This window comes from Mesoplodon bidens (genome assembly GCF_964165515.1).
Source record: "Mesoplodon bidens genome assembly, chromosome: 3".
In the NCBI taxonomy this organism is placed as follows: domain Eukaryota; kingdom Metazoa; phylum Chordata; class Mammalia; order Artiodactyla; family Ziphiidae; genus Mesoplodon; species Mesoplodon bidens.
In genome coordinates this window covers 36,792,481-36,924,437 of record NC_138178.1, presented here as the reverse complement: position 1 = coordinate 36,924,437, position 131,957 = coordinate 36,792,481, and the positions used below count along the sequence as shown (strand labels likewise).

The following is a 131,957-nucleotide window of genomic DNA, read 5'->3' as shown; positions in this document are numbered from 1 at the left end:
CTGCCGATGCAGGGGACACGGGTTCGTGCCCCGGTCTGGGAAGATCCCACATGCCGCGGAGCGGCTGGGCCCGTGAGCCATGGCTGATGAGCCTGCGCGTCCGGAGCCTGTGCTTTGCAACGGGAGAGGCCACAACAATGAGAGGCCCACATACTGCAAAAAAAAAAAAAAAAGAAAGAAATACTGAGCTTTAGCTGGGTGCTTCACTGCCCAGCTAAAGTCAGCTAAAGACTACATTTCCCATTCTCCCTTGCAACTAGGTATGGTCATGTGACTGTGTTCCACCCAACAGATGTTAGCAAAAGAAATATAGGCAACTTTGGGATCATGCCCTTAAATGTAAAGGAGAAGGGCCTTTTTCCTCTTCTTCTCACTGGCTGGAATATGGATGTGGTAACTAGATCAAGAGCAGCTATCTTAGACCATTAGATGAAAACTATGTGTTGAGAATGACAGAACGATGGTAGCAAAGGCACCTGGGTTCCCAGCCCTGGGGAACCACAATGTTAGCTCTAAACTGCTTCTAGACTATAACATCACTGAGAGATAACCATTGGTTTTGTTTAAAGCCCTGTTATTTTGGCCTTTGTTACAGCAACCAAACCAGTACCTGTTATACTTAAATAGAAAAAATTTTGTAAACATATCAAGATATGGTTAACAACAGTTTTCTTTGGGGATGTAGGGACTACTGGGAAACTTACCTTCCACTTTACACATTTCTAAATTATATGCAATTCTAAAGACAAGTATGTATTACTAGTAAAATCAGAAAAAAGAAAGATGGTACAAATATCAATTATTTTTATTTTTAAAAATTTATTTATCTATTTATTTTTGGCTGCGTTGGGTCTTCATTGCTGCACACGGGCTTCTTCTAGATGCGGCAAGCGGGGGCCACTCTTTATTGCAGTGCGCGGGCTTCTCACTGTGGTGGCTTCTCTTGTTGCGGAGCATGGGCTCCAGGCGTGTGGGCTTCAGTAGTTGTGGCATGTGAGCTCAGAAGTTGTGGCTTGCAGGCTCTAGAGCACAGGCTCAGCAGCTGTGGTGCACGGGCTTGGTTGCTCCGTGGCATGTGGGATCTTCCCAGACCAGGGCATGAACCCATGTCCCCTGCATTGGCAGGCGGATTCTTAACCACTTCACCGCGAGGGAAGTCCCAGGGGAGTTTTTAAAATTTGTTTTGTTTTGTTTTTTCTCTAGGGCAGGTCAGTTTCTCCCGCCTAAAGAATCTTCCAGTTGACTATCCAGGAGTATAAATAAACTGCTGGCATTCTGAGAGTCATGTGGGGAAAAAAAAGAGCTAAGGGTCTCACTATTTGATGTGTTAACTTGCTGTTACTCTATTTTCTGACAGCACCTCACTCTAGCTTTTTCTTTGCCTCACCCTGAGTCCAGAACATCTCTGGCTCTGCTTCCCCAGAGTTAACCTCCTGTCTACACTCCTGGCAGAAAGGAGTCATCAGGTTGCTTTGAGCAGTTGGGGAGGGGATCTGGGTGTCTAACTGCTCCTCGTATACACTTTTGACCAACATTTGTATTTTCAGCTCTATCCCTCCCCTCTTCTGGTGCCTCTAGTCCTCTTTCTGTAGCCCTTTGGTGTAAATCATCTTGCTTCTTATTAGCTTTTCCCCTTTCCCCTGGTTCTCAGGCACTTTGGTTTCAGCTTTTTATGTTCTGCTTTGTCAATTACCATTGGTCCATGGGATGGGGGGAGGGGGGCATGGCTAGGCCTACTACAGGAAAGCCCCTAGCTGGACAAAACTTAAAAGTTATATGTAGAAGTGCTGGGAGGGTTAAAAAAAATAGTTAAAAGTAAAGGCACAGGCAAGGAGAGATCGCATAAGTTGGACACACTAAGAATTTCAGGACCATGAACCTAGACCCAGCATCAGGACCCAAGTGACCTGGCTTGCAGAGTGGCAAAATTATTTCCCTATGTGCTACCGTGACCTAAGTTGTTTCCAAGCACTGATATGGCTGCTCTGGCAGGAGTAGAATTTAAAACTGGGAGCTTTATATTGAAGCTCCTCAGGCCTGTTGACCATTGCTACTGCCATCTGAGCATCCCCTAAGAGGAATAGAAGGGAAACTGGGAATCCACACTCACTGAGATGTATAATTTGTCTAAGTCAGGGGTTGGTAAACTTTTTGCTGTAAAGGGCCAGATAGTAAACATTTTAGGTTTTGCATGTTATCTGGTCTTGTCCCCTTGTAACTACTCACCTTTGCCATTGTATCATGAAAGCAGCCATAGACAACACATAAATAAATGGACATGGCTGAATTCTAATAAAACTTTATTTACAACAGCAGACAGTGGGACAGATTTGGCCCACTGACTATAGTTTTCTGACCCCTTGTTGTCTAAGTTCTTATACCTCTTCATTTTTCATAGAGATTGTAGGACTTCCCTGGTTGTGCAGTGCTTAAGAATCCGCCTGCTGGGCTTCCCTGGTGGCACAGTGGTTGAGAGTCCACCTGCCGATACAGGGGACACAGGTTCGTGCCCCGGTCCGGGAAGATCCCACATGCCGCGGAGAGGCTGGGCCCGTGAGCCATGGCCGCTGAGCCTGTGCATCCGGAGCCTATGCTCCGCAACGGGAGAGGCCACAACAGTTAGAGGCCTGCGTACAGCAAAAAAAAAAAAAAAAAAAAAAAAGAATCCGCCTGCCAATGCAGGGGACACAGTTTCGATCCCTGGTCTGGGAAGATCCCACATGCCATGGAGCAACTAAGTCTGTGCCACAACTACTGAGCCCACACACCACAACTACTGAAGCCCATGCGCCCTAGGTCCCGCGTGCTGCAACTACTGAGCCTGCGTGCTGCAACTACTGAAGTCCGTGCTTGTAGAGCCCATGCTCCGCAACAAGAGAAACCACTGCAATGAGAAGGCCGCGCACCGCAACAAAGAGTAGCCCCCGCTCACCGCAACTAGGGAAAGCCTGTGTGCAGCAACAAAGACCCAACGCAACCAAAAAATAGAATAAAATAAAATAATAAAGATTGTAAGAGAATTGCTCGTTATCTGTGAGTATCAGTTATTTTCAGGTCAAACTCAGAACTTAGAGTTGGTTTTTTTTGGTCTTCTGGTCTGTTTTGTTGCTGTTGCTCTTAGCTTAATTTCTGTTCCTTTGTAGATAATCTGTTACCTCTCCTTGGTTACTTTGCAGTTTTGTAACAATATGTCAAGATATGGATTTTTTGTTTTGTTTATCTTGTTTGGAACTCAGTATATTTCAATCTGAATACCTATATCGTTTAGAATTAGATTTAGCTGTAACAGAAAACCTCCCAAAAAGTAACCTTAAACAATATGAAAATTTATTTCTCTCTTATGTAAAAGTCAAGGTACTATCCTGTTGCTCTGCCATTCACACACTCACCGTCATGATACAAGATGGTAGTATCTCCACGCTAAGCAGCAATACACAGGAGGGTGAAAAGAAAGGGAGAAGGGCACGTGCATTCTGTATCTTTAAGGAAGGTTCTCGTAAGCTGCTACATGAACTTCCTTCTATATCCATTCCATTGAACAGAACTTAGTTACATGGCCATACCTAGATACAAGGTAGACGTGTCCAACTAAAAATCAGGATTCTATTATGATGGAACAGTGGTTCTCAAACTTTAGCATTCATCAGAATCACTGGGGAGCTTCTTAAAACACAGATTGCTGAGCACCTTCTGAGGCTCAAATTCTTCTGAGCTCAGAAACCTCTGAGTTTCTGACTCAGTATGTCTTGGATGGTGGGGAGAATTTGCATTTATTTAATATACATTTATTTATTTTATTTATTTATTTTTGGCTGCATTGGGTTTTCGTTGCTGCACACAGGCTTTCTCTAGTAGCAGCAAGCGGGGGCTACCCTTTGTTGCGGTGCGCGGCCTTCTCATTGCAGTGGTTATTTTCTAGAAAATGGGGCAAATTTTAGAATAAATAACTGTAATTTAAGGCCAAAAGTGTTTCACAAATAATTTCACCAAACTCGTATTGTTGAATGGGATCCAAAACTCTTTAGCAAAGGTGATATACAAATACATACTTTTGATTTTTTGTTTCCTAAGTAATATTTAACAGTTACTGAGAGCTTAAAGTCAGGTTCTAGTCTAGCCTCCTCTTTCTCCAGCATTTCACAGAGTGTGTTCCATGGAACATGAGTGTCAGAGATGGCTAAGAGGAGCTTCCTGAAAAGTAGGAGGGGTGGGACTGCATAGTCAAATACATTTGGGGAAAGCTAGGCTACACAAAGTTAAGCTGGTCTCTTGACTGTGGGATTTCTCAAAGCTTTTTTATTTTTATTTATTTTTATTTTTAAAATTTTGGCTGCTCTGGGTCTTCATTGTGGCGTGAGGGCTCTTCGTTGCAACGCGTGGGCTTCTCCAGTTGCGGCGGGCGGGCTCCAGAGCGCAGGAGCTCAGTAGTTGTGGTGTGTGGGCTTAGTTGCCCCGTGACATGTGGGATCTTAGTTTCCTGACCAGGGATCGAACCCACATTCCCTGCATTGGAAGGTGGATTCTTAACAACTGGACCACCAGGGAAGTCCCCTCAAAGCTTTTTAATACACTCATGTGTGTTCTGACTTCTAAGTAGAATGGTGGGATACAGCATTTCCCAAACTTTCTTGATCATAGAATATTTCCTATAGAGCACTAGCTGGCCCAGTGTTCCACAAGGTTCCACTCTTCCAACATCCAGTAAATCAACTCTGCTTCCTAAATATCTCTAGAATTTACCTACCTCTTTTCATCCTAACAACCACCATCCAATTCAGGCCACCAAATCTCTAACTGAGACCTTAATTGGTCCACTTGTGTATCAGTCAGGGTCCCAGCTGGAAACAGATGGCACGCTGAAACTGGTAATTTGAAGAAAAGTTAATAAAGAAACAGGGATGTTTTATGTTTTATGGATAATGCAGTACCTCCCGGGCCTAGTTACAGCAGGAATCATTAGCACTCTGGGCCTGAAGGGAATTGGGGAGGGATTGCTTACTGCAATAGGGAGAAGGTGCTTATTTGGAGAGAGCAGCCTGATAGGAGCTCTGGCCTTTGGTAGGGAGAGGCAGCCAATTCACAGTGACCTGGAGGAATAAATCTTAACCTCACCTTATTTTAGACCTTTATTTTCCTTGTGGTTCCTGTCATTGGCCAAACCCAACCAGAAGCTGGAGGGAGACAGTGATGCAGTCCATGAGGCCAGCTTCCCAGGGCACACAGAGAGTGGAAGGTAGACGGTGGATCTGGGGGGACAAACAGGAGATAGCTAGCACAACCTGTCTTGAGTTTTGACTCCTTATCGCCATCCAGCTCCACATTTCTAAGGCCCAAATCTGATATTTCTTGCTCTTCTTAAAATCCACCAATTGCTCCCTATTATTCTTGGAATAAAGTCAGTAGTTTAGCACCAGCTCATGAGAGCCACTGATTAGCATCTTTTCCCAACTCTACATTCAGTGACCAATGGCGTCAAGCTTGAAATCAGCTATGGGGAGGTATTTACACCATGGAATTGGCAAATGCTACTAATCATTATTTTTTTCTTTCATAGAGCTGCATATTTTAAGATAAAAGCATTTTATTAAAAGAAAATAGTGAATTCAGGAAATGTTCTTAAAAAACTAAACTATCTCCATTGAAAACACTCAGAAACAATGACCAACCTAATAGTGATGAGGGCTCCTAGCACCCAGACTATATTCTCTAAATACCCTTTCCCACTAAAAGTAACAAGGGCTCCTTGGAGAAATAGCTGATTCTGGGGTGACGGGGGTGGGAGGAGTTGGGGAGTTGGGACTGACACACATATACTATTGATACTATGTATAAAACAGACAACTAATGAAAACATACTGTACAGCACAGGGAAGTCTACTTAATGCACTGTGGTGACCTAAATGGGAAGGAAATCCAAAACAGAGGGGGTGTATGTATATGTATAGCGAATTCATTTTGCTATATAGCAGAAAGTAACACAACATTGTAAAGCAACTGTACTCCAGTAAAAGTTAATTAAAAAAAAAAAATTCTGGGGTGAGAAAAGTAACAAGACGTGGCTGGAACACTGGGGTCATGACAAAAGAACTCAAGAGTCACCACTGAAGGTACTTCTACTGGCCCACGAGGGGACAATTTGAGCATGTAAAAATTTTTTAAAATATATGTATATCTGCCATGAGTGGATTGAAAGACATCAAATATATCAAAAATCTAGGGCTTCCCTGCTGGCGCAGTGGCTGAGAGTCCACCTACCAATGCTTGAACACAGGTTCGAGCCCTGGTCCAGGAAGATCCCACATGCCATGGAGCAACTAAGCCCATGCGCCACAACTACTGAGCCTGCGCTCTGGAGCCCATGAGCCACAACTACTGAAGCCTGCATGCCTAGAGCCTGCACACCGCAACAAGAGAAGCCACCACAGTGAGAAACCCGTGCACTGCAACAAAGAGTAGCCCCACTCGCAGCCAAAAATAAATAAATAAATAAATAAATAAATAAATTTTTACTTAAAAAAATCTAGGAGCCATGTGATTGAAAAAAACAAAACCTCATTGATCAACTTTAGAAGATGTTAGGGAACAGTCTTATTCTGAAAACTGGTAAATAAAGGGAGAGAAATAGCATTCATCATCTTTCCTGTATAGTCTTCAAGGTAACCAAATAATTGATGACAGGACATTCTTTTTAGAAAAATTCTGATAAATGAAGAAGGAATGATAGAATATCACCATTTTGCAACCCTTAATGAAATAAAAAATCTGGTCAGTCATTATCAGTGGCTGCCGAATCCATGTGATATATGATGAAAAGCTCATGGGAAACTTTATAACAAATGGGTCAAGCTGACATTTGAACCTAATGATCAGACTTTACATCTCAAAAAGATAAATCCCTGATGTGCTGTAATAGGAATTCTGAAATATTTTTGCCAAAAGGTTGAAACTGAGTCTGATCCACAACAATGTAATAAGAAACACCAGAATATAGAAATTCTATAGGATTAATATCAAATACAAGACTCAAAAAAAAGAAAGAATTCATAGATCAAGGGATTTAAGAGACCTATCAACTAATAGATGTAATGTGGGGATCTTGTTTGGCACCTGACTCCCATATATGAAATGTTTAAGCAATTGTTAAGATGTCTGTGGAAATATAAACACTGACTGCATATTCGATATTTCAAATTTATTTTTTAGGTGTGATAATGGTTTGGGGATTTTTTTTTTTTTAAGTGTTAAGAGTGTGATTTCTCACCCTTGGTACTACTAATATTTTGGACTAGATAGTTTTCTGTTGATGGGGCTGTTCTCTACATTGTAAGACATGCATTAGCAGGAAGCCTCGCCTCTACCCACTAGATGCCAGTAGCACCCCCTTAGTAAGGACAGCAAAAAATATCTCCAAATATTGCCAAATGTCTCATGGGGGGGACAATTGCTCCCTATTGAGAAACTCTGTTAGAGATACATACCAAAGTATTTGGTATGTATACATACCAAAGTGGTTGAAATGATACTGTATCTGATTTGTCAAAATAACCCAAGGGAATGTGGGTGACTGTAGAGATATGAGTTTGACCCTGTATTGGTAATTGTAGAGGCTAGACAGTGGACACGTGGGAGTTCATTACACCATTCCTTCTGTTTGTACTTTAGACGTTTTCTGTAATAAAATTTAAAAAATTGTAGTGCCAAAGGAGTATTAAAATATTTCTATTTTCCCAAAGCATCATTAGCATATTAAGTTAAATAAGTTGTCTCTAAGTCAGAAGGTTTATGAGTATAGTTCATAGTCATTTAATGTCTTAGTAAAGCCCCTGGCCTACTTCCTAAGTCCCAAGTTCTGAAGAAGTGGATGATCTAAAGACTGGATAATAAACTCTTTTCCAAACTAAGTCACTTTTTTTTTTTTTTGGCTTTCAACAAAACTAGAGGACCTAATCATGCTAATCATGTGATAACTTTTTATTATAATTCATTGAGATTTGGGAGCTATAACTAAGGAGTCCTAAGAAATGGGTGACATTATCACAAAACACCTTCCATTCCGTATACTTATTATGACAGCAAAGGTTCTCAAAGCTTACATTTATAAAAGTGAAAAATAGGGCTTCCCTGGTGGCGCAGTGGTTGAGAGTCTGCCTGCCGATGCAGGGGACGTGGGTTCGTGCCCCGGTCCAGGAAGATCCCACATGCCGCGGAGCGGCTGGGCCCATGAGCCATGGCCGCTGAGCCTGTGCGTCCGGAGCCTGTGCTCCGCAACGGGAGAGGCCACAAGCGTACCGCAAAAAAAAAAAAAAAAAAAAAAAAAAAAAAAAAAAAAAAAAAAAAAAGTGAAAAATAGGAAGAGAATTGGTCATGAGCCCTATCTCATTATAGCAAGTAATAATACTTATCCGTAAGTTTTTTAAACCTTCACTTTAAGAACTTTATTAAGAAATGCATTTCAAATGTCTTAGAATTCTTTGTCAAGATAATATATAAGATTACTTTGATCAAAAATGCATTAACAATAATTATGATGCAAAGTATTTTTCTGGATTGAGTTAACAGCCTTATGGTCACAGGAAATAAAACATTTTAATTTTTATTACACATAATGACAGGATGGTCAAAAGACTTAATACCGCAAAAAAAAAAAAGACTTAAGCTTAAAAATATTACATTGGAATAAAATTCTGAGGTAAGTGGAATAGATACGAGTTTGTTTTTTTTTGCGGTACTAGGGCTTCTCACTGCTGTGGCCTCCAGCTGCGGAGCACAGGCTCCGGACGTGCAGGCTCAGCGGCCATGGCTCTCAGGCCTAGCCGCTCCGCGGCACGTGGGATCTTCCCGGACCGGGGCACGAACCCGTGTCCCCTGCATCGGCAGGCGGACTCTCAACCACTGCGCCACCAGGGAAGCCCTAGACACATGAGTTTTAAAGAGAAAAAAGATGTCAAGTTTCCAACTGACGAAGTGCTTTGTTCATGCGCCTTTTAAAATAGGGGGTTCCATTGCAGTGTTCTACTGAGGAGTTTCTCCTTCTCATACACAGTGGGGTGCTATCTGCAATTAATAATAATAACACACAAGTATTAAAAAATAAAATAGGGGGTTCCATTGGATACCTCTAAGAGTGAGGTAATTTTTACCTGGAAATTCACAATATGTTGGCAATTACACACTATACAATTTAAACAAAAAATTTGGATGCCTAATTTAAAATGTGTGGAGGGGTGTAGTCTTCTCAGATTCTCTTTGGTTTACACAGGTTTACACGGTGTCTGCAGCACTGCTGAGGCGCCCCAGCTCCTTTCTGCGAGACCTCACGGTGGCCACTCTCTCCGAGCATCACCCCAGGTGCTATCCACCTTCCTCCTCTTATTTTCCTCTTGTCCTGGTCTCCTTACTTAACATCGTTATACTTGATAAGCAACTTCCTAACTCCCTCGATTTCTTTGCAGGACAATGTAGAGCATGTTGTTAACGTGTATTTCAGGTTTCAGTAACACACGTACTCGATGGCATCTCCCCATTTTGGAATGAGGAAACAGGCTCCGAAGGGGTAACTTCCAGAAGGGCCCACTGCCAGGAAAGCCCAGGTTCTTACCACGTCACTCTTCCTCAGAGGCCTGTGGGATCTCCAGCCACCCACACAAACCATCACCTCTAATTTTGCACTTATGTTTACTTTAGAATTATTCCGTTTCCCCCCTTGTTTCATATTGTCACTGATTTTCCAATATAGCCTGGCCACAATTTAAAAACACAACAGGATGGGACTTCCCTGGTGGCGCAGTGGTTAAGAATCCACCTCCCAATGCAGGGGACATGGGTTTGATCCCTGGTCCAGGAAGATCCCACATGCCGCGGAGCAACTAAGCCCACGCACCACAACTACTGAGCCTGCACTCTACAGCCCTCGAGCCACAACTACGGAAGCCCGTGCACCTGGAGCCCGTGCTCCGCAACAAGAGAAGCCCCTGCTCGCTGCAACTAGAGAAAGCCCATGCGTAGCAACGAAGACCCAACGCAGCCAAAAAAATAAAAACAAAACAAAGACTCAACAGGATGCTTCCATATGAATTTGTATGTTAAGTAAGGGTGCCCCCCGGGGCCGTACTTAAAAGGAAACCATTTTTCCTCCCTTTTGCTGCTGTTTACTTTTTCCATATCCAACTTCCCCTAGTCTTTTCTGGTGACTTGTATGTAACATACAAGTCCCCTGAGGGACACACTGTGACCTAGGGTGCTACTGTCATAAAACAACATTTAATGCTGCCGTAATTTGAAACTTCCAGCCATTAGCTGACACTGAAGTGCCCACCAATAATGATTAAAAACAATTTTGGATTAAAAAAAAAAAGAACTAAGTGACATTATGTTAGTCCTCCACCTCCCCACCCCCCGCCCCAGTTCTTTTTATGTGGAGGCTACTTCAAGCATTTTACATTTAAAAAGGCTAACGAGTTAAAAATTGCTTTGAGATAGCTGACCTGCGTTTGTTCGTTCAAAAAGACTATGAAGGGGTTGTTTTTGTTGTGGTTTTCAATTATTAAATCTCACTCTAGTTAACACTGTTTTGCAGGAACTGCTAACAATGACACTGAGAAAAAGAAACACAAAAACGAACAAATGGCCTTTTATTTCATACAAAGATACAAAGGCAATTGTGTGCAGCAACAATCTGATGGGCAGTCCAAATTCTTGAGGGAGGAAATTCATGGTAAATGTCACGACGGCTGGTTGAAGAGAACGTCAAAGAAGGAGAGAGTTGAGACAGAGACTGCTATAGCTAATAAATTAAAATTAATAAGAGCTACAAGGTTTCAGTGCCTTGACTTGAGCTCGTCTGGGCATCCTCAACGCTGGTAACATGGTTAATTCTACATAGTTACCATCAAAATTCTTGAAGTGTATTTTGTGCTATTTTGCTATTTTGTGTCAAGGGAAGTATATCCTTACAAATAACTGAAACATATTTTGTTAAAGGAGCTGTGAACTTTGCTCATTGTCTGTCATCGATGTGGCCTTTGGGGCATGACATGCATTTGGGATGAGAACCATCTTTTAAGGTAAAAGGGTTGACAGTTTGGTTGGTCCCAGTTTTTGAGACAATGCTACTTATATAATATCTTCTTTTAATCTGAGGAAAATATTTACTAAAAAATTGTTTTCCAAAATACAACAAAAAACAAGGTCAAGGTAGTGGAGACTCTTTCCGTGGCACTCCACACCTAACCTCTTCAGCTGCCTGTGGGCTGCCTGGAGTGTGTAGACTCCTACCACTATTACATTTGCACCCGTGGACCTGACTGAGTAAACAGTCTATCATGAAAACCACATTTCCAACACTTACATTTGTAATTGGGACACATCACATGATTTGTTATTAATGAAACAGTTTATTGGCTTTAAATATATACATCAGTAAATTTTTAAATGTTAGTTTATGTTTTACGATAAAAGAATACTGAACCAAAACATCGGAGAAAATAGAGGCTCAGTAGCATGATTTCAATATATTTTCCTGAATAAAAAGATTTTTTTAAAAGCATATGACTTAATCTAAGAATGAAAGCTTCTTAAGTTCAATGTTTAGAATTGGATTGTTTGTGACTAAATTAAAAAACTGGAGTTCATGAAATAAAGGCACAGTGTGGGCAGCAAGAGAAAAGAAAAAGAAATAGGGAAAAATAGATTTTAATATCAAGTATAACATCAGTTGGCTGGTTTTGTTTGTTTTTGTTTCTGTCTATTTAAGGCAAGATTATCTCTCTGCAACCCTGCAGATAAATCCTAGTGTTTTAGCTATAAGAAAGTTTTAAGAGTTCAGATATACAGATAATAAGCCAATTAAAAAAAACCCTTTTCTTACAGTATTCTAAAGGCTTTTGAAGCATTATATAAATCTTTAAAATTCCTATTACCCACATTTTAAGAAATAAATCTACACTTTAATAAGACACTCTTAAGATATAAAACAGTTTTGAAAACAATTACATTCTACGCTAGGGCTTACCCATTCCTTTGCCACAGGAACAGAGTGGACTGTCTGCCTGAATCTAGTCAATCTCTGCACCAACACAAATAAGCAGGCGCTCAGACCATTCCGAATTTACCTAAATAGCTTAATTTTATCAGTGGGCCTCTCCCATCCACTGAGGAGAGAGTTACACTAACAGAACTGCCCAAATTTAATGTGAAACTTAAAAAAAATATCCCCCTCTTTCTAGAAATGCTTCCTTTGAACATAGAACAGTGACTTCTTTTAGCTCCCACCCATAAAGGAAAACAGAATGGAAGAGAACCGATGACTCCCCGTACCCTTCCATCCTACTGATGTAACAGAAATATAAGGAACTTTACTTTTAAATGACAACCTAATAACTATGGATAACCTGACATTTTAATTAATGTGTCTTATATGTATGTATGTTATTGGTGCTAATGGCTTCCACTTCTAAATAACAAGAATTCAAATCCCACCATCCCTATGGCTACTGGAAACAAACATGAAAGCTTACAATATAGTAATGCAACCTCTAAGACTGTAACAACATGAGAGATTTAGGGGAGTTCCCACTCTTTCTTAAGGGACAGAAGAAAATGCAGGAATAAGAAGGGTCAGACTAAGCCTGAAATACAATTTCCCTATGAACAAGGGGCAAAAAATGTCCCATTGAGCAAGAGGGGTTAAACACGTGGCACTGGGGGTGTATCAGATTGAGGCAATGGTGCGGGCTGGGTGTTTGCTTCCTATGAGTAAAGGAGCACCCCTAGAAAGGTAGCCGAGAGGCACTTCTTTCTTCATCCTTCTGGGCTGGCAGCAAATGATCAATTACTTCCCGTAGAACTTTTTGTTGAGAAGGAAGATCAGGAGGTTGACATTTACCTTCGCTCTATCAAATAATTTCATGACTGCGACACCTTCATACTGTAGTTGCAGCAGGTCCTGTTCAAAAAAACATTCTGACAGTTAATCAGGTCTGTGGAACAAGAAAAGGAAGGACACAACGTAGGGAGGGATCCAGAAGGAATGAGGCATGCCTTGTGCGCCAGGTATGAACTGGGGTGAGAAACAAGTCCCCAACTATGTAATTGCCTGCCTGCAGCCTAGTTCGTCTAAGTGATGTGTCACCTGGAGAAGGTGATGGCATTTTAATCCATGATGAAATATACTAACAATTGAAAACAAGATAAGGCCAGTAATGTCTCAACACTATCTACTAGTCTTAATTTCTATTTCAAATGACAAAGCTTTTATACCCTGAACGCAAGGGGAAAGAGAGGACTAAATGTTTTTTACGTGTTTACTATGTGTTCCACAATGTGGAAGCACGTTAGATAGTGTCTTTTTAAGTCCTGTCAAAAATCCTACCAGGTATGATTATCTCAAATTTAAAGATGAGGCTTCTGAGGCTCAGAGATGTTAAATGACCTGCCCGACAGTACAGAGCTGGATGTGGTGAATCTGGATCTGACTGCAAAGCCTCTGCTTTCCCCACTACCCTCCACTGTCCAGAACAAATTGAGGAAATCTGAGTGGTTGCACCCCTAAACTTTGGAAGAGTGGTGATGAGAAAGCAAGAGTCAAAGGGCTTGAAGGGATCCCAAAAGTTCAACCAATTCATCTTTCGGAAAAATCCTAGCAGCTCTATGAGGACGAGGACCCTGGTGCATCACCTGCACCTCACATAATACCTTGCACCTGGCCGTCATTTTGCACTTAATGAATTTGTGCATGGAGGAATACACTACCTGAGGCAGACTGGGCGGCCTACGTGAACTTGGTGAAACTGAGGGAATAATAGGATCTTTTCTGTGTAAGGACTTGAGTTAGCTATGTGCGTCACAAAATCATTTCACATCTGTACAGTTAACGTGTTTTGAGGGTCTACTGGTCACTGAGAAGGAAACAAAGAAATACTACCTGTCCTTAAGGAGTCTGCAGTTTGGAAGTTAAGAGGAAAATAAGTCAATGCCTGTGGTGAACAGGGGTTGTCTCTACAGGCTATGGAAGTGAAGGAGAAAAAAACTGTGGCTTTGCTGGTGGGGCAAGCTTTAGGGGTTGTAACAACGTGAAAGTCCTCATTAAATGATGGAAGTATAAGGGGTGGGGAGGGAGAGCCCCCATTTAAGGGAGATCATTGTGTGCAAGAGCCCAAATGCACGTTCAGAGAAAGGCCCCTGCCCAGCTTCATGGAGAGCAGCCCTGTGTGGGTACCAACGATGAAGCACTGTGTTCATAAAACTAACAGAGGCTGGACATTACCTAGGAATCCTTCTGATGCCCTGACATTTTTCAATGCAAAAAAAGAGAGAGAGATTTCAAAATAAAAATTAGGGATAGTTATGTTACAAAATGATTCACTGCAGAATTCTTTTTGAATTTAAAATGGGATTCGGGGGAATTGCCTGGTGGTCCAGTGCTTAAGACTCCGCGCTTTAACTGCCAAGGGCCTGGGTTTGATCCCTGGCTGGGGAACTAAGATCCCACAAGCCATGTGGCATGGCAAGAAAAAAAATATTATATTGCATAATAGTTTCAGATTGGAAATCCAGGTCCATCATTTCTTTTTTCATTCTGATGTAGCTCACACTGTTGTTTGTTCTGTGATCCCTATTTATTAAGTCAGATTCCAGTAAAAAGTTGTTTTCTCTTAAAAAAAAAAAATCCTCAAAATATATATAAATAAATAAAATGGGATTCAGTTTACAAAGATGCAATTTACACACATCTTGTCAGAAGTACACCTTTAAGCCCCTATATCAATCCAAAATGAGAGGGAAAAAATAGATATAAGATTTCAAGCTACTGAGAAGGTTTATAATTTTGTACTGTCAAGTTATGTACCTAAGCATTTTGTTCAAGTCCAAGGTATAAGCTCAATTTAGTGGCGACCTTAAGTGTAAGCTTCAGATATGCTTTCTGAAGATTTACACATCTGCAAAAGCTTTCCAACCTGTACCGCCCAAATCAGACACATAAAACTCCTCAGCTCACTCACTGCTGACTCTGGGCAGCTTTCCCCACATGGGTCTCCTTTTCATCCATTCTCCTACCTTGACAAGAACACAACTGCCTCACACCCAGAGCTTTCGGTTTTACCTGGTACAAACCCACCTGATAATGTAACATAAACGTCTCCATCTGAACTCCCATGAATTTGGCTTTCACTTCAAAGTCTCCAACTTCTTCTGTTGGACTGATTTCAAAGATAACATTTTTAAACCTGTTGAAACACAACATCGTAAGGGTATGATTTTCATGTTCTCATGTAAAAATATTCTGTGAAATGCAGAAAGGAGATGAATAAAGTCTTCAAGAGTGAAAAGGCATACAAAATAAAGGTGCAAAGTACTTCTGCAGGTGAAGCAGCCTGGGATTGCTACTCTAAGCACCATCTGCTTTGGGATCTGGAGAGAAGGGTGGCAGCCTCTCCTGGCAGCACTTGCTTTCTACTGGAAGAGGAACCATTGAGGAAGGTCACACATGGCCTCTGAAGGGTTGATGTCAGAAATCCTGTTGGCCTTCCATGTGGCCACTGCTGAAACCTAATGATAAAAGGAGAATCAAGAGAAAATTGGGGGCTTCCCTGGTGGTGCAGTGGTTAAGAATTCGCTTGCAGGGGACATGGGTTCGAGCCCTGGTCCGGGAAGAAATCACGTGTCGCGGAGCAACTAAGCCCGTGCGCCACAACTACTGAGACTGCGTGCCACAACTACTGAAGCCCACTCACCTAGAGCCCGTGCTCCACAACGAGAAGCCACTGCAATGAGAAGCCCGCGCACCGCAATGAAGAGTAGCCCTGCTCACCACAACTAGACAAAGCCCGCGCGCACAGCAACAAAGACCCAATGCAGCCCCCACCCCCAACCCAAAAATTAAATAAATAAATAAGAGAGAACTAATTATGTTCTGCAAGTAAAATGTTTAAAAAAAATAAAGAGGAAATTGGGCTAGAAGGAGGAGGAAAAGATACATGTTTGAATCCATGCGCGTCTGAGGACTGGAAGAGGTAAGTAAACAAAAGGTAGGGGGGTGGGGGGGTGGAGTGGGGATGGTCAGAATGAAAAGAACCAAGAGAGGAGGTTTTCTGAAAGGAGTAGGTGCTACAGATATAAACATACTGAGTACCACCAAATATAAACTGCTATTACTGAAAATATTTAGGGTATCATTCACTCTGGACACCTTACATCCCCAGAAGTTTTAATGCACCAGAAGGTGGGAGTATGTTGTTCCCCAGGTGATCAAAGTGTGTCACCCCAGATTTCCAGAACTCAACTACAGAGCAAACTGATATATTGTGAACAGAGCTGAGAACCATGAAGGATGCAAGAGGGCCACTAAGAAGCTAATTAAGAGGTTACAAAATCCATGTACTAAAACACATGCATTTTACTCAATAGGAGACCCTTTATAAAGATGTTTATTTTATGTGATAAATAGTTTTACTTAACTGGTATGGTTTGTCATCTGTTTCCTAAGCCCATGGTAGCAAATTAAAAAGAAGAGTCAAATAACAGTAGGCACTTGAACAGTAGTGGCAGATAATGACAAAAAAGAAGGGAGGAGATAATAAATTATAAAACAGATTTGAGAAATGGCATAAAGTGGTCAACTAAAAAAAAACCCCAAAAGACCAAGGTTCCCAATTGAAAAAATGATCAGAGAAAACATAGATAATAAGCCCTGTTTAAACACACACACACAGGGACTTCCCTGGTGGTCCAGTGGTAAAGAATCCACCTTCCAATGAAGCAGATTCGATCCCTGGTCAGGGAACTAAGATCCCACATGCTGCAGGGCAACCAAGCCCACATGCCGCAAACTACAGAGCCCACGCGCTCTAGAGCCCCTGCGCCACAACTAGGGAAAGAAAACCCGCATGCCACCACTAGAGACAAGCCCCCACACCGCAACTAGAAAGAAGCCCTCGCGCCGCAACGAAAGATCCCGCGTGCCGCAACTAAGACCCAACACAGCCAAAAATAAATAAATATTAGAAAACAAATAGGGCTTCCCTGGTGGCGCAGTGGTTGAGAGTCCGCCTGCTGATGCAGGGGACACGGGTTCGTGCCCCCGTCTGGGAGGATCCCACATGCCGCGGAGCGGCTGGGCCCGTGCGCCATGAGCCTGCGCATCCGGAGCCTGTGCTCCGCAATGGGAGAGGCCACAACGGTTAATAGGCTCGCGTACCGCAAAAAATAAATAAATAAATAAATAAATAAAATAAACACACACTAAAAAACTCAACCAGAATTCTAAAAAGTGCAAAATTTTAAAATGCTACCTTTTAATCTATTAATTCAAAAGTATCAAAAACTGTTTTATTACTCGATGGCAAAGAAGTAGTGAGGTAAGTAAGCACTTTTATACACATTTTAGATACTGCTAGAAAATACTTTGCAATATATATGAATTAAAATTTTTTTTCAACTGCTATGGAAAACAGTATGGCAGTTCCTAAAAAATTAAAAATAGAATTATCATATGATCCAGCAATCCCACTTCTGGGTATACATCAGAAAGAACTGAAAGCAGGGTCTCAAAGAGGTACTTATACTTCCATGTTCATTGTAACATTATTCATGATAGCAGAAAGTGGAAGGAACCCAAATGTCCATCAATGGATGAATGAATAAGCAAAATGTAGTACATGTACACAGTGGAAAACTATTCAGCCTTGAAAAGGAAGGAAATCTGTCACAGGTCACAACATGCATGAACCCTGAGGACATCATGCTAAGTGAAGGAAGCCAGACACAAAAAGACAAGTATTATATGATCCCACTTATATGAGGCACCTAGGGAGTCAAATTCATAGAAACAAGAGAGGAGAATGTTGGTTGCCTGGGGCTGGGGGGAAGGGGAATGGGGAGTTGTTATTTAATGGGTATGGTTTCAGTTTTGTAAGATGAAAAGGTTCTGGATTGCACAACAATGTGAATATACTTAACACTACTGAACTGTACACTTAAAAAATAGTTAAGATGGTAAATTTTATGTTTTGTGTTTTTTACAATAAAAAAGTATTTTTATACTCTGACCAAAAATTACATTTTTAGGCATCTATCATACAAAAAAAAATAATAATCTGAGGTAGAATCAAAGATTTACATATAAAGGTGTTATCACATGTGTAATAATGTAAAAAGTAAAATCAACTTAAAATGTTCTACAATAGGTAAATGGCTAAATTAAAACTACAATATGGAATATTATGTAGTCATTAAAAAGGATACTTTCAAACTATGTGAAAAATGCTCACAATGTTATGAGGAAAAAGCTGGATACATGACTATAAACAGTATCATCCCAATTTATGTTAAAAAAAACAGTAGGAAGGTAAGTAAGTAATCATAGATAATCTTTATGTGAATAGAGGCACAGAAGAAAATATACTAAAATGATTTCAGTGGCTATCTTTGGCTTGTTGGATTATAGGTGCTTTTTCTTTTTCTTTATGCTTTACCATATTTTCAAAGTTCAACAGTGAATACATATTATTTTAGAATCAGAAAAATATAAAAGTTTTTTTAAGCAAAATTAAAAAAATTTAAACAGACACAGTAACAGAAAGCTCAGCTGCCTGAGATCACAGGGTTGACTGAGCAGGTACTCAATAAAATGCTTCTTAATGGCAGCTGGGCCAGGACCTGAGGGAGGATGGTCAGTCAGGTCAGGTCCATCAACCACATGTAAAGCAAGCTGGTGCTTCCCAGAAAAGAAGATGAGGGTAAGCCCCTGGTTCATGCCTCAAGTGGAATAAAGTACACTCCTCTTCTTGTTATTCTTTATTTATCCTTGGTTTGGGCACAGAAAAAAAAATGGAAGGAATGGCTTCCTGCTTTAAAGAGGAAAAGTAGGATGTCCTGAGACAAATGTTCCACAAACAAGGAAAAGAAATACATCCCTTCTATGACAGGCAAATTAACTCTGAGTATTAGGCCAAATTCTGCACATAATTAATTAATTACTTATTTTAATTAATCAATTATAAACACACATAAAATATAAAAATGATTATCCAGATAAGAGAAATAAAGTCAATAAGATAAAGATATGACAAATGCAGAAATAAAAAAATCAATATATAAAACAAAGTTAAAAAGCAAATACTCACTGATTCACTTGCAGGTCCTCAATTTCCAGAAGAACTCCTTTTTCATGTAGTCTTGCTGCCGTGTATTTTAGAGAAATCTTTTTGCTTTTCTTTCCTTTCATTTCCCTAGGCTTTTTGGAGACCCTGTAAAAATCACATTATGTCACTTTCTATAGGTAACTATCTACTATGAATCTTTGTTGGTAACTCAAGGATATGAGGTCAGAAAACAAATCTCCCATACACAAGCATAAGTAACAAATCAATTCTAAAATGGCAAATAAATGCTAGGATTCGCCTAAGCAATATCTCTGCAAAACAGGGAAACATTACTAAATTGCTTTTGTCTTCGATTTAAATTATACATTTGAGAACACACGATGAATTTGACAGTGTCTGAATCCTTCTATGTCCCTCTCAGAACCTAAGCACCTAAAGTAAGTGTGAGGGCTTCTAACACCAGCCTGAGGGAACTGTACTGAATCTCAAGGGAGTCGCTCTAAGCCCCTTGGCTGTGCAGAGAAAAAATAAAAAATATTTTAGAATACGAAATTTTTAAAAGCATTTAAGCCAGCATAGCAATTACAGAGGAATGGGAGCAAGGAAAAAGAAACAGATGTCAGAAGGCTGTTGGGATAATCAAGGCGAGAAATGGTAAGAAGAGTAAGCAAGGGAAGAATACAGATGAATGAGAATGGTATCTGGGACTCTCAAGGGAAGGGTCTCAAGAACTGGGGCAGAAAAGCTGGTAGTTGTGTAAAAGGTAATAATCCCTATGGCTGGCAACTGAAATATCTATCAAAATCACAACTGCACAAAAATCTTAACCCAGCAATTACATTTCTAGAAATTTATCTTCAAAAACATGCCTACATTTGCAAAATGACATATGTACAAGAGGTTATTTGGGGCAGAACTTTTTATAATAACTGGAAACAATGTAAATGTCTATTAATGGAGAATTGATTAAGCATAGTTATATTTATCTATACAATGGAATACCATGCAGCCATTAAAAAAGAAATGAGAACCTAGCTCTGTCTGCTTAGAAGGCCTGAAACAAAAATGATTCTGTGGCACTGAGCACAACCAGTGCCTAAATTTTGGTTTCTAAATACCATTCTTTATTAAAAGGAACCAGGGATGCTTGGAGAAATAGCTAATTCCAAGCCCAGGGAGGGAAAAGTACAAATTGAACCAGAAACATCTTGTGCCACAAAGTCAAGAAGTGCTCAAAGAATGATGGGGACATTTCAAAAGGACACAGGCACCAACTCTGCAAGCTGGGTTAGGTGGACCTGATTTTCACCACTTCACAACAGCCCTGCCTCACTCCATGAAGCCTTCAAGGAGGGAGAGGAAAAGCACAGACAGAAGAGTAAGCAAGCTACAGAGAGGGGAAGCTGATGTGGCAAAATGTTAAGTACAGGTGAATCTAGGTGAAAGGTATATGGGTGTTTATTGTTCTATTCACTGAACCTTTCTGGGGTTTGAAAATTCTCAAAATGAAAAGTCTGGAGTAAATAATAAACTAACCCTTCTAATAAGCAGAACCTGTGCTTAATCACTTCACCTCACTGGATTTTCAATTTCCCTCCCTATAAAATGGTCAGGCTGAATGGTTTGTGGCCAGCAACAAGGAGGCTGCATCAGATCTTCCCTGGCAGCTGTAAAAAAAATCATGGTCTGGGAGCCTGTGTCCAGGAGGTGTAGAGGCCAGGGAATCTAATTGACTATGATGTTCCTTAAGTGATTTTTGAGGCACAACCTGGTTTGGGGGCCACTAAATGATCCCTTTCCAAGATTCTTTAATTTCTAGGGCCAAGAAGATATTTTGGAACACAGGATGCTTAGAAATAGGCATCCTTGAAATCCTCCACACATTATTTATTTACATCATACCATAACAAATGGAACTAGGAAATTACACAAAGGATTAGAAGAAAAATAAAGGACTATTGCAATAAATAGATCCAGTGTGTTGTAAGTAAAATTCTCCTATGTCACTTCAGTTGTCTCTACTTTTTTTTCCCCTGACATTGATTCTTCAAAAAAAAATACTCACTTGCCCTTGCTGGCTAAGTTATCCAAGCAGGTTTTGATGTAGCTTTTATAATAGTCCACCTGCTCTCCATAGAAGGTGGCCTTAGAGTTCAGAGCAGCGTACGTCTGCTGCAGTTTCACCAATTCAGCCTTTCTCCTCTGTCGGTATCTCCGCTGATTCCGAATATCCTGAGACATAATTATTAAAATTACAAAAATAATATCATGTGCTTCTTGAATCATTAACACTAGAACCCAGCAGCACTTAACTTTGCCTTGCTTGACCACACATTTTTAATAGACAGCAATTCTTTTTTTCTTACTCATCTCGAAAATTTTTTAAGATTTTTGCCCATATATCTGGAGAAAACCATAATTCAAAAAGACACGTGCACCCCAATGTTCACTGCAGCACCATCTACAATAGACAGGACATGGAAGCAACCCAGATGTCCATCAACAGAGGAATGGATAAAAAAGATGTGGCACATATATACAATGGAACACCACTCACCCATAAAAAAGAACGAAATAATGCCACCTGAAGCAACACGGATGGACTTAAGAGACCATCATACTAAGTGAAGTAAGTCAGACATAGAAAGGCAAACATCATATGATATTGCTTATATGTGGAATCTAAAAATGTTAGCAATTTTATGTTCAAAAATTAACAAAGAAATTCAGATCTCATCAATTTTTTCCCCTTTTCTATTTAATGAGGCAGGGAAATGTGTTACTTTTACAGACCTCCACGTTCTCATAATCGACTTGCAAGCTGGTTTAAACCTCTTAAATATATTGTCAGGAGAGGGAGAAAAAGATAACTTTAACAATTACCAAGCTTGCAGTTGTGAATGGTGTGATTTTAGGGCGACAACAGAGGCTGCCTAAAGTTCTCAGCCTGCGCCAGAGCCCCTTACTTGAGAAGATTCACACAAATCAAGGATTTGATGATCAACTTGATGTCAATTTATATTTCACAGTAATCATTAAAAAGATCTGGAGGAATTCTTTAAGGCCAAAGACAAACTGAGACATAGGAAGCTCTAATTAAGGTTTTCTCCCTATTAATTTAGGCCATGGAATAAGCCATCAAAGGGCAGGCTAGGACCTCATGTTGGAAGAGTCAGAAACGATTCCCCAGAGGACAGGACTCTAATTTCCTCTCCTGAAGGTATGTTGAACTGAAGGTATGTTGTCACCGGAACAGCTATTGTCTCCTCACAAGCCTCTGAGACAGCTTTAAACGTGGCCAGGCCATCACTGTCCCCCAAATGCTGTACCCTGGCAATGTCGTTGATCAGTTCCTGGTATCTGTTCTTTGGGTCCACGGTGCCAAGCTCTGTTAGCTTCTTCAAGCCTGACTGGATCTTCTCCTTCTTCTCCTGAAGAGTGAGGTTGCTGTCTTCCTTTGCAGATTTTGACTTTTTCATCTTGTCAGGAGTTTTGGCGTCACGGATAGCACGTCTCTGCATGGCCCTCTGGTGTTCTGCTTCCTATGGGAAGAAAAAGAAGTTCGTGGCAAGGTCTCCACACTGAACCACACTTGAATTTATAAAGCTCTCAAACTCTATCCTGGGGGACTTCCCTGGTGGCACAGTGGTTAAGACGCCACGCTCCCAATGCTGGGGCTCTGGGTTCGATCCCTGGTCAGGGAACTAGACCCCACAGTGCATGCCGCAACTAGGAGTTCACATGCCACAACTGTCTGACTCCAGTTTATGCATGCAGCAAAGGAGCCTGAGAGCCACAACTAAGGAGCCCGCCTGCCACAACAAAGACCCGACGCATGCAAGCAAGCAAATAAATAAATAAATAAATATTTAAAACAAACAAACAACTCTATTCCGGAAATAGAGGGGAACAAACTTACCCCCACCCCCGACAACTGACAAAGAAACTGCATGAAGCAGAGGCAGCTCTCTTTTCATCTAGAAGAGAAACATCTATGAAGTCAGATGTTGGCTTCTTAGGGCTTCTTTCCTGGACAGGAGATTGGACTCCACTGGGTACAAAACCCCTCATTTTTTTCCCTATCACATTGGGGACATGGAAATCATTTAATTTTATTTGAAACCCGGCTTGATGAGCGTTATAACCACACCAGTGCAACACCAGTGGTCAGTAAATTCTTGCTAATCCTTTTTGCTACCTCGTCCCAGCTGAATCACGCTCAAGCCTTCCCTCTGCTTTCAAACATGCTGCAAACTCCAGTAAAGAGACCCTTCTCATATCTGCTCTCTCTCCTAGTCACAAACCAACATTTGTCTGTTACGTTCCCACCCAACAAATGATCCACACTTGCTGTTGCATTCTTTCAGCACTTTCCTCGCAGTCTGGCTTCTCTCACCACCAATTCTCGTTACCATTCCGCCCATCCCCAATCCAGTGCCTTTTCTTAGTTGTTGCCTTGATCATCTTCTCCACACTTTTTCCTTTCCCTAAGCATGGGCTGGTACCTCCAAGTGGCCCATGGTCATTTCTTTGTAAGTGTTCTCTCTCAAAACTTCAATGATCAGCTCTATGCTGATAGATCCCAGCATATGGCTAAGGCTCTGGTACCATATTTTGAACTGTTTGTACTGGGGATGTTTACATTTGGAAAGGTTTGTAGTTCAGACTTGTAATTTTTCCCGAACTGGAGCAATTCCTTGCCCGATATTCCGTTTCTTCTAATGTCAAAAGTACTCTTCATCAGATAACGCAAAGAGCATAAACTGGAGTCAGACAGAACCTGATTCACGTTTGGTTCTGCCGCTACAAGTGAATGATCTTGGGTGAGTTATTTAACCTCTAGGGGTCTTAGTTTTGTCATCTGTGAAAGGAGGATGAAAAGACTCACCTCATAGGGATAGTGCAAGGATTACAGGAAAGAACACAGGTGAAAGCACCTAACTAATAGCAGATTCTCAGTAAAGACCAGTTCCTTCTTCCCTACTTCAAACTTCCTTCCAAGTTAAACCAGTTGCAGTTACTGGTTATGCCTCTTTTCCTGCCCCTCACACGTATCTAATGAGTATTTAGTCATAGCATCTAAAAGCTGACAATTCATTTAAAACTGGTTTTCAAATAGTCCTCCGTGCAGCCTTAAGGGTTTCCCAGGGATGCCACGAGTTCTGGAGGGTGGGCTTCCAAGGGCCCATCCCCGGTGCTGCCAGAGTAGCTCTAATTTTACCTCTTTTATATGTTGGGCTTCCAAATACATTGTGACTTAATGGAAAGGATTCCCATGCTCAAAAATTTGAAAACGAATGACTTGACTTACTCTTCTCATTTTATAAACATGAAACAGAAGCCTTAAACGTGACCCACTACCAAACGTAAGGTAGATAGCTAGTGGGAAGCAGCCGCATAGCACAGGGAGATCAGCTCGGTGCTTTGTGACCGCCTGGAGGGGTGGGATAGGGAGGGTGGGAGGGAGACGCAAAAGGGAGGGGATATGGAAACATATGTATATGTATAACTGATTAAATTTGTTATAAAGCAAAAAATTTTTTTTAAAAAAAATACATAAATAAAAAAAACTTTAATCAAACGTGACCCATCCGTCCCTCCCCACTGCCGTGCCACCGCTCACCCAATTGGACCCGGAACCCTAGCGCACACGTAGATGACTCAGCTACCATCTGCTCTGACAGCACTGCAGAATTAATCAGTATCAAATGGTCCCCAAGGTTACAAAGGCCCTTTACTCCTATCTCTCTGGTGCCAAATTCCTAAGTTCGGGGTTCTACCTAATTTGTCTTCACGGTTAATTTCTCACTACTCACCCTCACCCACACCTTCATTCCACATATGTAGGTCTGCTCACATCATGCTCTGCCCTCCCTTGTGCCTCTGTTCATGGGGACTCCCTGGTCTAGAACATTCCTCCTGTCGTACATGCATGTTCTTTGTAAGCTTGGTTCAAGTCCCGTACCTCCCTGATGCTTTGCTCCTCACTGGCCTCTTGCTTTAATTTCTAGCAGTTTTAGGGCCAAAACCACAGTGAATTTTCAGTGGTTTTCTGACTGTTTCAGGGGCATATGTCACACATCTCCGACTAAGTTCACGAACTTAGGAGCCACATTCTATTCTTTTCTCCTATCTACCAAGGCACTTAACAAAATTCTAACTATATAGTATTCAATAAATTACCGGGCAGACTCGCTGATTCTGCCTCAGGTTAAATTAAAGCACACACACAGACTGCACGTTAAGTGCCAGTGAGCTTTGTGCCCTAGAAACAACCACCTCTGGATTTAGGAACCAACAACTTTCTCAATAAGCCCTAAATGCTACCGCATCCAGGCCCACCTTCCACTGACCACCTCTCGCCACCTATGTCCCATCTCCTCAGCCCTGTCACGTGCCTATCACAGGAGCACCTATGCATCTTACTGTGGTATATGGTAAACCCCCAAACTTTACCTGTTCACTGGTGGCTGGTGTTTCTAGGATTTCAGTCAAGGTATCTCCCGGCTGGAACCGGATGACATCCACAATCAGATGTTTTGTGCTAAAAGGAGGTGTGGGAAGCATTTAAATGTTAGCAGGTGTTCTACTTCCTTTGAATGGACCTCAACAGGAGCAGAGCAAACACTACCTCACAGAGTCCCACTGGGCGGCCCTAATGCAGGGTATGCAAAGCCCCAGGCTTACTTACACAGCTATGACAGAGTGGGGACCAAGCTTAGGATTTCCAAGCTACACATTCATTTTAGCATCCTATTAGCAAATAAGGCAAGTAAGCCCTGTGTCAAGTAAAATACATGAGGTGACTGGAAATGTATGAGGCTTAAATGGCTGAGATGATCATTTTAAGGATGAACAAGAGGACTCACTCACCGAGTCCAAGGGACAGAAGGGATCACTGGGTTACACTTACTCCATTCCTCCTCCTTCCAACACTCACTTCAGTAAGATGGTCCGAGCGTCCATTTCTGCATTCTCATCTCCAGGCACATCAAACTTGTTGGTCAGTGTGAGAGACACTTCTGTCTTAGCGAGTGCCTCCTTATTTGGGTCATTTAAACTGCCAGAGCCTTCTCCTAAAGTTTTGGTAGGGTAGAAAGAATCAATACCGTAAACAGAGGAGACATTGGAGAGCAGATAATAATTCAAGTAAAAGATAATGCAAGTTTAAGAAGGTAGTTGAATAAGCCTATATGTACACTGTGGTGAGGACACCTTTTACTGAGAAATAAAATATTATGCCAAATGATAAAGGCAAAGGATACATAATAAAATAACTTCACAAATGTTTGAGAAGTCATTTCAGCCCTGTAACATTTCTCTCTCAAAATACTCTGTTCAGGGACTTCCCTGGTGGCACAGTGGTTGACATTCCATGCTCCCAACGCAGGGGGCCCAGGTTCGATCCCTGGTCAGGGAACTAGATCCCACATGCATGCTGCAACTGAGAGTTCGCATACCATAACTGAGGAGCCCGCCTGCCACAACTGAGGAGCCTGCCTGCCACAAATAAGACCCAGTGCAACCAAATAAATAAATAAATATTAAAAAAATACTCTGTTCATTTCCTTTATAGGACTTATAAATTTCTAGTTACATGATTATATGTATCTATGCATTTAAAATGATCTCTTCCACTGGACTTCAGTTCCTAACAGATAGGGATCACATCTGTTTTCTTCCCTGATGTGTATTCAGAGCTTGAACAGTGTGGAAACAGAGGAGGTGACAATTATAGCACTGCTGCCAAGCTCCCCTCTCAGCTTCTGGGCAGTTAAGTTGGAACTTTACCTATTAGGGACTCGATGGTGGGCACATCGCCAAGGTCATCCAGCAGCTCATGGATTGGATCATTGTGCTCCGGGGCAATGGCATCCTGGTGATCTAACAGGAGCTGCATCCAACATCCAGGGATCAATTCCATTTACACCCTCAACCCACTAGCCCCCATCCCCATCCACAATGCCTAACAACACAAAGGAGGTTAGATAACAAAACTCCCATATTCAAAGAACTGAAAAACCAATCCTCAACAAACTAACCCAAATAAACAATATGACATATAAAGCAACACACTGGCCCGTGATGAATGACATATGTTACGACATATGAAGAGGAAATACTGGTACTCTCTCAACCTTACAGATATAAAGGATTTAAGTGTACCCTATATAAGAGAGAACAAGGAAACTCACAGACTTCAATATCCAAGTCATCAATATTCCCTACAACCAGTTCAAATGACTCACATTCATACTTTTACTTAAAGTTTCCAATATATAATATCTTTTAATTCAGAAAAAAGTGCATCAGATCAACATTATCATTATTTTAGGGGTATTCGGCAAAGCCTTAAGAAGCTATTACCCCAGGTGACGGCGTCAGAAATGACAATCCCTGAAATTCATTTTATTTCCTTACTTCCTGTTCTATATGCCCCCAAGGGGGAAAGGAATGAATTATAAAAAATTGGGGGGGGGGAAGGAGTACCCAAGGGAAAATCACTCAAAGGTGACACAGAGGAAAAAGTTGGTATTCTAGATCATGTTAGAAAAGTAAGACAGAGGGCCAGGGTAAAAAGAAGGACCAGTAAAAACAGTATTTTATCAAGTCACTATATCAGGGGTCACAACAGAGATTCTAAAGCCCAGCCATGGGGATTCTGAAGCCCAGCCATGGGGATTCTGATTCAGCTGGCCTGTGGTGGGGTTCAGGAAACTTCATTTTTAATAACCAGCCCAGATGATTCTGATGCAGGTGGCCTGGGGATCACTTCAAGAAAGTTAATAATAATAAGCAAAGGAAGATAAACAAAAAGGCAGATGTGATGTCAGTAAGATCAAACTGAGATCGCTGGTTTCCAGAGATAGTAGGCAGCAGCCGGAGAAGGCAATTAAGACAGAGCAATGAAATTAAATCATTAAAGAAAAATACTTACAGTGTGGGTGTTGATGATTTCACCAATGGAAATGTAGATCACAGGCTTGGTGAGGGTCACTAAATCAGAGTACTCATCCACATTAAATTTATCCTGAAGCTCTGGGACATCACAAGCAGTTTGGAAAAACCGTCTGAAAATAAACACAGGAGCCAGGCCCCAACAAGTGACACATGTGTGAGAAGTTGACGAAGGACATCCCACAAACCTCTGGGGCAGTGAGTTCAAACAGAAGCCAGTCAAGACAGTTAATTGTAGAGAAACTGCCACACGTTTGTTGTGCTTGACAGCCTTGGGACATTGGTTCTCTTTCCACTTCGTTTTAGTTCTACCCACAAGAACTGCTCAACCATAATTTAAAACAGTTCTCAAACACCTGTGTTTTTAGCAGAACCAACTTTCTAAGACAACTGTCCCGAACTTGAACTCGCAACTGAATGTTTAATTTACAAATATTAAAAGCACTCTCCAGGGCTTCCCTGGTGGCGCAGTGGTTGAGAGTCTGCCTGCCGATGCAGGGGACACGGGTTTGTGCCTCGGTCCGGGAGGATCCCACATGCCGCGGAGCGGCTGGGCCCGTGAGCCATGGCCGCTGAGCCTGTGCTCCCCAGCGGGAGAGGCCACAACAGTGAGAGGCCCGCATACCGCCAAAAAAAAAAAAAAAAAAAAAGCACTCTCCAATTCTTTTCTGGTTACAAAGTAACATGTACCTAACATAGACCACTGTTTTTACGTTAAGTACAGTCTATTTCATAGGAATACATTTTAATAGCTCGAACATCCTCTCCATCATCCCCTGGAGCTCTGAGCACATGAGATGTATACAACACTGCAGTCCAGGGAATGCTGGGTGTGGTATTTCATCTTGTCTTTACTTTCAGAGTTAGAAACACGCCCACAGAATCTGTCAAGTACCTTGTCCCTTTCCCCTTACCTGAATTTCTGGTAGGACTGGGAAAGATACTCGTTAATGATGCTTAAGTGAGCATTATCTCCCAGAAACATCTTATTGGAAGCTGCATGCTGAAGCATCTTTGCAATGGAGCCAAGATTTCGGCGCTGGTCTGTGGTAAGCTGGCCTCCTGCTGACAGGTCGATGATGTCAAAGGCATCAGGAGCAACAATGGCTGGATTCATGTATCGATAGTAAAGCAAGTTACCAATAATCTGGGAACAGAGGAAAAAGAAATGGGTGTTAAAAACCATTCCACCAAGTAAGCCATAAATGACTTTGCTAGCAAAGAAAACCAGAAAATGTGGTCCTGTGAGAAAAAATTAACCAACACACACACACACACACTTTCTCTCAAGGCCTGAAACTAAAATGACCAAACATCCCTTGGCTGGATGCAGAAAAAAAGAAAATGAGAACAGAATTAAAAATCACGACAATGAAAGAACAGATTCAGAAGGTAAAAATGACAGACTTAAAGTCTGTTATTGAGCATTTTAGGGCATCCTTTGTTCACATACCATGGCAGCAAATAAGGCTGCTGTCAACCACATGCACTTTTCATTTTCAGGTTGATGGGCTTTCATTTTAAGAAGCTAATGAACATAGCTAAAATAAATCCTTAAACACGACCTAATTAGCAGAGCATAACCTGTCCAACCCCCATCATCCTCATGCTGCAGACTTCAAAGGTGCACAAGTTCATGCCTCTGAAATTAAAGTCACTCAACACACATCTCTTCCACAGAAGATTTCAAGGACAGTCACAGCATTTCCCCTAGAGTTTCATTCAGAAAAAAATAAAATTAATTCACCTGAACAGAAAGTCTAGAATCGAGGCCTCACTGTAGGAAAGCACAGAACTAGGAGAGAAGAAAAAAGCGTTCAGATTAAAAAAAAAAAAAAGAAGAAGAAGGAAAAAAAAGGGAGGGAGCATAGCTGAGTAAGAAAGAGTTATCAGCAACAGCCTTAGTGGAAACAACTGTGCTTGCTACCATTCACCTGGCCACCAGCAGAGGGAGCAATTCTTCAGCGAAAAGATAGGACTCAAAGAAATGTATCTCAAGACAGGAAAATCCATCTTCTCTACTTGTTTGAGGTCTGTGTGCCATTCAAACAACACAGGAACTATATAGGAACTAAAAGAGGTATCATTTACTATTTAAAAACACTTTCAGAATCTCACAATCAACGGCGAGCTACTGACAAAATCTAGGTTAAGGTCCTTAATGAAAGTCTAAGGTCAGGCCTAGTCTTAGAACTTTTTCCTCAAAGGGCTATTATTGGTAGGGCAAGAATGTGCCAGCTTTCAGTCTTACCTTCAGCAGCTCATCTTCACCAGCATCAGGGAACTTCTCATGTAAAGAGTCCTTCAGCACTTTGGCAATGAAGCGCATCCCGTAACTGTGGGGTGGACAAAACGTAGTGAGAAGGGCCAGGGAGCAGAAGGCCACTAATTCTGGGCTCAACAGAGGGTCACAGCTGACAGCACTCACGGGATTTTGTCCACAGAGCTGATGATGGCTGACAGGAACTTGTCCGTCACGGCCCGCATGTTCCTGATGGAGTTGTCTAACCGTGTCCTGACTTCTTCATGAGCCAGAGCCTGCTCTGGGGTCACATCATAGGGTAGTTTGCTGGGAAAGCAGAAATTATCCCCATGTATGTTAGACCAACAGCCAGGAACAGCCTGAGGCGAGACTGTGTCTCTCATAAACAGAAAGACCCAGAGAGAGTAGGTAATTTTGTTGTGCTCGTAGAGCTGGTAAATGGTGGGGCCAGAATTGGGGCTCAGGTTTTCAACTGTGAATTGGGTGCCTTCAACTATGTGCCAGGCACTTGGGATAAAAGGTATTGGAGACATGAAAGCTTCTCGAGTCTCTCACAGTCTGGTGGAAGAGACACACAAATAAGTATCTGTAAACACACTGCACTACAAAGAAGAAGCTGACCAGAAGTGCTACAGTGCCACAGAGAAGAGGCTTCTATTCAGACTGGAGGAATCAAGGAAGACTTCCATAAGGAAGGGACATATGAACTCAGGAAAAAGGGAGAAGAAAGGTCTTCTGGGAAGGAAGATCAAATGCAAAGAAAGGGAAGAGGAAGGAGAAATGAGGGTGGAAGAGTAAATAGGAGCCAGATCATGGAGGGCCCAGTATATGATGCTAAGAAGTCTGGACTTTCCTAGAAGCCATGGAGAGCCATTAAGAGACAGATCTGAATTTTGAGGAGGATTGCTGTGAGCCACCATGAGAAATGAACTAAAGATGGACAGTCACAGATGAAAGAGCTAGAAGACTAGTACTACAGCCTGATCAAGAAATGATGAGAGCATGGGACTTCCCTGATGGTCAGGTGGTTAGGACTCTGTGCTTACACTGCAGGGGGCGTGGGTTCGATCCCTGGTTGGGGAACTAGGATCTTGCATGCCACGCGGCATGGCCCCCCCCCCAAAAAAAAACGATGAGGGCATGAACAAGGATGAAAGCAGTGGGGACCAAGGAGACAGATCTGAGAGATACCAAGGAGACACAATCAATGGGACATGGTGACCCTTTAGGTACTGGTGAGGGAGCTGACAGTTACATATAGGAACTGAAGCCAGAGGAGCTGACGAGATCATTCAGGAGAAGGCCCTGAGTCAGAAGGAACTGACAAGAGAATAGTAGATGTGCTAGAACACTGGGCCTAGGCTTAATCAGGAAGGAAACAAGGACAGGAGGGAGCTGAAAGACAAAAATGAATTGCAGGAGTCCCAGTGTGGTACTTTCAATGAGGTCCAAAAGCAGTAATGATTATCTTGGTGGCCTAAATCCAATCACAAGCGTCCTAATAAGAGAGAGGCGGGGCTTCCCTGGTGGCGCAGTGGTTGGGAGTCCGCCTGCCGATGCAGGGGACACGGGTTCGTGCCCCGGTCCGGGAAGATCCCACATGCCGCGGAGTGGCTGGGCCTGTGAACAATGGCCGCTGAGCCTGCGCGTCCCGAGCCTGTGCTCCGCAACGGGAGAGGCCACAACAGTGTGAGGCCCGTGTACCGCAAAAAAAAAAAAAGAGAGAGAGGCGGAGGGAGATTTGGTGCACACAGAAGAGGAGGCAATGTGGTGACGGGGGAGGGCAGGCAGAGACTGGAGTGATACAGCCACAAGGCCAGGAATGCCAACAGCCACCAGAAGCTGAAGAGGCAGGGAATGGATTTTCCACTAGAGCCTCTGGAGGGAGCACAGCCCTGCTGACACCCTGATTCCACCCCTTTAATACCAATTTCGGATTTCTGGCCTCCAAAACTGTGAGAAAATAAATTTCTGTTGTTTTAAGTCTTCAAGTTTGTGGTAATTCATCACAGGAGCAATAGGAAACTAATACAAGCAAATAAGGACACAACTCCATTTGTCGTATGGTGGCTGAATTACAAACACTGGTAGACTAAGAACACAAGGATTCAGCAAAAATTAACAAAAGCATTCTGTCTGATACAATTGGCTGTATTGAATTTATAAGGGCATTTATATTTTGTAAGTTATGTACTTTACATCTTTTATATCAGTAAAATATAACTGTATACGTATACGACATTTAAAAAAAGGTAGCAATGAGCAAAGAGAATGAAAGTGTTAAACTAAATGGGTGTAGTCAGAGAACAGAATATTAAATTTCTAAGATTTTAGAGGTGAACACTGCCAAGAGGGACAACGTCCCAGTTTGCTATGAGTTTCGTGGCCGAAGCTCAAGGATCCGTGATGCTTACATGCTGCATGGGCTCCCACCACATACCACTACACCTCCCAGTTATCCATATTAAAAAAAAAGTGTTAAAATCAATTTCTGTTTTATGAAAAGCAAAATAAGACATGTTTCTGATAGGCACCTACAAGAAAAAATCTTGAAATACCTACTGGAATTTTGATCTAAAAATGACCGACTCATGGACCGGCAGAGGAAATATCTTAGTACCCTTGAGCCTATGTCCGTGGGGCTCTCATCTAGGGATGCCCTGAGCTTCAGTCAAACCTTCCCAGTCAACTACTGCAGTTGGCTGACCATATTGCAGGATTTGGGCCTGGTGCAGGTCAAAACAAAAATGGATTTTCCATCACACCCAGCAATGATCTGACTCTTGGGTGACAGGCTGACACAAAGCAGAGAACCAAATCAGGGTTGGTTCCCACATGATTCCCAATATGGGATAAGCCCTTTGTAGGAGTGAGCAGAATGTTCTGTTCTCTATCCAGGGTAATGTCCCCCTTTGCCTGGTGTCCAGGTACGTGGAAAGCAGCATTATTCAACATGTAGACCATTCTACCAATCAGTCCAAGACAGGATAAGGAGCTTGAGCCAGAATGTAATCAACTTCAGAATGCATACTTCCTTCATTGAGAAAGTCTTGCTACGGAAAAAAATGTCAGCTGAACTAAACAGTGTGTTTAGCGACACTGATGATCTACAGTTACTGGCCCACAGATCAAACTCTGAGTAGTAATCATATGGAGAGCTACTCCTCTTAAGCTCCAGAGAACTTCATGTATGACCTAACCCTACTCTACACCAAAAAGGAAAAAACCTTCATAGACTAAACTGCTCAGATCTCTATTCCTTACCCCCCTGTCCTCACCCAAGCTGGATAAAAATATTTTAAACATTTTGGCTCTCTGAACTGTATTTTCCCAGCATTTCCCGTATTCTACTGACACATTTTTCCTTTGGATGTGTTAACGCTGGTGGTGAAAACTACCGCCCCGGCACAGAACTCTCCTGGATTACGTTAATTTAGTTAGTCCAACTCTCAGTATTCCAGGGCAGCTCATCATTTGCCCACACCAGCTCCTCTTCCCTTTAATGAAACACAGTGATCTCACTCAGATCTGTGCGAGTCTTCCCATCCAACTGCATCTCTGCTGATGCCCAGTGTCCTTCCAGGTCCTAGACTCTCGCAAGCTCCTTCCACCTGACAGCATTCAGACATGAAGACTCTGCACCTAGCTCTTAGCAAGGCTGGCCCCACTGTACCCTTCAGGCCTCCACCATGCGACGGTTCACCTTCTCAGGGAGGCTCTCCCTAACCCCTCTAAGTTAGCTCCCTCTTAAATTCTCCATTACAGTTCCCTACAAAACATCACGAAACTCCCCTCAGTTTGCAACTTTATTTCTATGTACCTGTGTGTCATCTCTCCCACACAATAAACTATGAACAGAGGGCAGGGAGCATGTCTTCTTCATTCATTATTGTATGTCTCATTTGTTATCGTATTATTGTAGGTGTATCTAACACAGTGTCTGGCACTTAGTAAGTACTCAATAAATATTTGCTAAATAAGTGAATAAATTACCAGGTCAACTACTTAAAGAAGGGGTTTCTAAAGAAAACCTATTTAAGCAATCACTAATTTATAAATCAAAGAAATGTTAACTGCTTAAAAAAGAGAGAGAGAAAATAATAAAAACATGAAAGAAAAGGTGTTGTGGTTATCATACCTTGCCTCTCCTGTCTGAGACTCCATCTGATTAACCCAAGATTTGTAAATATCCACAGGGTCAGTTTTGATATTGAGAGATTTGTCATCCATAATCTCCTTAACCACCGGGGCCAAGATCTGTCTCAGCGCATTCTGGCCCCTGGCCCCACGGTTGAAACTTACAACCATCTTAATAACTGTAGGATTTCCTGTCACGATTTCTTGAATCTGATCTACTTTTGACCTATAAAACATAAAATACAAATTCAATTCAAACTAATCACAAATCTACCAACTTAAAGATCCTTCCTACTTAAAGATCCCATCTCCTAAAAACAGAAATATGATAGTTGGAAGGAAAGGGTGACATGCTCTTTCTCTAGAAACACTCCCCAACACTCATCTGAATACTGGACCTTCCTGCTGTTGTTGCAAACTCAATCATAGGAACATGATCAGGTCCTTTGTTAGCTAAAGATGTGAAATCTTCATGTTTAGACCAGCTTTTAAAAAATTCTATCTTAATACAGAATATTCCTAAAACTAATTTGGCAAATCTCTATCACCTCCCCAGAAACAGCGACATTTTATATTAGTGTTTATTATATTAGCTTATAATTAGCATATTAGTTTATATTGTGTATATATTATTAGTTCATATTGGTGTACAGTATATATATAATTAATATATAATTAATTTGTATTTTTAGTATAATTAGTCTGTGTGAGTGCATAATCTCTATTATTACATTATAAAAGGTAAATGCTTCTTTTAGAGTAAGTATTTCACACATGTCACAGTATTGAGAAAAGGCACAGGCAGGCCTGAATCTCAAACTATGAGCACCTATGACAGTGGGGAGGGGTCCCATGTATGCCCTGCAGAAATCTGTCCGTACTTGATTTCCTCCTGCAGTGCTGTCTTAAAGAGCCGCAGGAGCAGGTACTCCTCTCGCTGGTTGGATGCGTAGTTGTAGAGTGTGAAGATTACAGAGTCCATGAACTTGGTGGACTTGTTCTGGGGCATCTGAAAAATCAGCTTCGCCAGATAGGTGGGGTTGGTCTGAAACGAAAGCAAGGGATAAGTAATTTCTAGATGACATGAAGGCTGGCACAAATATTCAAGATTTTTCAGCTTGAAGGATTAGAAAGTACCTGAGTAATAAAGAAAAACAAGACAGCCCTTTGCTCATCTCTCAGTGGAAACCAGAAGGACTTCCACAGAGATCTATGCATAAGGTTTTCTTGAGAAAAGTAAATTAACTAAATTTTACAATACTAATTCCAGGAGCCACTCACCTGCAGTAAATAAAACAGGTGTTGATATGCTTCCAACTTCTCTCTCTTCTCCTTGCTCAAAGCCTTGAGACCTCCCTTCTGTTTATTTAACATCATCATATCAGACAACTGTTCCTTATTTTTTTTGGTAAGTTTTTTACTGTGGGAGACCACATCCTGTAAACAAACACATATACATAAACCAAAAAGCTTTCAAAGATGAAACTCTGGGCATTACGGAAAGGTCTTTTAGCACCTGAAAACCTTCATGAAGATCTACTGCACTGGCAGATCCCTTAAATATTTTAGAATCACTACACTGTACCTTACTTTCAGGACATCAATCAAATCTATTCCTACTTCCATCTTCCTATAAAGAACCTCATCTATAAAAATGCCCATTGATTCAGGCAACCAACTTCTAGGAATCTATCTTACAAAGTCTTAAACACAATAAAAGCTACATATACATTGAAACATTAACTGCAGTGTTATTCCATAATAATAAAAGTTGAAAATGTCAAATAGTCTAGAGAAAAAGAGGTAACTCAGATTATTTCCTGATAAATTATTACACTGCCACTAAAAATAATATTTATGACAACTTTTCATATGGAAAATATCTTATCCTCTATATTAAATAAAAACGTAGGATATAAAATGATTGTTAGGGTGGTAGAATTATGGGATGATTTTTATCTACTTTTCTCTATTTAAAATTTTGTGATTAAATCACTTGATTTCTTATTTAACTTAAAAAAAAAAATGTATGGCGTTCGCTGAGAAGAAAGCCAGCCTCCTACCCGCTCCCTGGAAGTCACCTAGAGAGAGACAGGGGTACCAAGCAGGACAATGTACCCCAAGGCCCTTACTGGCACTGGACCATACCTGTAGTGTAATTTTATTTTTCACTAGCAGTCCAATTTTGATATCCATGAGATTGAGGTCATTCTCCAGCTGCTGGTTAGAACGGATGAGGGTAATGACCTCTTCCCTCATCTTCATAAGATCAAGCTCCTCCTGAAAATCCTGGTCACTTTGGTCGAGCAGGTGGACAAATTTTCGGACCACAACCATAGGGGGATCCTCAGCATTGACTGACAGAAAGAAAGCATGTGTCAGACGAAGAATGGGACCGTCAATAAAAGTTCTGTGTCTTGGAAGACATCAGCACTGTCTTAAAAAAAAAAAAAAGCTCTATTCACACGTAAGATATTTGTTTATTTTTGAGATGTGCAAAGACAACCACCAAGTGCAGTCTTCCCGGTCATGCTACTGCTATGTTGTTACGAGGAAGGCGAATACAGCAAGCAACAAGACATCAAGTCACAGGTGAGCAATGGGGCTTAAGTCACAAGCAGCACCCCACCCCCCAAGCCTTGCCTGCAGGACAAGAAAAGAGATCCATGGAGAATACTCAGAACCTGACGGCTCTCAACCACTGCCTCAACTGTCCTCTGCTGAGCCACAGTTACTCACTGAGAGTCTTGTAGTCATCACGAGCTTTGTTTGCCCGAATAAAAGCCTGGATTTTGATAATGTCATTTATCTAAGGAACAAAAAAAGAGAAATTCCTTTGCTCTTCTGTCCACAACAATCACAGCAAAACTAACTCTACTGGTCCTTGTCACCCAAGGGTACTCACATGGTCTCGGAAATACTGTAGGCGATCTCTGTAGCGCTTTCTAGCTTGATGCATCCTTGCCAGGGACTGAATCTGTGGAAAAGGAAAAGGGGGTCCTGGAAATTAGAAGAGCCCTTCATCTCAACACATATCATGCTCACTCCCCACGTCGAGAAACCCTGCCTGGGCTACACACCTTTATAACTTCATCTTTATGGGAGCGCAGGTAAGCTAAGCGGTCCTGATACGCCTTCTTCTGCTTGTATCCTCGCCACTGCGACTGAAACCATCAAACATTACATGTGACACATTATTTCCCAAGGGTCAGAGGAAGTTAAAAGATTTTGTCTTGAGATACCATCCAAGTGCAATTCATGATGCAGCTTTAAAAAGGACCACGTCCACCAGTGACAGGGGAAGGGGGGCCTGGGCTGTACCTCCACCAGGAGAGCACACCGGCTAACTTCCACCTCCCTGATGTGAGCACAGCACTTCGCACCTTAAAGTGCATCTGCACAGATGCTCTCATAGGCTCCTTACAACAAATCAGGTGAGGAAGGTAAGATAAATATTAGTATCCCCATTTATAGATGAGGACACAAACTTAGAGAAGAGGTTTATCACTACCTGGCAGTGCTGGAGCCATAATTCCTAACCCAGAATTCTTTCTGTGACATTGTGCTTCCCTGTCATTGAAGCAAAATCGCAGTTGCTTCTCTCAATATTCAAATCTGACACAAAGGAACAGTCTTAGAAGACAATGAGGTGCCCAAGAAGAACTGCCACTGAGCTGGATAACTCACCACACTAAACAGCAATGAGCACACATTGATTCCAATGGTAGGAGAGGAAGTGCTTGTCAGAAGAAGGACAAGACTAAGAGGTCAGAAGATGGAGGACACACTCAGACATTCGATCGTAGGAGCTGACTGTTTATTACCCCTGCTCTAGAAGCCCACTTGCTGTCTGTATAATAGGCTCTGAAATACCTGAATGCAGGTGATGGCAGGGATTTGTTTCTTCAGGAAATTCATTCTGGATCGGAATTCCTGCCGAACTAAGTATCCCCTGCAGCAAGCCTGCAGCTTGGTGATCAAGCCTTCGTTGGCCAGCCAAAGCTGTTCTCGGTTATACGCAGCAGTCACCCCAGAGATGGAACTCTGAAAAAGCAATGGTCACGTGAGAAGACAAACATAGGTGAGAATGGACACAAATTTTTACACAGTATCACACAAACTAATGCTCAAGGCTTTCCAAGGCTATACTAGATCTTTAGCCAAGAAATGGGGATGCAGACTTCAGATCTATTTTTCAAGGCCAAGTTGTCCTCATACCCCCCAAAAAGTCATAAACAAAAACTTCACCTTCTTTTACCTCATATGTTATTACCTTTACTCACCTACCTAACACTAGCTGTGCCAGGAACTGTGCTTGCTGATCTGGGGTCATTGCGGACAAGAAGACAGAGTGACAGGTGACGACACCAAGGCCCAGATGCCCTGGAATGACACAGAGGAGGGCCCTGCAGGGGAGTGGACAGACTACAAATCGTCTTGAGAAGTAGCCTAGAGTGTTTGAAATGTTACTACAAGCACTGGAGAACCAGCAAACTTTCAAACAGGAATAAAGCCATCAGATTTATTTTTAGAAAAGCAGCACTGTTAGCAGAGTAGCTGATAGATTAGCCTGAGTGGGTGAATTAGGATGCTGTTATCGTATAATCCAAGTGGGAGAAGTCCTGGCTTGAATGAGGGCAGGAGTGGTGAGAATGGTTAGTGAGAACACCTGGTTACCCACCTAATATCCATGGTATATGGATATACCATATATGCCCCTGTCCTTGGTATCAGAGTCTTGATTTTTTTTTTCCCTGGGCAACAGTGTGTACAGTTAAAGACTGCACTAAATTCTGGAAAGCACTGATCTAGGTTACATATTAGAATAATCCAAAAAATAGAGGAGGTGGAGTACAAGGTCTGCAAGGAACTGGGAGAGAATAAAATCAAGAGACAAGATAAATGATAAGTTTGGGAAAAGGGACTTTTCTTTTGGGAAAAGAAAATGATGAAGGAGTCAGTGAAAATACAGATTCACTGAAAGGGAGGAAAGTGGAGAGTGGGAGAACCAATTTGATGGTCACTGTTTTTTGTTTTGTTTTGTTTTCAGGGAGGTAGGAGGTTAGGTAACGTGCTGAAGTGAGGTAACATCACTCCTCTGTTTAAAATTCTTAGGTCCAGGAGCCTGACTTCAGACTATACTACAAAGCTACAGTAATCAAGACAGTATGGTACTGGCACAAAAACAGAAATATAGATCAATGGAACAGGAGAGAAAGCCCAGAGATAAACCCACGCACATATGGTCACCTTATCTTTGATAAAGGAGGCAAGAATATACAGTGGAGAAAAGACAGCCTCTTCAATAAGTGGTGCTGGGAAAACTGGACAGCTACATGTAAAAGTATGAAAGTAGAACACTCCCTAACACCATACACAAAAATAAACTCTAAATAGATTAAAGACCTAAATGTGAGGCCAGACACTATAAAACTCTTACAGGAAAACATAGGCAGAACACTCTATGACATAAATCACAGCAAGATCCTTTTTGACCCACCTCCTAGAGAAATGGAAATAAAAACAAAAATAAACACATGGGACCTAATGAAACTTAAAAGCTTTTGCACAGCAAAGGAAACCATAAACAAGATGAAAAGACAACCCTCAGAATGGGAGAAAATATTTGCAAATGAAGAAACTGACAAAGGATTAATCTCCAAAATTTACAAGCAGCTCATGCAGCTCAATAACAAAAAAACAAACAACCCAATCCAAAAATGGGCAGAAGACCTAAACAGACATTTCTCCAAAGAAGATACACAGATTGCCAACAAACACATGAAAGAATGCTCAACATCGTTAATCATTAGAGAAATGCAAATGAAAACTACAATGAGATATCATCTCACACCAGTCAGAATGGTCATCATCAAAAAATCTAGAAACAATAAATGCTGGAGAGGGTATGGAGAAAAGGGAACACTCTTGCACTGTTGGTGGGAATGTAAATTGATACAGCCACTAGGAGGTTCCTTAAAAAACTAAAAATAGAACTACCATACGACCCAGCAATCCCACTACTGGGCATATACCCTGAGAAAACCATAATTCAAAAAGAGTCATGTACCAAAATGTTCATTGCAGCTCTATTTACAATAGCCAGGACATGGAAGCAACCTAAGTATCCATCAACAGATGAATGGATAAAGAAGATGTGGCACGGGCTTCCCTGGTGGAGCAGTGGTTGAGAGTTCGCCTGCTGATGCAGGGGACACGGGTTTGTGCCCGGGTCCGGGAAGATCCCACATGCCGCGGAGCGGCTGGGCCCATGAGCCATGGCTGCTGAGCCTGTGCATCCGGAGCCTGTGCTCTGCAACGGGAGAGGCCACAACAGTGACAGGCCTGCGTACCGCAAAAGAATAAAAAAAGAAGACGTGGCACATATATACAATGGAATATTACTCAGCCATAAAAAGAAATGAAATTGAGTTATCTGTAGTGAGGTGGATGGATCTAGAGTCTGTCATACAGAGTAAAGTAAGTCAGAAAGAGAAAAACAAATACCGTATGCTAACACATATATATGGAATCTAAGATACACACACACACACGAAAAAGAGAGGTCATGAAGAACCTAGGGGTAAGACGGGAATAAAGACACAGACCTACTAGAGCGTGGACTTGAGGATATGGGGAGGGGAAAGGGTAAGCTGTGACAAAGTGAGAGAGTGGCATGGACATATATACACTACCAAACGTAAGGTAGATAGCTAGTGGGAAGTAGCCCCATAGCACAGGGAGATCAGCTAGGTGGTTTGTGACCACCTAGAGGGGTGGGATAGGGAGGGTGGGAGGGAGGGAGACGCAAGAGGGAAGAGATATGGGAACATACGTATATGTATAACTGATTCACTTTGTTATAAAGCAGGAACTAACACACCATTGTAAAGCAATTATACTCCAATAAAGATGCTAAAAAAAAAAATTCTTAGGTCCAGGGCTTCCCTGGTGGCGCAGTGGTTAAGAATCCGCCTGCCAATGCAGGGGACACGGGTTCGAGCCCTAGTCCGGGAAGATCCCACATGCTGCTGGAGCAACTAAGCCCGTGCATCACAACTACCGAGCCTGTGCTCTAGAGCCCGTGAGCCACAACTACTGAGCCCACGTGCCTAGAGCCCATGCTCCACAAGAGAAGCCACCGCACCGTAACGAAGAGTAGCCCCCACTCACCGCAACTAGAAAAAGCCTGCGCACAGCAATGAGGAGCCAATGTAGCCAAAAATAAATAAAATAAATTTATTAAAAAAAAAATCTTAGGTCCATACACAAAACATTAAGAAGGAGTGTCTCTGTGGAGGTTAGTAAGATTCTCAAAGGTGTACATGACCCAAAAAGAGTTAAAAATCACTCTGCTGGAAGATCACCCTGGCTTCCTTCACATGGCCCGTCAGGTCCTTGCCTCTCTTCTCTGCCTCCTCCACTTCGTATGCCAGTCAAAGGACCACTCGTCCTCCCTGAAATGGCCCATGTTCCTCCAGTCCTTGATGTCCTTCCCCACTCTGTCCTTTCTGTCAAGAATAGACTTCCCTGTTTCTCATCTGCTAAAATGTTATCTATGCTGTCTTTCTCCAGGATAGAATTAACTGCTTCCTTAACATTTCCTCTATTTTACTGTTATTAGAGCATCTATTTCTCTCTGTCTTACATTGCAGTACTCAGTTCTGTGCCTGCTGTTTTTACCACAATATTGTTAAAAACTGGAAAGTAGAGACTCTGATACATCTTTATAGCCCCTCAACGCCCAACAGAGAGAGTTCAATGAGCTTAGTTAAATTTAATCACCTGTGAAACCATTAGCAGTGAAGATGAAACACTGGGAAGGTACGAGACTATAATTTCCCTCAGAGGAGAACTTTAATAAACACAAGATAGAAACTCATTCCTCTGATAGGTGAGTTCTGAAGAAAGGGACTATTTCAGCTTTTACATACGTGAACATTCCATTTTTTTCTACACAGGATTTGGGAATAACTGCCCAATGGAAGTAGATAACCTTTTAAAAGTCCTTTACTGTCCCTTCTCTCTAGGAATCTTTGTGCGTATTAATAATGTGTCTAATCATGACCCACAGGAGCTTACTGAACAACGTCCCTCAATATATTTCCCTCTCCTTTCATGTACATTAGACAACTCTAGTTTGATAACCACGAGCTTAGCACCAGGTAACGCTGGAAGTGCTCAACAGCCCGTCAAGGACAAAGTAAGTGGTCATTACATACAAGGACTGCAAACTTAGTACCTCACCTTAAAAACTAACAGTGGGCATAAGGTAAGTACACACATGACTGAAACAAATCCAAGTTGGTTAAATTTTAAATGAATACAAAGACTATGGGGGGGTGGCTTGAAATGAAGATGGAGAGGGGAAGGAAAAGGAATTTTAATAAGAGTTGTAGAGGAGGTGACACTTTGAGATGGGTGTGCCTGGAAGGATAAAATTTGACACATGTAGATGGCAGGGGAGGGACATCTCACGACAGCAGGAACTTTGTTTCATTCATGACTATATCTCCAGTGTCATTCATGACTATACCTCCAATAAGCAAAGACATGGGATAGGAAAGAAGCACTTTAAAAGCTGCTATAAGAAAAAATGCTAACTTTATGTGAAAGTGCAGGTTATATTCTAACACAGTACAGTTGGAATCTGTGGAATAGTCAGAAAAGAGATTAAAAATGTACACTGGGAAAGATTAAGAGTAGTTGCATTTAATGAGAAGTCACAGCAACTTCTTTTGTTCTTTGCTGGATCATCCAGTTTTCTTTAAAAAGCACACAATTCATCTGACTTAAGTCTATAATCCAGATGTTTTACTAATTTAGGCCTTAAGCACTCTGACTGGAAAAATTACTCCAAAGTAGTTTATTATGTAGCCTTAATTTTAGTCTAGGGCTTCTGACCATGTGCCCTGTTCCTCCTTAGTAATATTACCTCTAAAATACAGGTACTTTCTCTCAGCTTCTTCTTTTGTGAAGAAATGAGACCTACCTGGATCTCCTCCCGAGAAAGCTGCATAGAATTCTGCACAAAGTCTGGGGGTTCATCCCATCCTCCTTCCAGCGTCTCCAGATTGTGGTAATAATAATAGCCACCTTTCACCCAGTGCTTCACCCACTTGCTGTTATAATCTCCTGGCAGAAAATAAAGGAAAGATGAAAGAAACCCAGAGCCACACTCCCCACATTCACATGTCTGATACCACAGGATTGTTCTGGTAAGGGTTAACAAACTGAATGAAGACCATTCCAAAACCTGTCTCTGGGTCTATGAGAGTAAAGAGCGATCCTAAGTCCCTCTTAAATTATGACTTTGTAATGTCTCATTTAGCTCATTCATATCCACAGTATAAAAAGAAAACACCTATGAAGCCCAAATGGTGAAATCAACCTTGACTGCCTCTGTTCCTTCCGAAGCCTATACCTAAGTAAGACCTTATGTGTCAGAAAACTATTCTGATAAAAGACTTGCAGCCGTTCAGCCTCTCTAGTTAATTTTTTAAAAAGGGCCATGAAACGGGATGAAAAATCTTATCTTTATTCCCCTCTTTTTGCAGATAAACTACTTTTAAATATCTACAGGCTTAGGTGATCAGAACTACTAACACCCTATGAAAGATAAACGTTTTCAGAAAACTGACCTTTTTAATAACATAGCCACCCTCAAGGGGAAGAAGAAGAATATTTTCAAAAATAGGAATATTATCTCCTTGGGTCTTTAAAATAAGCCTAATACTTCTGAAGTACCTTTTCTTATAGCTTGTCCCTTTGCTCTACATCTGCCCTGTGATATTTTCAAGTTCTTACTTTCAGGGCACATATTTATTTACCCAAACTCACCTGCTGTCAGTTTTTTCTTCTTGGCTTCAGCAAGGTCACTCTGGTAAGTTTCACCACATTCGGGGATGACGCCATATAAGCCGACATCAGGGGAACGAAGGGCACTCAGTGTTTTTCCAACATCGCCATTCTCCACTGCTTCATTAATGGCAAAGATTCCTAAGGCAACTATCCCAGAAGAGAACTGTTACTGGAATAGTTTAGAAGGTGTCTAGATTCACCTACTAGCAAACTGTTCCCCCTACATCTTTCTATCTTGGTCAAGCTGAGTTCTAAGATACGGAGCACCTCGCCACCCCCACTTTCCACCAGAGTAGAAATAAAACAACTGATACATACACCTCTGTGCTTCTTGGGTGTCTTTGTTGGACTGCCATATTCCACCTTGAATTTCATCCAACCATAACACAGCTGACTCATCCTGGGTTTCCTACAAACCATTAAAAGCAAAACAATACTTGAGTCATCAAATCAGGGTACATGTCATGATGGCGGCTTCTGAGACTCAATTAGAGATAGAGGAAGAAGTTTCCAACATACAAGACACATGGAATAGTCAACTGGAAGAAGCCAGGCACCAAAAAACCGGTAAAGGGTTACAAGAGAAATATCACAGATGTAGGTGATGGATATAAGAAGATGGATTCAAGTTGTTCAGGAGGACAAGAGCTGCTAGAAGGGGCAAAAGGTCCCAACTGGGAAGGGGCCCAGGGACTTAAATACTGTGACAAGCATCATGACAAGAAGTACTTTTTAGAAAGCCTCCTTTGCCAACAATATTCAGAGGGAGTTACTATTCTCTAGGACTACTGCTTTTAGGACTATCAAGATGTTATCACATGGGAAGCCAGGAGTCACTATAGGCAATTTAATCTTACCACCAGCTTATATTCTAAAACTTGAAAGTTATATCAGTTGTTGGAAACTTAAGAACACATTTTCACACAGAAACATAATAAATGGTGATTAGTTTTCTCAGCATGGCCAACAAAAGCCTCTCTAGTCCATAGTGTAGTTTGAGCTGAATACTAGGGACAGAGGTGAAACAGAAGTGGAGTCTTTTTCTCCTTCTAGACAAGGCACCTCAGGTTTTAAAGTGTCCAGGTTGAGAGTCATGTCTGAGGCAATCTTGACAGACCCAACAAAAGTATCTGTTCCTGAGGCTTGAGCTAATAGCAACTGGGATAAATAGTAGCTCAAAAATCCATCGAGACTGCTTGATGTAAATATAATTTGCCAAGGCACCAATGAGGCGGCTGGGATCAGTAACTATAACTGTGTTGCCAGGTGAGGCAGGGTCTGGGCTGTGGGGCAAAATGGAAAGTTTCACTGCCTTCTGCAGGCCCAGCAGTTGAAGTGCAAAACCTTAGAGGAGGCTTGGTTTTCCTCCTGCATTACTAGGGAGAGATACACAATATTTCACTCAGCAGAGCCAAGCAGTCACAAATCCCTGCAATTTATAAAGCGCCTTGGTGACAGGGTAAGGCCAAAGGAAGGCATCTGAAATCGAAAGATTTCTCTCTAATTCAGAGTTTTAGAAAGATCATTTAACTTACAATCATAAGAGGCACCATCCCAATTTAAGAAGCTCATAGTCTTGGGAAAGGAGAAGAGTAACCCGATAAATAGAATGCAAGAACAAGTCACCTAATAGCTGCAGAACTTAGCACTTTCCTACCACTGGTCAGCTTCTGTTACTGAAAATAGAAAATGGCCACACACAATTCCCTAGAGTCATACGAATAAATACTGGCAATGCTAAGCAATAGTTTCAATACGAAACAATACAATGAGTCAGCAACAACTTAAACTGAGAAGTCATAAGCTAGACGGCTGAACGTGCAGTCTCCAAGAGAAGTGGCATAAAGACCCTTGCACCCCCAAAGCAAGTATTTCCACAGAACCAGGCCACTTCTGGCTCAGTTTTAGGCTAACGCATGCGTCAGCTGGCTCTGAGCAGAGTCTACTGTAAGCAAAGCTTGGGGGCTTGGCACAACCTTCCTTGCATCCAGAGAAAGGCGCAGCTTATCATAATTTCTGACCATTCAGAGTTCCATCTTCTCTGCCTCGGGCAGACTAAAGCAGAAGGATTAAAACAAACACGTCCATACATAATTCCCCCTAAAAAACAAGGTACAGAGCTGTGGGGTGAGAAGAGGAAAAAAAAAAAAACACAATGGAGCAGTGTCTCAGGTACATCAGGGGAAAATGATATATAGAAATACCCCTCACCAGACTGAAGGAGGCAAGATCAGTGACATACACCAACTCATCACAGTGTGAGGAAAGAACAGGCTCTCTCTGCTCCAATTAGATCGAATAAGATGACAAAACCCAACATCCTCCTGTTAAAGTTTGCTCTAAAGATTAACTCAAATCACTCAGTAGAGAGTTAAAACCCTGAACGAGATATTGTGGAGAATACTGAGATAAAATAGATTTAATGCGAAAATGCTATATAAAGAATATGCAAATAACATCCCCGAACAACTCTGACTGACACTTAGAAGCACACTGACTGCATTTTAGAAGAGGTAAAGAGATAGGGACCAGAGATAAGAACCAAACGAGTGGGCAATGACTGGAGGTAAAAGAGATGGAGAAGCCACAAGATACGGAGAAAAGAAAGGGAAAAGAGATGAAAGAATGGCTACCGTACATATATGTGTGTATATATTCGGAAACCACAAACACACACACTTGCAAAGGGCACTTCTCATCCCTTAAAACCTCCTTAAAAGTCTCTCCTATTATATGTGGCATGGATACATGTGTCATGATTGATAAAATATCACACATATGTATTGATAATATATACGTAACATATTATAGATACATATATGTGTAACATAAATGTAATGTTTTATCTCTCATCACATATGTAAACTATGCTATATATACATATAAACCACTCCATACCTACCACAGACACATGTAAACACACATACATGAATCTATACAACATATATATCAACACAAGCACTGATCAATCAGAGTGGAGCAGAGATCTCATGACCCTTTGCTGGTTTAGGTGTTAATCCTCTAGTTGCTCATAGCAGAAGTTCAGGGAAAGAGCTAGAACTGGGGGTGGAACACATTTGGGAGGCCTGGGACAGGAGCAATGTACTGAAAAAAAGTATTCGATATTCTAACAACTGGTACAGCCATGTCAGTGCACACCAGCTGATTTTTAGCTACATGCACGTATGCCTGTCTGTGTACACTAAGACTGTGGGGTGCGGGAGGAGAAGCCAGACTTAAAAATCATTCATATTTGTAATTATAAAATGAGTTCCTTGAGAGTTCCTGATATCTGTGTCTTGGCATTCAAACAATACTACACAGTGACCAGTAATCTACTTTTAGCAAGTATTCCAAAGGCACTAAATTTAAATGAAGAGAGAACTGACAATGGTGAAAACAGTAGAGGAAGGACCTCTGAATATCCCCTCCTACATAAAAGCAACAAAAACACCGACAAAAGTCATCAGAATCAACTTTTTCAAAACTACTGAAATGAACTAAAGGCTTGAAGCAATCAGTTTATTCAAAAACAGTTGACTCTCAGTAAGAACAGTGAGGCCTATGGCACTTAAACTGCCCTATTCCCATTTGTGCTCTGCCCACCCCCCTCCGCCCCCACCCCATACACACCTACCTCCTTCAAAGCCCTATCTATTCCCACAGAACTGTCATTAGTTGACATGTTAGGTAGTTCCCTGGAAGACCACAGCTAGGCTGTCTTTATTTGACCTGACTTAGAGCTTGCCCAGTGCAAACAGCCTTTTCCCCAGGGGTATTTGTCCAAAACAGAGGTAATTGCTTCACACCACAGATGCCTGGGGCAGTGGGTAAAAACTGAGGCAAATAATAGGTTAACCAAAAAGCTTAAAAGGAAAAGCTAGAGAATGAGATTTTCACAGAGAGCTTTGAAAAGCTCTGACAAATTCCTGGGATGGGAATCTAGAAAGTCATAGTGCATTATGGGCTATGCACATGCTCAGAAGAGATCTGATAAGGCTCTGACCTCTGGCTGACCCTGAGGCTCTGGGCAAGCATGAAGTGAAGGGTAAAGCAAAATTGTAAACTGCCTGGCTGAGAGTCAAGGGCATGCCCCAACACACACAAAGGCCCTCAGCAAAGGCTGAGAGCTTTAGGTTCTAGGCATTTAAGGAAATTTCTGACTAATCATTAGCTGACCACTAGCTAACCAAGCAGAGACTTCAGTGGACACACATGACAAAGAATACAGACTTGAAAGAATTGAAAATCACCAAACAAACAACAACAGAAACAAACAGGGACAACCATAAACCCTGAGGAGGGGGTAGAATCTGATTTCCGAAGTTGACCCATTATTATTAAAATGTCCAGCTTTCAACCAAAAATTACAAGACATGCAAAGAAACAAGAAAGCATGGTCCAAACAGGAAAAAAACCAGACAACAGAAACTGTCCAAACTGAACTTAGTAGACAAAGACTTAAATCAGCTATCTTAAGTATGTTCAAAGAACTAAAGGAAACCATATCTAAAGAACTAAAGGAAAGTATGAGAACAATGTCTCACCAAATAGAGAATATACATTTTTTAAAAAAGAACCAGATTAAATTATGGAGTTGAAAAATACAATAACTGAAATGAAAAATTCACTAGAGGGATTCAGCAGATTTGAGTAAAGAGAAGATATATGCATAATGGAATTCCCTAAAGGCAAAGAGAAAGAGGCAGTTTTTACTTGAAGAAAATCTGAACAGACCTATAACAAATATAGAGATAGAATCAGTAATCAAAACATATCCCACAAAAACAAAACCAAAAATTCAGGACCATATGGCTTCACTGGTGAATTCTATCAAATGTTTAAAGAACTAATATCAATCCTCTACAAATTCTTCTAAAACATAAAAGAGGAAGGAACACTTCCCAATTCATTCATTCTATGATACCAAAACCAGACAGAAAGATATTTCAAGAAAAACAGATCAAATTTAAATTAAGATCTTTCGTTTGCTAAATTTGGAACTCAGATGATTATTACTATTATTATTATTTTTTTTTGTGGTACGCGGGCCTCTCACTGCTGTGGCCTCTCCCGTTGTGGAGCACAGGCTCCGGATGCATAGGCTCAGCGGCCATGGCTCACAGGCCTAGCTGCTCCGCAGCATGTGGGATCTTCCCGGACCGGGGCATGAACCCGTGTCCCCTGCATCGGCAGGCGGACTCTCAACCACTGCGCCACCAGGGAAGCCCTCAGATGATTATTTTTAAAACTACTCCCAAGAGGAACTTAAAAGCTGAGCTGAGGCTTAAAAAAAAGACAATTACACCTAAAGTATAGTCTACCCATCTGAGCACGGCAGTGTTAAGCACATTTTCCTCTAACTCTCCCCTTCCTCTGCCTTTGATGAACTCTGAAAATTTATTCCACAGCAAAAGGAAATGCTTCAAACTCTAGTCACATCCTCTAATAAAAGTTTAACTCCTATGACCCGAACAAAAGGAGCAGTAAGGCCCATCACATGAGTGAGAGCTGGTACAAATTATATCCTCAATCTACTTTCCTTTTTTAGACATGGACTCAGACCTAGCTTATTCTTTCAAAGCCCATTCCTCTGTCAGTTGGATCGGATATAAGACTCCTTTTGGACTAATAAGGCAGCAAAAAATAACACTACCACCACTGGCCTAAACAGAATCATTGCAGCCAGGCCCCAGGTTAGAGATTCTGAATTAGCAGAAATAGAATTAAAGCTTAGGAATCTGTATTTTTTTTTTTTTTTTTTTTTTGCGGTACGCGGGCCTCTCACTGTTGTGGCCTCTCCCGTTGCGGAGCACAGGCTCCGGATGCGCAGGCTCAGCGGCCATAGCTCACGGGCCCAGCCGCTCCGTGGCATGTGGGATCTTCCCAGACCGGGGCACGAACCCATGTCCCCTGCATCGGCAGGTGGACTCTCAACCACTGCGCCACCAGGGAAGCCCAGGAATCTGTATTTTTAAAATGACTTTTCCAGCGTTCTAGTCATCAGTCAAGTTTGGGAAGCTCTGATCCAGTAAACTGATATCAAAGACAGACCTCTATTTACAGCTTCCCTACAGCCAACCGCTTCTCGCTTGAGTAAGTAAAATCAGTTAATGCCTTTGTCTAGATTTCCTCACTACAAAATGGGGGTTGTGATTCAACCTTCACCACAGGATCAACTGACATGCAGAGCAATGACCCTTTTAAAAGGAATCTGGTACTTGATACACTTATATGTTTAGGACACAGTAATGTCAACTACTCTCATGACAATGGAATCAAAGGAGATCTATCAACATTATATTATCCACAGCTCCTCCCCCACAACCCAAACTCCTAGAGCCCACAGGGCTGTCGGTGTACAATAGCTCCCTTAACACAAAAGCCCTGATCTGTTTTACTACTTTTGGCTTCCCAGAAGGAATCTGACCCCCTGAATTAAGAATTTCTTTTAGGGCTTCCCTGGTGGCGCAGTGGTTGAGAGTCCGCCTGCTGATGCAGGGGACACAGGTTCGTGCCCAGGTCTGGGAAGATCCCACATGCCACGGAGCGGCTGGGCCAGTGAGCCATGGCCACTGCGTCCGGAGCCTGTGCTCTGCAACGGGAGAGGCCACAACGGTGAGAGGCCCGCGTACCGCCAAAAAGAATTTCTTTTAGCTCTTCTGTTTGCTGCAAGAACCTCACCATAGGGATCTTCTAAGTCAGAAAAGAAAGCTGTGGTCCTCCTTATCCAATTGTTGTTAGTTAGGAAGAACTTAAAAGGAGATGAATCACAATTCCGAAAAACAGATGGTCATTATGCTTTCATCACAGAACAAATATCTGTGGGCCTACTAAACACATGGCAACTTCCTATTCAGCAAGAGGACTAAAAAAGGAGTAAATCTCGTCCATTTCCTCAACAAACTAGCTGAGAGGCAAGACAAACTTTTTAAAAGATGGGTTTGTATTACAATTACTTTGGAGAACAGATTCATAGCAGCATTATCCCCAATAGCCACAAAGTGGAAACATGACCATCGACTCATGAATAGATAAATAAAATGTGGTACAGCCATACAATGGAATATTATTCAACAATAAAAATAAAATACTAATACGTACTACAGCTTGGATAAACCAAGCTAAGAGAAAGAAGCCAGTCACAAAGGACCACACATTGTATGATTCCATTCATACAAAATGTCCAGAATAGACAAATCCATAGACAGAAAGTAGACTGATGGTTACCTAGGACTGGAGAGATTGAGAGAAATGAGGAGTGACTACCTACAGGTGTCAGGTATCTTTTGGGGGTGATGAAAATGTTCTAAAATTGATTGTGGTGATGGTTGCACAATTCTGTGAATAGATGAAAAACCACTGAATTGTACACTTCAAAACAGTGAGCTGTATGGTATGTGAATTATATCTCAATAAAGCCATTATTTAAATTAAAAAAAAGAAACTTTATGGCATTACCTACTAAAGCTTAACATATGTATTCCCTATGACCCACAAATTCCACTTCCAAATGTATACCTAATAGAAATGCATACATATATTTACCAAAAGACATGTGCTAGAATAAATCAGGATAGTGGTTACCACTGTGCTGGGGGGCGGGGAGTGGGGAGGTGAATAGGATGTAAGGGGATATAAGGGGGTTTCTGTTAATGCTTTTTATAATCCAAGCACCAATTACATAGGTATGCTCACTTCTGAACATTTATACAACCGTATACTTAAATAATTGACACATTTTTCTGGATCTTATATTTCAATAGAGAATTTCTTTAAAGAGACATAAGAGATGTGTCTATAACCATAACAACAAAGGACAACAAAAAAACCAAATGTGTAAAATAGCATAAGCTTCTGGAGGGCAGAGTCTATGACTCTTACATCGTGTGTCCCTCCAGGGCTCTGAATCTAAGGGTGCCCAGGAAATAGTCATTGAGAGAACACCCCTACCTTTATCTCCGTTCTAGGAGGGATGAAGTTCTCGGAACAAAAAGGAACAATTTAGTGCCACTCACCTGGGCTTTCTCTCTCTTTGCTCTGATCAGTGTGTCTTGGTAATGTTGGGCCACTTCTGCAAGGACCCCCTCGAGTTTAGCTGCAGGAATCTGCAGGGCCTGCAGAGTCTTTTGGGCATCACCTTCATCCAGGGCTTCATTAATTAAACCAATGGCTAAAATCCCTAAATATGAATGGACAAAAGGTTATTTTTTAGATTAAGAAATTATATAAATAAAACAGTCTTTAAACATGGTAAGTGACCATAAATCCTCTATCCAAGAGTTACCATGATTCAAACTACAATTTGTCATCCATAATATTAAGCAGCATTTAAATCTTTTTCCTTTAAATTTAGTGGTTTTTTTTCATCTAAGTAAACTTATATCCATATTCCTATTGAAATCTCAAGTCCTTTTGTTTTATTTTTACTTGCTCTAACTTAAGAGTGATGAGGATTTTGATGAAACTGGCTTTATAAAGGATAGCTTTCAAGTATACTCCAATGTGTGATCAAAACCATTCTTGATTCACAAAAAGTCAAGAGTTCAAGGGATCTTAAAAGTCACCTAGTGGGACTTTCCTGGTGGCGCAGTGGTTAAGAATCCGCCTGCCAATGCAGGGGACACGGGTTCAAACCCTGGTCCAGGAAGATCCCACATGCCGCAGAGCAATTAAGCCCCTGTGCCACAACTACTGAGCCCGTGCGCCACAAATACTGAAGCCCATGCCCCTAGAGCCCACGCTCTGCAATAAGAGAAGCCACTGCAGTGAGAAGCCCACGCACCACAACGAAGAGTAGGCCCCGCTCACTGCAACTAGAGAAAACCCGCACACAGCAACGAAGACCCAACACAGCCAAAAAAAGAAATAAATTAAAAAAAAAAGTCACCTAGTTCAACATTTTTATAGAAAAAAAAGATGAGCCTTAGGAATCTCCTCTCCAACACAACACAGCAAACTAGTAAGAGACGGAGAATCAAAGCTCAGGGCCTCCTACTCCAAGGCAAGGCTCTTCCCACTAAATCACTGAATATTTCTCATAGGAAACACTAATTAAAACTAGAAATAGTCACTCCTCAGGTATCTCAGCCAGCTGGACTACTTTTGTAAAGACTCTGTTGTATAATAAAAAATTTGGCTGGTCTTTGTCCCTCGTTTCTGGAAAGGAGGCTCTAAACCCTTGGAATTTCCCAAGTGATAGGAGTATCTTCATTATCCATAGTGGACCCCTAGGACCACACCTGAGTTTATGCCAACCAGGTGACTGCTGGTGGGCCCCTAGAAACTTTTGGGATAGGGGCTGGTCACGCTGGAAAGACCAACTATGTGATTAGAAGATTGGGGCTTTGAGCCATGTGATCTCAGAATATCAGCCCAGCTATTCCAGGGAGGAGAAGCAGACTGGAAATTGAATTCAATTACTTGGCCAATAGCTGGCCATAATTCAATCCATTATTTGTATGGAACGAAGCCCCACTAAAACCTCTGGATATCCAAAGCTCAGGTGAGCTCCCCTGGTTGTGATACTCATCAACGGGCTGGGAGGGCAACACACCCTGAAGATACAGAGGCTTTGAATTTGGGACCCTACCAGACATTGTTGCCCTCCTGGTCTCTTCTTTTGACTCATCCTGATTTGTATTCTTTACAATAAAACTATAACCATAAGTATAGTGCTTTCCTGAGTTCTGTGAGTCATTCTAGCCAATTATTTAACCTGAGGGGATAGAGGGGACCCCTGAATATATAGCCAGTTTTTCAGAAGTGTGGTGACCTGGAACTCCAGAGATTAAGGCTGGTGTCTGAAGTGAGAGGAGTCTTGGGGAGGACTGTGCCCTCAATCTGTGCAATATGACCTAACTCCAGGTAGTCAGTGTCAGAACCACTTCTTATAATAGCATTTAAAAATAACAGATCATGTTCAATTCACCTCCTGAAAATTTTAGTTCTTATTACATACTTATCTAATTATAGCAGTTGCCTGGTGTTTTGAAAACAATATACAACTGTAGCTTTTTGAGATAGATTGATTTTTTTTTTTTTCCAATTCCCAAAAATCCTCCCAGGAGTAGTGTTTAGAACCAGCTCATGGAATCACATTATCTGTAACTGTGACATTATCTGGGGGGACGGGAAGTAGATTACTCACTCTCATGTTCCTCCTGCACCACAAGATTCACGTGGTCCACACAAGCTTGGATGTCATTCCACGTAATAAATTCATTATTCTCTGCATGTGCTTGAGCTTTCAGTTTCATCAGCTCATCAAGATACCTGTCCCATTCCCCCAACAAAAGAGACAATGAAGTGCAACATAAGGGACCTTCAGGATTATTTTGGTTGACAGGAATGAGAAGACATGGGGGCAAAGGATCCAAGGAACAGAGATAGCTAAGGAACCCCAACAGCTTGATGTATTCTAGAGGTCAGCTTTGGGACCGAGAAGTTACCTTGAGCAAAGTGTAAAAATGCAAGGATATCACTTATTCTTAACGGCCTATTTATATTACATATTCTAAATTCCAAGTAAGACCAACTCTGGAATCAGAGGCAGCAGCTCAAGCAATCCCTCTAAAGACAAGGAAACAAGGCCATACACCAGCTAACAAGCACAGAAGGAATGACAGATCAACAAATCACCCTTCAGCAACTCTTACTGAAAGTATATGGATTTAGGCAAGGATTAAGTTAAAAATATTAGATGAATGGTTAATGGGGAACTGGACATGATGCTGCAAAAGGTACAAAAAAAGATTATATTCTGGGGCTTCCCTGGTGGTGCAGTTGTTGAGAATCCGCCTGCCAATGCAGGAGTCATGTGTTCGAGCCCTGGTCCGGGAAGATCCCACATGCCGCGGAGCAACTAAGCCTGTGTGCCACAACTACTGAGCCTGCGCTCTAGAGCCTGTGAGCCACAGCTACTGAAGCCCGCAGGCCTAGAGCCCACGCTCTGCAACAAGAGAAACCACCTCAGAGAGAAACCTGTGCACTGCAACGAAGAGTAGCCCCCTCTTGCCACAACTAGAGAAAAGCCCACGAGCAGCAACGAAGACCCGAGGCAGCTAAAAAAAAAACAAAAACAAAAAAAGTTACATTAAAAAAATATATATTATGTTCTGGTGATAAGGGAGAAAAATAAATATGCAATGGAGGGATGAGATGACTCCCTAATCCAAGGATCAATCTTAGTATCTCTAATGGTGGGGACAAGCAGATTTTATATGCCTCTTGATATGAGAAAATATGAAACACACGTCACCAAAAATATTTAATTGAATCTTGACAAGTCTTTAGACCTAATTTACAATTTACACGAATAAACCAAATATTAGGAAGCAACCAGAACTGAAGACGGGACATCTTATAGGACAACTGGCCCCATCTCTTTAATAAGTCAATGTCATAAAGAAAGGGACAATGCTAAATTAAAAGATACCAAAGGGACACAATAATCAGATGTTAACATGTGGTCCTGGATTGGATCCTGGTTTGAACAAACCAGCTGAAAAAACAAACAGTTTTGGAACAAGAAGTACGAATGTGGACTAGGTTTAGAAAGTATTAAAGAAGTACTGTTGATTTTTCAGGGTATAAGAGTGTTATTTTGGCTATATAATATCCTCATTGTTTTAAATAAGCATACTTATAAATTTAGGAGTGGAATGTTATGATATCTGTAATTTACTACAAAACCTTCAGCATAGTAAAGAATAAAATGTATCGAAATAGAAAAAAAAAAAAGACGATCACACTGAAGTCACAAGGCCTGTAGAGAAAATAAGAGTGTTGGCACACGAAAGACAGAGGTGGCAGCTACCTAATGGATTCAACCCAGCACTCTGGGCACCCACCTCTGGCAGTTTTCGTCTTCAATATTGGTAAGGCCTGTAACTGAACTGCTCAACTGTTTCCACACTGTATTCATGTCTCCGGATTCCAGCGCCCTGTTGATTAGGGCCACCGATGACAACATCTCCACTGCAACAGAGAGCTCAGGATGGGTGAGGCTATGCTGTACAGAAAGTGAAGGGGGAAAGAGTAAGGAAAGACATTCTGGAATACAAAGGGAGGTCAGAAGTTTAATAAAACCATAACGAGTCTAAGTTTCCAGTAAAACAAAACAAACAAACAAAAACCCTCTACCTAACTACACCAAGAAGTGGATATTAAATTTTAAATTCACGTCCACTCTGTTTTGCTCACAAACAGCACAGGTTCAGTTAACTCACCTCAGGACTCTGTTGCTGCAGGGTAGCCAGTTCCTTCTGATAAAGATCGGCAGCAAATGGAAACACCTGGGGCAGCTGGGCTTCGGGATTCATTAGCTCCATAACAGTCTTCTCGGCAACACCCTTCTGGATTGCAGCATTGATCGCTGCCACTGCTGCCAGTCCTGGGTAGAAAACAAGGAGGTCACAAAGGCAGCTGGCTTTGAGAGGCCCAAGGGGAAGCAGATGCCAATTTTCACAGAAGAAAGTTATATTCTGTGGATAAGCTATTAGCCATGACGTTTGAAGTAGAACTTTCATCTTTAGAAAACAGCCTCCTTTGTATGAGGGTGAATTGCATGGTATGTGAACTATATCTCAATAAATCTGTCTTTAAAAAGCAGCCTCCTCTTCTCCTCACCCCTTTTTTCTTTCCACTCCAAATCATCCTGCCTGCCACCACTAAGCTCTACCTAAAACATCCTTCTCCTACAGGGGAGAGCCTGGCAAAGTACTAGCTTATTAAGCCGCCATTCAAAGCTTTCCACAATCTTCCCAAGCCTTTATCTTACACAACTCAGCCTAAAACATCTACAAAAATTTTATTCTAGCCACTGTTCCTTAATACATCTTTCACCTTCTGTCCCTCTGCTCACACTTCCTCTTCCCCTGTTGCCCATATTAGGAACACCGTTCTCTCCCATCTCTCACCATCCAAATCTTGCCAATCAATCCCTAGTCCTGTCTCCTCCAGATGCTTCCCTAACCAACCACGTAAGCACGAGCTTACTAGCCAAAGTGAGCCCACGCTGACTCCGGTTCTACTTTTAAAACTGGAGGAACCCTTCTGCCACCAAAGGTACCTGGTAGTTGACTGCAGCTAGTAGCCTTGGGGTGGGGTGAGGAGTGACAGAATCTAACCTCAGGTCCCTCAACGACACAAAGCCACTTTCCTCCCCTACTCAGGATCTCAGTGGACACGCAGCTGAGAGGACTCTTACTTCTCTGATACTGCTGGGCAGCAGTGTTTGCGGCATCCACTCCAGACTGTAGCTCCTCCTTCTGCAGGGCCTCAGCCTGACCACCCTGAGAAAAGCAAAGAACACTTAGGTAAAGATGACTCCTGCCTAGGCCTCCGGGCCTTGTAGTTCTCGTATCTCAACAGCAGTCACTAGGGACAGAGAGCCACAGGCATAAGAGACAGCTTCAGGCTACACACAGCCAAAGTGGCAGCCTGAGCGAGAGCCGAATGCCCTTGTCAAATCTCGGGTAGAGTGACTCTCCTGATATAAGCACATTAAAAAAAAATATTTTGTAAAGAGCATCAAAATGTTCTGAGATAAAATGTTTGTAGAATCATTAGCACATTAATGCTGCTTTCTCTGGCCAATGCTGAGGATTTGTAAAATGTATACTTGTCCTTATTTAGAAAAAGAAAAAAAAAGAAATTCCCTCATATTTGTTCTAAAAAAAGAAAACCATAAAGTACAATCCCACACAGTCCACTCTTACTGCACATTAAGTACTTTCCCAGTGTTGGCCAGAGGAAACTCATCAGGTATGGTTTTTTAAAAGTGGAAATTCCTGAAGTAAGAATATAAAATTTCAGGTTCTCCCCAATGGCTTTTAGTTGGGGATTTAAGGGACTTCAAGTGAAGGGGTGGTCAGATTCACCTACCGGGATGGGCAATGTTTATTTTAAAAGAGGATTTACAACTCTAAAAGCAAAAGAGAGCTGAAGACAATGTGTACTTTGCCTGAGGATATTAAACAGCTTAATTCATCTGCAGGAGAAAAAGTTATATTAGGGGGAAAAAAAGGCCCCATATATACCTTGACACAACAGCATGGGATTCAAAAGGATGTATATAAACTCTTGCAGGTGCAACTCAGGGTACTTTTACCTCTCTCTTCTGCTGTCTATCACTGAGGAGCTGCTTGAGGTACCAGTCACTATTCTGCTGCTGCAGTCCTCGAAGGCCCAGCGCTGGTGACTGCAGAATCTTGAACAAGGCCAGTGCAGATCCCTGCTCCAAAGCCAGGTCTATATTCGTTAACGCAGCAAACACTGAGGAGGAAAAAAGGCAAACACTTAAGAAAAAACTATGTTAACATTATAGCCTAGAATATTTTTTCCTTCCTAAAAACCAATCCCAGTTCCAGATCAGGGAAATATAATTAGATAGCTTTTATTCTGGAGTATCACAGAAGCATTAGACTTTGGGGTTGGAAGAGAACCTTAAAGTCATCACATCCAGGGGTTCCCAGGTTGTTCAGATTTAACAGATTCCTGGACCACACCCCAGGCTTACTTAAAAGCTTCTAGATGCAGAGAGCTTGGCACCAATATGGGCAGCAATATAAGAGGCACCAATAACACATGCCTAAATTCCCTCTAAAATGCCAAGTCATTATCCAGACTAAACTACAATACAGGAGAAGGTATCCCGCACAGCAATTTACTACACCTCTGGATAATTCTGTTTAAAAAAATTGCTAAAGCTCCCACCCTAGAGTTGATACTTGAATACATCCAACCCCCTTCCCTGTGACTGTCTACTCCTGACTAAAGAACTTTAGTTCCTCCAACCATTTCTTATACAGCATCATTCTGAATCCCTTCATTATCCTGGTGTCTCCTGAATGTACTCCGCCTAAAGCAGTGCCTAGACATCAAGGCTGGTCTGACTGCATGGAGCGGAAGGGGCTCTCTACACCGCCTCAATATTCTCTACTTCTAGTCACAGAACCTGACGTCACACAAGGGCTTTATTATCCGACAGTAAAAATGCAGATTTTCCTTCATCTGGAAATGATAACAAAGATACCCTCCTCATAAGATTAAATGAAATCATATACCTGAAAGTACTTTTACATTGTAAAATAAATAAGGTATTATTAAGTTGAAAGTCAAAATATCGTATTTTCTGATTTCAGAAATGACAGCCACTGGAAAATCATAATTATTGTATTATTTTCAGCTTTCCTATTTTAGAAGAGAATATAGAGTCCTCCCTCCCATGTCCCACCCAGGAATGACCATCTGATTTTTACCACCAAAGTAGTAGTAAAAAAAAAAAAGTCAATAATAAAATACTAAAAATCAAAATATTGGGGGCATAGCAGTACTTATCAATTTTAACTGTTTTCATTAGTAAAGAAACAAAAAGAAAATTAATGTAAGCTCTTATAAAGAAACAAAACAATGCAAGAGAAAACAAAGTCTCAAACTAGAACTAAAAAATAACACCAAGAGGTGAAAGGATGAAAAGGTTAGATTCCTATGAGACAGTTTCCTTCTTCCCAACATTCCCCTGCAATTCAGCTCGCTGATCACCACACGGAGGAGGTGAGCAGCTCCTTGAATCATGGCTGCAGGTCTATGTGGCCATTAGCCAACTAAACAAGCATTTTTCAACAACACAGACCGTGCACCTGCTGCAAACACAGCCATGAACAAAGCAGACAGGTTATCTCCATCCTCAGGGAGCTTTTGTAATAGTGGGGGACAGAAAACAAAAGCAATATAGGTAACAACCAGGTTTCCTCTACGTATGCAATGCAGAATCTCAGACTATCCATCTGCAAAGGCATCTAGTCAATTATGCTTTTACTAGAAATGTAAACTTACTACATAAATATGTAAATATTTAAATGAACATTTACTAATACTATAAAGTTTATAACATTATTTAAACACTTTCTCTCACTATGCTTTAATTACCTAACTCTAATTTTCCTTATCCTACTTAACAAAAAATAAAAACTTTTTCTCATTTTTAACTATCTGGCCTGCAGCTTTCTTCTGGGGCAGCATGAATGGCTTCTCAAGCCCTAGGGAAAGAATCTTATCTATTATTACATTAAGATGATTCCCGGGACCTAAAGTCCCTCTATCTTCCTACCATACAACTTTCCCTTGTCTCAGACTTTCTCTACTATTAGGAAAAGCTTGTCCCCCTGTGGGGAATTCTGCCTTATCCTCACCTTCTTACCTACCCTAAGAATCCCAGTGAAGGTTCAGATACAAACCTCGAGGAAAAGTCATCATTCTTTTCTTTATTCTATGACTGTACTTCACACACCTTTGGTTGTCTTGAAATTACTCACTGTATTGTTCTAACCAAGTTGCCCTGAAATGATACATTTGACTATTTACCTTCCTCACTATACTGAAAGCTGTTTGAGGGAATTTTTACTATTTTGCTCCTCTGACCACGTGAGAACAATATGCATGGAACACTTTAGAAATATATACATATGTTTCTCTCCTTATAAGTTTATAACGGACTCTAATATAATTAGCCAGGTAGAGCTATAAGGCTATAAAATCCCAGACAACATGGTAGAGAAAAAATCCCTTAGTAAATAAGAGTATTTTACACGGTGTATGCAGCAGGAAATGTGCTGGACTTTCTTCTCACACAGAGAACTAACTACAAGGGCATTCTGGTTTATACTTGCTGACGTAAGTAGTATTCATACAGATACAGCACAACAAATCACCCATACGTGAATGGAACTATTACTCTGTTCAGAAAGCTATTATCCTAAATGAGCCAGAATGGAACCGAATACAAAGACTCCTGGTCAGGATTTAGAACTCCCTATCATACGGAGTTGGTAAAATCTTATAAATTCTCTCCAGTTATTCAGAGTATTAGTTCAAGTGAGAAATTAGGATCTCCAAAGGAACAAAGAGGACACTGATTACTATTACATTATTATCTTGATCAAGATAAGATCAAGTCTGGTTGAATCAAGCAAGGTTTTTTAGTTCTTTTGGTGAGTCTAACCCTATGCTAGGAATTATGAGGATTTGAAAAGAAGCAGAACTCAGAAGTAAACTCTACTTTAAGTTTATAAATATGTCAGAAACAAAAAGCAAGCAATTAAGACAATATATAATTAAAAACAATTTTGTGTGGTTTAGCATATAAATGCTGTAGGAGATTTGAAAGGCAAGTATATTGTGAGCTAGGATGAGCACTGAGGTGAGAACTGAGCTGAATCTTGAATGATGGGTATAATTTGGATTAAGTAAGAGATGAGGCATGAGGGCATTACAATGGCGAGATTACATGATTAACAAAAGTGATAATAATATTGTTTACTGAGTGCTTACTAAATACCAGGCAATTTACATACATCATCTCATCATTCATATAATGATTCTATGCCACACGTACCCAATTCCCACAGCTATTAATACAAGGGCAAGAGATCAAATCCCAGTTCTGAACAACTCCAGAGCCATTTTTCATGAGTCATGAAATAAACACAATGAATAGGGGAGACAATTAGGCACATGAGTTTCTATAGAGAGTGATATGCATAAAATACTACATAAAGAACTCCACCAGGCTAGGGATCTGCCTTTTGTCTGGCAAGTAATAAGGAACTAACGCAGGTTCTTTTGAAGAAGAGTAACAAAATGAAAATGACACTTTCAAGAAATTAGTTTTTCAAAAGTGTGTAACATACACAAAAATCAATATGAACAGTATAATCTCATTTTTGATTAAATATATGTTTTGAAGGATATGTTAAAAATATCAAGAGTGGTTATCCTAGGTGATGGGGTCTAATTTTTTGTTTCTTGTTTATTTCTGGATAACTTGTATTACTCTTTAAAGGAAAAACAAAACTATATAGGAAAATAGGGACTTCCCTGGTAGTGCAGTGATTAAGAATCTGCCTACCAATGCAGGGGACACGGGTTCGATCCCTGGTCCGGGAAGATCCCACATGCTGCGGAGCAACTAAGCCAGTGCACCACAACTACTGAGCCTGCGCTCTAGAGCCTGCGAGCCACAACTAGTGAGCCCGCACGCCACAACTACTGAAGCTCGCGCACTCTAGGGCCTGCATGCCGCAACTACTAAGCCCGTGTGCTGCAACTACTGAAGCCCATATGCCTAGAGCCCATGCTCTGCAATAAGAGAAGCCACCGCAATGAGAAGCCCATGCACTGCAACAAAGAGTAGCCCTGCTCACTGCAACTATAGAAAGCCCATGAGCAGCAACGAAGACCCAACGCAGCCAAAAATAAATTGTTTTTTTTAATTTAAAAATAAATAAATAAAAACAGGAAAATGAAATCCCTATTCAGATTTAAGTGTCTAACACAGGGTGAAAGAGTGAAACTGTAGCCAAAAAATCCAGTCTGTAAGTTACAACAGATGAGTAGACGGAGGAGTGGGGGCCTGTCTGAGGACAATGGTAGCCCAAAGAGAAGATGTATGAACACAAAAGACAGTAAATCAGCAACAGTTCCTAAGCAAACCCATGAATATCTGAAATAAACAAACTTAAACCATGCCATAGGTCCAAGAAGAGATCAACAGCTGCCACATTATTTTGTAACATTCTTTTAGGTGCCTGATGTGGGGACATACTTACTGTTGACTTTATTTATATTGCCTTGAATTTCAGCTTGAGTGAGCAGCTCCTCATAAACGTCCCTTTCTCTCTCAGAGCTTTCTGTCTGAAGATGAGTAAGAAAGTGTAACTAAATTAGCTCAGGTCTCTAAGAAGACCACAGAAATATATTTGTGCTCCTCCCCCACCATTACAGAACCAACAGCAAGTAAGGGTGTGGCTTAAAATCCTTAATAAAGAACAGAGCAGAATGCTACACAACTGTAACTAAACACAAAACTAAACATAACTAAACATAAAAAGCAGATCCACTTGTAAATAACAAGCCCAGGGGTTCTTCCAGAGTCAGGCAAGAGAAGGAAGCACTGGTGAACCCTGCCCTGCTCACTTGTGAGTCTGCATCCTTGCCTCAGACCTGAGCAGAACAGGTACATCCAGGGACTAGATCACAGAACCTGTCACTGGTTTGCACAAAACTCAAGAAGGAAGTAGAAGTAAAATAGAATCTAATACCAAAAGACTACATACTGGGTAACTCCATTTCATTTATATAGAATTCTAAAAAAATAAACTAAAGTGATCGAAAACAGACTGGTAGTTGCTGGGGTCAGGGGCGGGGAGTATGAGGAGGTACAGACTGACTGCGAAGGGGAGACATGGGAACTTTTGGGGTGGTTACACATCCATATACATTTGTCAAAACCCATCAAACTGTACACTTTAAACAGTTGAATTTTATTATATGTAAATTAATACCTCGATAAAACTGATTTTTAAAACGGAGTCATATCAAACAGTGAAAGAATATAAATCAGTTAGAAAGAACAAATGTTCCATTTTTACCCTGTTTTTAGCATTTGTCATTTTGTCCTGCTTGGCCTGGTAAAGTACATCCTGGTAAGTGGAAGCCAAGGGCTCTTCAAGGTTCACAAGCATGGCATTGGGATTTTTCAAAGCTGCAAACGTGTCAGCTGGAATTCTATGGTCAATAGCTTCATTAATGGCAATAACGGCAGCATGTACTAAAAAGAAAAAAATTCAAAACATAGAACACTGAGGTTATACAAAGTAAAGGATATACGTTACACATTCAAACATTGCAACCCCCTATCACAGAAAGAGGCTCCTTTTCATAGATGGAGGGGTTAGAGGACTCCCCAGATCTTTAAGCCCAGTCTTTTTCCTCTGATGCACAAACCCACAGCTCTGCCTGTGATCCATGTCTGGAATGCTGAATCTGAAATCTTAACAGGGAAATATTCATAAGAGACTCTGAAAGGAGCCTTTGAGCATTTGTTATGGAAATGTTCACCTTAATCATCACGTAAACACCATCAGAAAATAAGAAACTCCAAAAGGCACCGAAATGTAGAATTCATTTTCTAGTGCTTTTATTTTAATCAAAATCACTCACTTATTTCCAAATAATGATAGCATAGATAACTGTATAGCAGTGTTTAAATCTATATCTACTGACCTAAACTTGCTAGCAAAATTCCTAATGTCTAAGACCATCATTATAGTATTAATCATTAAAAGTAGTAGCAACAACCCCATTTGAACCCACAAAATTTCTCTCTTCTTACATGCGGCTTCATCCACTGACAGTTCATTAGCCAGAATGCCCCCGATCTTGCTAAAGGCAGGCATCTGGATCCCATACTTCTCCAGTTCAATCTTCATGTTGTTGATTTCTTCTTCTACAGGGAAAAATTAAGACCCAAACAAGCGAGTTAAGCACCTTTCCATAACATAGAAAAGGAAACAGATTCCTCAACTACAAAATGTATTGGATAAAATGACATCTACCTCTTAGGATTGTTAGAAGGATTTAAATAAGATAATATATGGAAAGCACTTAACATGATACCCGGTACATAACATGCACTCAATAGACACAGTATTATTAGTATTATCAAGAGCATCAGAAATAACTATAACATGAGACTGGCTCTATAGAAATTAGTTCTCCCAAACTGCTACTTATGGCATTCCCTATAATGAACTTACGAATGGAGCAGCTTTAAAGGCAGCTTGAACAAGAAGTGAATCACAAGCCAGTTATCTGTCTTTACAATCCAAATCACTAGCTACTATCTCACAATTTTGTTTCTAAGGCAGAAAGCCAAATGATAAAGAAAACAACATGTAAGGTTTTGCCCTTGCCCCAAGTCTGGGGAAAAACTTCCCTGGAAGGAAAAATATCACAGATAAAAGTTTTATTTACAATTTTTAAAACTCCCTGGCCTACAAAATAATCACCGGTTCAAAAGATTTGAATCTATCTTACCCCTAACCAATATTACCATTGTTCTTTTTCTCCCCAAGCCCCCATCTCTTCAAGCATCTGACTCTAGCAAACACCCACCCAAATAAGCTAAAGTTTTAAAATTAGTAAATTGTCATCTTTGTATCATCTCGCTCCCCTTCCTTTGCCTACAACTGGTGCTCACTGGAAGGGAAGGGGCAAGACTGTTATAAAGATTTTTCACTGTACATGAACCTTTAATGTTACATGTTAATATTATATTATTTTTTACATACTATATGTTAATATTCTTTCTAATTTACACATAAGAAAACTGAGAATTATCAATCATACCCATGTCATAACTGAGAGAACAGAGCTTGAAATTCCAAGTTTAGTGGAAGAAGAGGAGAAGCAGGAGAAGCAGGTTACTCATGCTTTTTTAAAATCTCTGTTGGCACAGTGTTTTTAAAGCCGTATGTCTTTAAGATTTGCACTGTTGACTCTCCAGGCTATTTCCACATAAATCAAGCACTTCCTGCCAAGTTTGTAACTTCTTACCTGTGAAGTCAACCTTTCCATATAGGTCTTGAATCTGAGGAGCCAGGCCTAGTTTGAACAGGTACAAACTAGAAGACATAATATGCAAAAGAGTCAGGCCTCCCAGATGAACCTCCCTGCTGCTCTAAGTTCAAAGGGGAAAATCAGCATAAAGAACAGAAACACTCTGAACACAGAGACTCCCAGTACTCTACCATATTCCACTTTGCAGTTACAACACCTTACCTCAGAGCCTTTTTTTAGTTTTACATAACAAAGGAGGTCCTTAAAAAGTCACATAATGTAATGCAAAAAGCACTGGACTGGGAATCAGCAGATGCAAGTTTAAGTCCCAGCTCCAGCACAAATCCAATGTGTGATTAGATGTTAATATAAATGTTAACATAATGAATGTAAGTGAAGTCTCTTCACTGTTTACCTTCCTGTGATCAATAAGTTTTAAGTAACAAGACATTTTAGAAAAGTCTCATAAAAATGATTCAGACAGCAAATCTTACTTAAGCTGAATTCATATTACTGCTGGAAAAGTTTAATTCAGGTACTTTAAGAGTTTTAAATAAAGTATATATTATAAATCTTTACTCTTTAAATAAAAATCTCCTACACTCTAAGCTCCATGAAGGTAGGGACAATGAAAGTCTTATTTACCAATGCCTACCCAGAGCCTGGCATATATTAATAAATATTAATCAATATTTCACAGATGGATGGAAGTCCGTAAACATGAGTTAGATTAACTGGATTCTAAGGCTCTAGCAGGTCAGAATCAATAAATTAGAAGAGATCAGAAAGGGGACTTCCCTGGTGGCGCGGTGGTTAAGAATCCGCCTGCCAACGCAGGAGACACGGGTTCGAGCCCTGGTCCGGGAAGATCCCACATGCCATGAAGCAACTAAGCCTTTGCATCACAACTACTGAGCCTGCGTTCTAGAGCCCGCGAGGCACAACTACTAAGCCCGCGTGCCACAACTACTGAAACCCACATGCCTAGAGCCCGTGCTCCGCAACAAGAGAAGCCACTGCAATGAGAAGCCCACGCACTGCAATGAAGAGTAGTCCTGGCTCAATGCAATTAGAGAAAGCCCGAGCACAGCAACGAAGATGCAACAGAGACCCAATGCAGCCATAAATAAATAAATAAATAAATAAATAAATAAATAAATAAATAATTTATTTATTTATTTAAAAAAAGAAAAAGAAGAAGAAATCAGAAGGGCACTCCACAGGGATTAATGTGAGCAAGACATTGACAGCCTATCAATAAGGGAGGAAATAAAAAAATACCTAAGAAATAAATAACAGAAACTCAATAGAGCAGTCTACAGTTTTTGCAGATAACCTATAATTAGGTTATCCAAATACAAATATGTATTATCCAAATATTATCCAAATACAAATATGTATCATGCATATTGCATTCACAGAACTGATCAGAACCCAAACTGCATATAATAAACCCAAATGCATAATCTAAAAAAAAAAAATCAAGTGTTCTAAAAATACATTAGAATATATACATCCACAATAACTAATCACTTTCTCAGATAAGTGCAAATATAAATCATATGTATATGATTAAGGGCTTTTCTTTAGAATAAAATGCTCAAGATGGAAATACATGAAGCTCCTCTCTGCAAAGATTTTACATCTATTCAATAAAGTTTCCAAAGCCAAACAGTTAATAACTTTCTATACACGTTTTACCTTATATACTTTCCCCACACAACGTTCCATCTGCATTCTAAATTAGTAGAAATATTTTTCTCCAGAAATTTCTTCCTCTTTTATTCCTACTTTAAAACAAGAAAGTGTCTGCCACACTTTAACAAAAGCTTGGGCATGTCACTTTCACAGGCCCAAAAACAGTGAGTTAGCTTTTAATGTCTTTCAACAGTAAATTAAAAGTGTTACAATGATATCACTAGCTTCTACAAAAAGTAGAGGAGTGGTAAGCAGAAAGCAGATGGGCATCATCTCTCTTTTATCTCATTTTAATTATTAGGAATATTTTAAGGATATGCTGGAGTTTTAAATGGAATCATAATGGCCACTTGGATCCTCTTATCCAGAAGCCAAAGTATTTAACCTCACAGCTAAAACTTAAAACTCCTAACAATAAACACCACTTTCAATCTTTGTTCCTAGTCTCCTATGTCTGCTTACAAATAAGCTGTTAGGTACCTATAATAGTCAGCCTGTAATTGAGCTCAGATTTCTTTTTCTTTCTTTTTTTTTTTTTTTCCTATCTAAGATATACTTTATAGCAATGAGGAAAAGGAGGTTGTGTTAGCCTATCTGGATTCCAATTACTGTTACTGATTGTAGAGTAACCTATGAAAGAAATCACTATGCTAACCTCAAAGATTACTAATAAATATCCTTAAACACAGCAGTTGATTAGGAAACAGAATCTAGTACAGGCCCACGTCCCTTACCTAAATTCTTTGGGCCAAATATTAACTTAGGATTTCTCAGATATTATTAAAGTTTTACAGTGTAAACAGCATTATAAAACACCCCCAACAAGACTTGGGGAAACACCCCTAACCAAATACATTACTTTTCTGCAGAGAGACATATGAATAATCATATTAAGTAGATAAACATTCTAAGTAATCTCAATTAATACTGATCAGATCTTGCCAACAAAGGAGTTTGAACTAAACCAAAACTCATTTTTCAGATCTTTCAGCATGTTTTTTTGAATTTAGGATAAAGGATTATGGGCCAATTTAATCCCAAAATCAGTTCTTAGAAAGATAAAGCATCAGAGGAAATGGAAAGGAAGTATACAAATATATTTGAAATAATGGAGAATAAGGGTCTTATCTGAGAGTGGAATGTAATCTACAAGAGTAATTTAGTCTGACTAAAGTAAAGTCACTATCTCTGGAATAATGCCAGTCAAGACTGAGGGAGAATAAAAAAAGATGGCAGGAAGGGAGAAAACAAGGAGATAATGCTTCTCTATCACTGTTGATCCAAAAGGGAAACAGTGCCTCACCCAATACAGGTAAGTGAAGTGAGGAACCTGCCTTGAACACTGTTGTGTAAAGGTAAAGAAGAGGCTCAAGCAGTTACCAACACTTCCTACATACCCTTCAGGAAAAACACTGTAAGGGAGAAAAGAAATCATAAATCACCAACCAGAACACACTGCTGTGTATATACTTTCTAAGCACGAACTGCATATTGAACAGAAATGGAAAACAGTAGCAGGCTTCCTCCCTTTCTCATTCTGACTCCAACATTAGAAAGGCACAGTTAATTCTTCAATCTCTCTTCAGAGAATTTGAGGGCCTGGGACTCAGGTTACATTGCAGAGAGTAGTGGCTACAGAACTAGCAGAGAGGAATTATGCCAGCTTAGCTGCTGTGCCTGCCAAGTTCAGATATCCACTGTAGGTACAGCCTTCACAAGGTTATCAACATAGACAGACTTCACAGAACACTAAGCCAATCACAATACTCAGAATTAAGCTGATTTGGGCTCAGACATATGCACCTGAAATTGCTACATTCTGAAAATTCTCCAATATATCACCTATTCCTAAACAATTTTTTAAAATTCTCATTTTATCATTGTTTGTCCAATGTTATGCTATGTACCTTGGAGGGGGAAAAAGAGTAAGGCATGACTTCTGTCCCTAAGATGCTAATAAATGTAACAGGGAGAAAAGATATGAAAGAAGCAATATATAACAAACAAACAACAAAACAAAACACATACACACACACACAAAACTAAACCAAAAAAAAAAAAAAAAGAACCCCAGAGGTTTAGAAAAAGGAATGAGCTGAGGTCATTTGAGAAACTTCACCAAGAATGTGGGAACTGAGCTAAAACTTGATTGGATAAGCAGAGACAAACATGAAGAGCCCTTTGATAAAGACAAAGTACCATTTCCTTTTTCATTTATAGGACAGAAAGTACCCCCTTGAGCTGGGGGAGGGAGAGGGAGATTTGTTATAAGGTATAATTTTGACACACATTTATTGTGATTATATGCTAGGCATCTAAGTGTTGATACTACAGACACATGGATAAAGAACAATGGAAATACTTCTTGTCTCTAAGGAATCCACAGGAAAGCAAGGTATAAGAACAAACAGTAACCAGAGTACAATGTAACGAGCACTATGCTTGGAGTAAGAGGAGTGTTATAAAATGCTAAAGGAGCACAAAGATGGTAAGTAGCCAATTCTGCCCGAGAGGGAAAAAGTAAGAGAACATATTAATGGTAGCATTCTGAGGTGGCACCTGGAGAAGAGCATACGTTAAACCAAGGAGAAAAGGCATTTCAGGGCTTCCCTGGTGGCGCAGTGGTTAAGAATCCGCCTGCCAATGCAGGGGACACGGGTTCGAGCCCTGGTCCACGAAGATCCCACATGCTGCAGAGCAGCTGAGCCCGTGCACCACAACTACTGAGCCTGCGCTCTAGAGCCTGCATGCCACAACTACTGAAGCCCAAGCACCTAGAGCCCGTGCTCCGCAACGAGAAGCCTGTGCGCCGCAACGAAGAGTAGCCCCCGCCCGCCACAACTAGAGAAAGCCCGTGCACAGCAACGAAAACCCAACGCAGCCAAAAATTAATTAATTAATTAATTAATTTTTTAAAAAGGCATTTCAGGCACAGGAAACAGCAAAACCAGAGGCAAGAGTACATAGCCTGTTTGTTGAAAATACTAGAACATAGGTACACAGGAGAGAATGGCTGGAGGTGAGGCTAGAAAGGAAGCATCAAAATATTTTATGAAGCCTCTGATACTATTAGGGCTGTTTTGGAAAAGACAGCTCTGACAGCACCATGGCAGAAGGATCAGAAGGGAGAGAACCTAGTGAGGGAACCCTCTAAGGAGGTTAATGAATTCATTAGTCCACACAAGAGATCTATTAGTCCTCAGTTATATTCTCTCTTTTATGGGTTTCACACTGATGCCAGTGATACCAAGGATCTGGCAAACATTTGATCCAGAAACGGGAGACAATAGGTTTCTTGTGGGTCAATATTATACATACATTCATACATATAATTAACATTTATTAAGTACACACACAGGATACTATATAAGAAGAGCAGCCCAAGAAAAAAATCTCATCCTCATGTCCCTTCTCATACTTACTTCTATCATCTTCTGCTTTAGGCCTACGGCCATCAAGTAAATTTGCACCACTCTGAAATACTATACTACTAGCACCTACACCTCTCCCATCCCATCCTTCATCCAGACATATCACCTCTTCCCTCCAGTTTAGTACTTCGTTCATTCTAAGAGCTGAGGACCTGAAATTAAGTCATCTTCCAAATTTACTACGAAGCTGTGATAAAAATTATACCTTGTTTCAGTTCCTATTTATTACATTTGCATTGACAAAAAATTATTTAATGAACAAATGACTTGTCAAGGTCCTAGATAACTTAATAAATTATCAATCAACCATTTGATATTTGCTGGTATTATATGAAGATGTTGCCAAAATTTAACTGTACTACCAAAGAGTATCAAGACACAGTGTATTTAGTAAATCAGTTTATCAGCTTGAAACAAAGTGAGAAACAATAGAAGTTTTCAAATGTATGTAGTTTTTATAATTTTTAAGAGACTGTAATTTAAAAGAAAGGGACTACATCTCAAGAGAAATGCATAGTTCACTGAAACACTAGATCAATAATGAAAGATATTATGTTTTTAGAGCAAAATTTTTTGTTATTATAGGAATAAATAAATCCTTTCTCCCTAGAAAAACACAGCTGTTTCTCACCATTTTGTTAAGATCATAGTGCTCTATTCTATTTGAAAATTCTGAAGCAAATGCAAAAACTTTTTCATCATACCCTGGACAACAAGCTACACACTCAATTCAGATGTGACTCCTAAACTGCTTTTTTTTTTTTTTAAATTGAGATATGACTGACATATTATATTAGTTTCAGGTGTACAGCATAATGATATGATCACCATAGTAAGTCCAGTTAACTTCCATCACCACACATAGTTACAAATTATTTTTCTTGTGATGAGAACTTTTAAGATCTACTCTCTTAGCCACTTTCAAATACATAATACAGTATCATTAACTGTAGTCACCATGCTGTACATTACATCCCCAGGACTTATCTATTTCATAACTGAAAGTTTGTACCTTTTGACCACCTTCACCCATTTCGCCTACTCCCACATCCCCGCCTCTGGCAACTACCAATCTATTCTCTGTATCTATATACTGCTTATTCTACCAAGAAAATCTGATTACCTAAGTGCATGGATACAGTAGATACATCTTGGCATGTTCTTTCGATCATAGATGTCTGTAGTTTCCGGATAAAAAATCTAAAGAGAAATAAAAGAAGCAGTGTAAGGCATCCATCCACTAGAGTTCATTTAATCATTCACCAATCATGAATAATACAAGTAAAACTTCGGACAATTAGAAAACATTGTCAGCATTCGGCAAATAACCTCATTAGGGTGAACAGACATTTCATTATAAGTAATGTAAGGAACAAAATGCTACAATACACAGTGAAAAGCACTACTTGGAAAAGACTTATTTGGGTCAACCCACTGAATTTTACTAAGTATGTGAGAGTGAGTTACTTACTGCAGACACAGACATGGGCAAACAAAACTCAAGTTCCAGTCCAGCTTAAATCAGTGGCAAGTGTATGAGGCTCTGAAGGATTGCAATCTTCTTAGTTGCTATCTAGCAGGCCTAGATTGAGTAATAATAGCTCAACAATGAACATTTACTAAGTGCTTCAGTATGTGTAAAATCACTACATTTAGACATTGAAAAAACTACAAAATATTAAAATGTGTTATAATGCTTGGGGGAAGTAGAAAGATACACAGATAAAGTAGGTAGAATAGAGGATGTATATGGGAATGAGAGAGATGGAGAGTTTTCCTTGGTAGCATGTACCACAATTAATCAACTATGTGTGTTGAAATTATCTGTTTGACTCCTCCAAGCCACATGAAGGCAAGGACTAGGTCTATGTTGTTCACTGCTGTATCTTCAATGCTAAGCCCAGAGTCAAGGTCATGGAGGGAGCTCTCTATGTTTGATGAATTAACAAATGAGGTAGGATAGGAACAGAGTAGGTTTAGATGGAGAATAACCTTGAATTTCAAGACCTTTTCTCATGGTAATATGGTACCGTACAACTCAATCTGTAATTTAGAGGAAACAAGGGATAACAGTGGATTAGAGAAGTGAGACTGGATTATGAAGCGATTAGAGGAATCTGGATGAGCAATAAAAGGCAGTGAGAAGAGTACCACAGCCCTTTGTATCTAACTCTATTATAGCACTTAACACATTGTGTTTAATTACTTGTTTTTATGCTTGTTTTCCCCCACAATACCTATTGCTCCCGATGAGGAAGAACTGTGCACCCCCAAGAGAAATGGGGGTCTTTTTAGATAATTTTTCAAACTTCCCATGCTCATTTCCTAAGATTGAAATGTCTTCTCCTGAATGGTGAAAATCATGGTCAAAGTCAGTCACCCTCCGAAAAACAGTACAGAATACATTTTAGAAAGTAATAGAAAGAAAATAAGGTTGGGAGGGAGGATAGAGGCAGATTATGAGGACCTTGAAAGTCAGACAAGTTTGAACTTGATATTCAGGCTTTAGAGAAGTCCTAGCTTTGGAGCCAAGGCTAAAAACAGCCTCAGGAAGATCTGACTGGAGACAAGACACAGGATACACTGAATAGTGAAGAGATTGAAGCTGAGAAAGCAGGCTGGGAGGTTGTTTCAACAGATAAAAGAGACATTGCAAATAACTGAGGAAGGCTTGGGGAATGACTGCATTTAGGAGTCCAAGGTAAATCTAAGGTTTTGAGACTGGATGACTGGGAACATGATGACATGGTACCATTTATGCAGAGGAGAGGAGGTTCACTTGGGGGAAAAGGTAGGTTTAGTTTTACATATGAGAAACTCTAGGAGATAGAAAGCTATCCAAGGGGAAATGTCCAGCAGCCAATTGAAGAAACTGTGTTTATCTTATAGCAAAGAGTCTTCAAAACAACTGAAACCATGAGAATGAGAGAATGTAGCTAAAATAAGAATTGCATCTTAAGGAATGCCCACCACTAGGATATAGAAGGCAGAATAATTGAAGAAAACAGAGGACTATTAGGCAGATTAAAAACAATTTTAAAAATCAAACAACAAACTGTTTCATGTAGGAGTTGGCCAAGAGCACGAATTATAATAGTCAAATGGATAAAAACCAAAAAATTATCATATTAAGTCTCTGTAATTTGTATGTACCATATAAAGAGATTAGGGAAGATATCCCAATAAACACTACTATTGTCAATTATCAATCACATGTTATATTATGAGCAAAAACACATTTTTAGGCTAAGTATCTTTAGTCTACATTACTCAGAAGTCTTCTGGACTTAAATCATATAGAGCAGACATTTCAAGGGTAATAGCCATAATAATCCTATTGTTCCTGACAGCCTCAACAGTTTGTTGAGATTGTGGTCCAGGACAATGCACTACTGTTAGTAAACAAAAAAGGTAATAAAATTGAATTATTAAAAAGGCATTTTGTAGTAACAGTACTATTAGCAATAGCAAATATTAACAAAGCTCTTAGTACCATTCAAAAGAGGTTAAATTGTTATTGCCCATTGGGCATACTATATAAAAAACAGGAACAGGAAGTTACAGGTGCATAGAAAGGCCAAGTAGCTGTAAGAACTTGACGTATTGCATTTCCTGACATTTGTGGGGCTTAATTCTCAAACATACCAGTGCAAGGAAGAGAACTTCAGCACTTTGCTCTGAATAAAAGAGGACACAAGCTAGTCTTCTGCAAAGACTTAGCTCTGAATTTACTCAGTTCAACAGGTATGTATGCAACAGTGAGCTGAGCACTCTGCTAAATGCCAAGTGTTCATTTCCAAGTGGTTTCAGCGACTTTCTGATACTCCACATCTCATTTCTTTTTAATCTTTCTTTGGTTACAGAAATTTAGACTCCACAGAAACGTATAAAGAAAATAAAAACCACCCTTTAACCCCATCACACAGAAATGAAAACTATTTCTCCCTGCAGATTTTTCCCAAGAATACTCACTTTATTTTTAGACAAAAATAGTGATCTCATCTTAGGCAGAACACAAGCTCTTATAATCGTAGCCTGTTTTTTTTTTTTTCATTTAACACATCACGGTTATATATATATAGATTGACATCATCCTTTTCAATGGCAGCACTAGTATTTGACTGGCTGTAACACAATTAATACCCTGAGTAAAGGAATATGTGGTTTGCTATCATTTTTTTCTATCATATGCAATGCTGAAAAATCCTTACATATACATTTTTTGTGCTTGTCTAATTTTTTCTTTCTTTTTTTGAGCCGGTGGGGTGGGAGTGGGGATAAATTCCTAGAAGTAGAATTCTTAGGTCAGAGGACAGGGAAAAGCTGTCCATGCCTCTAACAGTGACACTTGTATCAGGGCCTCTACGGATTCAAGGTAGGACTAGGTAGCTAGATGTATGATCAGGCCACCCAAGATGGCTATTCTCCTGCTCTCTGTACATCTCCTACTCAACCAGTCCCTGCTTCACCTATACCCTACTCATATGGCTGACATTTCCTCTTAATTATACAGCCTAATCAGTAAATGTTAGTGATCTTTAGATCAGAATGGCTCCACTATGATAGTTTATCAAAGGGAAGAACTCTGCCCAAGGGGCTATGAGGGACATGCCCCTCTGCTGCTTTCCCTGGTAACTAACTGATGAGCCAAACTGACGTCAATTCCCCCATAACTGGTAAACTCCTCCTCCCCCTCATCCCCACCCCCAGTAGCAAAGACTGCTGCCGTGTTCTGCCTACTGCCTGCTGTCCACGGTAGGGTGTCACTCCAGAGCCTTGATTCGGACAGCTGAGATCCCCTATCTAATAAACCAGTGATGTCTCTGTTGCTGTCTCCGGGCTCTTCCCTCATTCTCAAGGCAACTACAAAGGCTTGCAGGCCTGCAAGGTGCAGCCCAACACTTGAGATGGCAATTTCACTAAGAGAAGCACTAAATAAACTCTTGAGCAAAATACTCAAGGATGCACACTCCCATATCAAAACTACAGCTATCATTCCAAACTCATTAAATTGTATACATTAAATATGTATGGTTTTTCTGTAATCAATTACACCTCAATAAAGCTGTCAAAAAAACAAAAACAAAAAACAAACCTACGGCCACCTCCAAAACCAGATAAAAGAAGTAAATCTCATTATACTGCCTCTACAATTTGAAATATAAAATAAACCCTTCATATTACCTACAAATTTGGTTATTCTGAAGCTGGAAGATGACATTTCTAAAATATTTCCTTATGTTTCCTAAAGTCAAACTTGAATGTAGCAACTTTGTGAATAAATAAAATCCACTGAACTGCACACTTTAAAATGGTGAATTTCATGGTGTGTGAATTTGTTTGTTTTTTGCGGGGGGGTCACATTGCTCAGCTTGCAGGATCTTAGTTCCCCAACCAGGGATTGAACCCAGGCCCTGGCAGTGAAAGTGCTGAGTCCTAACCACTGGACCACCAGGGAATTCCCTCATGGTATGTTAATTTTTTTTTTTTTTTTTTTTTTTGCGGTACGCGGGCCTCTCACTGCCGTGGCCTCTCCCGTTGAGGAGCACAGGCTCCGGACGTGCAGGCTCAGCGGCCATGGCTCACAGGCCCAGCCGCTCCGTAGCACGTGGGATCTTCCCGGACCGGGGCATGAACCCGTATCCCCTGCATCGGCAGGCATACTCTCAACCACTGCGCCACCGGGGAAGCCCTGAATTTTAATGTTTATAATTTGGTGTAGTAAAGGTAAATGACATCATAGGGAATTTCTCTAGGGTGAGGTGAAGCAGGGATGAGAAATATAGAAGAAAAAGAACAAAGCTATTTCCTAAAACAAACTGAAGTGACCCTTTAGTATTAAAATATAGATAGATAGATAGATCTATATATATATATATCGCCAAAGAATCAATTGAGAATAATTTTACAGGTAGAATGAGAACTGTTATGCCAAACAGCCAGAACTATGAATATCACATAAATTACCTTAGGCAATCCAATCTCGTCCATGGCATTCAACCACTGGATCACATTATCAGTGTGTCTAAAGTGGAGGCCAGTTGCCTGGAACAAATAAAAGACCATTAGGCACGGTTTGGCAATATTGAAGCAAATACTAAATAAATACTCTTTGTATCAATAAAAGTTTCCCTGTAAGACTTTACATGGTCCCCTTAAACTTAAGGTCTGTCTGTATCATTACACATTCTAATCCCCAAAAGCCAAATCCACATCTCAGCTCTTCTCAGTTAAGAACCATCTGGAGAATCTTCCTGTGTACAGTGTGCTCAGCAGAACATGGTCTTTGGAATTCAATTATGTTGGATTCAATTCCTGACTTGGTTATCTATTGGTGACACTGGGCAAGTCACTTCACCCTACTGATTCTGAGTTTCCCCAACTTTAACACCTACTTTGTGTTTGTTGGAAAGATTAACTGAGAAAATGTACATAAAGCACTCAGTGTGTTGTCCGGCAAGTAGAAGATACTCCCAAAATGAGGTATTTTCATACTACACATATAAACACCCCCCTCTTAACCTCTATACCTGTTGTTTTCTAGGAAGGTTTACCCTCAAGATGGTTAGAGGTGTAGGCTATTGTCTTTACTGTTGCTGGAGACTGCTCTGTCTGCCTGTTCTGCACACATTTTTTAGAGTCAGCAGAACAGCTCAGGAGGTGTCTTCAGAATAACCACTTATTTAAAACTCAGAATATAAGTCTTTGCTTTTTGATGAAGAAAAGTTTCTATTTGGGATGTTAATTTTGGCTTAAGACCTATAATTTCCTTGTTTTCCTTTTAATTTAAATATTAAAAAGCCAAACAAACAAAAAAACCAACTCTTTTGATTCTGTCTTCATCCTTAACTCATTCTGAGCTCTTGCCCAATTCTTACAGTTGACCCCTCTTACATATTTGCTCTTGGTTTTGCAATCTTCCACTATCTTCTATACTCATCCTTTTTTCAGATAAGAGCTCTTAGGAAAGCTCCCCACAGAAACTCTGTGAGCAACGGGAATTTGGTCCTTGTCAACATCCCAACTTAATTAAAGCAGTCTTCTTTTTGAGGGTCATGGGCCACAAGAATCAATCACTTATCTCAATTTTCTGAAATCGGATCACTGTCCCATTTTACCTTAAACTTTAATATCATGGGGTGATTTTCTTCCCCCAAAGTTGCTATTGCTTTCAATTTGCCAACAAATCTCAGAGCTTGGTTAAAATGAGATTTGAAGTAGTAATTCCCCTAGTTACTTCCCCTATCTTCTAAGAAATAAAAAATTCATCAAGGACCATGAAAATTTCTAGATACAAATTATTCATTAGAATTGCGCCAGAAATATGGACAGCTTAAGTTCTTTTACTACTGTATCTTGACTTTGCACTGAATTTTCTCCACTCTGCCAGGTATTTTATTTTGTTGGAACACACTTACATATATTTCTCAGTAACTCTTTCACAGGATAAAGTATGCTAAACTTCTCTCTCAAGTTTACAGAAATTTAAGCACCAAGCAAGGACGGACTCACCTTGTATCTGGTCTGCTCTCGATCATAGATCTTCTTCAGTGACACCACTTTAGGGGAGAAGAAGTTTCCTAGTTTGGCAAGATAGACCCCATTCCGAAGCCCCTCTTCCAGTTCTGTGGTGGGAGGCAGGTCTTCCCCCAGGCATGCTTCCATCCACCTGCACAGAAGGAAGGAGGACATGAGAAAAGAGAGGAAAGGTATGAACCGCTCCCCTCTTCAGAAATTTCAAGCTTAATTTCCATTCTCCTTGGAAAAGTTTAAGTTGAACATAAGCGATAGTGTTTGAAGACTCAATTTCACACACATCCTTGTTCTGGCCCAGTCAGATCTCAGAGGCAGGGAACTTAGGAAAATTCCCAAGTATAAACGCCACCCCCTTCTCCACCCTACTTTCCTCTCCTGCAGCAAGAGAGCTAGCTGGCTCCCCAGGTCCTAAATGCCCCATGAGCCTCAGCCCAGACTGTCTCCCTTACTCCTTCAGTTGCGCCTTAAGAATTCCTAAGAAAAACCTTTTGTAACTGAAGCCACCATCTCTCAACTGTTCAGAAACTTACATTTGCAGCTGAGGATCTCTTCTGGTTTGAGAATTCAGCATCCATAGTGAATTTCTAGGTTCAGATTTTAAAGTTGTTTTGGGGTTACCAAAATAGTCAATCATCTCACCTAAAATACTTAAGGAAACTCCAATGGAAGCAGTAAAAGTGAATTCTTATGTGTTTTTTTAGAGGGGAAAGGAAGTTGTAACGGAAAACTATATTGTCCCCCTCCGACACCTCTCACAAGATTTCAGGGAACCCAAGATACAACAAAGCCAAGTTTATTTGCATATATTTTCTACCAACAGAAATGTAGTTAACTAAAAAAGTCATTTAGGGCAATGGTTTTAAACTTTTTTTTGAATCACAGAATCCTTTGACTATCTAAGGAAAGCTACAGATCCTTCCCCCCAAAAATGTATACATAATTAAATTTAATATATAATTTCAGGGATTTCATTGACCCCGGTTTGAAAACCCCTAACTTATAAGTATGCTACTCAAATTTTACAAGGCTACTGTATCCCCAAATTCTTTACCATTCTTTACGAGGGTTGGGGGGGACCACTAGATGATGCCTCGTCTGTTTCCCTAGTAATAAATCTTTGGAAAGCCAAATGGGGAAAGAAAAAATCCAAAGATACAGCAAACTGAAGTAAAAGCTAGATTTACTGCCAAATGGGACAACATAAGAATGAAACATTTATAATGTTAATTGATACCTAAAGTTTAAATTAAAAGACAAATAAAACTGGAAGCCACATTTAAATATGCCATATTTTATACACACACACACCCATGAAAATTTATAAGAAAATTCTAACATACCAATAGAAAAATAGACCAAATAATATATAAATGTATTTATAATCCCATTTATGTGTGTTTCTATATAATTCTTTTTTTTTTTTTTTTTTTTTTTTTTTGTGGTACGCGGGCCTCTCACTGCTGCGGCCTCTCCCGTTGCGGAGCACAGGCTCCGGACACGCAGGCTCAGCGGCCATGGCTCACAGGCCCAGCCGCTCCACGGCATGTGGGATCTTCCCCGACCGGGGCACGAACCTGTGTCCCCTGCATTGGCAGGCGGACTCTCAACCACTGCGCCACCAGGGAAGCCCTCTATATAATTCTTTACGTTAATAAAATTGCCTGAAAAGATATACAATAGAACTTGAATTTACATACTTTTAAAATTATTAGTTTTATAATTCAGAATAAAATTTCTTGTATTAATTCTATCTTTTCAAACTGAGATTACCACTCAGAATCTTTAAAAAATAATGAGGGTATTCCCTGGAGGCCCAGTGGTTAGGACTCAGTGCTTTCACTGCCAGGGCCAGGTTCAATCTGTGGTTGGGAGCTAAGATTCTCACCAAAAAAAAAAAAAGGAAAAGCAACAATGTTCCTATTTTTCTCAAGTTCTATAGAATAGTTAACTCAACCTCACTTTCAAATCTATTCTACTTCTAAAGCAGCTAGCATACTGTCTGACACATAGTAGATACTTAAATAAATACTAGCTGGATAGATGAATGGGCCAGAGAATTTTCTGGTTATTTCCTACACCCAATGATATTAAGTTTTCTCTTCTGGCTTTTCTTTTAGGTAGTAGAACTGAAATGTCATAAGGGGAAAAAGAAGAAAGGAATGAATTTTCCAGAAGAGTTACCATAGTAACTAAATTAGATATCAATTTGTAGCAGCTACAAAATCCAAACTATGCTTCTCCTAGAGCCTAAGACCATAGGGCAATATGGAAAAGAACATAGGTCAATGGTATGGAAAATAGTTGTAGTCTAAGGACACATCTCATATAATCGTCCATCCAGTATTTTACTGCTAAAAAGAATACAGCAAACAGCTCTTGGCAATCCCTGCTCTCAGGGGACAGTCTAACTTATCTTCTCATTAACAGGGACAAACCTAGAATAAATCTTAAGCCCAAAACAGCCCTTTACCACATAAGAGTATGAAGAAAAAGTTACTTATTTTCCTCTCAAAATGGGGAAGACTGTGGATAAACAACACAGTAGTGCTTTTGGCTTGAATCAGAGCCAGCTACCAGGGCTGTTTAGGTTCTCCTCTCCTCTGAGATCACTGGATTAAAATCAGAGTAAAAGGAGAGACCACAGCCGCACCTCCCACAATCCTTTACCTTCGTCTTCTCTTGTCTAACTGCTATAAAACAGTCCTGACTGATGACAAGACTCACAAGCTTTCTATAGCAGAGTAGAATACCCTAAATATCACACAAGTGTCAGGCCTGAAGAAAAGCTACCTGTGATCTGGTGAAAAGGAATAAGCAGAGAGCGAGAGCTAGAGGAAACAGGCAAAGCACAGAAGTGTCTCTAAACAACCCCCGCAAGCCCAGAACTGCCCTCCAGTTCCCTGTGTGGCTCACCCTCCATTCTAAGCTCTGCTCCACAGCAGAGAATCACCTGGTTTGTTTATAAGAATAAAGTTAGTTAAATTAGGACCAAACTGCTTTGAAAAATTAACAGCATTAAGTAGGGTGCTATATTACTAGATTCTTAATCTTAGCATCAGTTTGGATTCTACTATAATTCTGAGAAGATGCAACAAATTCTCCTGTTCTCTACAGCCCATCTGAGATTCCCCCTCCGCCACAAACTCACAGCATCACAAAATGTGAAAGCAAGGAACTGAATGCACTTCTAGGGCAAATCCCTTTGGGGTTTTCCCCCCAATATAACACATATCCATTAAAGAAAATTCCAAAACATTTCTCAACATTTTATGAATATTTTTCATGTTACTATACAGTTTCTCAAGACTTTGAGTTACATTAAAATTCTACCAAATGCTAATCATTCACCTATGTTGGACATTTATATCATTTCTAAATGTTTTCAACCATTAAATAATTCTGCAAGAACGTCTTTGTACACAATGTTCTTCCGTATTTAGAATTAATTCCTTTGGAAACTCCAAAACAAAAAATGTTATTGCTCAAAAGCTTACCCAAAGGCTGTACCTATTTGTACAACTCTCTCATTTTACAAATAAGAGTAAGGCCTATCAAAGGTTACCTGCTAGCTAGTGACAAAGGTGTGATAAGAGGACCCTGATTCCTAATTTAGAATCCTTCTCACTAAACCACTATTGCTCTTACCACATCACCCCAAAAGCCTAACAGAGCTGAGCTCCACAGGGCTGTCTAAACAGGACAAAGTTTCAGATATCCCATGCAGGAAAAAGGCTGGTATCTCTCCAAGTTCTTAATAGGGTTTTAAATATTTCAGTTTAACTGCAAGACCACCAGTAATTCTCAACTCAGACACAAAGCTTCCTTATCAAACTTAAGCATTTAAATTAACTTTATAAATATATTTAAGAATAAATCTATGCATTGATTCTTATCTTACACTGGGCACAAAAATCCACTCAAAATGGATTAAAGACTTGAATGCAAGACTTGAAACCATAAACTCCTTTAAGAAAACACAGGGGGTAAGCTCCTTGACATCAGTCTTGGAGATGACTTTTTTGGATTTGACACCTAAAGCAAAGGCATCAAAAGCAAAAATAAACAAGGACGATTATATCAAACTAAAAAAGCCTCTGCACAGCAAAGGAAACCACCAACAAAATGAAAAGGCAACCTATGGAATGGTAGAAAATATCTGCAAATCATATATCTGATAAGGGGTTAAATCCAAAATATACGGAGAACTCATGCAACTCAATGGCAAAAAAAACCCTAACAATCCAATTTTTAAATGGACAGAGGAACTGAATAGTTTTCCAAAGAAGACATACAAACGGCCAACAGGTACCTGAAAAGATACTCAACATCATTAAATCATCAGGGAAATGCAAATCAAAACCACAGTGAGCTATCATCACCTCACACCTGTTAGAATGGCTACTATCAAAAAGACAAGAGAAAGAAAGTGTTGGTGAGGATGTGAAGAAAAGGGAACCCTTGTGCACTACTGGTGGTGTAGACAAAGAATGTCCTCTGCCATTTCAGTAAACAAAGAACGTTGAGGCCATCAAGCCATCAGCCACTGCAGCGGCCCCTGACGGTGCACCCTAAGGGGAATTCAGGATGGAGAAAAACAGGTTGCCTGCCACCAGGCCATGAACCTCTACATCCAGCTTCAACGGTATACCCTGAGGGGGTTCAAGAGAGAGAAAAAAAGGATACTGGCTCTACATAAGGTGCATATCAAAGGAATAATTTCAATAAGCCCAGACTCTTGCATCTTCCCGTAAGTAGAAAAGCACTTAATTCATTAACTTGAGATGTCTGGGTTTTTTGTTTTGTTTTTTAATTAATTAATTTATTTATTTTTGGGTGTGTTGGGTCTTCGTTTCTGTGCGAGGGCTTTCTCTAGCTGCGGTGAGCGGGGGCCACTCTTCATCGCGGTGCGCGGGGCCTCCCACTGTCGCGGCCTCTCTTGTTGCAGAGCACAGGCTCCAGACGTGCAGGCTCAGTAGTTGTGGCTCACGGGCCTAGTTGCTCCGCGGCATGTGGGATCTTCCCAGACCAGGGCTCGAACCCATGTCCCCTGCATTGGCAGGCAGATTCTCAACCACTGCGCCACCAGGGAAGCCCTGTTTTGTTTTGTTTTGTTTTGTTTTAATAGCAGTAATCTTATGATGTTCTGACTACCTGGTTTGGGTTTCGTTTTTTGTTTTTTTTCTTCAAAAAAACTCTTATTTATCCTGGCTCCTCCCTTACCTCTTTGGAACAGTCCTTCAGAGCTATCTGAGAGGCTGTCTCCTGGGCTTTAAGTCCTCATTAAGTCTGCCGAATAAAACGTAATTCTCACCTTTTAGGTTGTACATTTTTTTTCAGCCAACAGTGGGAATATAAATTGGTGTAGCCACTACAGAGGCAATATGGAGGTTTTCAAAAAATTAAAAATAGAACTGCCATATCATCCAGCAATCCCACTTCTGGGTATACAGACATCCCTGGGTATCAACAGGGGATTGGTTCCAGGACCCACGTAGATAGGTACCAAAATCCAAGGATGCTCAAATCCTGTACATAAAATGTCATCGTATTTGCATACAACCTAAGCACATTCTCCTGTATACTTTAAATCATCTGTACGTTACTAGAATACATAATACAATGTAAATGTTTCGTAAATAGTTGTCAATATAATGTAAATGTTATGTAAATAATTGCTGCCAAGCAGCAAATTCAAGTTTTCCTTTTTGGAACTTTCTGAAATTATTTTTTCCCTGAATATTTTCAATCCACAGTTGATTGACTCCACAGATGCTGAACCTGCAGATATGGAGGGATAACTGTATAGCCCAAAGAAATGAAAACAGGATATCGAATATAAATCTGCACTCTCATGTCCACCGCAGCATTATTCACAATAGCCAAGATATGGAAACACTAAGTACCCAGGAATGGACGAATGGATAAAGAGGTTGTGGTATATGTCTACAAAGAAATATTACTCAGCCATGAGAAAGAAGGAAATCCTGCCATTTGTGACAACATGGATGGACACTGAGGGCATTATGGTAAGTGAGATAAACCAGACAAAGAAAAGCAAGTACTGTATGGTATCACTTAAACGTGGACTCTTAAAAAAAAAGTCAAACTTTAGTGCTTGCCAGGAGGTAGTGTGTGGAGAAAATAGGGAGAGGTTGGTAAAAGGATACAAACTTTCAGCTTTAAGATGAATAAGATCTGAGGATCTAACATAAACCAGTGACTACAGGTGATAACATTATATTGTATAATTAAAATATATTAAGAGAGTAGAACTTAAATGTCTTCACCAAAAAAAAAAAAAGGATAAACACGTGAGGTGATGGATATGTTAACTACATCCTTTCACAATGTATACATACATCAAATCACCACAATGTACTTATTTTAAATATCCTATAATTTTACATGCTATTTATACCTCAGTAAAGCAGAAATTTAACAAATAAATCAATCTATGCACAAAAGAAAAGTCACTGGTCAACACAATTCTCATGTTTAAAACTGTCTTAATAGTCACAGAACTTCACAGTTGGAAGGCTCATTAAAGCTCTTCCAGTCTACCCCAACTCCTGCACTCCCCTCTCACCTTCCACTCCCTCCCCCACTTTAATGTCTGAATGCTTCCAAAACATCTTGGCCAAATCATGATGTAGGCTGACCCTGCACACTGATGCTGACATGGAAATCACACATTCAAGTTAACCCATTTCATCTCAGGATTCTAGTAGCCAAAAAGTTTTTATTAAGCCAGCAGTTAGCTCCCCATTGACACCCTAAGCTGCCTTCTGGAGCAAGGCAACATATGGAATTAAAATATAATGTGACCAGTACTGGCCAGGGACTTTTGAAGATGTGGATTTATATCCTGTCCCTGTTACTTATCAAGACAGCAAGTCACTTACCCAGTTTCTTCATTCGTTAAAAGGGAATAACAATATTTTCCAAATAAGGCTGTTGTTGAGGATTAAATAAGATTACACGTAAAATACAGTGCTTAGCACAGTGCTTGGCTGGGTATTTAAAAAATATTTGTGCTTTTCCTCCTTTCCCCTCATATGATGAGTCACATGCTGACACTTTTGTCAGTAAAATGATTCCAGTTCCTTCAAGAACTCTTCATGAAAAGAGAAGAACAGCACCTACCTCAGAGGACAATTGTGAGGATTAAAAGAGATAACACACATAAAGAGTTAAGAACGGTGCCTGGAATAGAGTAAGCGCTCAGAGCATTAGCTGGTATCACTACTAGTGTTAGACATGACTCCCTGCCCCTCGCATCTTTCTCATTCATCTCTGAACACTATGCTCCAGGTGTGGTCTGACTGGCCTGAAATGGAACCGGAATATCACTCCTTCATTCTGAACACTCCAAAACCACAGACAAAGCCTCAATTAAATTATTTTACAACACTTTTCCACTCAACAGAGATTCTTAGTATTTTTTTCCCCAAACATGCAGCTGCTAAACCCGATCTCTGCAGCTCCATATTAGAACCATTATTTGCACTCATCTCTACTATGTTTCTTCATGTTTGATTCAGCCCATTGTCCCGAATGTCAACACCTTTTGGGATCCTAATTCTGTTACCCAAAATACCAACTTCTCTTCCAGCTTCACATCATGCACAAATATTAATGGGTTTTAAAGAATGATGAGGAGGAGTTCACCAAATGGCCAAGGCAGAGAAGGCCTCTAAGCAGAAGAAATACCACGTACAAAGGCAGGGAGGGCTGAGAAAAAATGGTGGGTTACGGAGTAGTTCAGCACTGCCATTGCTAGAAGGGAAAGCAGGAGATGAAGATGAAAAAAAGGAGCAGGCTGGATGGTGCAAGGCCTGTCTGTCATGCCTGTCTGTCAGAAAGGAAAGAAACCTTTTCTTCTGTCATGAGAGATGCTGAAGAATTTTAAGTGGGAGGTGATCTGATCAGATCTCTTTCAGAAAATCACTTTGGCAACAATGTGGGGTTTTAAAATTTTTCTTCAAGTACAAATGTTTTAACAAAGAAGTCACTTAAAAAAAAAAAGTTCGGAGAATATTATACCAAGTGGTGACACCAGCACACCCAATCTGTGATCAGGTCTCTCAGCCACGACCACAGACAGAACTCAGCGACAAAACTCTTATATGAAGGAAACGGAGAATAGAGTTGTTAGTCCTTCCTACCACAAAAAGGGATTAAACTTTCAACATTTTCTCCTCCTCAAGTTTAACCCTAGAACTGCTTTAACAAATCTAGCTCAAATGAAAATTACTAAAAAAAAAAAAATTTTTAAGTGACATCTTATCTGAAACACAACTATTAAACAGGAAAACAGTAATATCTAAATGGTTCATTTTCTATAAATAACGCCAAAAAAAAATCTCTAACACCACCTGGCAGATATTAAGTTAAATACTTTACATGCATTATTTCACTTGATCCTTGCAAAAACCCCATAAGGTAAGTAGTATTACTATTCTTATTTTACTGATATAAGAAAACTATGAGCTCCTCAAAGTAAAGTAACTTGTCCAAGATTACCCATCTAGTAAGTGGCTGAGCTCACACTCGAACCCAAGATGGTGTGATGCTAAAGTGCAAACTGAGGTGCTACATTCCAGCAATTTATTCAAAAATAATAAAAGCTACTACCCTCCTTAATACTCACTAATAAAAGCTCAAGTTCTGGAGCTGGGCCTCCTGAAGCACCCTAAACCACAGTGCATGACCTCATTAACAACACTCTACCAAGGACCAAGAGAGAGGCCTATAAAATATTAAACATTGAAGTTGACACAATTAGTGTGAAAAGTGCTTATATAAAAGTCTACCTTTAATATAATTGCATAATAATTCTTATAAATAGTCCTGATATAGCTTTCATATCTAGCGTATTTTGATAAAGCTTTGTTTTATTCACATTTTAAATCAATTTTCCAAAAAAAATCTACTCTGACAGCTAAATATCCATTTAGGAAACATTTCTAACACTTACCAGTGGCATAAAATGCGCTAACTACCTGGAAATCACCCTCTGGGAACAGAGATGCTTAAACTACTAGCTACAATAGTAGATGATATTTGAACTAGGCTTTTAAGATAAATTGTATTCAAAAGGTGAAAATGGGAAATAAAGACATTTAAGATAAAGGAGAACAGCATAAAAAAGAGGGCAAAAAGGCATGAAAACAAATGGCATATTTAGGGAATGACAAATCATTGTGGTAGAGGAGTGGGAGATGTACCTGGAACAATAGAATTTTAATCTGCAGGCAAGGGGAACCACAAAAGTTTTTTGTTTGTTTGTTTTCTTTTCTTTTCTTTTCTTTTTCTTTTTTTTTCCACAAAAGTTTTTGAATAGAAGAGTAGCTTGGTCAGATCTGACACTTAGTATGGTAACTAGGACAACAGCACGGAAGATAGATTCAACAGAGAAATATTAGGCAACTGCTTCAGGAATCCAGGTGAGAGATAATAAGGTCTCCAACTAGGGCAATGGCAGAAACAGAAAGAAAAATGATGAGTAATTTCAAAGGAAGAATTGACCCCATTTGACAATCTGTTAGATGGCTGGGAGTGGGGGTTAGAAGGGCACTGAGGAAGATGAGGTTTAACAGACAACTGGAAAAGAAAAGAAAAACAAAGTTAGCTCCTGACCTCACATTTTGCTACTGACTTTAAACATCAAGTGGATTAGAGGTTTCAAAACATAAAAGAATGAAAGGAGGAAAAAAAAATAAATGAATGGTTGTATAATCTTGAAATGAGAAAGGCCTTTCCAAACAAGACTGTGAGGCAGAAATCATTTTGAAAAGGGGGAAATAAACTGTCTATATAAAAGCAGTTAAACTTCTACAAGGAAATGAAAAAAAAAATTTGAAAGATAAGCTGGAGGGAAAATTTGCAACCTATAACAAGGAGCTAATAATCTCTCATAATCTTCATTTGTTAAATTTTTAAAAAATTTTTTGGCTGCATGGCATGCGGATCTCAGTTCCCCGACCAGGCATTGAACTTGTGCCCCACCCCTCCTGCACTGGAAGCGTGGAGTCCTAACTACTGAACTGCCAGGGAAGTGCCCTCTCCCATAATCTTTATTTACTTATTTTTTAAAATAAAGCTTTATTTATTTATTTATGGCAGCGTTGGGTCTTCTTTGCTGTGCACGGGCTTTCTCTAGTTGTGGCGAGCGGGGGCTACTCTTCCTTGCGGTACGTGGGCTTCTCATTGTGGTGGCTTCTCTTGTTGTGGAGCACGGGCTCTAGGCGTGCAGGCTTCAGTATTTGTGGCACCTGGGCTCAGTAGTTGTGGCTCGCGGGCTTAGATGCTCTGCGGCATGTGGGATCTTCCCGGACCAGGGCTCGAACCCATGTCGCCTGCATTAGCAGGCGGATTCTTAACCACTGCACCACCAGGGAAGCCCTCCCATAATCTTTAGATGCATATATATATTTTTTAATGCTTAAAATAAATGACAAATATTTCCCTAGGAAAATGCACTAGAAACATAAACAGGCAATTCACAAAAGAATATAAGTAGCCAGCAATTATGGGAAAAAAACTTAATCTCACTACTAATCAAAGGAATGCAAATTAAAGTAACAATAACACCATTTTCAGCTAGCAGACTGGCAAAGATAAAAAAGAATGATCGTAGCTTATTATTGTCCAGTATGTGGGGAAACTCAACGTTCTCACACTGTTCCACAAGAAAATCTGGCAACACATACCATCTATAGGAAACTTACAAAAACTTCAATAAAAGGAAAAAGGTTGTTTTATTTTTAAAAGATGATTTGGTGACTTGTGGCATGGATGGCTAAATAAAAGATTATGCCGTTAAACAAGGCTGGGAACACAAGGAGAAGCAGGCCAGAATGATAAGTCCATGCCTGAAATATGTTCAGCTTAAAAGGTCAATGATACATTTGGGTAGAGACATCCTACCAGTTGTTGGAAATACAAGTCTGAAAAACTCAGGAGAGAGACCAGGTTTGACCAGGGACCCAGATTTGAAAAGTGGCACCAGGACTTTCCTAGTGGCGCAGTGGTTAAGAATCCACCTGCCAATGCAGGGGACATGGGTTCAATCCCTGGGCCGGGAAGATCCCACATGCCACGGAGCAACTAAGCCCGGGCACCACAACTACTGAGCCCGCCAGCCACCACAACTACTGAGCCCACCAGCCACAACTACTGAAGCCCGCATGCTCTAGAGCCCATGTGCCACAACTGTTGAGCCCGCGTGCTGCAACTACTGAAGCCCACATGCCTAGAGCCCGTGCTCCGCAACAAGAGAAGCCACCGCAATGAGAAGCCTGCGCACCGCAATGAAAAGTAGCCTCCTGCTTGCCGCAACTCGAGAAAGCCCACACGCAGCAACGAAGACCCAATGCAGCCAAAAAAAAAAGAGAGAAGAAAGAGAAGTGGCACCACAGGAGTGGACGAGCTCCCCAGAGAAAGGCTGTAGAGACAAATTTTAAAGTTCAAGGACTGTGCCTTGGAAAAACACCAACATTTAAGAGGCGAATATTACAGAGAAAGAACAGTTACTATGGTAAAATGAGAACTATGAGAGAATCACGTGATGGCAAGCAAGGAAGAAAAAAAATTTCAGGAAGCTGGGAGAGGTCACCAACTTCAAATGCTGCAGAGAGATGGGTGGCAAAGAGAAAAGGATATGGCAAATAAGGAAGAAGGTCATCTGGGACCCCAATAGCGGGGAGTCTCAGTGGAGTGATGAGGCAGGAGGATCAGATTATTATAACTAGAGAACTCACTAGAAGTAGGGAACTAGAGACAGAAAATGTAGAGTTCTTTTTCAAGAAGTCTAAGAAGGGAAGAAGAGAGATGGGGGGATAAAGAAAGGGTTAGTCTGAAGTGGCGGCACGTCTCTGTCTCCTTTTTTAAATAACTGAGGAATAGGCACATATTTGTGCCCTGCAAGAAAAGAATAAGAAAGAGGGACTAAAGACACAAGAAATAAAGGAATAAAAAAGAAGGTTCTGAAGAACACAGTGGGCAGTTATCTATGGAAAGGAACATACCCACTTCTTCCTTGAGAAAGAAGGAAATAAGAATGAGCAAGAATGACATATCTAACTAACCTCTCTTGAGCTTCAGTTTCCTGTCTGTAAAACAGGATTAGGAACAGCACCTACTCTCATAAGATTGTTGTGAAGACTGAGATAACGTATACAAGCACTAGTAGGCTCTAAATAATGGTAGCAACGTGTTTGTGTACGCATGGGGGACAGCTAGATCCCAGAAATAAACCTACTTCTAGAGCCTGACACCCAGTAACTTGCGTAATACCTGTCTACTTTGTCTTATTGATATCATTTGTCAAAGAGAGCATATACTTGGCCCTATCCATTCCACCACTCAGCAAGACAAAGATATGACTATTCAGAGAACTCTAGTATGGTAAGCCTTAAAACAAGCCCAGACCAAGAGCATATGGAGAAAAGAATCAGGGTGGGAATCTGAATTAGGGGTCTGTGAAACCAGTTGAACAAGTCCTGCAGACCACATGACTTCAGTGGTTTCCCGGCTCTGTGCAATACAGAAGGGGAACATACCAATGCCGGAACTGACTACTCCAAACCACTGAGATTCAGTTCCTCCAGGAGCAGCTCCGCTGGCACCACACCCAGTTTGCAGAGCAAACGCCGGCCCCCCCACCCCCGCCTGCCGAATGTCAGCATTACTCACTGCTAAAAACCTCCCAAGTTGGGCCATCTTTCCTTGTAAATAGGATTTTACTAAGTCGCTAACACATTTGAGTACCATCTAGGCACTGGAAACAGCCTAGTAATTTCAGTACAGTGTGGCAAAAACAAGTCTTGAGAAAAAAGAATGTTTATTATTCAATAAAGCATTCCTCACCATATGAAGAGGGAGGGGAATGAGAACTGGTTTCCCAGAGAAAATGACATTTATGCCTTGAAAGACGTGTGTGTGTGTGTGTGTGCGCGCGTCTGCGTGCATGGGGGAGAACACGTCAAGCTAAAGGAAGAGAATGTACAGACCTTTTGAAGGATTTGAAACAGGAAGGAAATGATTAGATCTGATTTAAAAGATCACTCCAAGCACAACGGATTAGGAGGGGGGACTATTAAGGGGTGCAGAACTACTAAAGAAAGTACAGCAGTAACCCAGGCAAGAAATGACAAAGGCTAGTCTTCCAAGCCATACAAGCAAAATGAGAAATCTTGATAGTATCTGTTTTAACAGAAACTTCTGAGTATGAATTAAACCAATCTGAACAGCGATAGGAATAGTGAGAAACAGAAGGGATTTTTTTTTCTTCGTCTTAAGTTAACTTAGTTAACCTCTGTGTTTCTTGATACCTAAAACAGACCTGTCCCTGAACAAATCACTTCACTCTGCTGAACTGGACAAGGTATGTCAAGTTTACTTGCCAATATTAAATGTCTAATTGTTATCATATTTCAAAAGGGTCCCTCATCTTACTAGAGCGGTAGAAACTAGACTATGGTGATGGTTGCACCACTTGGTAAATTTACTAAAAATTGTTGACTTATACACTGAAAATCAGAGAATTTTATGGTATGTAAACGGTACCTCAATGAAATTTAAAAAGAAAAAAAAAAGTCCCTGAGTGAATAGGATTAACTTACTTTCAGACCAAGTATTCAGAAGCAGAGCCTAGTGAAACATTACTGTGTTCAACCTACCCACCCACCCACCTCTACTTTACCATATATCATGAAGCATGAAAGACCTTTTAACACTAAATAGAAAAAAAAAAGACTTCAAAGTGAGCTCAAGTCTCAGCCTAGTCACTGCTGGTTGTGAGCAGCTCTTGAGAAAAAAAAAAACAGGTGAGAGTCCTCTACTTGGTGGAAGACAGGCACATATTTCTTTGCAAAAAAACAGTTCTCTGAGTCACTGCCTACTGCAGCAGCCGTCAGAGCCCAGGGGAACAAGGAGGCTGTAGAGCGAAAACATGCCAAAAAGTTAATTTTCAGATCTAGTCGTTAGTGAGAACATATCAGGAACCCGTGTCCCCTGAACTGGCAGGCCAATTCTTAACCACTGTGCCACCAGGGAAGTCCCTCCTCTAGACTTTCTTACAGCACTTTGTATCTCTTTACCTCTTAATGTTATTTAAGGACATAAGGGTGGAATCCTTTTCTGATTTCTATTTGAAGCATGGTGCTCAATAAATAACTGCTGAGGGCTTCCCTGGTGGCGCAGTGGTTGAGAGTCCGCCTGCCGATGCAGGGGACACGGGTTCGTGCCCCGGTCCGGGAAGATCCCACATGCCGCGGAGCGGCTGGGCCCGTGAGCCATGGCCGCTGAGCCTGCGCATCCGGAGACTGTGCTCTGCAACGGGAGAGGCCGCTTTGGTGAGGGGCCCGTGTACCGCAAAAAAAAAAACAAAAAACAAAAAAACTGCTGAATGACACAAACCGTCCTTTCTCTCTTGCTTGAGGACCACAGTCCTGGTCTCAATTACAGCCAAATAATAAAAGAAAAAGAAATTACCCTAAACTCTCATCGCCATCAATACTGAAATTCTCTTAACCACCACAGCTCCCACATTCCACACAACTTTTCACAAATTCAGCGGAACGATATTCCTGAGCATCTACTTTGTGAAAAGCACTGTGGAAGGAGCTGCTGTTGGACACCAACAAGTAGAAAAAGACGGTCTCACTAAAGAGACTGTCTAAAGAAGCACAAAAGAGTAAGACAAACAGACATACAGTTATGCTGTCCCTTCTCTGCCATACAATTTCAGACTATACTGCAAAACTCAGCCATAATATAATCTCTCCCTTAGATAAATTTTCACACATTAACTGTTTGCATCATTTCCTTGGCAATCTATATTGCCTTGTGACATCAGTTAGATCTTTCATCCTTCGATGTTGAGTAACTTTTCAAAAGGTTATACCCTGACTGTCCAATTAATCCATAAGTCCCCTAAGGGCAGGACTGGGTTATACTTTCACATTTTCTCCAGTTCTACCAGAGGGTCCTGAACAATGGAGGAGTTCAAAAAATTGTTACCTGTTTTATTGTATTGGAGGTGTTTTTCCCGAATTTTTTAGCCATGTCAGAAAAAAAAAAGAGCAATGGAATATTATCAAGTCATTCAAAATAAAAATACCTTTTAATAAGAAGAAATGAAAATAAAAACTATTTTAAGTAACTTGAGAAAGCACTTAGGTTAGAACATAATCTTCCATTAACCGTTATACAGTCTATGCTTGAAAATCTGCAACATGGGTTTTCTCAAAGCAAGTTTTTGGGCAATTTTTTTGGAAACCTCTTATTGCTATAACGTTCTTCCTCGTATTAAGCAGATTTCCATTGCCTAGTTCTGTTCCTCTGGTACCACATATGATAAATTGAACCCCTTTACCATTTTTCAGGAATTTAAAAATAATATCAGCAAAATATTAACAGTTGAATAAATTCCTATACTGGATGAGAGGTTGATCTTCTGAGATTCTATGATTCTATATTCTCTCTAAATTTTTTTAATTTTTATTTATTTATTTATTTTAATTTATTTTATTTTGCGCTGGGTTTTCGTTGCTGCGCACGGGCTTTCTCCCTTGAGGTGAGCGGGGGCTACTCTTCTTTGCTGCGTGGAGGCTTCTCTTTGTGGTGGCTTCTCTTGTTGCGGAGCACGGGCTCTAGGAGCATGGGCTTCAGTAGTTGTGGCTCGTGGGCTAAGTAGTTGTGGCTCGTGGGCTCTAGAGCGCAGACTCAGTACTTGTGGTGCACGGGCTTAGTTGCTCTGCGGCACATGGGATCTTCCCAGACCAGGGATCAAACCCATGTCCCCTGCATTGGCAGGCGGGTTCTTAACCACTGTGCCACCAGGGAAGTCTCAATATATTCTAAATCTTGTTTCCATATTAAATGATCTGTTCAATAATTCCTCATACATCATAATCTCTAGACCCTTTTTAATCCTGGACATGCTCATCCAACATGCTCTAGTCCTGGAGCAACAACCAAGTCTCAACTAGTGGACCAACACCCACTGCCTGGAGTGGTTCCTCAGGTAAGGATTCCGATCTATCAGCAGTGCCTGCCATGGGTGTGAAGGAAGCCCACCACATATCTATCATCCCTGCTCTAGACTAGCAAGGTCCCTCCAGAACTGAAAACCAACTTCAGGTAGCCTCTGATCAGTACAGAGGACAATGGAACCATTGTTTCCTTTGCTGCATATACCACATTTCTATTAGTGAGTTAATAAACATCTCAGATTTGTTTCATTTTGTTTTTTTCCCCACTAATCCTGTCCCTACTAACGCTACTTGTCTCTCTATCCTGCATTTAGACACTCCATTTTTTGAACCTCAATGCAGGATGACACATTTCTCACTATTAAATTTCATCATTAGATTCAAGGTATTTTGAAAGCAAAATCTTTCATGCAGTGTATTAACCATCCCAGCAACACAACTGAAGATTTGATCAACATACCACTGACGCATGCATAAGTCCCAACACAAATGTTTTACTTGTAACATGACCTACTGAGCTTTCTTTGAATTAAAGATCTAGCAGCTCCTTTTTCTGAGCTAAAATGGATGTAACATAAATTCACCATTTTTAACCTTTTTAAAGTAAGCAATTCAGTGGGTTTTAGTATATTCACAATGTTGTGCAACCACCATGACTATCTAATTCCAGAAAATTGTCACCACCCAAAAAGGAATCCTTTACCCATTAAGCAGTTACTCACCATTTAGCAGCCCTTTTTGAAGATGATTTATTCAACTGGCTACAAATCTTAATTACATTACAGTCTAGTCCACATTTATCCAATCTGTCTGTGAAAGTATCACAAGGCATACTTTCAAATGCCTTACTGAAATCTAGACATTACTGTTTCTCTGATTCACCAATCTGGTGACCCTGTCCAAAAGGCAATGATGTTACTGTGACAGGGCCTTTCTCAGGGAGTCCTGGTTGACTCTCAAGCATCCCTTCGTTTCTCACCATAAGCCATCTATTTGACAAAATACATGCTATGGAATTTTGCCAGAAATGAGTTCACTAGACTAGAATTTGTGATATCTTCTCCTTTTTAATAACTAGTACATTTTCAATACTCCATTTTTAAAAAAAAAAACACACTCTTGTTCTTCACAATGTCTTAAAGATCACTGGCGACAGTTCAGCAATTACACCTACCCAATTAATACAATAATGGCTTTAATTTAAGCTCTATCAACCAAGAACATGAGAACTTAATGGAGAAAGGAAAGAAACTACAGATAAAACATAAAACAGTTAATTTAAGAACTGACCATGAACAAGTCTCAAATTTTTAGCTGAAACAGTCCCACAGATTCAATATTCTGAGAGAGCTCCCAAACAAGTATACCCTGGAACACTAGTCCTAAGAAAGACAACCTGTGAGGAAAGAGTCTGATAGTAAACTAGGTTGGAGAAATATTGTTTACACTATCCTCTCCCTTGGAGATTCAGAATTTACAGCCCATGATAGTCTAGACAGTCCACCAGCTAAATAATCTATTTAACTTGGTTTAATCCAGTATTTCTGAAACAAATTTGACCACCAAAACCTTTCCTCCTTAATGAGAGGAAATTAATAGAATATGCCTCAAAAGTGGTTAAGAATCCACCTGCCAATGCAGGGGACATGGGTTTGAGCCCTGGTCTGGGAAGATCCCACATGCCATGGAGCAACTAAGCCCATGCGTCACAACTACTGAGCCTGCACCCTAGAGCCTGCGAGCCACAACTACTGAAGCCCATGCACCTAGAGCCCATGGTCCGCAACAAGAGAAGCCACGCGATGAGAAGCCTGCACAATGCAAGGAAGAGTAGCCTCTGTTCACCGCAACTAGAGAAAGCCCGTGTGCAGCAATGAAAACCCAATGCAGCCAAAAATAAATAAATAAATTTATTTTTTAAAAAAATAGTGATACAGAAGTCAGCTACACAGTTTTCAAAAGTTCCTCAAAACTATACTCTCCTTTAACACAAAGAATAAATTATTTTAGTTTGACAAGTCTATTCATCTCTTCACAGTATATATGTCAAAGTTGTTCATCCAAAACCTGTTTTCTCAATGCCAACTTCATTACACTATTAATCTTTTAAACATAATACAACTTGTTTGAAAGCAATCTGGGGACTTCCTTGGTGGTCCAGTGGGTAAGACTCCATACTCCCAATGCAGGGGGCCTGGGCTGGATCCCTGGTCAGGGAACTACATCCCGCATGCATGCCGCAACTGAGTCTGCATGCTGCAACTAAGAAGCCCACATGCCGCAACTAAAAAAAAAAAAAAGAGAGATCCTGCATGCCTCAACGGAGATCCCGTGTGGTGCCACAGCTAAGGCCCAGGGCAGCCAAAAAAGGAAGGGAAGGAAGGGAAGGAAGGGAAGGAAGGGAAGGAAGGGAAGGAAGGGAAGGAAGGGAAGGAAGGGAGGGAGGGAGGGAGGGAGGAAGGAAGGAAGGAAGGGAGGGAGGGAGGGAGGGAGGGAGGGAGGAGGAAAGAACTCTGGAAACTTCTAGCTAATTTTTCTAAAAGGATATTTAAGCCATATGTTTCGAAAATCTCAGAAGTTGAAGCTGCCTTGTTCTGAAAAAAAAAATTAAAAATTAAATCTCAGTTCATAGACCAGAGAGTTTGGCAAATTCCAGAGCACATTTCATAAGAGAGCCATTGCTGGTGCTCAATATTTAAGATACTATCCAAACACCAACTAGAGAAAAAAAAATAAAGCAGGATTTCTACCTCACTCTTCACACCAAAATAAATTCCAAATGGATCAAAGGGTCAAATGTTAAAATTCTTTACAACCTAAAAATACTAGAAGAAAGCCTGGGGGAATGTTTCTGTATAATCTCAGTATAGGACTCTCTAAAAATGATACAAAGCCCAAAAGCTAAAAATAAAAGGAATAGAGACATAGATGTAGAGAAAGGACATGTGGACATAGGTGGGGAAGGGGAGGGTGGGATGAATTGGGAGATTAGGTTTGACATAAATACACTACCATGTGTAAAACAGATAGCTAGTGAGAACCTGCTGTACAGCACAGGGAGCTCAGCTTGGTGCTCTGTGACAACTTAGATAGGTGGGATGGGGGGGGGTGGGAGGGAGGTCCGAGAGAGGGGATATAGGTATACATATAGCTGATTCACTTCATTGTACAGCAGAAACTAACACAACATTGTAAAGCAGTTATACTCCAATAAAATAAATAAATAAATAAAAATAAAAGATTAGTAAAATCAGATATGTTTTAAAATTCTAAATTATTTTAAACTCCTTAAAATCAAAAGACAAGTTGGAATAATTATTTACTACACATAAATCCAAAGGATCAATCTCCTCAGTATAAAAAGAGCTCTTACATCAGTAAGACCAATAACACAACAGGGAATGAGCAAAGGATTCTGCCAAAACAGTTGACAGAAAAGGAAATACAAGTGGCTTTTAAACATATGTAAAGATGCTTGGCTTCACTCAGAGTAAGATAATATGAAAATGAAACTACAATTAAAATACCATTTTCACCTATGAAATTCATAAATATGAAAAAAAAAACTTATGATACTCTAGGTCAGTGAAATCATAGGGAAAGCAGCCCTCTCATGTATCACTGATGTACATATAAACTGGTACAACCTCCAAAGAGAGCAAACTGACAATATTTATCAAAACTAAATGCAGATATTCCCATTAACTTAGAAATTCTACTTTTAGAAATTTATCCTACAATACTCACAAGTGCAAGATGACAGACATACAAAGTTGCTGACTACAACATTACTGATAAGAGAAAAAGCTGGGGGGGGAACATCCACTGACGGGTTAAACCCATACACTGAAAAACCATGCAACTGTGAAAGAACAAAACTGAGGCACTATAACATATTCGCGTGGAATATGTTACAAGATGCAAAGCAGAATGTACAGTGCTATCACTTCTATACGAGGAAACAAAAGGGATTTGTATTTAGATGCACAGACTCTGGAAGGATATACAATCATAACAGTGGTTCCATCTGGGAAGATCTGGGTGGCTGGGAAACAGGACCAGGGAGACTTTTTTCTTTTTCTTTTTTTTTTTTTTACTGAATATCCTAGCAGAGCCTCTGAATTAAGTGTCATATCCATATATTACCTATTTTTAAATGATTAAGAAAAAGTTTTAAAAGTTGAGACCAAATCCACCTAAAACACATTTTTGTGGGTATTTCTCAAGTTTTTAAAGGAAAACCCCCAAAGTCAAGCCATTGTCTAGCACTACCTCTTCAAACTAGCAATGATTAAAAAGCACTGTCCAAAGTAATGACATAGTAATATGTCTTCAGGGCAGCAAAACATTTTGTTGTAATAGTCATGTAAGTGGTAAGTAACTTTTGTCTCCTTTTAGCTGTTTTAAAGGTCATCTGAGATGTATGTTATTTGTAATAAAATGACCTGCTATACCACAAGACTTTTTCTATTAAAAAAATTTTTTTTCCAGCCACGCCGTTCAGCTTGCGGGATCTTAGTTCCCTGATCAGGGATTAAGCCCAAATCCTCAGCAGTGAAAGCTTGGGGTCCTAACAACTGGACCACCAAGGAATTCCCTTAAATTTTATTTTTTATTTTTATATCATTTTTCTATTTTTAATGATCATAGGTATTTTTCCTTTTCAATTTTTCCTTTTCTAATTTTGCCTCATTCCCTCTTTTTACACTTCAGTTCCTCTGCTTCAATTTTAAAGGAAGACTAATTAATCCTATTCAAGAAAATATTCTTAGTTTTTTATGTTGCTGATTAATGACCCCTAGCAACTGGCTGATACTTTCTACCTTATGGATAAATAGCTATCACAACAATAGTATTTCCTTCTACTACAAACGTCTCCCAATTTTTCTTAAAGCCAGAGTTCTCTCAGTCCGCAGACATCTGCCCCAACAGAAGCCAAGCCCTGGGCTGGCAGCTGCCTCTCCAATGATCCTTCTGCTTTTTGTTATGATTTCCAATGAGTCAACAGGAAGGTATTCAGAATAAGGAAGAAATAAAGGCCTTGAGGCAGGCCTTTCCTCCACCCACAACACCAAAAAATACAATTCTTGCCAAACAATCCAAGGCAATTTCCAATGCCACTCCTGTCTGCATGAGGTCACTACTGAAAAAACAAGCAATTGGGAAGAAGGAATGCCTTTCTAAGCTGAATCAAAAATAGGTGCCAGAAAGAAGAAAACCAACCAGGCACTCTCTAGTCTCCCCAGAGTCACTGTATGTAACCATATAACCTCTACTGCATCCATTTCCAACTCCAGGAGGCCTCTTAGTGAGCAGGAGTTAGGTCAAAGAAGTTAAATATACACATTTTTCACAGACCAGTTATGTTCCTAGACACCTATAAAAATCACTTAGATTTTATGTTTACTCTATTTCTTGTAAGCATTCATGCCCAAATTCTTCATCAATCAGTTAACTGTTACTTATTTATGTCTATCACTATCTTTAGCTCTGCAGTGAATAAGAAAAAGTGTAAGACAGAGTCCAACAATTTGTTAGACACAAAAATACATGAGACATGGGACTTCCCTGGTGGCACAGTGGTTGGGACTCCGCACTCCCAATGCAGGGTGCCCAGGTTTGATCCCTGGCCAGGGAACTAGATCCCACATGCCTCAACTAAGAGTTTGCATGCCGCAACTAAAGGAGCCCGCGTGCCGCAACTAAGACCCAGTGCAACCAAATAAATAATAAATAAATATTTTTTTAAAAAATACATGAGACAAATCAGAGAACTGCCCTCATATAGGCAGAGTGGCAGGTAAAAGAGACTGCAATTAGAAGCAGGAAACAGCTCACATTCCCTCACCCACTTGACAGCTAGGCAATTGTTTAATGTCTGGGAACTAGGTGACTTAATTTTGGACTTAAATGCTGTCCCTTTAGTGCCTGTAGAGGTTGACAGCAGTAGTGACGGTGTCACACAGACCTGGGCTTGAATTCCACAGTTACATGACCTTGAAACACGTGACACTAACTCATTTTTTTCCTTCTTTAAAATAAAAATAATGCCTATCTCACCATAATGTTGTATATAAAGTACATCATCGTTCTGTTTAATTACTGGAAGATACTGTTGCTGTAGTTATTATTTTTAGAAGCACAAGTAGTGCTGCAGTGACAGACTGATCCAGGGAAGAGCAAAGGCTTTGGAGTCTTTGCCAAGCCTGAAATCTGGATCTATCACTTAAGAGATGGGCGAGTCAACCTCTCTGAGCTTTGCTTTCTTTTCTGTTAAATGTAGATAAGAATAAGCACCTCATGGGACTTCAAGAATAGCTAATTAGACAATGCATATGAAGTGCTTAGCACAGTGCCCAGCACATGATAAGTGCTCAATAAATGTTACTGATGATGATGATGATGATGAAGGAGAAGAGAGGGGAAGGACACTGACCTTGGGTCAGACAGGTGATATTGTATACCATGATGTCCTTGTAAATCGCAGGGTTGGTTTTTGGTTTTGGGGGTTTTGTTTTGTTTTGCTTCCTCTTAGCTGGTGTAAAGTATTTGAAGTATTGAGGTTTATATAATAAAATACCTTATTGAAAAATAATTCTTCCCAACGTACAATTATAAGAAAAAATTTTTTTAAACATTCAAACTTAAGCAAGTAGACTTTCTCTTCAACATAAACCATTAACCAGATCTTTCATTTATATGTTTAAGATTTTTAGATTCACACACTGTCAAAGCACAGGGATCAATGAGATTACCAGAAGCTCTGTCAAAAGAAAAATCAAACAGCAGTCCTGATTTGATCAGGTAGGCAATGGGACCTCTGCATTCATGTGGCACTTCACTCAGCTTGCTCAAAGATATGGTCTCTAGGCAACCAAGTCCCAAATTAAACAAACAACACCAGTCATATGAATCACTTCCGGATGGTCTCACTTTGCCTACTAGCACTTTCTTACATAAATACTTCCTGTGAAAGGGTTTATTTAGCAGCCACAATTGGAAACAACCCTGAGTCCATCAAATACCACATGGCTTAAAAATGTTCAAAACAGGTCCTGCTACCAAAAGGTATCCCCACTGCTAAACTGTGAAACTGAAGGAATTATACAGAAATCAGAGACAGATCATCATGCAAAGCCAGAAAAATCACATTCCTAGAACAATGCCAACTTAGGCCCTCAAATATATTTTTACTGGTTTTTCAATTAGGAACATCAAAATATATAAACAATTGTTGCTTTGACATTTAAGACTAGAAGAAATATATGCTAGATTAGGTCAAACTAATGGTCCACTTAGCCCACCCAGACTTTCCTAACCTTGACTGGTGGACAATCCAGTTAACACAGATTTCCTATGGTGACATCCACTCCAAGACTTAATGAAAATAAGGGGAATTGGTAAAGTAAACAACTCTCTTGGCTACAAGCTCCTTTTTTCCACCTGAAAAGGATCCTATATGTGTCACACTATTCTTCATGAGCTAATCAGAAACCGTTTGATCTATTAACAAGAAGAGAGAGGGAAAAGGAGTTAATAGTCCAAACTGAAAATTGCAATAGGACAAAGCAATTACCATTAACAGAACCAAAGAGGAAAATCAAGTTAGTCAAACAGAAGATATATATGTAGGACACATATCTAGAAAGCTGACTTAAACGAAATGAAGATCAGCCATAAAACACTGTGCAGGTCTTCCCTGGTGGCGCAGTGGTTGAGAGTCCGCCTGCCGATGCAGGGGATCCCACATGCCGCGGAGCGGCTGGGCCCGTGAGCCATCGCCGCTGAGCCTGCGCATCCAGAGCCTGTGCTCCGCAACGGGAGAGGCCACAACAGTGAGAGGCCCGCGTACCGCAAAAAAATTGAAAAACACTGTGCAGATCTAACCCACCAACAGGCACCCCCAAGACAGAACTACTGAATTAGAACCAATTATTAAAGATATAACAATTTCCTAGAGCTAAAATAAACAAACAAAAAAGATATGTCTAAAAATAAATAAAAGTCAAGCAGTATTAATAATCCCTTAAAAAAAAAAGATACAAGTCAAGAAGAGTCTTCACAGTACAGGCTAAATTACTAAGCCGGTATCAACTCTAATATGTAACATGGGGAAACTTTAAGAAATAAGAATTCTTACAAGTTTCAAATTATGAAAAAGTATTATAAAAATGTTACTTTTCCTGGAAGTAAAAATCAAGCTAGTTTCAAATGTTGTTTCTCATTAATAAGTACAAGAAAATGAAGTCACACATTTCTTCAAGAAAAATGAAGGGAATTCCCCGGTGGGCCAGTGCTTAGGACTCTAAGCTTTAAGAGTGCTTTAAGTGCTTTCATTGCCGTGGGACCAGGTTCAATCCCTGGTCCGGGAACTAAGATCCCCCAGGCTTCGTGGTACAGCACTCCCTACCCTGCCACCCAAAAAGAAATACAGTTCACCATAAAAGAATAAAAAGTCTAGAAACAGAACTTTATGTAATTTAATATTTGACATACTAGATGTCAGTTGCTAACAGGTAGTAAAAGATTATTTTTAAGTAATATCAGAATAATTTAGAAACACCATGAAATTTAAAGACTTAGATGTTTAAAAAATTAAATAACTATATCATAGGAAAGTTAACAGAATATAAAACTTCAAATTTTAGCAAGGCCTTACAGAAATTAAACTATCTAAATAGAAGAAATTACCAAGAGAAAGATTAACACTTAAACTGCATAAAATTTAAAACTTCCATACAGTGAAAGAATAAAATGGAAAATCAAGAGAAAATGTTTGTAGCAATACCACAGGTTGACACCCATATTATAAGAGAGCTCACAAAAGTCAACATCATGACCCTAGCAGACAAACGTCATCAACAACTTGCATAAAATAAAGATGGTAAAGAAATATATGGGAAAATGTTTACTCTTTCCAGAAATCAAAGCAATACAACTTTTGGAATAAGCCTAAATAAATTATGGACATTATGTATCCATTGAAAATAGTAATTAAGATGACAATACAGCAATTTAAAAATCTAAATTCGTGATCATCGTTATCTAAAAATTATATACTCAGTTTTTCCTTTTTCTTAATCCATTCCTTTTTTATTATAAAATTCATGATCATCGTAAAAAGCATTTTAAATATACGGAAAAGCATTAAGTAAAAAGGAAAAGTCTTCTCATACCCTCCAATCCCTAGAGGTATCCTCTGTTTCTGGTGTTTCCCTTCAGACAACAGGTTAAGTATGAAGTGAAAAAACTAAGAGCTACCAACATTTAGAACCTTGAAAATGCCCAGAAAATTCCCCAGAAAAGTTTATGAATGCCTCTTCATCTTCATATTAAATCTGCTTTTGCCCCAAGGACCAGGATAATGAATACATTTATCAAGTGCCTACTGTATTTCAGACACTGTGCCAGGCACTTAGCCCTCACAGCGACTCTCTAAGATGCACAGTATCTCCATTCTGTAAAGTACAAGCTTAGGCTCTACTCCCTAAGGTTAAGTAACTTGCAAAACCAGAATCAGAACTTACACCTGCCAAAACTGAAAGTCCTTGTTCTTTTCACTTTGCGTATCTCAACAGTCAAGATTTTCAATGACGTTTTATTCAGGCTTTTAAAATTTGTTTGACTTCATTATAAGTGTTATGAGATTACAGTAATACGACTTTTCTTAGTTATCACAGCAGCTACGAACTAGTTGACTGCCTAATATATACCAGAAACTGCCCACCTTTCTCAACTGTAAATTTTGCTAAGTGTCTCAGCTACACTGTAGAGTCGCTTTTCCTGGCTGCTAGGAACACATCCCCCCATTTGTAACATTGTAATAATATGAAAAAGCACTCTTGGTTTGAATCACTTTTAAAGACAACCCACTTCTTACCATAGAGTCTGTCCAAGGCAGTTGCACTAAGTTTCACAAAAAAGAGATTTTCTATTATTCAACATAGTTTTGGAAGTCCTAGCCACAGCAATCAAAGAAGAAAAAGAAATACAAGGAACACAATTGGAAAAGAAGAAGCAAAACTGTCACTGTTTGCAGATGACATGATACTATACATAGAGAATCCTAAAGATGCCACCAGAAAACTACTAGAGCTAATCAATGAATTTGGTAAAGTTGCAGGATACAAAATTAATGCACAGAAATCTCTTGCATTCCTATACACTAATGATGAAAAATCTGAAAGAAAAATTAAGGAAACACTCCCATTTGCCATTGCAACAAAAAGAATAAAATACCTAGGAATAAACCTACCTAGGGAGACAAAAGACCTGTATGCAGAAAACTATAAGACACTGATGAAAGAAATTAAAGATGATACCAACAGATGGAGAGATATGCCATGTTCCTGGAAGAATCAATATTGTGAAAATGACTATACTACCCAAAGCAATCTACAGATTCAATGCAATCCCTATCAAATTACCAATGGCATTTTTTACAGTACTAGAACAAAATATCTCAAAATTTGTATGGAGACACAAAAGACCCTGAATAGCCAAAGCAGTCTTGAGGGGAAAAAAACAGAGCTGGAGGAATCAGATTCCCTGACTTCAGACTATACTACAAAGCTACAGTAATCAAGACAATATGGTACTGGCACAAAAACAGAAATATAGATCAATGGAACAAGACAGAAAGCCCAGATACAAACCCACACACCTATGGTCAACTAATCTATGACAAAGGAGGCAAAGATATACAATGGAGAAAAGACGGTCTCTTCAATAAGTGGTGCTGCGAAAACTGGACAGCTACATGTAAAAGAATGAAATTAGAACACTCCCTAACACCATGCACAAAAATAAACTCAAAATGGATTAGAGACCTAAATGTAAGACCAGACACCAGAAAACTCTTAGAGGAAAACATAGGCAGAACACTCTGACATAAATCACAGCAAGATCTTTTTTGATCCACTTCTTAGAGTAATGGAAATAAAAACAAAAATAAACAAATGGAACCTAATGAAACTTAAAACCTTTTGCACAGCAAAGGAAACCATAAACAAGACAAAAAGACAACCCTCAGAATGGGAGAAAATATTTGCAAACGAATCAACGGACAAAGGATTAATCTCCAAAATATATAAACAGCTCATGCAGCTCAATATTAAAAAAACAAACAACCCAATCGAAAAATGGGCAGAAGACCTAAATAGACATTTCTCCAAAGAAGACATACAGATGGCCGAAAAGCACATGAAAAGCTGCTCAACATCACTAATTATTAGAGAGATGCAAATCAATGAGGTATACAACAAGGTATCACCTCACACCAGTTAGAATGGGCATCATCAGAAAATCTACAAACAACAAATGCTGGAGAGGGTGTGGAGAAAAGGGAACCCTCTTGCATTGTTGGTGGGAATGTAAATTGATACAGCCACTATGGAGAACAGTATGGAGGTTCCTTAAAAAACTAAAAATAGAACTACAATATGACCCAGCAATCCCACTACTGGGCATATACCCAGAGAAAACCATAATTCAAAAAGACACATGCACCCCAATGTTCATTGCAGCACTATTTACAATAGCCATGAAGCAACCTAAATGCCCATCGACAGATGAATGGATAAAGATAAATGGATAAAGAAGATGTGGTACAGATATACAATGGAATATACCTCAACCATAAGAAGGAATGAAATTCGGTCATTTGTAGAGACGTGGCTGGATCTAGAGACTGTCATACAGAGTGAAGTAAGTCAAAAAGAGAAAAACAAATATCGTATATTAATGCATATATGTGGAACCCAGAAAAATGGTACAGATGAACCCATTTGCAGGACAGAAATTGAGACACAGATGTAGAGAACAAACGTATGGACACCAAGGGGGGAAAGCGGCAGGGGGTGGTGGTGGTGGTGGTGTGATGAATTGGGAGATTGGGACTGACATGTATACACTGATGTGTATAAAATGGATGACTATAAGAACCTGCTGTTTAAAAAAATAAAATAAAGTTCAAAAATTTAAAAAAAAGAGATTTTCATCTATGTCACCATTTTAAGAGTTAAGAATAAATCCCACCCCATACTTCTCCTTGATAATCATAAATACATGAATGTATCCAGCTTGTAGTCCCAAAGTACCATTAAAAAGCTACGTTTGGGCTTCCCTGGTGGCGCAGTGGTTGAGAGTCCGCCTGCCGATGCAGGGGACACGGGTTCGTGCCCTGGTCCGGGAAGATCCCACATGCCGCGGAGCGGCTGGGCCCGTGAGCCATGGCCGCTGAGCCTGTGCGTCCAGAGCCTGTGCTCCGCAATGGGAGAGGCCACAGCAGTGAGAGGCCCGCGTATCGCAAAAAAAAAAAAAAATATATATATATATATATATGTGTGTGTGTGTGTGTGTGTTTCAAGGTTAAGCTTTAAATCCTGATTAAACAAATAAGTCTTTAAAAAAAAAAAAAAAGCTACGTTTTTTGTGGCCCCTTAATCATACTGGGTCTCATGAAGCGATTAGTTTTTTCATCTGCAAAAGGAAAGCTTGGGTCAATCTAAAAATGAGTCTCCTCAATATCTTACTGATATTCCTTCATTTGAGAATTCTAGAAGCTAGTGGGCAAGCTTCTAGTTAAACGTCTTTAATTTCTCTTTTCATGATCACAGTGTGCCAGCCTAATATATCCAGATGTTACTGGAATTCTGATTCCACTTAGAGGAGAGGAGATCTGATGAGCCCATCCTGGAAAATGTTCGATGCCAACAACAAATGCATACGCACAAAAGAGAATTTGTTCTCAAGAGCTGATTTCTTTCCAAGATACTTTTTCAATTCCCCTAAATTACAGAAGGTAAAGTGCCTCTACTTAGTGTTAAGCTCTTGTTAACATCACATGGTTTTTGACAGTCTCCAGCCAGCCACAGCCTTCACTTTCCACCCCTTGTGGGGGGAGGGGTGTGCCCTGCTCTGTGAGCTGGGGTATGGACACTGAGCAGGAGGAAGGTGGCCCATGACAGGCTCACAAGGACATACCAGCAAGCCTCTGAAAGAAGGATTCCTAAATTGTTAAACTCGGGGAGTGCTGGAATTAACCTTCCTCCTGTGACCTTTAACCTAACTCAATTTTCTCCCATTTCTAGGACTACTCATACATTCTCCTCCTCTGCAGACTGCCCTCTTCTGCCCTGCCTGTTATGTTCTCTTCTTGGTTCTTTTCACCTGAACCTTCTAATCTTTCTTTTTTTCTTTTCTCTCTTTCTCTCTTTATTTATTTACTTATTTATTTATTTTTGGCTGTGTTGGTTCTTTGTTGCTGCTCCTGGGCTTTCTCTAGTTGCAGCAAGCAGGGGCTACTCTTCATCGCAGTGCGCGGGCCTCTCACTGCAGTGGCTTCTCTTGTTGGGGAGCACGGGCTCTAGATGCGCGGGCTTCAGTAGTTGTGGCTTGCGGGCTCCAGAGCACAGGCTCAGTAGTTGTGGTGCGTGGGCTCAGTTGTTCCACAGCATGTGGGATCTTCCCGGACCAGGGCTCGAACCCGTGTCCTCTGCACTGGCAGGAGGATTCTTAACCACTGCACCACCAGGGAAGTCCCTGATCTATTACTTCTTCCTGTCCAAGACCTGAGCACCTACCATATCTCACATATTTAAACCTCACCTCTCTCAATTGAGTGAAAATGCTATTTACCTCTACTATACAACTGCTCCTTAGCAAAAACAAACGTAAAGTCCAATCAGAACAGGCAAAAGGATAAAACTAAACCCACATTTAAGCATAAATACATAATTTAAGATGTCTTGCTTTAGAAAGTCCTTGGTCTGCTCTGCAGCCCTTAGCATAAAACCCTGAATCCTTAGATGATATTTCATTAGACCAATAACTTAATTTCCATATTTAAACTACTCTCCAAACAATAAAGAAAAGCAGAATCTCTATATTTTCTATTTCGCAAGCATTCTCAAAGTGCATACTTTTATAGAATCACTCCTAAATTTTCTCGCTTAACCTCTTAGGGAAACAGAAATTCACAACACGTTCTCATTTCTCTACATACACTCTTACTTATACTCCCTGTCTGCACACATTTATATGCTCTCCCTCTCTACACACTCTCCTCTCTTCCCACAAAAGAGCTGTTACAGGTACGGGAGAAAATGGAGTGCCCTAGGATACACAATGGGGCCACTGTGCTATAAGGTGGAGCTTTTAGTGGGAGGAGTAGCAGTATTATAAATAGAACTAAAGAGGGGAACCTTTTCTCCCTTGGATCTCTGCGATCTTTCTTCCTGGCCTTGGAGTGGGTGTAAATTCCAGACCTTGGGACTCCTCCAACTTGGGAGGGGTGGAGGTTATGAAGGAAACAGGATGGGGCCAATCCAAAAAGGCAAAATGGACTTGTGCTAGAGGGTAAAGAGGGGCCTCAGTAGCACACAAGGTACAACCCAGCTCACCAGGGTAGAAGACACAACTGGGAGCTGAAGTTGCAGCTAATAAGGAAGAGCATGTGATTTGTCTGCGGTGCACCTTGAACACTTTTTAGGGGTGGCAGCAGCCACATCAGGTGGCCAAGAGGGACCCCGGTCTTCTTTTTTCAGTATGACATTCCCGGGCTTCTTTTCCTAGCCCTCTCTAGTTGTAAAGTCTAAATAGGTGCTTCCAAAGTTGATTTTCTAATCAAAGTTTTAAAAAAAACCAAACAAAAAAATCACTGCATCCAGATTTTACATGATTGCCTCCATAAATAAACCAGGCACATTTCCTCGATGTGAGGCCAAAGTGCAGAGTGTGGTAGGACAATATGCCGCTACTATGCTCTCCCTTATAACCAAAAGCATGGAAAATAAAGACTATCACAAATGTCTCACTGCCTTAGTCACTTCCTAAGTATGCACAAGCACCCAACTAAAAAACGTCCCAGGGGATCATGGTCCCTGGATGGATTTTAAAGGAAATGGGATATTCTTCTATTCTGGGGAAAAAACACCTGACAGAAAAGAATATGCTCTGGAGTAGACGGAAATGAAGTGCTCTTGTAGTGCAGTGCTTGAAGAAGGAAATGTGATAAAGGACATCATCCTATCCAGGCTATCATAACCTAGCATAAGGTAGAGTTCTAAAATGTTTTCAATCTCATTTCTCTACTCGGGGGGACCATCAGAACCGCTAGAAGCATTTAAAATATACAGGTATCTGGACCTTCCAGCCTAGATCTACTGAACCAGAATCTCTGTGGTAAGGCCCAGATAGCCTTTTTTTTTTTTTTTAAAGTTCCCCAGATGATTCTAATGTACACACCTGGTTAAAAACCATCGTATAAAATGCTGAAAACTATTCTTCAATCAAGAAAACTACAAGTAGACCGTGGACACTCAGGCCTCAGTTTCCTCACTGAAATGAGATGGTTGAACTAGATTAGTAGTGGAACTGGGGAATTCCCTGGCGGTCCACTGGTTAGGACTCTGTGCTTTCACTGCCGAGGGCATGGGCTTGATCTCTGGTCATGGAACTAAGATCCCACAAGCCGCGTGGAGTGGCCAAATTAAAAATAATCATAATCATAATCATAATAATAATAACAGTGAAACTGCATTAGTGGTAGCAAGGGGATGTTAGCCAAGATACCCTCTTTAAAAAAGGGAATTTTACTGCGGAAACCCAATATTAAAAGCAGGAAAGCTTTTGACAGGGGAAGGAAGGTAGGTTGAAGCCCTTTTCTCTCACCCCTAGGTCACCCCAACAAAGACACCAAGACTTCACAGAGCCCAAGATGGTCTCTCATACCAGCTACAGCTTTTAAACTGTTTACCTTCCAAAACTAGATCTAGTCCCTAATTTAAGTAGCAGAGGACTTAATATTTTTGTTCACGGGATCCTTACAAACTTTGTATGAGAAACATCCCCCTTTCTACTAACACATTCACCTCCTTCGGTCTAACCTTCCACTTAGAAAAACAAGTGTTATTACCACTCTCTCCCCCTAAATCATCACTAATCCCCTCACAAACCTCTCCCAGTCTAATGGAAGGGCTTTAAGCTCAGAAAAGAAGCCCGGGGCCTCCCTGGTGGCGCAGTGGTTGAGAGTCCGCCTGCCGATGCAGGGGATACGGGTTCGTGCCCCGGTCTGGGAGGATCCCACATGCCGCGGAGCGGCTGGGCCCGTGAGCCATGGCCGCTGGGCCTGCGCGTCCAGAGCCTGTGCTCCGCAATGGGAGAGGCCACAGCAGTGAGAGGCCCACATACCGCAAAAAGAAAAAAAAAAAAAAAAAAAAAAAAAGAAAAGAAGCCCGGATTCAAGAAGATGCACGAAATGCATGTTAGTGGTAGCCCCAGGAATGGAAAGGAGAATAGGACCAGGGAGGTGCACAAAGGGGACTCCAACTATGTCTTTTGAGAGAAAAGGGAAAAAATCGGAAGGGCTAACATTTGCTAGTTTGGAATACATGGATGTTTATTGTATTGTTCTCTGGACTTTCCTGTAGCGTTTAAGATTTTCAAAACTAAAAAGACAAAACAAGACAAAAAACACTCTTGTTTATTAGCACCATTTGAAACATCCTTGATTTTCATTAGACTTTAACCACAAAATCTCTCATTATCCCTTGCTGGCCTTTTCCACCAAAGCTCACTTATAGGATACATGATCTGTAATTACATCTATCTACCCTGGGACTTTGCAAAACAACACAAGCACCAGAACAAAAGCAATGAACTACTGATAGCAAATCGACACTCTAAGAATAAGACCACAAGGTCTTGGAGCATCTGAAAAATGAAAACAGCAGTTGTACATTCACGTCACAAAGAATGCAGAGGACGCTGCCTTTGGTAAACAGACTTTGAATATTGCCGAATGGATGGATCCATACCCAGAGCACTACCAAGAGGAGAATGGACCCAATTCATATATAAATCAAAACCAGCGAAGAACCGGTGAAACATTAAGGCCAAAAACTTCAAACCTTAAAATTGCTTTTCTTCACTATAGCTGGTTGTGCCCAAAACATGCACCATAAGCATAAAACTGAACAACACAAATCTGGAAATTTTTCAGTATGCGTAGGTGCCCATCAGACTGTTTCATGATGAACTGCCATCAAGGCTACTTGCTCCCATGAAAAAAATATCCTACCTGTACTTACTTATTCCTTCAAACTACCTGCCTCTCACAGTCACACCTACAACATACTCAGAGATCTTTATCTTTGTTGACACCAGATCAGCTCCCTTCTCCCAATCTTCTCTCCAGCCAACCTTTACCTCTTTGCTTCTTCCAAATGACAAAGGTACTCATAAGCCACATTCTGACGTCTCCTTTCATCCATCTCCTCTGCAGTAAGTCTCTCATTATCCAGGACCGCTAAAACATGAAAGAAAGAATGTAAGCACAGGAATCTGTACCCTTCCTGAGCGATAAAAGAATGCCATAGCATCAAATTCCTGCTAGTCACCTAGAGAGTCAGGGTAACATGTAGACAGCTGGCGGTACTATCAATACAATGACTTTCCTAAGACAGGAACCATGGGGTTTCAACTATATTCATCCTAATCTTTGTTTAAAAGTACAATACTATGAACATGTACTAAATTTCAGTGTGACTTGAAAAATACTGACTTGAGATTCTGGTCCAAATTTGTGCTGGTCTATCTGCCAGACTCTCTCTAAATCCAGAGCTGTTCATGGTCTTTTTTTCCCCACGCTTTTATGAATCACTAAAGCCAGCAGTCATTGAGAACTAAGTGGCAGTAATTGTACTATGCATTTTACATGCATTCTTTCATGGAAGTCCCACAACAATCCTGTGATTATCACTCCTGTTTTACAAATGAGGAAGCTGAGGCTGCTTGACCTTTGCCCCACGGCTAATAAATAAATGGTGGGGTCTGGATTCAAACCCAGGCAGTCTGTCTCAAGAGCCTATAAGATTAACTTCAAAGCAATCTGCTTCCTTTAGTGGGCACCCAGGATATGGAATAAATTCCTAACTCCTGGAGTTGGCATTCAATGCCTTTCCCAATTTAGCCCCAACTACTTTTGGTAACTCTTCTCCCTCTCCCTCCTCCCCCTCCCACCACTGTGCACTCCACACCACTCAGCTCCCAACACACACACAGTGCTCTTCTACTCGTCAATACCTTAGTTCCTGCTCTTCTCTCCACGTCCTGTCTCTTGCCCCACCCTGCCCTGTCAAACTACACAGCATCCTGCAAGGCTCTGATCAAAGGTCCTATCTGTGTTCCTACTGCCTTCCCCAAGCCCCTCCTCCTCACCCACATTACTGTTTAAGCCGAGTTAGTTCACATGGCATCTTTATTTCTATCCCTCCTTATTATCATTAGATAATACACCTGCCCGCCTCTCTGATTAAAACGTTCTTTGAAAGCGGACTTGCTCTTACTAATCTTTAATGTCACAAACGTGACACAATACCTCGCATGTAACTGTTGAGTGAAATTATCCTAAAACATAACATTATTCGCAAGAATATAAAATAAAATGGAAAACCTCAAGACTCTAAAGGACTCTCCTTTGGCCAGTGGTAACTATCCCGCCTGCAGTTCAGTGATGTCCCAGGACAGGGACAGAAAATGAGGTTCGGAAAATGAGGAAGTCAGAGGTTTGGGTTTTTTTGTTTGTTTGTTTGTTTGTTTTTTCACTTTTGAGATCCTGACGAGGGAACTAAGACCGAGAAAGCTGAAGTGACTTGTCCAGGGCCGCACCTCTCAGCTAGCCTGGGGCCGAGGAGGTCTGGACCCTGGGTCTACCTCGCAGGCAGCACTCGGGCAGCACCTTCCCAGGAAGCCCGCGTCTCGGGTCTCCGGTCCCCGGGACACGCCCTGCACCGTCCTCCTGCCACCTCACCCTAGGCCGTCTCCCCAATCTCGGTCGAGCTGGGAGTCGGGAGGCGCTGAATGGGGCCCTCTAGCCGCCGCGCCCGGGACAAGGCGGGGAGGCCGCCTGGGTTCTCCCCGCCGCCTCGGAGACAGAGAGGGCGCGGGCTGCGGGCCTCAGCGCCCGCCAAATCGCCGCACCGGCTCTTCCGGGTCCGCGCGGCCCACAGCCACCCTGCCCCACCCGCCCGGCGAGCCCCCGGGAAAACGGCGCCTCAGAGGCAGCGAGCCCGCCCCGAGACCCCAGCGCCGCGGAGCCCACACTCACAGCCATAGTGTGGTCGAGCCACACCCAGTCCGTCAACCTCGTCCGCTGCGGACATGGCGGCCGAGCCCGGGTCTCAGCGCAGGAAGCCGCAAAACCTTGGAAGCGCGGGCGGCGGCTGCTACAGCTCCTGCAGACTGCTCGAGCTGCCCCGGTCCCTGTGGCCCCGCCCCGCGCCGCAGGCCCCACCCTCAGACCCCACCCCAGCGGCCCCGCCCTGCCGCGCCGACCTAAGCGGACGGAAGGAGGCGGGGCCTGGGCCTCCCGACCCCGCCCCTAGCCCCGCCCTGCGCCCGCAACGCCCTCAGGAGGCGGAAGAAGGAAGGCGGAGCCGGCTCGCCAGTTGTACTCGCTGCCAGCGCCGCCCGACGGCGAGACCCGCCCCGGTCCTGGATCCTTTCCCTAGCCGGCAGCCGTCCCATCCGCACCTCTTGCGAAAGACCGCCAGTGTCCGTAGCTTGAAATAAAAAACGTGGGCACTTTACCTTCCCCTGCCTGCCTAGCCAAACTCTTCTGCACCAAAGGGCTCAAGGAAGGCCTCTTTTGAAGTGGCCCAGTGTGTTCTTGGGGACACATGCAGGACCCAAACTCCCGTAAGGGGCCGCACAGCCTGGCAGTCTGGACTCAGCCTTCTCCCAGATCCGCCAGCAGTCGCCAGAGTTGAACTGCTTAACCCCTCTAGCATTTGAGAAGTGGATATGCTAAAGCAGGAGAATTGTGTTTGTCCAAACTTCCTTCCCTTAGATTCCTTGCCACTATTCTTTGCAAGTTCTTCTTTTTAGAGGACTCTTTGCCCCTTTTAGGGATGCGTCTTCCCCTTGCAACTTGTGGCCTGCCCTTAAAATATTGGTACTCAATGGAATTCTGTCCTCAGCCGTCTTCTGTTTTTTCTTTGCCCACTCTTTCTGAATAACTTTATCCACACTCACCTTAAACTGCTGAAGAGCCCTAAATATATATCTCAGACCAGACTTTCTAGAAGCCCCAACTCATTATTTTCAGCCGTGTAATGGACATTTTAAACCTGTGAATTCCGCAGACACATTAAAGTTAACGTGTCGAACACTGACCCTGTTCCCGTTTTTATATAGTGCTCAGTTCGCAGTTGGGACACACTAGGCTCCTTGCCTCATGGCCTACATGCAATCGGTATTATTACTGAAGTGTCTAGCTTTTGTGTCTGTCTCCACTGTGATTACATCATCTCCGTTCTCCCTTCTGCCAACCAACTCCCCACAGTCACCCGCATGTTCTTTCTAAAGTGCAAATACGGTCGTGTTCTTCCTTTTCAAAGTCTTTTCCTAATATTTCCTTCAGGATATGGTCCACATTCCTTACCATGCCAAATAAGCCACTTCACAACCTAACTCCAGGCTGTTTGCTCTAGCAATTTTCAGTTTATCCATTCTTCCTTCAAAATAGTAAAGTGAAATACTTGAAAACCTGTAAAAACAAAACACCCCCATTAAAAAATGGTCAAAGATTTAATTTGTTACAAATTCAGAAATTAGTTCTTTCTTAAGCTTTTAAGTTTAGCTTGCAAATTTTATTATTCTATTTATAAGTCTAGCATATTTTACCAATCACTTTGCAGAAACTTAGAATAACTTTTGGTCCCATTCACAAAGTTAGTTAATTCAACATCTTCCAACATTTAAAATTGTCTATAAACTTAATCTATTAGATTTTCTTTTTAATTTCTTCAGTTGTTTAGCCTGGAATCTTCTCAAAGCTTAGCAATCCTTATAAATCAAATATACTTACAAATATAATGAATTTAAAGTTTTCTTAGATGACCCAGTTCCATGTGTAAGCAGTAAAATTTCAACTCAAAACCTTAAGTCTAAAACTAACTCAATTATACATTTAAAATAAGAGTTATGGGCTTCCCTGGTGGCGCAGTGGTTGAGAGTCCGCCTGCCGATGCAGGGGACACGGGTTCGTGCCCCGGTCCGGGAAGATCCCACATGTCACGGAGCGGCTGGGCCCATGAGCCATGGCCGCTGAGCCTGCGCGTCCGGAGCCTGTGCTCCGCAACGGGAGAGGCCACAACAGTGAGAGGCCCACGTACCGCAAAAAAATAAATAAATAAAAAATAAGAGTTATAAGACCATCACTCTAATAAGCCAAATTTTCTTAAACATTGCAAGTGCCTAAAAAGTGAAATATGCACATATTTCTTCTAAACCCCAACATATTAATCACATAGTTTTTACCCCCATTAAAGCCTTTTTGTGCTTAATTCTAAAGCTTCTGAGTTGAAAGACACAGAACTGCTAAGAAAGACAGTTTCAGCCTAGTTAATTAAGATTACTTTTTTTGTTTTTTTTTGTTTGTTTGTTTGTTTGTTTGTTTTTTTTTTTTTTGGTACGCGGGCCTCTCACTGCTGTGGCCTCTCCCCTTGCGGAGCACAGGCTCCGGACGCGCAGGCCCAGCGGCCATGGCCCACGGGCCCAGCCGCTCCGCGGCACATGGGATCCTCCCGGACCGGGGCACGAACCCGTATCCCCTGCATCGGCAGGCGGACTCTCAACCACTGCGCCACCAGGGAGGCCCTAAGATTACTTTTGATCAGACATTTTTTTGTTTGTTTGTGTCATTCCCCCACCACCACTCCACACTGAGCGGCCTGTGGGATCTCAGTTCCCTGACCAGCGAGAGTGCTGAGTCCTAACCGCTGGACCGCCAGCAAATTCCCTGATCAGAGGTTTTCTACCTAACATAAGTTCTGGAGCTACAGACTTTCAGAGCCATTCTTCTCACTATGCCAACTGATATTTTGAGCCCCTTTTAAAATTCTGTTATAGACTTTAAAACTCATTACCTCATCCTCTGACTACTCTTAGAAATCTGCAAATACTACCCAGTTTACCTTTTGATTTTGTTTTATATTTCTTGGCTCTTAAGATATACACATATTTTTATTTTAATTCTAAAGACATTTGTAATGGATGAAATTCAAATGTGTAAATGCATTTCCCCTCTAATCATAAAGGTTATGAAACTAATGGGCTCTTGCATTCTTTCTTATTCCTAGAACCATACAATTCTAACAGGTATTTAAACTAATATCCCATTGAGTTTCAGATATCTCAAATAGCTTTATCTGATTGTCACAAGTTAAGTCATTCTTCATAACTATAATAACTGAAATGTACTGAGGCTTTACTGGACTCTGTGTTTTGGATTTATTTTCTAATCTGAGCCTTATAATAATCCAACAAAGAACTATTATTATCTCCAATTTACAGATGAGAAAATGGAGAACTACATAATTCAACTGAAGCCACACAGCAGGAGGCAGAGCTGGAACTCAAACCCAGGTGTGTCTAATGACAAAACCCACATGCCTGGTCAATAAATACAAGTTTCATAGAAATTCACATTAAGGTCATAACTGACATCAGAGTAGCAATGTTTTCTTTTGTTTTTTTAATTGATACTATTGGCAAAGGGGTGAAAAAGCAACCTTTCTCATGCACTGCTGGTTTGGCTGTAAACTGGTATAACCTTTCTGAAGTCCAACTTTGTGTTATGCAGCCATCCTTCAAACAACAAATTTTACTTCTTGGAATATATCGTAAAGAAGTTATTTTTTAGTGTGCAAAAATTAGTGATGAAGATGCTCTTTGGAAATATCTTAAATGCCTGCCACTGGATTGTTTTTCTTTGTTTGTTTTTTACTCAGTGATGGCAACTCCACACAATGGAATTCTATACAGCCATAAAAGTCATGATTTATGGTTCTGGTCAGGCTTGAATGGCTACAAGGAATAGAGACCCACTTTTCTTTTCTTTTCTTTTCTTTTTTTTTTTTTTTTGCTGCCCTGCACGGCATGGGGGATCTTAGTTCCCCCACCAGGGAACAAACCTGTGCCCCCTATAGTGGAAGCACGGACTCCTAACCACTGGATAGCCAGGGAATTCCAGAGATGCACTTTTTTACCTCTAGAGGAAAATAGGCTGGAAGGGAGGTACTTATAATAAAGCTATATAAGGACTAGAACTGGAGCAAGAGAAAACAGAACTAACAGAAGCCTGAAGGCATGGCTCTGTCCCTCTGGGCCTCTCGGCTTCTCCACAGGTCTACTCTACCCTCCTCTCTTTGACAACCAGCTTCCTCCATTCTAATATTTTGTGCTCCCTCACAACTCTGGCTTCTATTTGATGGAAGGCCATGGCATCCTTACACTATCACCTCCATTGAGGATATCAGTTGCCCAATTTCATAATCCAGGGGCATCTGATTGGATTAGCTCATCTTTCCACCCGATGAGTATGTCTCTGACCACCTACAGGTGGGCTGTCCTTGGATCAGATGCCAATCCTTTAGTTCAGTTAGCTGGGGTCAGGGAATCAGCCAGTTAAGAATAGCAAACTGTGAGCTGGCATTATTTCCTTCAATGGGAGACTGGGTAGGCAAACAATGATCAGTATTTTTAATATGATGGTTAAGTGAAAATAACATTATGAACTAATAAATATATTATGATACCACTTTTGCTTTAAAAATATAGATAGGGCTTCCCTGGTGGCGCAGTGGTTGGGAGTCTGCCTGCCAATGCAGGGGACACGGGTTCGAGCCCTGGTCTGGGAAGATCCCACATGCCGCGGAGCAACTAGCCCCGTGAGCCACAATTACTGAGCCTGCGCGTCTGGAGCCTGTGCTCCACAACAAGAGAGGCCGCGATAGTGAGAGGCCCGTGCACCGCGATGAGGAGTGGCCCCCACTTGCCACAACTAGAGAAAGCCCTCGCACAGAAACGAAGACCCAACACAGCCAAAAATAAATAAATAAATAAATAAGTTTAAAAAAAAAAATATATATATATATAGATAGATAGATATAGATGTACATATAAATAGAAAAAAGGCTTGAAGCACATACACCAGTATAGTAACAGTGGTTTCTCCAAATGGGGAATTACAACGGATTTGTGGCTTTGTGTATGGGATTTGTTTATTTGCTTCTTTATATTTACCAAATTTTCTAAATGAGCTACTCAAAATATTATTTTGTCAGTAAGTATATATATGAATAAAGTTAGTGAATACAAAATGAATAAATAAACAAAAATTAAATGGCAAAATAATGAACTAATGGGTTGCTTTGGAGATAGAATTCATTCATGACCTCAAGGAATTTACAGATTCATGGGAGTGGAGCAATATTAACAGAATAGCTTCAGATAAGCACCATAATAGAGATTTCTCTTGGCCTGGGACAACTTTTAGCCTTTTATCTGCCTGGGAAACTCCTACTCAACTTCCCAGACTCAACTCAAATGTCACCTCCTCCCCAAGCAAAATTAACCACTTCCTCATTTATTTCCCATAACACTTAGAAAGCATATGTCTTCCAAAAAAATGTCCCATTTCACATTTTTAATACTTCTGAAGTCAGGATAGTCTTACAACCAGTATTAAAAGAAACTAGCCAGGGCTTGCCTGGTGGCGCAGTGGTTGAGAGTCCGCCTGCCAATGCAGGGGACAAGGGTTCATTCCCCAGTCTGGGAGGATCCCACATGCCTCGGAGTCGCTGGGCCCGTGAGCCATGGCTGCTGAGCCTGCACGTCCGGAGCCTGTGCTCTGCAGTGGGAGAGGCCACGGCAGTGAGAGGCCCGCCAGGTAGAGAAGTAGACGGGAAAGTACCGTAATTGTCATTGTAGATGTGTTAATTTAACTAATTTCTCAGAAAAGATCAGAGAATTTTCAGAGCTGGAATTGATGACAGATTCATGCTTTAGGAATGGCTAAGTGGATCCAAATAGAGTTAGACTCTTCACAGAAAGCTTGGCTCCAACTTTGATTTAGAGAAGAGGCTAGTAAGTAATCCCAGTGATAAATGTACACTACTGTCAATCAAGTTTTTAAAAACATATACATTTGATAAGATATTCTCAATGTCCCAAAAAGCTGTTGGAATTTGATGGTGTACCCCACAATCAAAAGTATCTTCAATTCCAGAAAGTGTGTACCTTTATATGGCTCTATTATAGCACTTAACTCATAGAATTACAATTAGTTATTTACCTGTCAATCTTCCCAGAGAGATCATTAACTTCTCAAAGACAGAAATTTGGGTAAATAAACCCCGTGTGAATAGTTAACAAATGTAGCATCCTTACTGTTGGAGTTCTAAGATTTGCTTTTTATATGGTTCATATAGAAAATCTCCAGAAGGATGGATTCCTTAGGACAGATGGCAACACTTTGGACTGCTTTGGTTCTTTGTCTTGTATGAATACATATAGGGTTTTGGATACATATAGCCTCTTTTATAAGAGGCTGGAAAATCTGAGGTTATAGCTTCTCAACACTCTCAAAGATAAAATGTTAAGGAATTAATTTGAGGGATAGCTTTTCAGGAGGTTGTAGCTATGCTGGGGTAGGCAGAATTTTAATATGATGCCCAAGATTCCATCCTTGGTTATCCATTCAAACACTAATCTAGGTACTGTTTTGAAGGGCTCTTGCTGATGTCATTAAGGTTACTAATCAGCTGATCTTAAGGTAGGGAGATTATCCAGGTAATCACATGAGCCCTTTAAAAGCAGAGTTTCTTTAGGTGGTAGCAGAAGAAGTCAAAGAGGCTCAAAGCACAGGAAGGATTTGATGGGCAATTGCCAGTTTTAAAGATGGAGGGGGCCACATGGAAAGGACCTGAGAGCAGCCTTGGAGAGCTGAGAGTGACCCCTGACCAACAGCCAGCAAGGAAACAAGGACTTCAGATCTACAAATGCAAGGAACTTTGATTCTGTCAACAACTTAAATGAGCTTGGGAGCAGATTCTTCCCCAGATCCTCAAGATAACAGCCCAGTTCAGAGAACATTTTTACTTTGGTCTTATAAGACTTGAGCAAAAAATCCAGTCAAGCTTGCTCAGACTTCAATAGAAAACTAATACATATGTCCTAGGACATTTGGGTGTATGGAGAGGGGAATAAGGTTGTTCAAAGGTAGTATTGCCAAATATGCTGATGATAAAATTTTGCATTAAAAGAACTATGAGGGCTTCCCTGGTGGCACAGTGGTTGAGAGTCCGCCTGCCAATGCAGGGGACACGGGTTTGTGCCCTGATCTGGGAGGATCCCATGTGCCACGGAGCAGCTGGGCCCGTGAGCCATGGTCCCTGAGCCTGCGCATCCGGAGCCTGTGCTCCGCAGCGGGAGAGGCCACAACAGTGAGAGGCCCGCGTACCGCAAAAAAAGAAAAAAGAATTATGAGCTAGTTGGGCACCCTGCTCCTCTCTGACAAGTCTGTCTCCATATATTCAATGAGTCTTTTGAGCAGAAGTAGCCAGTAATAAAGCGAGTACTCCATTTGACCTATGCAATCTCTGATCTCATTTCTCTGTATTCCTATAGACTGAACAACTTGGGTAAACTAAGGCTAGCACCAGAACAAAGGGGATAACACATAGCAAATTATAGAATACCATGAAGTGGGTCTCTATTGAAAGCCAGTTTTCATCTTCATTAAACCTTGTATTATCTATCACTGTTTAACTCTCCTTTGTCTCTTCATTGGAAGAAAATCTAGTTTGCCTTGTATTTCAGGTATTTAGATATCCCGGACCTTGTGTCTGAGCTTACCTCCTGCCAGGTATTTTGACTTTTGACACTTCTTCAACCTCACGGTTTTTCAGAAAGGAGCAAAATTTTTTAACTATGTGTTTATAATTGCAACCATTTACTAACTATTTACCATGTTCTAGAACAGGCTAGGTGCTTTTTATTGTCTCATTTAATCTTTACAATAATCCTATGAGAGAGATATAGTTACTCTCATTTTATAACAAAATATAACAAAAAGGTTATTTGCCCAAGGTCATAAGATTCAGAATTGGGAATCAAGCCTAGGTCTTTCTTTCTGGTTCTAAAATCTCTGGCGAATCACCATTCAACACCAGCTCACAGTTTTTAGACAGCATATCAATGAGAAGGTGTTCATTCACTTCTTGCACATGCCTAATTGCCTCTGGAAACCTTTCAACAAACATTTCTGAACACCCAGGTCCTGGTCTAGGGACAGCTGACAACAACAGGCTCAGAAGTTGCAGGAGGAAGCCAGGAAGTCAGCCTAGAATTGGCATTGGCTTCCGGGCTGGGGTTAAAATAAGCCACAAGACATTACTGCGGTCTCAAGGCTATAGGCAAAGGACAATACAAGGACCTATCAAGAGATATATTAGGATCCATGAGCTCAGGAGGTAGCCAGATCAAGGTATGGAGAAAAGAGAGATAAATGGGGCAAAGAATACGAGACTCTTCCATGGGACTGGATACTGAGACAAGCCTGCATGAGCAGGGTTCCCTCATGGCAAGCCTCTTACACATCTACAAGGATGACCATGAGTTACTAGTAACAATAGCTAACTTGTAATGAGTGCCCTCCAGGTCCACTTCTAAATGTTTGATATGCACTACCTTTTTGATCTTCACAACTGGCCTGTGAGTCAGAAACTACAGTTGACCCTTGAACAGCATGGGTTTGAACTGCACAAGTCCACTTATATGCAGATATTTTTCAATAGTAAATACTATAGAACTACATGGTTGGTGGTTGGTTGAATCCTTGGACGCTGAGGAACTGCAGATACTGAGGGCTGACTATACATTACATGAAGATTAATCTAGGAGTTGTTAAAGGGTCAACTATAGTAGAATTCTCCAATTTAAGGATGAGGAAACTGAGACTCAGAAAGGTTAACTAATTTTCCAAAGATTACACACCTAATTAGTGACATAGGCAGGATTCGAAATGCGTTTGACCCAAAACCCATATATACTATATATAGAATAGATAACTAATAAGAACCTACTGTACAGCACAGGTAACTCTACTCAATACTCTGTAATGACCTATAAGGGAAAAGAATCTAAAAAAGAGTGGATATATGCAGATGTGTACTGATTCACTTTGCTGTACAGCAGAAACTAACACAACATTGTAAATCAACTATATTCCAATAAAAATTTTTAAAAAACCCATGTATATGAACACTATTGTGTGCTGATATGCCAATCCTTGTTCATGGTAGGGGCTACCTAGTGAGCTGAGTTGAAAGATTTGTGAGGCCCCATTTGCCAAGAACATGATGCCCAGACATGGCAAAGCACTCCCAAGGAACTTTTAGACATCAAGACAGATTAGGGAGTACAGATCAGAGAACAGTTGGTTTTTACTAGGTGATATAAGAAGATTTCCTAGAAGAGGTGTCATGTAAGCAAGGCTTCCAGGGAAGGCCAGTGGAAAGGATGAGAAAGCACAAGTTGGGGAAACAATGTAAACAAAGTCAGGAAATTGTGAAAATGTATGGTGTATGGTGCATGTGCAGGTGTGTATGTGGCCTGCTTACTTCCTAACTCACTTCACTGCAGCCTCCTCAAAGAGCTAAAGCCACATGATGCTTCAAAAAGTCCAAGTGGGGACTTCCCCAGCGGTGCAGTGGTTAAGACGTCGCCTTCCAATGCAGGGGGTGTGGGTTCGATCCCTGGTCAGGGAGCTAAGATCCCACATACCTCGTGGCCAAAAAACCAAAAATAAAACAGAAGCAATATTGTAACAAATTCAACAAAGACTTTAAAAATGGTCCACATCAAAAAATCTTAAAAAAAAAATGTTCAAGTGGAACCTCTTTGGAAAGACACCCCATCCTTGCAGAGGGTATGACTTTCTCTTTCCTTGGGTACCACGGATTTTTGGTTGGGGAATGGGTAGACCCTTTTGGTGAGAGGGATTATAAATACCCTCTTCCTTTGTCACTCCTCATTCCCTTTGATTGGTATTCAGATGGCAGAATGCTCACCTCCTTTGTGGAATTCCACTTTCCTATGGGTTCCTCCAGAAGTGGAGTATGGAAAAATCTTCCTGGGCCTCTCATAAGATTACAGGCAAACTGGGGACATTTCTACTACCATTTTTATTTCCAGAATAGGGCAATGTAGAATACTGTGAGACTCCAAATATATGTAAACTATCACAAAAAAAAAATGGGAGAGACACACATATGTAGCCATGTTTCTCCCTAAGACAACAGTCAGTTAACTGACCCATGTCCAGACTGGTAGGAAAATGGCCAAGTTGGAACTGCCTCCTCACAATACAGAGATGGGCTTTCCAAATCATAAGTACCAATCACATTGTTCAGTTCAGGAATCACTGGCAACATCCCATGAATCAGAGTGTCTTATGTGGCAGAATTCATGCGTGAAGCTTAAAGAAAGTTTAATTTCAAGATCGTGCCTTGTATTCATCTACTCATTCGTATACTAATTGCTCTAAGTGACGTCTCCTCCAGGAAGTCTTCCTTGACTCTCAAGATAGCCCTTCTGTGGCTCCCATATTCTTCTTTGTATTGAAAATATGTATCTGTTATGTCTGTCTCCTTCAACTACTCTATGTGCTCCTTGAGAGAACTGTCATGTTTATATCTGTATCACTAGCACCTTGGACTGAGCCTGGATGTAATAGGTAAATAATAAGTGTTTACTGAATTAAAATGAATCAGTTGGGAAAATACAATGTGGGTTGGGCATGTATTCATATATTCTGTTTGTGATATGCCTCTGACTCTGAAGAGGTAGGACGGGCTGCAACCAGGCCTAGACTCTAGGCTAAGGTGCTGAACTTAAGTGCTTTGGGTTTTCTTCAGTTGAACCCAAGCCACCTAGATAAAGAAATGTATGTACTCTTAGTACACAAATGACAGATTCAGGGCAAAATCCCTGCTCATTAATAAAAGCAAGCTTCTAACTTCAGGATCCCTAGATTTTCTCTTATAATCTGATGGGCAGCTAAAACAGGTGGGATCAACCTGCCATCCTGACTGCAAGGAGAGAAGCCAAACATTTGAGTACTGGGACCTCACTGTGGACAAAGAACCCAGTATCTGGGGCAGAAGGCAGGGTCATACCAGGAGAAGAGTCAGGAAAGGAAAGTTGTTGCCAGAGCCCACATAAGGGTCTTAAATTCTATACTAAGGAGATTCAACTCTCCCCTATAGACAATAGGAAACTAAGATTTTATAAGCTGGGAAGGAGTATGATTTGATTCAACAAAGATTTATGAAATGTTGTACTTAGGTACTAATGTGGTCATGAAGTTGAGTTAAACATAGTCTCTGCCCTTTAGACAAGTATACAAGTGAGAGTACAAGATGGAATAAAAAGTGGGTGAAACCCAAGATATGGAAAGGGTTATAGAGATCCAAAGGAGAACCCATGTGCTTGATGGAAGAGATGTGGAAATATTTCCTGGAGAGGGAATGTTTTAAAGGGGATTTAAAGAATGGGTACTTTATGAACATAGAATTCACTCAACAGCCAATAAACCTGTAAAAGTTGTTCAACTTCCCTACTAATCAGGGAAATGCACGTTAAAACCACAATGAAATGTTATTTCATACCCATCAGATTGCAAAAATTCAAAAGTCTGACAAAACTAAGGATTGACAAGAAAGAATAGTAACGGAAATATTTATATACTTCTGGTGAGAATGGAAATTAGTACGACCACTTTGGAGAATAATTTGGCAATATCTAGCTAAAGATGCACTCACCCTGTGACTTCAGAATTTCACTTCTAGGTATGTATACCCAGAGAAACTCCTACACATGTATGCAAGGAGACATACCAAAATACACAGAAATACCTGTGACAGCAAAAACCAGAAATGACCTAATAGCTATCATCAGGAAAACAGATGAATTGTGCTGTGATTACACACTGAATATTAAAGCAAGGAAATTAAGTATATGGACCAACATGAATTAAGTATACGTACCAACACAAACGTAATATTTGGGGTGGTACAGGATACTTACCTTGATACTCATTCATAAACCATATAAACAAGTTTATGCAAAACAATATTATACATTGCTTAGGGATCTATATCAATATCTCCATACAAATATATACAGAGAGACAGAGAGCATAAATAAATATAAAGGCATAAGAGTGAGAAATACCAAATTCAGGAGAGTGAAGTATGGGTTATAGTGAAAGAAGGGCTATATTTGGGGAGGGGTTCACAGGAAACTTTAGTGTACTGGTGTAAACTTTAAGTATAAAATCGTCTTTCTTTCTCTCCTTCTTTTTTGAAATTTCTTAAGCTGCGTGGTAGGTACATGGTTGCTCTTGCTCTACTCTTTATACCTTTTGTATATCTTTTTTTTTCTGGCCACACCACATGGCATGTGGGAACCTAATTCCCCGACCAGGGATTGAACCCTGGCCCATGAGAGTGAAAGTGCTGAGTCCTAACCACTGGACCACCAGGGAATTCCCCCTTTTGTATATCTTACATATTGAATTAAAAAAAAATAAGTGAATCCTTGTTTAGTCTGAAGAATTGAGGCAGAAAGTCATTCTAGAGAGAAGAATGTTCTGGAGAGGGCAGGCTACATTCAGGGAACAAAGTGTCACCATTCTGTTTGGCAGAATAAAGGGTATTTTATGGAATAAGCACAGCAACTTGCATTTATACTTATATAACATCCTGCAGCGTATAAATCATTTTCACATACACCAGCTCATTTAATTATCAACTTGAAGAAAAGTATTCTCATTTTATAGATGGGGAAACAGGCTCAGAAAGGTTATGTGATATGTTTGTGAATATCTTTGTTAGAGAAAAAGTTTAAAAGGATGTACAATAAACAGTAGTGATTATCTCTGGAAGGTGGGGTAATAGGTGATTTTACCTTTCTTGTTTGCTTAATTATATTTTCTGATATTTCTAAAATGAACATGTGTAATTTATGAAGTAAAAAAGTAATAAAGCAGGGAGGGGAAGGGAAGGGAGCAGGAAAAAAGTAACTTCCTCAAATAGTGGAGTTCTTTGATTCTGCTCCTATACCCTAAATACAAGAATGACAAACAACAGAAGAAATAAAGAAGCTAACACAGGAAAAAACGTTCAACTTCACTGATAAAGAAATGTACATTAAAACAAGATGTAAGAATCTATTAAATTAGCAAAAATGTTTTTTGAGGATGAGGGTGTGGTGAAACTGGTAGTCATTTATTGCTGGTAGTATTGTAAATTGGTACAATTCACTCGGAAGACGATTTGGCAGCAAGCAACGAGAGCTGTAAAATGTTCACACCCTGTGGAAATAATCTAAAATGTGGAAACATTTTTTTCTGAGAGGAAAAAAAAAGGATGTTCACAAGAGCATTATTAATATAGCAGGGCATCCTCCATTCAGACAGGCGGTACGAGTTTGGCTGTTTATAGGAGGGTGGGCTTGTAATCTTCTGAACGGTCGTTTGCACTAATTGATATACAATACAGGGAGGGTTTGTTTTTTAGCTGAAGGAAAAGTGAGAAATTGTGAGTGTGTGATTGAGAAAAAATGGAGGAGATTGGCCTGGTGTCTGTTTAGACCCAGGCATTTTGGATGGTCTTTTTTTTTTTTTCTCTTCTTTCTTAGTATAACTCAACTCTATGAGGTTTAAGTGGAGAAGGTCAGGGACTTCCCTGGTGGTCCAGTGGTTAAGACTCTGCGCTCCCAATGCAGGGGGTCCAGGTTCAATCCCTGGTCAGGAAACTAGATCCCACATGCTGCAACTAAAGATCTCACAAGGCCACATGTGGCAATTAAGACCCGGCACAGCCAAATAAATAAATAAATATTTTTAAAAGAAAGAAAAGTGGAAAAGGTCAGTCTCTGGAAGACTATTCTGTTTTCCTATTTGCTTTTTTCTTGTGAAATATCTTGTAAATAAAAAGTATATAAATAATGCATATTAAAGAATTATAATAAAAAGAAACTCTGTGTGCTCAGCACCCAGCTTAAGAAATAGAAACTTAGCACCCTTCTTCCCCATTCCAGTTAACCTCTACCCTGAATTTTATATTAATAAATCATTTTTTCATTGCAGTTTGTGTGTCCTTATTACTTAAGCAATATAGTATTTGGTTTTGCCTGTTTTAGTCTTTGTTGTATTTTGACATTTACTGTATGTATTTTCTGTGTCTTATTTTTTGTGCTTAATATTGAGTTATTGAGGTTTATCTGTGTTAATGCTTATAACTGTAGCTTGTTCATTTCTCCTGATGTATTCAACATTTCCACTGTGTGAATTTACCAAATTTGCTGGAGGTGGGGCCACTAAATCTGCATTTTAAACAAGCACCCCTGAGTAGGACTAATGCAGGTAGTTTTGAGAAATATTCTTAGAGGATAAGTCCAAGCTGCTACTTTTTATTCTTCTAGCTCTCTACCTCTATCTTTTAATTTCATTTAAACTGCTTGTCTCTGCTTTTCCAAAAATATTTTCCCATCTTTCTTCACCTAGGTAATTCTTATTCAAGTTTCCTCATTAAACTATAAACTCCTCAGACAAAGATTATCATCATTATCATTGTTGTCATTGACATTTATAGAGCAGATACAATGTACCAGGTAATATGCAAAGAGTTTTCTATGTATCATTTCATTAATCCTCATCCAACCCCGTAAAGAATGTACTGAGCTTATCCCCATTTTACAGATAAGGAAGTAAGTGTCAAAGAGAGTAAGTAACTTGCCCAAGTATAACAGCTTTTTAAACGTGGACCTCTTTCACTGTTTTGTCTTTGTACTTCCAGTGTCTGGTGTAGGACTTTGTACATAGCACTCAATAAATGTTTTTCGAGCTGAACTGAAGGGAAAAATCAAAGAGAAGAGGTGGAAAACCATCCCTTTAGTTCAAATGCTGGAGTGAGGATGGAAAAGAGGAGCTAGGAACGAGATTTGGGATGCCAGATTATCACAGAGTTGAAATCCGGGGAGTGAGGTTGTGGGAAGGAATGAGGAAAAGACAAGGCATTTCCATTTTTTTACTTTGGGCGCTTCTGTATTTTTTGGAAATTTTTACAGAAAGCACGTGGTGCTTCTACAATTAAGGGGGTGGGGGCAGTGTGAAGGCAGAAGCTACGTGACTTGGTACCAGCAAAATACAGGAAACGGGGGAAAGCGAAATCTAAGCCAGAGGCATGCTGGAGGTGGGAAGCGTGATTAAAAGAGCCTAAACATGACAGCCCTGAGAATATAATATATATTAATATTAATGGAAGTTTGACAAAAAGGGGAGGGAAGGGTTTAGGAAGAATTCTTTTGAGGTAGAAAGGTTTATTGATCTTGCCTTTTTGTTCTGTATCTCCCAGTGCCTGCCACAGTGCTTGGTGATAACATTCAGTTACTGGAGACTCACTATGGGCCAGACACTAAGCTCTTTATGTCATGGATTGAAGCAATGTCTTTAATTGTTCTCTCTTGAATATGACTTACACATGGCTGCCACATCAAACTTCCTCAAATGCTGACCATGCTTCTCCTCTACTGGAAAACCATCAGTGACAGACACTCCATTCCCCAGAGAATAATATCCAAACTCAGTTTGGCAACTAAGAGCCTTCTTGGTGTGACCCTCCCTCACCTGTCCCGCTTTGTCTCACACTGCTGCTTTTCTAGCACGAGTTCCTTGCCTGTGAGCATGCCTTCATTAATTCATCCAATGAACATTTACTGAGCACCTACTACATAGCAGGCACGGTTTTAGGTGCCAGGGAAAGAATGGCAAATAGGAGAAATGGCTCCCTCCCCCCCATGAAGTTTACCAAAACAAATAAATAAACAAGAAAAGATCAGGAAGGTGTAAGGCCTTTGATGAAAATAAAAGAGGATAATGTGATAGAGAGTGGCTGTTGGGGAAGAGGACTAATTTAGATGGATAGTCAGGGAAAGCCTCTGTTAGGAGGTAAGTTTTATGCTGAAACCTGGTTGACAAATAGAAGCCTAAGCAAAGATCTGGACAAGGAACATTCTGGGCAGAGGGAACAGTTAATACCAAGGCTCTGAGGTGTGCATGACCTCGCTGTGATCAAGGAACAGAGAGAACGCAAGTGAGTGAGAGGGAAGGTGATATCAGAAGAGGCTGGAGGGTGTGTCAAACTGAGGGGGGCGCCTTGTAGGCCTGGATAAAGTCTCAGGCCTTTATCCGAAAAGCAATGGGAAGCTGCCAGTTTTAAGCATATGGGTGATATGATTAGATTTAGGATTTTAAATCTAATTCTGGCTTCTGTGAGAAGAAATCAGAGCAAAAATCTGGGAGGGGCTTCCCTAGTGGTCCAGTGGTTAAGTTTCCACGTGTCCACTGCAGTTCGATCCCTGGTCAGGGAAGTTCTGCATGCAGCCAGGTGTGGTCAAAAATAAATACATAAAAATAAACATATCAAATCAAATCAAATCTGCAACGTCAGTTGGGAGGCCTCTGCAGAAATTCAGACAAGAGATGGTGGTCCCCTGGGACTAGAGCTTGGTGGTGGAGATGGGATGGCTGACAGATAGGGTTGAGAGGAATCTGGGAGGTAAAGCTGATAGGGCTTGGTGATGATGTGGATTCTGAAGTGAGGGAGAGAGGAGGTGTGGAGAATGTGCAAGAAGCCCAGTCATAGGGTAGAAACAAAGGGAACTATGAAAAGTCAGTCATCTTGACTCTTGCCAATACCATTTAAGTATTCCCTGCTCATGGCTGGGGGGCGCGGGGTAGGGGGCAGGTAGCAGAACCGCAAAGCAAGTCATGCATTGCCCCTCAAGAGCTCACATCTTATAAGGTAGACACATCTGTACAATATGAGAAACAGGGTGAAAGAAAAAGACCATTTATGTTATAAGCCAGTGAGCTGTCTGTTAAATACTACTAGGAAGTCGGCATAGGAGGGGCCAGAGCCTGGGGAGGGCTGAGGAGTGAGAGAGAGAGAGGGAGCCAGACTATCAACGACCTGCTTTTATCCCCTCAGAGCTTGAAGGTGCCCATGTGGAAGCGCTTGCTCTCAATGTGGACGATCCTAGGGTCTGTGAGAGCCCCAAATTTGTAAAGTGTTAGAGACAAAGATGTTTTTTCTGATTTCTCAGATAGGCTGAAGCCTAGAGTGATCAACTGACCTGTCCAAAACCAGTTGGCTAGTAAATAACCTCACCAAAGCCAGAGGCTGGCTCTTCAGACCCTTGGTTCTGTGCTGCTTCCACACCCTGCCTCCTAAATCTAGAGTTGCTCACAGACCATGAGCACACATCACATTCCTAGCTGGGGTGAGGGTTATGCCTGCTTGTGCTAATAATGCAGCTTTTGTGTCCCTCCATGTCCTCTAACTGACTCCTTCTTGCAGGACACTCTTCTAGGACATTTCACATTAATCCAGTGCCAGATTCTCAGAATGTCCGAACTCTCTCATTCCCTGTTGTACCCCCGCCCCAGGCCGAAACACTTCCTCCCCTGGAGAGATGGTACCCCTAGATTTCACATCAACTACCTGTACCTCTGCCTGCCAGCTTTTTTCCTTATCTTCTGATCTGATTGTTATACATTATTGCTGTTATTATTTAACATACTGATCATATTTGATTTAGAACAATGCTTGGGTAGATAAGATAAATGAAGATGGTATACTCTCATATTACCATGAAAGGGATGTAGAACCATTCCCAGCTAATGGGAGTGTAATTTCCTCTCCTGTTTTCAGCTGTTGTGCTGTTCCTATACAAACTGTACCTCAGGGAAACCGAATAGTTGATTAGGGGTAGTTCTCTTTACAGAAGTATTTCAGCTAATAAATGAAGAAGGAGTGACAGATTTAAAATATCATCATTTGGCAAACTGAAGTGAAATCAGGGCTTTTCGATGGTTGCTAACATCACAAGAAAAGAGACAGAAAAACAAAAACAAAAACAAAACACCAGGTACCTCTTGATAGAAGTTACATAAGATCACTATGGAGTATTCTTGCCCCCCCTCCCACATCTGAACCTGATCATGTTTACAGATCCAACTACCAATATTAGGAAAGCAGAGGACAGAGGAGCATGTTAAAGGACCCCCATAGGATGGAATTAGCCAAATACAGACCTGTGGGAGACAGTTAAAGGACAAGGTTTTTTTTTCAACAAATGAAATACAAGAAAACGAGAGAGAGAGAAGAGGGAGGATTCTGTAAGCAATATATCAACCAATTGAATGTAGAGACCTTATTTGGTTTCTAAAAAATAAAAACAGGGAATTCCCTGGCGGTCCAGTGGTTAGGACTCGGCACTTTCACTGCAGTGGCCCAGGTTCAATTCCTGGTCGGGGAACTGAGATCCCGCAAGCCATGCGGCAAGGCCAAAAAATAAATAAGTAAGTAAGTAAGTAAATAAATAAATAAATAAAACACAAGATAATTAGGGAAACGTGAACATTGACTGGAGTATTTGATGATTACAAAATCACTGTTCATTTTTGGTAGGAGCAATAATAGTACTGTGTCTACATTTTGTAGAAGAGCTACCTTTTGAAGCAGTGGTTCTCAACCTTGAGTATGCATTATAATCACCTGGAGGGCTTATTAAGACACATATTGCTGGACCCCACCCCTAGAGTTTCCAGTTCAGTAGGTCTGGGGTGGGGACTTAGAATTTGCATTTCTAACAAGTTCCC

At 40.7% G+C, this 131,957-nt stretch overlaps 2 protein-coding genes across 2 annotated transcripts in view; both read right to left on the bottom strand.

Moving 5' to 3' along the window:
- Positions 1-10,614: 10,614 nt before the first annotated feature.
- On the bottom strand, positions 10,615-113,648 carry IQGAP1 (IQ motif containing GTPase activating protein 1). The gene is made up of 38 exons (XM_081227921.1): positions 113,493-113,648; positions 111,593-111,692; positions 78,363-78,519; positions 76,818-76,895; positions 71,974-72,050; positions 65,719-65,786; positions 64,496-64,609; positions 63,753-63,931; positions 62,931-63,015; positions 58,433-58,596; positions 57,530-57,614; positions 56,550-56,713; positions 56,172-56,332; positions 54,470-54,594; positions 52,338-52,501; positions 44,638-44,728; positions 44,299-44,466; positions 43,451-43,593; positions 38,332-38,502; positions 37,539-37,622; positions 37,364-37,435; positions 37,198-37,267; positions 36,607-36,815; positions 35,740-35,895; positions 35,340-35,503; positions 34,460-34,684; positions 30,487-30,627; positions 30,310-30,394; positions 28,973-29,205; positions 28,039-28,171; positions 26,892-26,994; positions 26,041-26,176; positions 25,557-25,644; positions 22,430-22,642; positions 21,166-21,332; positions 19,122-19,244; positions 15,116-15,224; positions 10,615-12,943 (listed from the first exon to the last, which is right to left on the bottom strand). The coding sequence occupies exons 1-38, from the start codon at positions 113,545-113,547 to the stop codon at positions 12,830-12,832; spliced, it is 4,974 nt and encodes a 1,657-aa protein (XP_081084047.1). The 5' UTR covers positions 113,548-113,648; the 3' UTR covers positions 10,615-12,829.
- A 17,549-nt stretch (positions 113,649-131,197) lies between these two features.
- Positions 131,198-131,957, bottom strand: part of ZNF774 (zinc finger protein 774) — a 9,237-nt gene continuing 8,477 nt past the window's right edge. Inside the window, exon 4 of the mRNA XM_081227947.1 lies at positions 131,198-131,957. This exon is cut by the window's right edge and continues 3,086 nt beyond it. The gene's annotated coding sequence lies outside the window, so the exon portion shown is untranslated.

Bases quoted from the DNA above. Each gene is read 5' to 3' on its own strand.
- IQGAP1 (XM_081227921.1), bottom strand. From the start codon at position 113,547: ATGTCCGCAGCGGACGAGGTTGACGGACTGGGTGTGGCTCGACCACAC. The intron at 35,896-36,606 runs GTATGGTCCAGT...GTTTGTTTACAG, and splicing joins AAAATAAAATTACACTACAG to GATGTGGTCTCCCACAGTAA. The intron at 19,245-21,165 runs GTGAGTATTTTT...TGATTTTTACAG, and splicing joins AACTTAGCCAGCAAGGGCAA to GGTCTCCAAAAAGCCTAGGG.